Source organism: Epinephelus fuscoguttatus, linkage group LG16 (genome assembly GCF_011397635.1).
Source record: "Epinephelus fuscoguttatus linkage group LG16, E.fuscoguttatus.final_Chr_v1".
Taxonomy (NCBI): domain Eukaryota; kingdom Metazoa; phylum Chordata; class Actinopteri; order Perciformes; family Serranidae; genus Epinephelus; species Epinephelus fuscoguttatus.
Window position 1 is genome coordinate 1587308 of NC_064767.1, and position 144179 is coordinate 1731486.

The 144179-nt window shown below is 43.7% G+C and overlaps 1 protein-coding gene across 1 annotated transcript; it reads right to left on the bottom strand.

The window, feature by feature from the left end:
- Positions 1-4137: 4137 nt before the first annotated feature.
- Positions 4138-109192, bottom strand: LOC125903018 (contactin-associated protein-like 4). The gene is made up of 24 exons (XM_049599605.1): positions 108925-109192; positions 78276-78386; positions 66779-66972; positions 60745-60892; positions 55839-56042; positions 45991-46166; positions 45741-45887; positions 44488-44755; positions 43034-43183; positions 42568-42739; positions 38241-38347; positions 34755-34874; positions 34420-34620; positions 32119-32281; positions 31750-31877; positions 31375-31545; positions 29200-29418; positions 26279-26518; positions 23377-23610; positions 15891-16024; positions 15292-15379; positions 14538-14753; positions 10692-10763; positions 4138-8545 (listed from the first exon to the last, which is right to left on the bottom strand). Exons 1-24 carry the CDS (start codon positions 109007-109009, stop codon positions 8349-8351), a joined length of 3945 nt encoding a protein of 1314 aa, XP_049455562.1. The 5' UTR covers positions 109010-109192; the 3' UTR covers positions 4138-8348.
- Between the last annotated feature and the right edge of the window lie 34987 nt (positions 109193-144179).

Sequence of the window (144179 nt, forward strand, 5' to 3'; positions counted from 1 at the left end):
AACCGAGGTGATGATCGTGACTTACGATCTGAATTGTTTTCCCCTTGTGCCGCTGCAGCGTGTGTCATTATAACGCGTCCTCTTGTTGTTCTTCCTAATGAGGTGTTATTAGAAGCATGGATACATCAGTCTCTGTGAATAATACCTGCTGACATCCACGCAGAGTCCCGTGTGTGTGTGTAGGGGGTGGACAGCAGGCAGTGGGAGGCCCCATCACATCTCAAAGCTTTGAGTCCGTCCGCGTGTTATCGTTTCAGCCCGGAGAGGCTCGGTGGGCCGGTGACAAGAATTAGCCTGACGTCTGCAGCACCTGAATGCTTCACAGAGCAGCAGGAGCTCAAGTTATCTCCTCTCTGCAGACAGATGCATATTAATATCCATCACAAATGTCAAGTGGTGAAGAAAAGACTCATCCAGTGGCAAGTTAAAGGGCCCAACATGAACAGATGTAAACATGTGGTGATTAAATTTTCAGTGTCATTTCACAGAGAAACTGATTCAGATGTTCAGCTTGAATCTTAATTTTTGCAAGTGTTTAAAATGTTTTCATTGATTGACCTCAAAATCTCTTGTACGCTGATTTGTATCACGTCACAAGGACTCTGCTCCTGTAGCATAGATGCTACTGGAGTCAGTACTAACAACCCAATCACCAGATTAAATGTCGACATTGTGTGTTTCTGCAAACCACAGATACATTTCATTTGTGCGACTATCTTGGCAGAAAAAGCAGCAATGTCTTGATATATGCTCCCAGAAAAGCCATAGGTCACTGCAAAACACCAACACTTGGTGCCTAAAAAGCAGCTGGAAACACAGCAATGACTTGCTCAAAAAACAACTGCTTATGGTGCCACTATCCTGACAGAAAGCGCAGCAAAAATGACCACTTTTTATGCTACTATTGCTTTTTGTGCCACGATTGCAGCAGGAAATGCAACAACGTCTTGATAAAAAACAAGACAATTTTCATGCAACAGTCTCATTTAAAAAAATGGCTTTCAGTTGTTGTTTATTAAATAGCGATGATGTGAAGGTGATGAAGGAGACTCCGCTGACACCGTCTTGCTTGTATATAGAAAGGTTTATTACAAGAAGTCCAGCATCAAATCAAACACCCAGGATTGCCTGAGAAAGGGTTCGAAGCCAATGTGAACTGCTCTGAATAACAGCTCCAACTACCCTGCTTATATAGGTTGGTTGTTTTTGTGAACTGTGAGACAAAATGAGACAGGTGACAGAGAGACACTCTAGATGGAATTCACCAATCCTTGACCTGGGCCGAAAATACCATGTGGAACTTCAGATACTACATATTTCCCCCCTTCGAAACTACAGAGTCTTGAAAATAAAGAGTAATACATACATATTTGCAGTTGTGACAAAAATAACAGTTCCTTCTACAGTGCTTGCTACAGCATAACCTTAGCAATATAACAACTTTATGGAGTACGAGAGCGAAAACCTGTCAGGCAGCTATCTTTTCTGAAATGCCCATCAAACAATCTAGACAGGAAAAATTCTCTCACGGCCCCTCTGCCTTAGGCAACCACATATAGTACTCCAGACCAATTTAAAAAGGAGGAATTTTGACATTTTGTGTAGGGATATGACTTAAGCAAATACATGTGGAGACCTCAGTAAATAAAATCAAAACAATGTCCAAATTCAGGCTGGTTGACCCATCGCACCTTCCAGTGGACCTTCAGAATGTCGGGGTCCCTGAGCAACCAGTCACCCTCACTGTGGTCTTCCCCCAGTATCGTCCTAGGAGGAAAGAAAACACCAACCGGTATCTTTGCAAAAACAGCTGATGCAAATTAATTAAAACATCAAATGCAGAAACTTCAAATGCAGATTAACACCTTATAAACAGATGTGAAATTCACAATATCATACTTTCACATTATTCCTAATTATAAGACACATTTTCCATTTCCCTCCTTTAATCATACCCCTCTATAGTATGAAACTACTGAATAACACAATAATAAATGTTGAGACTATAATATAATTAGACATTCAAAATGGATATTTCTCCACCAGCCCACCTTCTATCACCTCTTCCTCGTCAACGTCTGTGTCAGTTCTGTGTAATAATGGCATCTGAACTTGATCTCCAGGCATCACAACTCCAACCCATCTCAATATCATAGCCTTTGCAAAGGTCAATAGAAGAGTACAAAAACATAACATCACACACAATGATAGAAGAACTGCTACCAAAATCTGAACCAACACTGCTCCCAACGGTCCTAATTTCTCCTGCAACTAAGCATTCACAGACCATCCGGATCCTTCCCATGAGCCAAACGCATCCCTTATATTCTTCAGTGCATCTATGACACTAGTCACATTATCTGAACTATCAGGAATCAATGTATAACAAGCATCCCCAGTTAAGTTCAAAGCCACACATAGGCCACCTTGTTTGGCCAAAATCTTGTCAAGAGCCATGTCATGTTTTAGCAACGTCAGTCTGTGACTCCTTTGGGTATATGACAAGTATGTAGTAAGCAGGACTCCAGATTATGAAATCGTGCCATGTCCCTTTTCTTCCTAGGTCCAGGAACAGCATTACATTGAACCTCATCAGGTACTTTCCCTTCTGGACAGCAAGAACCTCATATGGGAGTTTCAGCGTTGCCATGTAACAACATCCTGTCCACCCATACGGTAGAAATATGTACGCCTTATCGCCACAAGCCCACCAAATATCCTTGAAATTTCCTATAGTCACGTTTCCAGGCAAAATTTGGTTCTGCACCATTAAAGTTCTGCTCTGTTTGCGATGTGGTAGATAAAAAGTCACTTCATACAAGTCATCAGTAGCCTCATGTTTATGCTTACCCACGTTCATCGTATAGTTGTTACAATCTGAGATTCCCATAAACATCCCATGACCATTATGAGTATCATTTGAACAAAAACAACCAGAAATTCCTTCCTGCCCATGGGTCTGCAATTTGTAACACCGAGGAATCAAATCCATGTGCCTTCCACTTAGTGTCTCTCTTCTGTAATGCATGGTGATGGTCAGTCATGTCTTCTGATCTTCCACGTCTGAAACAGTTCTCTGAGCTGTCAAAGATGAATCTGCATCATTCTCTTCCACCATCTGTTAAGTTCAAAAATCTCATTACTACTGTTCACACTAAGCTCTATCTTTAACATAGGCTCCTGAGTTACATTTACTATCTCCTTACATTTCAAAAATATCCCATCAGGTGTCTGTGTCACATTTACAAATTTCATAGGCATCAGAGATGTCGTCACTGTTTCATTGGCAAAGGTTGCCCTTGTCACAACCTCACTTGTAAAATTTCCAGAAGTGACCAAAGTAGAAGCTGTCACCATCGCTGTTGTAGCATTCATCCCCTTCAAAGTCATAGCTAGAGTAGTAGCCTGAGTTAATGTACTAACACTCTTAGTTGTTTCCGGAGATAAAGTAGTAAGCTTTTAATGAAATAAAGAAATGATCCCTTCAAAACACTCACATTTGATGCCTAAAATGCTGATGAAAACACTTGCTAAGAAACAATTTCTTTTCATGCAACAGTCCCAACTGGAAAGTAGCGATATCTCAGTAAAACATAACACTGTTAGTGCAGCTACTGTTTCTCAGTGGAAACACAGTGATGTCTCCAAAAAAACCTGCTTTTTATGCCACGATTCCAGCAGGAAATACAGCGACATCTTGGTAAAAAAACAACCGCTTTTCGTGCAATTATCTCTGCGGAAACACAGTGATGTCTCTGTAAAAATAATTAAAAAAAATTTCGTTCACTGGAACACAGTAGGTTTAGTTGTCTGTTGGTCTTGTACAGTGTTCTGAAGCCACCTCCAGAGGACAAAGTCAGCTCATATACTACGTCACTTTAGAAATGCTGAAATGAAATGTATGAAACATACAAACGTTTGAATGTGAATTTTTGGTTTGCAGAAACAGATTGCCATCGTCTTCTTCTGGCGACTGGGCTGTGTAATAAAAGTGCAGGATTATGATTCAGCTGAAAGGAAAAACAAGTCCGTCTCAGAAAAAAGACCAAATGTTTTATTTTTACTGAACAGAATTGTTTTTTACTAAAATATCTGTACAAATTCAAATCTTACAGCAAGTTACTCAAACACTCCGGCATTAGTTACCCTCAGCACCAATAAACCAAACCTCTGACACCCAAACCCCAAAGTGAGCCCTCAAAACAAGACATTACAGGTGGCCAGGGTGAAACTTTCACTAACAGATATCACCAGGAAACTTCCCCAGTTGATTCCCTCCAAGGTTCAGTGTGTTGGATTTAGGGGGATAAAGTGGGGTCTAGTGGTGACTGACTGCAACCAGCTGAAACGTCTCCTGGTTAGAATTCTTTCAGTGTTCATCGTTCAGGAGGTTTTTACCAGGAGCTGAATGATCCACAGAGAACTCCTCCTCTCTAAAACAAACAGACCAGAGTCTCATTTAGAAAACAGTGTAAGATCCATACCAAAAAATGACGTATGGACAAAAGCCAAATTCTACAATCAGGCTTCCACCTCACCATCTGCATCGTCGATTTCCTGTCTCCAAAATGTCCGTATGCATGAGTCAAAGTTTCCCCCATCAAGTCTGTTTTTACACATCACAACTTTTGCTAATAAAACCAATAAAGACACTGAGTAAAAATGTTTCATGTCACATATCAGTGGTTATCAGATGCTGCTCAATGCAGATAGGCTTCTAACCACGGTGCCACCACGAAAACATGACTGTCTCTGTCTAGAGCCAGTGTAAGTCTGTCTGCTCTGGGCTACTGTAGAAACATGGCGATGCAGCATGGTGATCTCTGTGGACAAGAACCTGCTCCCTGTGTAGATATGTCTCATTCTGAAGTAAGGAGAACGATTCTTATTTTCAGCTGATTATACACTAAAGAAAACTAATTGATATTACATTCCATTTCTGCCAATATATCCCCCTGAGAGGCCGTTTACACGTACACGGTGATTTTGATAAACGGAGACATCTTCCTTCGTTTGTGCCCTTCGTTTACACGCAAACAGAGATTTCTCCTCTGAAACAAGTCTCTGGCCAGAGTGGAGATTTTGGAAAACTCCGGTTGCGCGTTTGCATGTAAACTGAGATAAATGGAGATAAACGGAGATAAACAGAGTTATAGGCAGTCGACGTCACAGTGTGCGCCGTAACTTGCGCCTGTGTCAAAAGTGCAACCTATGTTGCTATGGTGACAATGGATACATGTAAGGTTTGAGCTTCTCGTTACCAAACCTGTGTGTGTGTGTGTGTGTGTGTGTGTGTGTGTGTGTGTGTGTGTGTGTGTGTGTGTGTGTGTGTGTGTGTGTGTGTGCGTGTGCGTGTGCGTGTGCGTATATACACGGGTAAGTGTAAATGAAGATCTTTTTGAAAACGGAGACGGTGAAATGTCCGTTTATGAAAATAGCCGGCAACATGTAAACAGCCTCCGAATCCTCCACACTGAAGCTTTACGATTTATTTTTGTGTTGCAAGACTTCTGAAATTGTATTTGAGGCATTATCTAATTAAATATGTGCTAATTTGCATACATGTCCAGAACAGAAATCCAAATATCAGATAAATCCAAGTCAAACATTCTTGTTTCACTCTGTCATATTACAGTCACATTTAGGATATTTTTTATCACACCATAAATCATACAACACTGTCAATGGCCATTGAATAAAAATAAATAAATAAATTAAAATAATATGTTATAATAATACGAAATGTTCTATAAATCAGGCTCTGACATATAAGAACAAACCCCTCTGTGAAAACCTTCAGAATGAAACTAAAGTTTGGGTCAGTCATGGATCTATGAAGAGACCAGGACATAGTGTTGGAGGCGGGGCCAAGCTCATTGCTATGAAAGCTGCTCAGTGGCGCATTTAGCCAAAAAAGCTCAATTAACATGGCATGAAAGGAGCTGATGTTCCATAGTGCAGGGCCTACAGAGCAGACACAGAGACTAATGACTGGCAAACACAGCTGAGCAGCTAAACTCCAGTTTAGGACTCCACTGAGCTGAATGGGGATAAAATCATTTCTAGACATTCCAAATGTTGTTGGACCAAATGGATCAAATCCCAATAGTGAAACGAAACATTTCACGGGGGCTGTGACACTAAAAAAAATAAAAAAACTGTATCCACTGATTTACAGACGTCTCTTTCCCAATGTGAGGCAATGGGAAAAAGTCTTTTTGGGCTGCAGGGCATCATGTGACAGACCTGGACGGTGTAGTTCCACTTCTGACCAACATGTAAAACTGGCTTCAAAGTTGAAATTTTTGGCTCAGAGTGTGAGAACTAATTCTGAAAAATGCTTTAAATGAGAATTAAAAGACAAATCTTGATCAAATATTACTCCGAGGTTTCTTACGGTAGTGGCAGGGGCCAGAGCAATGCCATCTAGAGAAACTATGTCATCAGATAAAGAGTCTCTGAGTTGTTTGGGGCCAAGAACAATAACTTCAGTTTTGTCTGAATTTAACATCAGGAAATTGGTGCTCATCCAGGTTTTTATGTCTTTAAGGCAGTTATGGAGTTTAGTTAATTGATTACTTTCTTCTGGCTTCATCGATAAATCCAACTGAGTATCATCCGCATAACAATGGAAATTTATAGAGTGATTTCTAATGATGTTACCTAAAGGAAGCATATATAGAGTAAATAGGATTGGTCCGAGCACAGAACCTTGCGGAACTCCAAAACAAACTTTAGTACGTAAGGATGGTTCACTGCGAACGTCAACAAATTGAAAACGATCAGATAAATAAGATTTAAACCAGCTTAGTGCTGAACCTTTTAAGCCAATTAAGTGATCCAGTCTCTGCAGCAGAATTTGATGGTCAATTGTGTCAAACGCCGCACTAAGATCTAATAAAACAAGTAGTCCTTTGTCCGAAGCAATCAGAAGGTCATTTGTAATTTTAACTAGAGCTGTCTCAGTGCTATGATGCACTCTAAATCCTGACTGAAATTCCTCAAATAAATTATTATCATGGAGAAAATCACACAGCTGGTCTGCGACTACTTTCTCAAGGATCTTTGACATAAAGGGAAGATTAGATATTGGTCTATAGTTGGCTAACACCCAAGTCACTGCTCAAACGCTGGATTTCGACGACTTCGGAGTGAGACGAGGTTGTTCGATGACATTCAGTACTCCGACAAAAATATTATCTGAATAATCCTAAAAATCTTTCGCACTTGTTTCATGTCTCAAAATCTGCCGTTCATTTACAAACACTTGTTTAAAAGATAAATAACATGTTTCAAGTGGAGTGACGTTGGGAACAGAAAGTCCACAGCAACTGTAGGTGCTTCTCACAGGATGCTTCCTTGGTGGGACGGATCCTTTGCAGTCAGGTCCTACAGAGGCAAGGAAAGACTGCTTCCTTGTATTCGGTGAGCACACATCGGAGCAGGACAGTGAGCACCCAGGTGTGTGTCATTAAAGAGGCCCCACCTTCAATTCTGGCAAATTGTGCGCAAAGAATTGTGGGTACTTCATGCCTGCAGAGAATACACACATGTATTTTTAGGACGGACTCTGTCCTTGGTAGTATTTGAAAGATCATTGACATTAGAACAGTCCTTTGGCAGGATTCGATGACGTAACCTCCTTGAAAATCTGCTGTTTCAGGATCCTTTCTTGACTTGAGAAGCACCAACTGCACTCCATCAGTACCTTCACTACTCAGAGGAGGAAAAAGAAAATAAATATGACTAAAGTTTTGCTCTGAGCAGCAAATGATGCTTGAAAGAGAATTGTGGTGAGAAAAGAAGTTACGTTCTGCTTCGACACAGTTCATCCAGAGGGTGCAGAAAAATAAATACAAAACAAAACACTGGAAATTCACTGACCTGGGCTCAGTCACTCACAGCAGCAAACGATCATCATCCGTGTCGGAAAATCACCTCAAAGCTGTTTTAACTGTCGCACTAACAGCTCTGTGAAAAATACATACAACCATCTCAAAGAGTTCAGCAGGACAGAGGAAGGACAGACTGATATAAAGTCATCTTTAAGATTTATGTCATTAAATATTTACATGTCTACTGACAGTACTGACATGTTATAAACTCAACACTTTGTTCTTGTGCGGGTATGTACAGTCTTTACAAAAATACAACCACAGAAGCAAAACCAGCACAAGAGAAGACCAAACACGAGTGTGTTTCTGTGTGTCTTCTTGTTGAGCCTCTGCTCGGGCTCAGTCTGTGGTGTAAAGCACTGAGGCTTGACAAGGCATCTCCGTCTCTGTCCGTCCTTCTGTCCATCTGATCAGCTCCAGCGCTGCCGGGTCAGCAGCAGGTCGAAACTCTACCTAAATAAAATATTCCTTCTGGCTCTCGCTCGGGCCGTTCTGTGAGCTGGCATGGCCTCTGAGCGCCAGCTCTGGACTGTCTTCAGCCTTTACTGTCTTTACTTCCTGGCTCTGACACGTCCCTTTCCTCCTGTACAGGACTCGGGCCATTACAGCCAGTGCAGACACAGTCACAAAGATCACCACCGCAATCACACCTGTAAAGCAGAGGAGGAGGTGAAAGTTACAGAGGGTCAGAGGACAGAAGGTGGTCTTTCTTTACTCATATTTTACACCTGATAGACGTTTCTCTTTTAAAAGGGGTTAGTTCAGAATTTATGAAGTGGGGTTGTACTCCGATATGCTAATCCACATATATAGTTAGTGCATCACCCACAGTCAGTGGTAATTTCATTGATGAAAAGTACGACGAAATTTTTTGCCAGCGACCTTTTTTCCATGATGAAAACAAAACAATAACGAGCTAAAAATTGATCTTGATAATAAAATCTATGTTTCACTTTCACTGAGACATGACGAAAATGTTAGTGGCAGATTATCGGACCTTGAAAGCTGAGAACGGCCATGCTTGTAATGATCTTCTAGCTGGTAAACTCCAGTAAATAGTCTGCACCGGGATGTTTGGGTTGGTGTGAGTTGTGAGCTGTAATTCAGCAGTAAATAATCAGCCGTGTGTGTCTGACTGTGGATGGTGGAGCTGCTGAATGGATCTGTGGAGTTTGTTAGTTGCAGTTAGCAGCTAGCTCCGCTCGCAGCCTTCACAGCTTCACCCCGCAGGACTCCACTCAGTCCGGACTGGAGAAGGTTTGTGGGTTGATGGTGTTTGACAGGCAGGTAGGAGGCTCAGTTATCTGTGAGTGTAGCTGTGCTGTAAGTAAACAGTCTGAACTCAGATGAAAGTTTAGTTTGAATCACCAACTCTGTGAGAGGACACCAGTTTAAACCTCCAGACTAACATGTTGCACATGAAGAAACAAGTTATGTTTCTGCTTCTTAACAGTCACATGGATAAGTCAGAGTTTACAATGACTACTTGGCTAATTTGATAGTCTCAGTCATGACTGTTATTCCTTATCATTATTCCTTAGTCTCTATAATGATTAAAATGTTTTGATCATGCAGGTAGCAGAATATAATCGGACGTTCTTCGACTTTATAAACCTTGTTTTCATATGGGACAGATTAGAACTGAGCCTGGCGATGAAACCTCACATTAGGGAATAAAACTCCCACTTAAAGCAGCTGGTCAGCAGCTCAACAGGCAGCGAGACAAACATTAGATTGATTCCACTCCGTCACTAGCGGTGCAGTTGGCTCATTTTCTGTGCTTGGAATATAAAGTCATTTGTATTCTAATTAATTGAGGTTTCCTTTGTGTGTTTACACAGTCACACTGTTTCAGGGCTTTCATTCAGACTGCTACACAGCATGCAAATTTGAAACAGGACCTATTCTGCTGATTTTCAGATTCATACGTCTTCTATGTTGTTTTAATGTTCAAAATACACTTTGTTTTCCACATCCTGTCTGTGCTGGAATGACTGTACTCACCCTCTGTCTTCAGGCCAAAACACACTGGCAACAAACGCTGCATGTTAAAAAATACGTCCCTATTTTCAGTGTACACCCCCACACTGGCAGTGGCATGATGCACATCAGTGCTCCCGTACGCACCACTCTGCGGCACTTCAAGCCACTGTCCTATTTCCAGTCTCACTGCCCCCGGAATTAAATGCACTTTTCCCACTTGCTCTGCTTGTACATACCAGCTCCCATAGCAGCTCGACTCCTCTCCTCACCAGGAGTCACGTGTTTGGATCCGTGTGAACTTGTCATTTTAAGTTACGGCCTCGCCATGTTTCTGTTCTTAAACCTACATTAATTATGTAACTGTATGTTAAGAACTTAACATCATTTGGCGATGGATGGATGGATGGATGGAGCCTGTCTCAGACTCAGTTTAACTCTTTCTTTTTCATTGTCAGTCTCCTTTTGTTTCCTTGTCTTTGCCATATAAGCTGTTTGTGCAGCATCAGGTGCACAAGCAGTGATTGACAGCTGCGTTAGAGACTCCTCCTGGCTCTGATTGGTTGCTTTCGTTCAGGCGCAGTGGATTCTTGCAGGAAGAGGAACCAGAGTGTTTCACAGATTATCTGTCTGGTGTACCACTGTCAGGATACAGTGATCGTTTCAGCAAATATGAGCAGGATTTTTTTTTTTTTTTAATAGAAGTTACAGACTGACTCTTAAACATCATTTCATCCCTGCTTGCTCTGCAGACAGTTTCAGTTTGATGATTGAGGATAATGACAGTGACAGTGAAAAGCGTTGCTGCTACAGTACCTCCAATTAGAGCTGAGTCACTCCTGATGGCATTCACCAGAGGCTGACCTGTTCCCACTGATCCAGACTGGCCTGCAGCACAGAGAGACACAGGAGAAAGAGATGGGAGAGAAAAGAGAGGACACATGCAGAGGAAGGATCGTGGGGGAATAAAAAGAGTGATGAGGAGGAAAAAGAAGAAATGAAGGTGAGCAGATGAAAGAAAAACAGGAGTAGTGTGGAGGTTATTTGTGACACAAAAAACAGAAATGAAGGAAGGTGCTGCAGAGAGATGCTCAACAGAGACAACAGGAATCATATACAGTCCTTCCATCAGTGTGAGCAGATAATGGAAAGCACAGCACACCTCCACACGGCTCTCTGGGTGACTGACCACAGGGGAAACATACAACAAAGGAAACTCCTCCCTGGTTTGAATTAATTGCATCATCTAGTGACCATTAACCCAGTGTCATTACATTAATAGACACTCACAGGCCCCATTGTAAAGTTTGAGAGGTAGCACCCACACAGAAATCCGAACAGTACCCAAACAGTGCCGCCTACGATAACCTCGATAGTGTTCATTAATTTGAGCCCCCTGAGAAAGTGGGTGCTCTAACTGTTGGCGTATAGATTCAGTGTGGAGCTGTGGTGTCTGTGAGGTCAGCCACAGGTTTTTAAAGAAACATTACCGAGCCTGGAGTTTGGCTTTGCTTCTTGGTGTCCGCTATCATCTCACTTAATAAAGCAGAAAATCTGCACCCACCACAGCTGAGAGAGACCTCAGTACAGGAAACACTCCTCCAAACACACCCCTGTCTGTATATCTGACATTACTGTCTGCAAAGGATAACTTTCAGATTGATTTCCTGTCTTCAAAGGAACTTTTCTGTTCTCTCATTCATTCATACACTATGAAAATCAATGTGCAGAGAGTTGAAACTCGCCTGAGCATGGGCATATTGAGTGTAGAAGAACGCAGCGGCCTCTCACAGATCTGAGAGTCGTCAGTGGGAAAGTGAGCGCTGCATTCATGATAATATCGAAAAATCATAGCTGATGGCCCAAACATGCAGGACCAGCACTATGGTGCCTCTGATGAAGTGATCACAAAAAGTGCATTATAAGACCTGCATTTGCTTTTAAGAGAATGCTGAGTCAAGCTTACAGGCTGAGTTTGAGATGCCCTAAACCAAGGGTCGCCACACTTTTTGGATTGAGGGCCACAGACGAAGAAAATTAAGGAGTCAAAAGCAAAATAACAGTAAATGCAAAGTTTTCAACCAGATACACGGCTAGGAAATCAGTGTGTCTAGACCAGAACATCCACTAAATTTCTATCAAAACTACTCTGCAGCACTACAGTTTATTGGTGTGGACACATAAGAAAAAGTGTATCTGTTTTTAATCAGTTACTGTAAGTGAAGTAGCAATATGTAGTGTTCAAATGCAGAAGTGCACTGGCCATGCAGGCTAGTAGTGCTGCAAGAAGAAAGCGACATTGTGTTATTTACACATACAGTGCAATTAATTAAAAATATGATGAAGTCATATTCTAGTCTTTTTTTAAATTACTGTGGGCCATTTAAAAACAGGCAGCATCATCATCCTCACTGTGACCTCGTCACATGTCCACGTTTGGTCATGGGCTTTCCACGTCCACATATGACGTCCAAGGTACCCTGGGTGTGTTGGTTGTTGACGTTCTGGGATGCCGTGTCAACTTCAGCCTGTTACATGCATTGTCTGTTTTCAAAATACACTTCTGTTTTCACAGGAAATGTACAGTTTGATGCAGTCTCTTTCAAAATAAAAGCACTACATCGGTACAACACTGCTAATTGATGTTTTTTCCTTCAACAACAAACACATGTACTTTTGTAACTTTTGTTACTTTTGTTATTGTGCCACCACGTTTCCCCCTGATGCCGCTCAACCTTTGAACGGTAACAGCAACCGGCCACACATCATCTTGCGCAAGACCAGTGAAAGCATGTGAACACACATGAAGGCGGTGCCCATGTCTCACAGTCTGACGCAAGCGCGCACACGTGAGCGCGGTGCCCAGAGAGGCAGTCAAAGCTACAGGCTACAATGAGGCTAAAAACAGTTCAAATGAGGTTTTTCCAAACAACTTTTTATGTCGGGGCTTCAGGACACTTGGATCACTACGGACGAGCAGTATGGAGATATTTTGTGGTTTCAATGATGTGTTTTTGGACGTTTGAATCTGGGGCACCGTCAGCCTCCATTAGGTGGAGTTGTGTTGCTACCTCCTCTCCCCTTGGATCTCTGCAAGTGATGTGAGGACTCTAAAACTTCACCTGAGCCTCCCTCGGCATATGGGTGAGTAGATAATGGCTGAAGTTTCATTTTTGGGTGCACTATCCCTTTAAAGGATGCCTTTTTCTGTCACTGTCTGTTGCTGTCAAAACAGGACTTTCACCCAGGAGACTGGCGTTTGTGTCTGATGGAAAATCATCTTATTTATCTATTTATTTCATTTTTCATCATTATTATTATTATTATTATTATTATTATTATTATTATTACTACTACTTTTCAGTTGAAGCTTGGTTAAGTCTAGGAAAAGATCATGAGTGGGGTTAAATACATGCTTTCACAGTGTTGACCACTCAGACTTTTGCTGCAAAGGGTTTTGTGGTAGAAATCCCTTAAGACTAACTTCTCCATGTGCCTTTAAGACATGGTAAGGTTTGTATTCCATTCAGAAAATAAAGAAAAAATAATCCAGTCACCAGAAATAATGTTGGCATTGTGCGATTCTGCAAACCACGGCTACGTTAATTTATTTGTTATCTGGCAGATACACAACGCTGTAGAAAATGTGTGGTTAGGTTTAGGCACAAAATCAACTTGGTTATGGTTAGGAAAGGTCATGTTCTGGCTTAAAATATGTGGTGTGTGGGGCAAAATCCCAGCTGGAAAAGCAGCAATGTCTCAGTAAGAAACAGTGGGTTTTCATGACACCATTCCCAGTGAAAAACACAGCACTGGGTCGTTAAAAAACACCCTCGTTTGGAGGTGAAAAAGTTTCTGGAATTACAGCAATGATTCGCTAAAAAGCAAGTGGTTTTGTTTGTTGGTCTCGAACAGTGGTCTGCAGCTTGGCAGACGGGATAAGCTCATACTTTGTCACTGTAGAAACACTGATAGGAAATGTATAACTCATACAAATGTAACATATTTGTGATTTTCAGAAATGTACAATGCCAACATTTTCCTCTGGCGATTTACTGTTACTGGTGTCCTTTTTATGTTGGCATAGATCCAGCCAATAGATAGCACTAGTGGGTGGAGTCAAAAGTTTCACACAACAACAAACAAGGCAGCAGTGACGGGGGTTGTTATAACTTTTATAACAGACTCAGCATTGTGGACGACGGTGGTCTGTGTGGCCAATAAATACATTCTGACATGAATTATTTTCAATGTTTTTGCTATATTTAACAGATTCATTCCGCCCCGCCTTATTTAAATGTCATCATCGTCTTCTACAGTCGTTATCTTGCTTGAACTACGCTACACTGCCTCCACTATCTCTGGTGGTGCTGCTCTGTTTTGTCCATACCTGTAAGCTTTCAGAAAATGTGCACAAATTAAGACGATGTGAACTCAGATTACAGACAGAAGGCTCTGTCCATCTCCTTATCTAATGTTGAGCATAAATCAGCCCTGATTCCTCTTCTGCTGATTTTGGCAGCTTCAGGAAAATTCCCGCTGTGCTGCGGGTCACCCTGATTTGCATGTAGCCGAGGAAAGCAGAGCAGTTGCGATCAGATTTGTGATCTGGCCAATGAAGATGCAAATATGTGGTTAAAAACAGGTGTCATGGATAGTGACCTGAAAGGTGATGTGTGGTCTCTGCTGCGTAGGGATTGGCTGAAGTGGAGCCACAGTGTGACTGGACCAGTGGGCCGGTAACGACGACAGGGCTGGTGTCCGCGTGGAGCAGAGCAGCTTTCAGAGGACTGATGGAGTTAAAGAGGACAGCGGAAAGACAGCCTGTGAAACCCAGAGAGACGAGCCGAGACAGCTCTGGATCCAACTCACCAGAGTCTGCACAGACAAAGACAGAAGCACACAGTCAGGTTTGTTAGGTTGAAATATCTGTGGATTTTCAATAGAGACTCAATATCTGTGACTTTATATGATTCTCTATTATGACCTCTGTCTGGTTTATGTCTGCTTTTGTCACAAACCAGGAAAAATCACTCCCTCTAAAGAGACAAGGGTTTCGTTTAGTTATTCTCTTAATAAAAAGAGAAACATCCTGTTTTATTACTTGTCTTAACAGGTGAACTTTTAAAGGTCTCTTCACCTCTGTCACGTCTAACCCACCGTCTATTAAACTGTGCTGATGTGAGTAATATCCTGTCTCTGTGATGAGAGTGCCCGGCATTTGTGTTTTATTTCTCTGTTTGTTCTTCCCTCTGCTTCATCGTCTAGACAGCAGCTGTTTTGTGGATCTGACCATCGTGATGAAAGTTTCCAATACCTCAGTGTCTGATGAGGCAGAACATTTGTGAGATTAGTCTGTCTGAGTGCTCTGCAGCCTGAAAGGCCTCGTCTGGGTTTTTGTAGCCGTCTCACTTACCGTGCACTCTGCCGAGAACCAGCGACCTGACGGCATTGAATTCTACATCAGATGTCAGGTTGAAGTTCTCCTTGGTGTTCCGGTCAATCTGTGTGGAAATAAAAGGTTTCAATAAAAAAAACTCTTGAACATAAATACTTTAGCTGATTACACAGCTGAAACTTTCCATGATATCGCAGATGAAAATGCTTTAATTTCTGATTTTCCTCATGACATCACAACTTGTTACATGTTTCTATGAGCCCGATGAAGCAACCATACAATAAAGAGAAATTTGGGACATTGTGCCTCCAGAACCTGAGATGACAAAACAGGAAACTGCCAACTCAGCTGAGCCTTTTTAGGCAGGAGGCTCTTGTGCCCGAAGCTGGCAGAGGAAGTCTTGAAGGTAAAAGCACTTTGAGAGGTGAATCGAGCTGCTAAGTGAATATTTGTGTTGACCGTTTCAGTGCAGCTCAGCCTTTATTATCTGTGAGTGTGTCCTGCAGCTCGTCCTTCTAGTAGCTTCTCCCGCTGGTCGCTGAAGTCAACTGACAGTGAGGCTGCTGGGAACACCAGGGAGGAATGATTCAGTGTGTGTCTGTGTCTGTGTGTGTTACCTGCACAGAGACAGTGTCGGAGAGCCTGCTGATGGTGACCGCGTGTAGCTGTCCGTTGGCAAGGTTCCTCACTTTGCTCCTCAGGATGTCTGCATCTTTGTTACCGTCCAATCTGTATCTCACCTCCAACATGTCTGCACGCACAAAGCAACAGATCAGTCACAAGAGGCTGAAAGAGACGGGACCAAGGAACGAATTAAAACGAGAATTGCCGCCCTGTGGCTGTACGCCTCCACACACCAGCCCAGTGTCTCTGACAGTCTCCATCCATGTCAGTGAAAACATGGATGCTTCACACACAGAAGAAACTGTGCTGATTGTATAGATCAAGATTAGAGTCACCAATTCAGTATCTGACCAAATGTCTCCCCTTCTGTCCCTGAGATATGACGTTAAAACATGATGATGTCACAGTCAAGCTGACCTTTGACCTTTTGACCTTCATTATTTTATCCTGTTAGACATTTGGGAAATTTTGTTGAGCCAAGTTCAGACTAAAGAGTCACAACGCGATGAAACCGTTTTAGACCATTGCAGAGAAAACTGTCAGCGGTGTGAGCTCACCTCAAGAAGCTACAAATTATATTCAGCCACAAAATAAGTCTGAAAAGTTGCAAATCAGATCAGAAGCACAGAGAGTTGTTGACTAGAGATGATACGCCGTCTCATGGTGGTCACTTCCTGTCAGCGTTACAGATCAGAAGCACAGAGAGTCGTTGACTAGAGATGATACACTGTCTCATGGTGGTCACTTCCTGTCAGCGTTACAGATCAGAAGCACAGAGAGTTGTTGACTAGAGATGATACGCCGTCTCATGGTGGTCACTTCCTGTCAACGTTACAGATCAGAAGCACAGAGAGTCGTTGACTAGAGATGATACACTGTCTCATGGTGGTCACTTCCTGTCAGCGTTACAGATCAGAAGCACAGAGAGTTGTTGACTAGAGATGATACGCCGTCTCGTGGCGGTCACTTCCTGTCAGCGTTACAGATCAGAAGCACAGAGAGTTGTTGACTAGAGATGATACGCCGTCTCATGGCGGTCACTTCCTGTCAGCGTTACAGATCAGAAGCACAGAGAGTTGTTGACTAGAGATGATACGCCGTCTCATGGCGGTCACTTCCTGTCGACGTTACAGATCAGAAGCACAGAGAGTCGTTGACTAGAGATGATACACTGTCTCATGGTGGTCACTTCCTGTCAACGTTACAGATCAGAAGCACAGAGAGTTGTTGACTAGAGATGATACGCCGTCTCATGGCGGTTACTTCCTGTGAACTGGCAGGTTTTTACAGTGTTACAGAACGGAGTGTTGACAGTAGTTGCCTGTTTCAAACTCATCTCGTCCTGAAACTCTGGTCTGATCTGGGCTTTATAATTAGTATATGAATTATTGAGTCATGGCCAAAAATGTATTTTCTGAGGTCACAGTGCCCTCGACCACAAAATTATAATCAGTTTATTCTTCAGTTCAAGTGAACGTTTGTGCCAAATCTGAAGAAATTGCCTCGAGGCATTCTTGAGACTCACAAGATCCATCCGTCAAAAGAATGTGACGGATGGATATACGTACCTACACTACCTGCATTAGAAGAACAATTAATGGACTGTAAAAATGAGATGTTTTTCTTATCTTGGTCACAATGCTCTCAACCACTCCCTAATTTCCTTTCACCTAAGAGATGAATAAAAATTAGACAACATCACTGAATCCCAGAAATCACTGAATCTTTAAATCATGGATACAAACAAGAAAAGAGAAAATGTGTTTGTTTGTTGTTTCTTGCATGAGGCCCAATCTTTCTATCATAAATGATAAAGAACACATACATTAAATGAAGTTCTCCTTCGGCTTTATATAGTATTTGTCTCATATAGCAGTATTATTAACAAATGATGGGACATCAATGGAAATAAGTCCTGGAGTTTTTCGTTCCATCCCTGACAAATGCAGACAGATTTTTTTGTTTTAAATTCTATGTATCACTTGTGTCGTATCAAATCAAATGAATGAAATTTTAATTCTTTATTTTTAAATCACGTACAATACTGAATATGTTAACACAAAAAACAAACAACTAACAATCCATCCAGTTACAAAAAACAAGCCACTAAAACTTTTATAAAAATGTTTTTTATGCTAAATTTGTCCTCGTCTGCTTTCACAGAAATTCATTTCACTCTGTATTGATGGAGGTCTGGATGTTCCGGGGCAACAGCAGCTCAATAATAAACAGAAAGGAATTCAACATTTATAAATTTAAAGCCAAGTACTGACAATGATACACAGAATCAAGTTAATTTACTGTTTTCATGCCTTTTAAGATGGACAGTTTTATCAAATTCACATGAATAACATGTAATGTCTGCAGGTTGTGCGAATGATCAAGAAAAGACTGGAGAGCTCATGTTACTGGTGCACAATAGAGCATGTTGTCTCTGAGCATATCTTGGAAAATAACTGGAAGCATGTGACCCTGAGTTTGAGTTTTCAGGAGAGAGCAGAAGGCATAATGTGCAGTTTATAGTTCAGTCCTGTTAATTAGTTCTAACACCTGACGTTGGCCTTTATGTGCCACACAGAGACAGAAGTGAGAGACAGTCTCAGTGTGTTCACGCTGTAATGGTCACGATTAACAAGCTACAGGAGGTGATTACACAGCTGACAGACCCAGAGCGCACGGCTGACACAGATCGTCACAAAGCTCGTGTGTGGTGAAAAGTTGACAGCTGAAGTTTTCGCCTTTCAAAGGTTGTTACAGACGTCAGGTTTCCACGTCTTTGTTTTCCTATTGAGGAACAGGAATAACATCTGATGATGATGATGTAGGAAAGTTTACTGATAACGACTAGCCAGTTCTCTAGGTCTGTCAAGTGCTCTCGAGTTACAGAGGGAACATGATTTAAAGGGTTATACGTATCGTGCCCGTCATGGGCAAACACATTACAACAGCTCAAAATATTTCCATGAGGAAGACACATGCTGCAGCTTCAGAAACGATATCAATTCAAAATGTGCAAAAATCCAAAACCAGTATGAGACTGGAAAGAAGCTGCAAATGAAGAGATGTGCTGCAGAAAGATAAAACAAATGCATGAACAGCAAACATGTGGCAAATACAGAAATGATGCAAAGTCAGAAACACACAAATTGGTTATGTGATCTACAGTTCTCCAGACCTCTCCAGATCTGCAGAACACAAAACAAACATTAGACACAGGACCACCTCAATTTATAGGTTAGAAGTTTGTTTAACTGTTGCACTTCATAACGGTTTAAGCATACTGTCCATATAATGCCATGACCAGAGTCTCTCATATTAATCTACATGTGCTCAGTGGTGCAGCTCTGCAGAAACAAGATGGCATTATTTACTCCCAAAGAAATGATGAACTTGATGAAAGGAAATGTGTGTGTATAAAGAAACAATAGTTTACAATACTGAGCACAGCGTTAGTTCAGGCAGGACACGATGTCAAGCTCAGCTCACATCCCAGCTACATCAGCTGATCTCAAACAGCCCAGTCAACTGATGGATCAGCTGATTGATGGAAGGGAGTCAGCTGATAGATCACATGATTCCTTTCTCTTTCAGGGCGCCCTATTTAAACTGCTCTGTCCTGCCTACTGTTGCTGCTTCCTCTGCAAGCTGCTTTGCAACCTGCCTCCACCCCAGCTCCTCCTTTTCATGCTGTGTCTGACTTATCAATGTCATTTCTGTTTGTCATTGATGTTGCTCTGTTCTGTTGCCGGGGGGGTCTTTGCTGCTGCTCTCCCTGCCTTAGGCTTTCCTTGTATGCATGTGGAAGGGCAGAGAGGTGTGTGCTCTCCACCTTGGGCTTTCCTTGTAGGCGCATGGAAGGGCAGGGATGTTTGCTCTGTCTGCCTTAGGTTTTCCACGAAGGCCAGAGGAAAGGCAGAGAGACCACAGAGTCATGTTTTCTTTGATTAAAGTGTTCCTGACTTAAATTTACATTTACACATTGCTCACTTTCATGAATGAGACCCAAGGTACATACTATATATTGCATGTTAGCAAGTTATGGGACATTACTATTAGAAATATATTTTAATCTAAGGCGAACAGGAAGAGTGCTTAAAAAAAAGCACCTGTCAAAACTCGTCTTTTTCCGACCTGCGTTCACAGATGACAAGAAAAAAGTTATGAAGACAAAACTATTTTTATTCACCTAAGAAAACTTTTTTCACCTTTTTTTACACATGAGTTTTTCTTAAGGAAGATTATTGGCCTGTTAAGTCATAACACAGGAGATACAACAATTTAATCACACCCATCTACCTGTTGGAGTTTGTTGGTATGCCCGGTCAGGAGCGATTCGAAAGGTACACACATTTTCAAGCCCAGCAGGAAATTGAAAAATCTGGTTTAATGCATAGAAATGAGTGAATGCGTGGAATTTGAGCCAGCTGCTAAAGAACAATCTCCATCCCTCCATTTTAATACCAGAAACAATAAAATAAGTTTTATTATATCCATTCATTTCAGTGCTTTGTTTGTCTTTTCAATAACGCAGAATGATTTTCTTTCAGCTCTGTAATCTTGTAATGTCAGACGAGCTGCAGCACAACAACAATGTCACTTAAACTAAAGAATAAAAGGGACAAGTAGTTCAAAACTATCTGAAACCTCAAACATCAAGAACTTCTCATGGAAGATGATAGTCTTTAAAATAATTTATCACCAAGAGAAATCTCAGTTTTTCTTCGGTGTGAACGCAGCTTTCTGCCGACTGTCTGATCGTCACATCGTCTCTAATGAACCGCTGCCCATCAGCTTCCTCCAGTCTGGCTCATTAAAGCAGCCTTTTCACAGTCTGTTTACAGCTAATCTACCTTTATCAGCCGTCTTTGTCCCCTCCGATTCAAATGACCCCACTTGCCACTCGTCTGGCTTAGCTCACAACAAGTTGATTAAACACTGAAGGGAATGGCGGCAAAGGAGAAACGAATGAAAGGACTAACAGCGAGAGAAGAAAGAGACCAGAGTGGGAGCAGACGAAGAGGAGTGAGGCGACGGGGCATTGGCTTTAGGAGAAGACGAGGGAGTTACGGCTGATTCAAACAGCCACAGTGAGTTGACTCTGAGCATACAGCATGTTATCCCACAGTTAAGAGGCTTTACATCATCTCCGTCTACATCACAACACAGCAACACTAACTCAGAGGAAATCTAAGCTTTCATCCATCAAAACTCTTTCATGTTAATTTAAAGGATCCACAGAGCCAACACCACATTATATTTTGGATAAGTGACAGCAGCATGCGCCGTGAATACTGGGACAATCAGGACAGCCAGTGAATCCAGTGAAGCAGAGAAGTTCATAAATAACAGGGAGGAAACAAAAGTCTCCTTCATGCAGTGAGGGGACTGAGGTTTAAGGGAAAGCTTCTGGTTTGAAGTGGGCTTGTATGAGATATAATCGGTTTATTATATACAGTGTATACAGTAGATGGCGGTCAGTTTGGAGAAGCAGGCAGGCGTACCGACACAGATGCTAAGTCGTGTACTGCTGTGGATGGAAGCAGCAGCAAAATGTATTTTAGCCACCTAAGAAATCAATATCATTTTAATAATAGGCTATATTAAGAACATTTTCACCACTTTACCTTGCTGTCAGACAGCCCTCTGTAACAGGGAGGTGAAGTTGTTATCATGCTCTCCTCATAGCCATCCATCAACAAAAAATCATTTTACCCTGCAGAGAACGGGAGCAGCCGATGCCTGGTCAGTGAGTTCAGCGTCAGACACAGATGAAAAAAGCAGTCCTTCTATGACAGGCGGCCGGTTGCCGGTATTGTTGAATGGCGCCCGGTGGCATCGGGGGGAAACGTGGCGGGACAACAATTACAGTGAAAGTGACGAAAGTCCGAATAGGGCAGGTGGGAGGGGTGGTGGATCGATCCTACAACCACCGACTTCACCCGGGTGGCCTGTGTTCACTTTCTGTAAAGCAAAACCCTGTTCTGTTGTTGAGGCAAAAATCATCAGTTCACATTGTCGTACTGATGTAGTGCTTTTATTTTGAAAGAGACTGTATTCAAACTGTACATTTCCTGTGAAAACAGAAGTGTATTTTGAAAACAGACAATGCATGTAACAGGCTGAAGTTGACACGGCGTCCCAGAACGTCAACAACCAACACACCCAGGGTACCTTGGACGTCATATGTGGACGTGGAAAGTCCATGACCAAACGTGGACATGTGACGAGGTCACAGTGAGGATGAGTTTGTTATTGTGTGACTTCAGTGAAACCGAACTGACCTTTTTAAAGCACGAAAGTCACACAATAACAATCAAACTAAAGGACTGAGACAGCAGAGGACCAACAACTCCAGTGTTCTGCAGTGTAAAACTATTTTTGTCAGTGGCGTCTGGTGGCTTTAAAGAGACCAGATGACTAAAATGCATTTTGCTGCTGCTCCTTTCAACAGCAGTGGAGTTTGGTCCAGTTGCAGATTTGCCGGTTTGGTGTACGAGCTTAAAGCGGTTTGATTTTGTCATTCTAACACATTCTGGCAAATTAAAAAGTAGTCTGAATTGGCAACCTGTGCTGATGGCATCACTGCATTCAATCCATCAGGTATTGCATTAATAATAAACAACATGACCATGTGATCAACACAATATTATGTTTATAAATGGACTAATGGAGCCACCAGTGTCTGACAGGCTGTGCGCCGAGGCCCGCAACATGAAGGAGATCACATGGGAGGCGCAGAGTGACGCACACGGTATTTGAATACATGGCAAGAACACTAAGGTACAAAGGTACCCTGGGTGTGTTGGTTGTTGACGTTCTGGGACGCCGTGTCAACTTCAGCCTGTTACATGCATTGTCTGTTTTCAAAATACACTTCTGTTTTCACAGGAAATGTACAGTTTGATACAGTCTCTTTCAAAATAAAAGCACTACGTCGTTTCAACACTACAGATGGATGTTTTTGTCCCACAGCAACAAATGCATGTGGTTGAGTTCAGTAAAAAAGAACAGGGTTTGGCTTTACAATCACATGGGAAGTGACCACCGGGTGAAAGTTGTGGTTGTTGGACCCATTCAAAACCCGTCCCACCCACCCTATGCAGACTTTGCCCCCTTAACTTACATTGCTGTCCTGAGGCATTTCCCCCTGACCTCTTCAGACGCCGTTAATCAATGACAGGGACCGGCTGCATGCGTACATGAAAGGACGGTCTTTGTCGGTGTTTGATGCCGGAAGTCATTGACCAAAGGCCAGTTATTGACGACTTCAGAGTGAGACAGGGTGACTTTTTAGCTTCTATGTTTGTACTCTTGCCTGCTTCTCCAAACTGGGTGCATGTTGACCACTGTAGGTAGTGCACTGAACCCACTTCAAAAAAATCACAACTATCCCTTTGACCTCATGATGACACGACAGTCAAAGTCAAATGATGAGATACAACAAAGAGAAACAGGTACACAGAGGATGTGAGCACTCACCGTGCTTGTTGAGCAGCAGAGTCAGATACTCTCTGTGGTACGAGCCGACGTAGAGGAGCAGAGCCGGACTCTGGCTGGTCCTGAAGCTCAGGGAGACGTTCTCTGCTCTCAGGGTCATGTCAGAGTAGATGGAGGAGGGCAGGGCGCTGCTGCTCCTGTTCACCTGTTCACTCAGCGCCGCCTCCTTGAAGGTGTAGCTGACGGATGTTCCCGACTTGAAGCTGGCTGAAACTTCTGCAGGGATGGAGATGATGTCAGAGAGTTCTGTTACAAAGTGGAACTATACCAGTTGTCTGCAAGGTTAACAGCTGTGTGTGCATTTTTGAATGTGGCCATATAAAGTTGAGTTGGACTGAAGTGAAACTTTGGTTTACAGCTTTATTTCGCTCTGCAGAGACCGTATGATTTGTGTTTACTGTATGCCTTTGCTCTGTATCTAAGTAATCTTGCAGGGGGACATAATCAGCGATTCATATGTACGACACCTCAGCAGCACTGACAGCACGTAATTAGTGAGCTGGTGCTGCAGAAGACGCAGCTGACAGGTGAACAGAACAATGCAAAATTTGACTGCTTAGTAAGAAAGTAAGTAAATTTATTTATATAGCACTTCTCACAGAGAGGACTCACAAAGTGCTTCACAAGATAAAATACAAAAAATACAAAAACAGAAACAATGCAAAATACACAAACAAATAAAAAGTAAAGTGCAGCGAAATACAGAGATGATACAATGGACAATTAATGGAACGCAAGCCTAAACAGATGTGTTTTTAACTGCTTTTTAAAAATGTCCACGGAAGAGGCCGCTCTCAGCTCATGAGGTAGTGCATTCCACCATTTTGGTGCAACAGCCTTAAAGGCTCTATCACCTTTCGTTTTTAATCTTGTGTGAGGGACAGTAAGTAGGTGGCCGCAGCTGCTTATTATCACAGTCGTGAATCATGGAGTTGTGATTTTGGGCGCAGGTATACCTGTGGAGCTCCAACAACAACACAGCTGGGCTTGTTAATCACTGAATAAAAATGAGGCCGTGTTACTGCACTGACGTGATGACCCAGTGTTCCTGGGTGTGCAGTCTTACAACAACTTGAGGGCAATAACGTCTCCATCAGAACATTTTTTTGACAATAAACAAAAACATTTAATGTGAATCGATGATTGAAACATCTGCACACAGCTGTTGCTCTCCATTTTAGTGTCATTTACAAAGGTCTGTCATTGACTCTGTTGGTTTCTGCCTCAAACAGATGTCGGACAGATTCTTAAATACTGAGGATTTCAGAAAACTTTATTGCAGTTTATTATTCTTAGTTTTTGCATCAGTGTAGGAAAACATTTTGCAGAGACTAATATTTTATTAGCTACAATATAAATGAGAATGATTTTGAAACTTTCAGACGGACTAAAAATGCAAAAAGAGGTCCAAACAAGACGAATTTTCAGCCAAACAGACTTTAAAAATGCCTTCGTGATATGTCAGGGTCAAAATGATTTAACAGCTGCATGTAAAAAGACAAAGTCAAAGACAATCTGACAATAAACAAAATTTAAAAAAAACATGTATCAGCGGAGTGTTTAAAAGATGGAGAGAAAATGTTGCTCATAGTTTAGCCTCCTGCTATCTAGAGCCAAGGGGCTCAGGACACACAGGTAAGAGCTGCAGGAGGAGGGTGACTGAAATGAAACCTGCGCCCATGTGTTCATGTTTTTGGTGAATGGTGAACTGAATGCGTCAATTTACAACTAATTAACTTGAGCATGAGGGACAGTTAACAAAGCTCTAAAACTGTTTCACAGCACCTGAGGATTCACAGCTCCCAGCGTGCTGCTGTTATGTCGGAGACCGTTTTCCTGTTTCTATGTTTCATGGTTACTTAAATATGAACCAAACCTTTTCATTAACGTAACCACAGAGCAGGGTGCTACGCTTTTTACAGCAGGGCAACACCAGTCCGTCGCGCTCCGATGTCATCGAAAACTAGCGCTTGGTCAGTGACTTTCTGCATCAGACACTGATGAAAAAGACGTCCTTTCATGCCGGCATGATACGTGGCTGGTCGCTGCCTATTGTTTAACGGCACCTGGCAGCGTCGGGAAACACTGTGGGACATCAACAATGTTAAGGGGGCGAAAGTCTGAGTAGGGTGGACGGCAGGGGCGGTAGGTAGGTCCAACAACCACAGACATTCACCTGTGATGCTGGTGTTCTTCCTGTAAGATTGTAAAGCCAAACCCTGTTCTTTTTACCCAAACCCAACTATGTGTGTGTGATCAGAGTCCTGTAAACAGCTGAACCAATGACCATTGCGAAATAGCGGAGGCGATCCTCAGAGAGTAAATAATGACCAAGATAGTTATCTGTAGTTTACCGAACTAATGACTGATGTGTTTATTTAAAACCCGCGATCCGACCCGCATGTTATTTTTTCCACCCAGATCTGAACCCGGGAAAAAATGTTTTTTTTAAAAACCACCCGCAAATCAGCTGTTTTTTTTCAGAGTCCTGCACTGGGTTGGGTACGCGGGTCGTGTTTCAACGGGTCGGACCGGGTTGCAGTACTAATTGGCCTGATGCGCGGGTTTGTACGTCGCCGGGTCGGGGCGGATCTTGAAAACTGGACCCGTGCAGGACTCCGTGTGTGATGACTAAACGTAACCACGTGTGTTTGTTGTTGAAGGAAATAAAAACGTCAATCCAAGGTGTTTGAAAGAGACTGTATGCAAACTGTATTTAAAATCATTGTTCTGATTCGTCAGACATGAAAACTTGGTAGAACGGGTTCTCGGTTGGAAAATACCAAAGTCATCCTGTAAGAGTTCAAACACAGATACCTTGCGTTGAGTACAGCACACCATACCCAACATTTCCCACCAGAGATTGGTGACAAAGCCTGCGTACCTCTGTCGCAGAAGGCTCCAGTGTAAGCAGATGAACCACAGTCACAGGAGAAGCTGTTGGGCCTTTCCATGCAGCGACCCTGGTTCTGGCAGAGTGAGCCGTAGCTGCTGCAGTGGCCTGGACACCCCGCCTGAACCCCGGGGGTGATCTTGGCTCTCTCCTCCAGGTCCAGCGTGACGCCATTCAGCTGCAGAGAGCGAATACAACCCCGGAAACCCTTCTGCCTGGACGCAGTGCCTCCTGAAGACACACAGAGGACTGACTTCAGTGTGCATCCTGGCTGCTCTGTGTTGGATTATGCAAGAGTCTCCTCATACCATATAGAAGTGAATGGAGAGCACACTGTATCATCTCTGTGATCAGACTGGAGAGTGACACTGACTGATATGTGATTTTATTAAAAACATACTCTGCACCTCCAGAAACAAAGATCTGTCACCAGCTTCATACTGAATGTTAAAAGTGATGAGCTGATGAAACACGGTGAAACACAAACTGGCAGGTGAAAAATTCAAAGACCTGACTTTTCCCTGTCTGTCTGCCAGCTGAGCGCCATGCTGAGTGTTCATATCTGGAGAGCTGGCGAGCTGTCAATCTGTCTGACAGTCTTCCTGTCCTGCCTGGCTGGCTGACTGTGACAGGAAAGTATTTTTCTCTTTTCTAGCGCAGAATTTAAACTCCAAAAGTTATTGTTTTCCGATGCCTCACATTGTAAACTCCAACTGTCCTCAGAGTTCAGGCTCGGCTACTTTTTTAATTGTCCCAGAGTGCCAAACTGGCAACCTCAAGACTGTTATGATGAGATAAACAGCTTTCCAGGACTGCAGAGATGATGAGGTTCATATCAGGGCCTGCAGTTTCATCAGGAGCTGTCAGGAAAGGACTACCTTAACTAATGGACCGGGTTCAAACACTGTACCAAGGTGACTGCAAGGAAACTGACCACTACAAACAGCTTTTCACTGCATCCTCCTGAGGACATGTCTATCAATCTGGAAGGATTTCAGTCTATTAAGTGTAGATAAAGGTATTACTTCCAAAAGTCACCAGAAAAATATTGGCATTGTATGTTTCTACAAATGACAGATGTGTTACATTTGCAATTTATTGTGGAGCTGATACTGTATGTTGAAACTTTATGTACCAACACTGTGGATAATGTCTGGTCAGCTATGGTTAGGAAAAGATTAAGTTTTGGCTTAAGATACCCAGTTTGAGGGGCACAATCCTGGCAGGAAACATAGCAACTTGTACTGTAGCTACAAAACACCCACATTTCGTGCCCAAAAAGTTATTGGAAAAACAGCGATGGGGCAATACATAACACCCACGTTATGTATTGGGTTGCTATAAAACACTCATGTTTGGTGCCTAAAAAGTGGCTAATAAACAGTGACGAGTCACTACCAAACACCCACTTTTGGGCTGAAAAAGTTCCTGGAAAAAAGTGATGGGTTACTATACAAGACCCGCATTTAGTGCTCAAAAAGCTGCGAGACAAACAGGACTGGTTGCTATTAAACAGTGTGGAGCCAAAAAAGGCCAGTCAGTACAAACATCCACTTCTGGGCCCACAAAATACCACTGGAAAAACAGTGACCTGTCCCTATAAAACACTATTTGGTGCCTAAAAAGCTGCTAGGAAAACAGTGATGGGTTACTACAAAACACCCACATTTAGTGCTTAAAAAGCTGCAGGAAACACAGTGACTGGTTGCTACAAAATACCCATTTTTGGGCCTAAAATGTCAGTGGAAAAACAGTGAGTGGTTGCTACAAAATACCCATTTTTGGGCCTAAAATGTCAGTGAAAAAAACAGTGACTGGTTGCTACAAAATACCAATTTTTGGGCCTACAATATCAGTGGAAAAACAGTGACTGGTTGCTACAAAATACCCATTTTTGGGCCTAAAATGTCAGTGAAAAAAACAGTGACTGGTTGCTACAAAATACCCATTTTTGGGCCTAAAATGTCAGTGTAAAAAAACAGTGACTGGTTGCTACAAAATACCAATTTTTGGGCCTACAATATCAGTGGAAAAACAGTGAGTGGTTGCTACAAAATACCCATTTTTGGGCCTAAAATGTCAGTGGAAAAACAGTGAGTGGTTGCTACAATATACCCATTTTTGGGCCTAAAATGTCAGTAGAAAAACAGTGAAGGGCTGCTACAAAACACTCACATTTAGTGCTTAAAAAGCTGCAGGAAAAACAGTGAGTGGTTGCTACAAAATACCCATTTTTGGGCCTAAAATGTCAGTGAAAAAAACAGTGACTGGTTGCTACAAAATACCATGATGGTTTGCCATGAAACAATCAAATTTGGGGGTGTTAAAAAGCCGCTGGAAAGGCAGCAATGACTTGCGAAATCACAGCTAACTTTGTTGGATATTCTACGTCACTTCAGAGATGTATGACACATGCAACTGTAACGTATTTTTGCAGAAACAATACCAACATTTTCTTCTGGTGACTGGGTTGTAAAGACTGATCCATTGATCTCTGACCTCTCGAATCTGTCAGTTTCAATAACCAGAAACATCACCACAGTATGTTCTGTGTACAGTATGAACAGGAAGCAGAGCTTTAGTGTGGAGTTTTGCTGAAGGCTTTTGTCTCTGTCACTATCTGCTTTCTTCAGGAGGCCGCCAGCCTCCCTGCGGTCAGTCAAAATGTACCGCACAAGTACACAGTTGTTTTTTTGTGTGCTGTGTGGGTGAAAGAGACGATACAGAGTGAAAGACAGAAAATAAGAGGACAGCAGGGACGGAGAATAATGTAACAATTCAACACCAACACTCTGTGATAATGAGATATCGTGTGTTTCTCAGGCTGAAAAGGAGGAAAGGTTCATGGAAATGTGTCCAGAGGTTCCAAACAAAAATCATATGTATGGAAATAGAGACAGACAGACACACACCTATAAATAACTGGCTGTTCAGCTGCAGGTGGATGTGCCCATCAGCAGGAGCCTCCTGCGTGGCAGCGGGGAGCTCGTCGAGGCGAAGCGAAGCCTCTTTAACGTTCCGCTCGGCTCGAATGCGATGCCACCTGTTGTCGTTCAGCGGGAAGCCAGCCTTCACACGAACCTCGAGCGGACCATTTCCCACGTCAAAGGAGAAGAGGACCTCGGTGGAGGCTGAGTCAGGGAAGGAAGAAAATTGAAATTTACTGTCGTCATTGACAAAGCCTCTGTCGGAGCAGGTTCTTCACCTGTTCCACCTGTAGGCAGATCACATGAACAACTGTGTTGCCCTATTTGCATGTCAGAAATTGTTTCCACCAAAGCACATCGCCTTGTTTCAAACCCACTCAATCTCTATGGTTTATTTATTGATTGCAGGACTATAAAGGGCCTTTCATCTCTTCAGACCCTCGTGTCGCTTTTGTTTGTCTCGTAATGCTTTTACCAAAAGAGCCGTCTCTCTCTGAAGTCCTGTTCCCTGTAACAGTTACACCATCTGTGGAGGGACACACACACTGACACGTCAGCTCTACTGGAACTTTGATTAAAGAAAAGTACATTCAGACTGAAGTCATGTATCACCTCAGCTCATCAGAGTTGTCTAAGCAACCAGTGCCGTCTAAACTGCAGTAGATGTGACATACAGCACAAAAATTATGAGTGATGCAGATCTCTCTTATATAAAGACCAGCTCTACATTCAGTGTGTTTGCCAACTGGAAGTTAACAAACTGCAGTCGCTGTCCCGCAGGAAGCTGACTTTAATTCTCATACATCCCGTTTCCTCCAAATTAGCTCTGGTTCTTTAACCGGTTCCATTTGGGACTCTTGAGCCTTTGGTGCTACCCAGCCAACCAGCCTGCACTGAAGTCGTGAAATACCAGTGCTTGCTCAGTGAATTCCAGCGTCAGAGATGAAAAAAACCAATTAGTCTTTCGTGTCGGCATGACACACGGGTGGTTGCCGTTACTGTTTAACGGTGCCCGGTGGCATCAGGGGGAAAAGCGGTGGGACATAAGTTAAGAGGGCAAAAGTCCAAGTAGGGCGGGCATGTGGGGTTGTGGATGGGTCCAACCACTGCGGACTTTCACCCAGGAGGCCGGTGTTCACTTCCTGTAAGATTGTAACTAAATCCTGTTTGTTTTTCCTAAATCCGATGTAGTGCTTTTATTTTGAAAGAGACTGTATTCAAACTGTACATTTCCTGTGAAAACAGAAGTGTAGTTTGAAAACAGACAATGCATGTAACAGGCTGAAGTTGACACGGCGTCCCAGAACGTCAACAACCAACACACCCAGGGTACCTTGGACGTCATATGTGGACGTGGAAAGTCCATGACCAAACGTGGACATGTGACGAGGTCACAGTGAGGTTAGGTTAGGTTCTTTAATGTCCCCATGGGGATAATTGTTTTGACACATCAGTCAGGATGGGGTGAAATAGCTCCTTCTCCAAAGACTTGAGGTGCGATTAATATTGAGTGAACACCAGCAAACTTCAGAGCAAAGTAGCTCAGAGGTTTTTTTCTTTATAAAAGAAAAATAAAATTGTTATTCCTGTTAATCATCTATTTATCCCCAAAGCATTTCAGTAATACAGTCAAGATGGGAGAAATGAGTGCACTGTGTGGATTTAAGTGTTGCTCCTAAAATTTTGCTCGGGTGGAGAAAGTTGTGTGGAGCGCTGCAGTGATGATAGAGTTCCCCGTCTACAATAGCAGATTAGTTTTCTTTGGAAACACATAAAATGAAACAGTTTATCAGGAGCTGTTGTCATAAAAGACAGCGACAGCAGCTCACACTGTGTGAACTACCATAAAGACATTTCAACACCAATGATACAGAGAACTATAAACTCTGGTGCTTATGAAGGAGATGCATCGCAGCCGACCAGAACAATGCCACCGCACTGATTTCCCACAGGAGGAAAAACAAACGGGCGTGTTGCTGGAAAAGTACAGATTTTTTTTAGAGTTGAAGTTGTGAGGTGGAGCCTGAGGCAGAACCGTCACCTCCAGCTGAGTTCAACCCAGATGAAACTTTAACTCCCAGGATCATCCTCCCTGCTCAGGCCGCACTCACATCTGAGCGGAGTCCGGATTAGACATCTAACCGAAAAGCTTTTACTCACAGCTGAGTTCGATCCGAATGAAGTCTTTGATGCCCAGGTTTTCCAGGAAAACGCCAGAGGATGAGGTGGTCTTAAACAGGAAGGAGATGTCTGCGCTCAGCTCTCCGTGGAATGTGGGAAAGTGGAGGTACGATGTCTCCTTGTCAAAAAACGCAGCGTTCCAGACATTTTCTGCAAAGAAGCAAAAGCTCTGATTTTCAACATGTCTGAAGTCTCATTACTGTTCTTTACCCTTTTAAATGTCACTAATGTTTGGTCAGTGAGGTGTGACACACACACACACACACACACACACACACACACACACACACACACACACACGCCATTTCAAAAACATGTCCAAGGTGACACTGAGCGGCTCTGGACTGGACTTACTGTCTCCATGACAACGGAGAGGTCCGACTCTGTAGGCACCTTCTGAACCTGGCCGCTGGACATCACCCAGCAGCAGAGATCTGACAGGAAGGCTCTCCTTATGGGTCAGCAGGCCTGAGTCATTGGCCCTGGAAGGAAGAAGAGAAAGACACTGAATTTAAAGAGCAAACCAAAGACTGGAGGGGACAACGACGAACTTTCATCAGAGCAAAAGAAGACAAATAAGAAAAAGAAGAGAGAACATGAGAAGATGGATTATCATTGTTATTATCATGTCACATGTCCTTTTGATTCAGAAACCAGCAATTAAACAAGTACTTTTTTTTACAGCAGCAACATCAAATCTTAATCTTGTTGGTATTACAGTACCATTCAGAGAGGTCAGCGTCACAGTTGCAGTAGTGTCTGTTGTCCACACAGTTCTCCTGCAGGCCGCAGGAACACTGCTGGCTGCCTGGAGGAGCTCCGCCCCAAAACGTCTGCACCTGTCCTTCACCTGGACCTCCCACCCACCAGCTGAGCGCAGGGCCGTCTGCAACACACAGATACGTTCATTTCTGTCACTTGTCCGGACGCTGTGGAGGTTTTCTCTAACTTCAGCCGTAACTGCAACTTGACTCATGACTCTGAATTATAGTGGGAGGTGCTTCTCTTACCTGTTGCCTCCCCATTAATATCAGTGATGATAGGCTTAGTGAGCTAGGTGTAAAATATCATTAATCATCTTACTATATAATGAAGAAACTGTGTGTGTGTGTGTCTGTTCCATGTTTTTCTCCTCACTGACGTGGTCAATCCATGTGAAATTTGGCACAGTGGTAGAGGGTCATGGGAGGATGCCAATGAAGCAATATTACATCAATTGGCCAAAGGGGGGCGCTATAGCAACCCACTGAAATGTCAAACTTTGAATGGGCATATCTCATGGCCCGTATGTGGTAGAGACATGAAACTTTGCACAGAGATGCCTCTCCTCATGAGGAACACATTTGCCTCAAGAACCCATAACTTCCGCTTATATAGATTTTCCACCATTTTGAATTTTTTGAAAAACACTTCAAATGGATCTCTTCCTAGGAAGTTTGAGCGATCTGCATGAAACTGGGTGAACATAATCTAGGGAGCAATATCTAAAGTTCCCTCTTGGCAAAAGTTGGAAAACTTACTAAAACTGAGCTTCTATAAGGCAATGAATATTGCGGAGGGTGTGGCTCATCACATAAAGGTGTAGAACATCTCAAGGGTTTCACCCATCACCACGCAACTTTGTAGGCATATGACCACACATAATCTGAGGGGACCCCTCCATTATTGACCCCATCAAACAAAATGGGGGCGCTAGAGAGCTCATTTCTTATCTAGGCCTATCCGCCATATGGATTTTTACTAAACTTGGTAGATATGTAGAACAGGACGCCTCAAGGTGACTGGAGAAATTTAACTCTAATTGGCAACTGGGTGGCGCTATAACAACAGAAAAATGCTTCAAAATGGCTAAAATGCGACCGATGGCTGTGGCTCCCCCTGTGGACCAATGTTGGTGTTGTTTCTAATGTTTGGTATGACTAAGTCATGGTATGGTATGCTGTACATAATCACGGAAACTGTCAGTGTGTCATTCTGTCAGTCAGTCAGTCATTCTGTCTGTCCCACGTTTTTCTACTCACTGACGTGGTCAATCTATGTGAAACTGCACATAGGCATTGAGGACTGGCATAGGTAGAAGGTGACAAAGCTACCAATGGCTATGGACTAGTTATTAATTATTACTATAATAACTCCATAGATTTTGGAACAGACACCTGAAGAACAGGCACAACGTTATTTACACTTTTGTCCATCCCAGTTCCTACTTTAATCCAATCACCAGAATAAGTGTTGTCATTGCATATTTCTGCAGACAACAGGAATGTTACCTTGTATGTTTCATATGTCATGGATGTTAAAACAATTTTTCCTTTCAAATTTTTTGTGTGACAATGCTGTGTAAACATGTGGTTAACATTAGGCATAAAAGCAGCTTTGTTGGGCTTCAGAATACATCATGTTTTGGCATAAAATACCCCCTTTGTTACAAATATGGCTGCAAATGTCCCAAACTCTTTTTGTCACTACCAGCACAGCTGGAAATATCCTGACCTCCTGTTTAAAAAATATGTATTTTGTCACCACAAACAGCTGGAAATGTCCCAAATGCTCATTAAATAGTACCCACTTCTGACACCACAAACATAGCTGGAAATGTCCCAAATGCTCATTAAATAGTACCCACTTCTGACACCACAAACATAGCTGGAAATGTCCCAAACTCTTGTCAAAAAATACCTGCTTTTGTCATTATGAATACAGCTGGAAATGTCCTGATTGCTCATTAAATAGTACCCTCTTTTATTTGTCTTGAACAGCGGTGCACTACTGTCTGCAGCGTGGCATCCACCATCCCCTCCTCATGAGCTCATAAACATGTAATCTGAACTACATCATCTTAGAAACGTTGATATGATACGTGTGAAATGCACAAATCTAACATATCTGTGGATTGCAGAGACGTGCAGTACCAACACTTTACCCTGGGGACTGAGCTGCCTACTTATTCAAACGTCCTACTTTAACTTCCTTTCACATATTGAAAGTTTTAAATAATCTCCACGTGGCGTCACAGAATATTACCAGGTGTGTTGAGGAGGCGTGACCTCCTGCAGTGGTAGGCCAGTTCCTGTTCACAGTGCTCTGACTGGCTAATGATGACCGCCAGCTGCTCCTCCTCGGACACGTATTCAAAGTGAGCCGAGTGGTGATTCTTCCCCGGCGAAGGTCGGACTCTCGTCAGATCCGTGTTATTGTGCTGGACCACCATCCATGTCCCGTCCTCTGGTGGACAGAGACAGACGAAAGAGAAAAATACAAAGCATGTCTTTCATTTTTTTTATATTCTGTTTGTGTGTGTGGGCAGGATGAAAGATGGGCTGGACACCAGGGTGTGTTTTGATGTGTGTGTCAGCTACCCGTCATGTTGCAGTATATTCGCTGTGGTCTGATGGGTCCACTGCCGTCCACATCAATGTAGTAATACCCCGACGTGTTGCCTTTGTGTTTGTACGCCTCACAGGACTGCTCGTATATCGCTGAGGAGAGACACAGCATCATCATCATCATCATCACCATCATCATCACCATCAGATCCACACTGACACTCCAAAGTACAGGCTGAACAAAATAATACATTTAAATCAGTAATGTATGGAGGCATTTGGCGGACTAAATTAAAATGAGAATATAATCTCACAACAGCATTTGTATTTCTCATTACATATGCATTAACTGGCTCAAAATTAAATGTTCATTTATGTGAGATGTATTTTTATTTTCACTCCGAACATCCAGCATCTCTGATTATATTAAAATGAAATTACAAAAGACATTTGACATTTCATTTTCAAAGACCAGCTCCACTTTATGTTCTACAGTGTTCATTAACATACAGTCTGCCAAATACATCCATAAAAATACAGTTTATTTTTGAGCATTTCAGAGTTTAGAGTTTAAAAATCTGAACTTCAGCGTCCAGTTGATGCAGCGGTAGCCAATCGGCATTGAGATCCTCCAGAGATATGACACCAAGGACACCGGCAAACATTCGTTCATCACTTCAGGGATTTCACACACACATGTATCATGAGTTATTTGTATGAAGAATATGAAGCAAGTCAACACAAAATATTCTAGTGTTCAAACTCATGAGTGTGAACACACTGTTACCTTTGGACGGAGCCAGGCTTGCTGCTTTATGCTACGCTAAGCTAACTGGCTGCTTCATATTTAACGGACAGATGTGAGAGTGGCATCAGTGTTTTCATCTCACTCAGGAAGGAAGCTTATAAGCATATTTCCTAAAGTGTGTAACTGCTCCTTTAACTGCAGCCTTTGACTTATTACAGGAAATGTTTAACAGTAGCTGAATACAGGGACTCTGGCTGCAGGTAGGGGAGCGCAGGGAACTCCTCACGTCACACAGACTTTGAAAGTGGTTACACACAGTCGACCCTTTCGTGCGTCTGGGCAGCTGACCCCTATACCTCCAAACAGTGACCCAGGAAAGTGAAGAGTGAAAACATCTTAATAAATGTCTTAGCATCGTTTTGAATCATGTTGGGGTTTTTTGTTTTTGTTTTTTTCAGATGTTTTTTTTGTAATCTGCCATCTGGAAAAAATGTAACACACAGAAACCTCTCACACTGAGTCTGATGTTTTATTCTATTCAATGGGAAAATTTGCAATTCGAGACAAAATGAAAAGAGACGTTTCCACCTTTGCCTCACTCTACCGGAGTTACCTATCTGTCTGTCATGAAGGGGCGGAGCTGTCCTTCACATTTTGTGTACCGTCCACATCTTCATCTTCATCATCATCCACCTGAATATTACTGTCTGACCTGCTGAAATGATGCTGCGCCCTGTTCTTCTGTCATGCCACGTCTGTGTCCCGCCTGATTCTTGGCCAATCATCTCTGAAGGCTTCTGACAGACGCAAAAAACACAGGAGATCAAACCTGCTCCAAAGATTTTAATGATGGGCTAAAGTTTCAGACCCGCTGCACCAACATGACTCAACGTGAGGTCGAATTTGTTTTTAGACATGCAACAACTTTAGACCAAAACAGACTCCGTGTGCAAAGAGCTTAAAGGGATAGTGCACCCAAAAATGAAATACTCAGCCATTATCTACTCACCCTCATGCTGAGGAAGGCTCTGAAGTTTTAGAGTCCTCACATCCCTTGGAGATCGGCAGGGGAAGTGGCTAGCACACCTAATGGCTGACGGCGCTCCAGACTAATGTCCAAGAACACAAAATTGAAAGGCATCGCCAACTCCCAGCCTGAGCAGCAAAGACTTTCCTCACTCGTTGGCATTGCTTTGCATTTGAAACAGCTACACCACCAGGTTTCCAGTGCTCGACTCCGGTATTCTGCAGCTGGCTGAGGGTCAGGCTCATGAGCTGCGGCAGCTGCTTCGTCCAGTAGCCTGAGTTCCGCCCGTTCAGAGTCTTCAGACATGTTGGGCTGTCCTTTGCTAAAAGACCGTAGTGCAAATGATCTTTTAGCTCTGTGGTTACTGTTGTCTCCCCCTGCGGTGCACGTGTCACGTGATGTAAACACGCATAAGCAAAGCTCATGCTTTCGCTGGTCTCACGCAAGCGCGCACACGTGAGCAGGGAGCACAGAGAGGCAGTCAGAGCTACAGGCTACAATGAGGCTAAAAACAGAGTTCATATGACGTTTTTCCAAACAACTTTTTATGTCGGGGCTGCAGCACACTTGGATCACTATGGACGAGCAGTATGGAGATATTTTGTGCCATTAGGCCAGCCATTATGTGTGCTGGCCGCTCCCCCCGCTGATCTCTGCAGGTGATGTGAGGACTCTAAAACTTCACCAGAGCCTTCCTCAGCATGAGGGTGAGTAGATAATGGCTGAAGTTTCATTTTTGGGTGCACTATCCCTTTAACCCTGGATAGCCCATTTGGTGAGCCATCATCCGGTTCAAGCAGGGCTTAGATTCTCCAGCTTCCAGTTGAGACCCCACTCAAGGGCATCGCATCTCCACATGGATGTTAAAGGTTTCTGTCACTTATATTTACTTCTTTTTTTATGTGCTGTAATGGAAAATAAATAAAATAGTTATTGGACACTCATTGCTGGGGTCAAAACGGATCAAAAGAGTTCTGAATTCGGAATAAAACTCTGAATGAAAGTATTTGTTACGATACGATTCGACTGTTTGGGGACCAGAGTAAGTCACTTATCTGAGGAAACAAAGAACTAACAGTGTCTTCCTCTAAAGGATCTGCTTTGTGGCTGACGTCAAAGCGCAGATGAAGAGTCTCTTAAACTACAACATTCTTTCTTATTCGTCTGTCTCTCTGAACCCTTCCTATCACTGTCTTGTTTCCTCCTCCTCTAAATCACCCTCTCCTTAGTCGAGTCCACTGAGACTTCTCCACGCTCGCATGATGATGATGATGATGATGATGGTGATGATGGTGATGGTGGTGGTGGTGGTGATGGTGGTGGTGGTGATGGTGGTGGTGGTGATGGTGGTGGTGGTGATGGTGGTGGTGGTGGTGATGGTGATGATGGTGGTGGTGGTGATGGTGGTGGTGGTGGTGGTGGTGATGATGATGGTGATGATGATGGTGATGGTGGTGGTGGTGGTGATGATGGTGGTGGTGGTGATGGTGGTGATGGTGGTGGTGGTGATGGTGATGATGGTGATGGTGATGGTGGTGGTGGTGATGGTGATGGTGATGGTGGTGATGGTGGTGATGGTGGTGATGGTGGTGATGGTGGTGATGGTGGTGATGGTGGTGATGGTGGTGGTGGTGGTGGTGGTGGTGATGGTGATGGTGATGGTGGTGATGGTGGTGGTGGTGGTGGTGGTGGTGGTGAGTGTGACCTTCAAACAACAGTAAGCAGTGACGCTTCAGGCTCTTACAGCTGTGACAGGTGGCTCCACTGTAGCCGGTGCTGGAACAGTTACAGTGGAAGGTGCTCCAGGATTGACTGCAGCTGCCGCCGTGTTCACAGTGACTCGGAGAACACCTGAGGGACAGAGACAGAGACACATTTATGCCTCGTTTCCATACTGTTTACTTTTGTGTCTGTGTTGTCAGTACAGAGTACAGGCCTGGTGTTCAATGCAAGGACATGCATCCTTTTACAGATGTATAGAAACACAGTGATGGCAGAAAACCATTGAGGGATTGGGGGAGATCAAAGTCCCCGGCCTTGTTGTTGACGCCAGCTGCAGTTGTGAAGAAACTGTTCTTGGGGCATGACGTTTTGATCCTGATGAGTCGCAGCCTCCTTCGAGAGGGAAGTGCTTTACAGAGTTTGCGTCCAGGGCGACACATCGGCCACAGTCTTTCCTGCTGGCCTCAGGTGACCTGGAGATGTGCAGGTCCAGGGGGGACGGAGAATGGCAGCCAGCCACCTTCCCATTAGACCAAATGAAACACTGCAGTCCACTCTTGTTGTTGGCGGTGTCAGCAGTGTACCTGGGAGTGATGGAGCAGGTGAGGATGGGTTCGATCATTGTCTTTGGCAGGTTGAACTTCTTTTGCTGCCACAGGAAGAACATCCTCTGTTATGCTTTGTTGATGGAAGCATGGATCCATCCTGCCTTGTATCAACGCTTCAGGCTGCTGCTGCTGCTGCTGGTGTAATGGTGTGGGGGAGATTTTCTTAGTACCAACTGAGCATGGTTTAAACACCACAGCCTACCTGAGTATTGTTGCTGAGCGTGTCCATCCCTTTATGACCACAGTGTACCCATCTTCTGATGGCTACTTCCAGCAGGATAACGCACCATGTCACAAAGCTCACATCATCTCAAACATGACAATGACTTCACTGTACTCCAATGGCCTCCACAGTCACCAGATCTCAGTCCAATAGAGCACCTTTGGGATGTGCTGGAACGGGAGATTCTCATCATGGATCAACTGTGTGATGTCATCATGTCAATATGGACCAACATCTCTGAGGAATGTTTCAGCACCTTGTTGAGTCTGTGACACCAAGAATTAAAAAGAACATCCAAGACGGTACCAGCAAGGTGTACCTAATAAAGTGGCCACTGAGTGTATGTCACCCACTGAAACTGCACAAGCTAACCCATTTAAATAAATACAACTAAACTGAGTTAACAAATATGTAGTAAACATAATCAAAATTAACAGTTAATTTACTTTCCTTTATTAAATCAATCAGTTTTCTAGATTTTCTGAGGTAAAATCAACCTGTCAGATTTAGCAGCACACGTTCAGGTGACTATTATATTTATTTTTTGCCTTCTGTGAACATGACTCGAGAGCTGTTTGTGTTTGTGATAACAACAATGATTTATATGTCCTGGTTTTTTTGTTTTCACAGGACATCTGGCTCGGACCGTAGCATCTCAGATCCACACACTGGAACGAGTTTGAGGAAACTGCTGCTGTTAACTTTTTCCTTCGCAGTGTCAGCCTGGTGTCAGGACTGAGCCGGAGGCAGCAGATACAAGATGGAGAGAACAAAAGAAAACAAAGAGTTAGGACAGAAGGAACAGTGAGAGGAAAGAGACAGAATGATGGAGATGCTGAAGAGAGAGAAGGAGAGAGGAATTCAGGAAAGGAATTAGGGCTGAGAGACGGATCGAAGGAGAGGAAGGAGCAACAAAGGGGATGAAGGTTGGGATGAATGGAGCTCAGCGGCAGCTGGGTAAACATATTTGGAAGGGGAAATGAGGTCAGCGAATTGTGACTGCACAGAGAGAGGGAGCAGCATGTATTTTTAATCTTTTAGTCAGAGGGAAATTCACTGTTAGAGAAAGCCTGACTCAGCAGGTTTGTCAGATGGTAAAGTTTGGTGTTTAGCACCAATTTCTTTGCTTCCCTTTATCTGCAGTGAGCTGGGATGGAGGCAGGTGCAGTGTTGTGCATTCACTGTATCTACTTTGTGCTTTAATGAACTCTGGCAGTCCATTGTTGCCTCGCTTATCTGCAAATATGCATGCACACACATCATGCACAACATGTGTCTCTTTCCTGAGTGCACTGCTACATTCAGTGTGCATTTAATCAGCTGAGCAGGAAGGCACGCTGCAGGGTGGAGGTGAGGGGCTGGAGAAGTGTAAATCAATTTTTCAAGTTGACATTTCATTGAAACAAAAGCAGCTCACAGGATAATATGTGCCCATACAGCAGTGGGCTCTAATGATTCGGAAAAAGGTCTAATGTCATGTTCTGAGAACAGCGTGTCAGCGCTCACACACAACACCACATTAAACTGACACAGTGCAGCTTGACTTGACATTTTCTGCAGTACATATTAGAGGCCGCGCTGCAGGACTTGATGATACGGAAACGTCTACAATAATGATTCTGTCCAACAATGGTAATGGATTTTTCACTGTGCAACATCTGTGTTGGTTCAACAGGGTTTAAGTCCTTGATCCTCCTCAAGCCTCAGTCCTCTACCAGAGGCCTGGGAGTCTGAGGGATCTGTGCAGTATCGTAGCTGTTCCTGCACTCCTCTGGACAGAGACCTCACATGTTGTATCTGGAATCTGCTGGCGCCACTCTCTCTCCCATCAGGTCCTAAAACTGCACCAATATGGCAACAATTTGGATTTGAAGCTGAAGGAAGAAGCGTCACATCTGACTGCAAGCAACGAAGCGCTGCTGTTTAGAGCTAGCTTTAGTCGCTAGCTCTGTTTGCATTGATTCCTGCTGCTCCATCATCATCCTCACTGTGACCTCGTCACATGTCCACGTTTGCTCATGGACTTTCCACGTCCACATATGACGTCCAAGGTACCCTGGGTGTGTTGGTTGTTGACGTTCTGGGACGCCGTGTCAACTTCAGCCTGTTACATGCATTGTCTGTTTTCAAAATATACTTCTGTTTTCACAGGAAATGTACAGTTTGATACAGTCTCTTTCAAAATAAAAGCACTACGTCAGTACAACACCTCAAATTGATGTTGTTTTCCTTCAACAACACACACATGTGGTTGGGTTTAGGAAGAAAGAGCAAGGTTTGTCTTTACAATCTTACAGGAAGTGAGAATCTGTTGTTGAACCCATCCACACCAGTCAGACTTTCGCCTCCTTAATTTTTGTTGTTGTCCGGCTGTGTTTCCACCTGACGCCACTGAGTGCTTTTACACAGTGACGGCAACCAGCCACGTATCATGCCAATGTGAAAGAACAGCTATTTTCGTTGGTGTCTGATACTGGAAGTCACTGACCAAGCACCGGTATTTGACGATTTGGAGTGAGACTGGACTGCTCAATCATCTCTTAGATTGTGATAGTTTAACCTTGTTTGCTGTTCAGACACAGTGTCATTGTGTTCCCTTCAGGAGCGTCTGCTGAGTGTATTTTTTCTAACGGCCCTTTTTGAATCTGAGTCCATGTGAATACTTTATGAGGACAGTTGATGTTTGTGACTTGAGTTCAGGAGGCTGACTCACCGTAGTACTAACTTACATTGATAAATACGTTTTATTGCTGAAATTGGTTTTCACCAGTCTGTCTTTTCTGGAGTCCAGAACATACAAAACAATCAGCATAAGGAAGACGGTGATAATGATGATGATCATCATCTGGCAACAAGGATAAGAACAGCTGAAGCAGAGAAAGCAAACCTGGCAACCAGGACATCTTTATCAAACCTGCCAACACTCTCCATCCTCCGACGCTAACATCAAAACAAAATATCCCAGAATTCCTCTAAACTCAATCAGATGTTGAGGCACAGAGCCAGCCGACTGTGTGTGTGTGTGTGTGTGTGTGTGTGTGTGTGTGTGTGTGTGTGTGTGTGTGTGTGTGTGTGTGTGTGTCGCTTCTCACAAATAAATCACATTTTGAAGAAACAAAGAAAAGCAAAACCACATTTCAGCTGAGAGAAGAGACGCTGCGCCTCATATGAGCTCGACAGACACAAAACAATAAGTGGATTGTTTTGTTAGCGAGGAGACATTTTGGGAAACGTTGAGACGGGACTCTGCTGCCATAATTCCTTCTGTATCCAATCCACTGCTGTCTAATAATCCACGTGTAACCCCATTTCACAGGGAACCAGTGGCAGAGCCTTCAGAGGCAGATTAATGGGGGATACAAAGGGAGAGTGATTTTAACATCGTCACATCCTCTTTCCTCACGGTGCTTTCTAACACGGTGTTTACAGAGAATAAAATGGTTAAACCAAAGTAAGAACCAAGCTGTGTGGTTTAGATCAGCGTCTTCTGGATAAACATGATCAAACTGAGGTCTGACCTGTCGATGATGCCACACATGTCGATCTGCAGGTTACTGTAGTTTCCCATCAGCCTCCGCTGCACCACGATCAAGTCGACCGGCTGGTTGTCCACAGTCAGCAGACGCATGCAGCCCTGGAAAGCCTTGAAGGGGTTCATACACTCCTGGCTGCTCCCCTCAGAGGGACAACCTGCACAGGAGAGGAAACCATGACGTCCACCCTCAGCCTCAACTTCAGAATCCTTAAACAATAACTGCTCGTGTGTCATGTGGATGTGACAGGATGGCTTTTTCCATCCCCGTCTGAGGATTCAACGATTTCAGAGTGAGACCAGATTGATCTGGTTGTAAATGAATGAGCATCTTTCCGACAGGTTTCAATCCGTCGCAGCTTTTAACCTCTGAATAACTTTACATATGATCGGATACTCTCAGGATCACCTGCTTGTTCATGCATGTGTTCGTTTGTTTCTTCTTCTCTTACCACCAAAGAAAAGTTGACTTCCTGTTGAAACAACAAACGGTGGGCTGGCGTGAGCGGTGGCTCCTTCACCTCCGTCCACAGAGACAGTCAGATGTCCTCGTCTGGAGATCAGCTCCACAGAGTGCCACTGGCCGTCATTCAGGGCTGAACCTGAGCACGCACGCACACGCACACACACGCACACGCACACACACGCGCACACACACACATTGACTGTCTTCGTTTTAATTTCCTGGAGGCTGAGATTAAAATTTCAGTCATACACGTATTGATCTCTGAAGGGAACTTCTGTGTGATTGCCTGGTGTCTCAGGAGGTCAGAGGTCGGGCTCAGCTACAAATCAATGCTGATGAAAATGGTCAAACACGAGTGTACAGCATGATGGACAAGCTTTCTCTGGTCTTCAGTCTTACTGGCATTAAAATTAAGATACTTCATAGTTTGTTCCTGGAAATGTGTGTTAGCTTGTCGATCCTGTCAGCTGCGTGTCTCATGGAGTGACCTTTGTGTCGTGCTTGATGTTCAGTTTCCTGCAAAAAGCCTCTGACAGAAACAAAAAGCAACTTGTAAAGTGCACTCAGCAGAGTGCAGATGTCCGCCAGCAGAGCTCATCGTGTTCACTCTTGAAAATGCAGCTACATCCACACAAGTCCCACACACGGGAGAAGTTGCCTTCAGGGCTTTCTGAAACTTTTCATTTTAACCCAAACCATTATCTTCCTAAACTTGACCAAGAAAACCCTGAGGGCAGTACGGACATGGAGCTATAGGGCAACTACACCGCCTCTGCATTTTCACAGAACAAAAAAACAAACTTAAAGGCGAAGCAACTCTGTGCCCCCTATTGTACCATTTATGAAGGACAGTGAGACAGAATGATGGCATGAAACTGAGGCCTGTAACAGTCGTTGAAGCCATTTTTCTTTTTAGCTGAGACGATGTCCAGAGATGTTTTTGACTCTGCTTTGCTACAAGGTTTTGAGAACTTGCAAGAGAACCAAGGAGTCAGCAGGTAGCAACGGTTTAAAACCGTCAATAAAACAATTTTTACCGTAATTTTACCACAACCACAACGGGGTCTTGAGCCTACAGTCATACATGTGAAGTATGAGGCTGATTGGTCCAGTAGTTTGTGAGATTAGCTGCAGAAAGACAGATACACACACACACACACACACACACACACACACACACACACACACACACACACACACACACACACACACTCATGCCCAAATACATGATCCCCTCAGGTTTATGTGTGGCGAGATAATTACGCCCCTCAAAAATAAAAGCTGTTCTGGGTTCCTTTACTACAAACACTCAGTCAGTCAACAGAACACGTCCGACTCGCTCCGTTTCATCCGTGCTGTGGTTATGTGAATGTTATCTGGTCTGTGATGTAACTGCACACAAACGGAGACACCGAGCTGAAGGTTCAGGCTCACACTGACCTGCGCTGAGCTCCAGCGGCGCCCTGCCAGACTTGTGGATCTGCAGATGGAGCCTGGCCTTGCTCAGGTAGAGCCACACCGCACCGCCCCGCTTTGGGAGGTCAAAGGTGAGCAGCAGCCCCGCCTTGTTCCACGTCCGAAACTGAAGCCCCACCGATGTGCCCGCTGACGACAGCTCTGTTACCCCTGGCAACCAGAGGAAGCTCTGGGGGCTGGTGAACGTCACGGCAACAAAAACGGGTTCGGCACAAGAAAAGGTCACATTGCCCTGAGATAGATGGAGAAGAGGAGGGTGGGGGGGCAGATACGGAGTGAGAGGAGTTATTACAGCAGAGGAGGGAAAACATGATAACGCAGGAATTTGAATTCATTTCCAGGGCGGCGTGGCAGCGCCCTGATGCACAGAGATCTCATCAGCAAGTCTCCTTAAAGAGCAGGAGTATCACCATAATGATAATAGGCAGGCTCAGAGTAAGCACACGCAGATCAAACTGAAGGCACCAATGTCACCAGGCAGCTGTCTGAGGTCAGAGAGGAAGTATGAGGGAGCAGGAGAGCAGCAGAGGAGGCGAGGGGCAGAAAAAGAGAGGAAATAGCAGACAGGGAGCAGTCGGTCATCTCTGCAGGCTCACAGTTTACTGAGGCAGTAAGTCAGTGTCAGGGCACCAGCGGTGATGTGTTACATCCCAGGTTCCCTGCTGGGTTTCTATTTTCAGTGGAGGACGCAGCTCACAGACACTTGATCAAATCTAAACGCTCTTTGTGGGGCACTTAAAGCCATTCACTGTAATGCAGACTGAAGAGGAGAGCGCCGCAGAGACTCAGAGGTGACACACACACACACACACACACACACACACACACACACACACACACACACGCCACAGGTGTGGACAGACTTAAGACTCAAGACAAAATCAACAAAGACTCGACTTAACATCAATAAATCAACCATCAATATAAATAACCAGCGGCAGTTCATCAGTCTGTGTGTGTGTGTGTGTGTGTGTGTGTGTGTGTGTGTGTGTGTGTGGGCGGGGCATAAGCACATACAGCCAGCAGCAACAGCGACTGGTCATTTTGACTTGACCAGCGGACTTCACTACAAGCTGATTGGCTGTTGAAACAGGTGACGTGCTTTCAAACCAGCCGCCGGCCATTTGACCAGCTGAGTGTCAGGTGACACCATCAGCCTGCTGTACAGTATATGATGTGGTGTTAAACAAACATGCTTCTCATCAGAGCCGGTTTACCTTCACAGTGACCCGCTGGTCTCTCTGTTTTGCGAGATCAACCATGTTCACGCCGTTGTAAACCAGGTTTTCCAAACAGCCGTGGAAGTTTCTGTTTGACCCAACCGACCTCCGAGAGCTGAGACTGTGCTCTGCTCCAACACTCATCTGTACGGGGAAAACATGAACACACAGACCAACTTAGAGCAAATATGAGCAGGTGTGACTGTTAGTGGGTGTTTGTCTGTTCAGCCATGAAACACACACAGACCTGGTCGTGGTCCCAGTGGGTGAATCTCGGAGGGATCTGCACCCACAGAATGCTTTTGTCCACGGTGAGGTTGAGGTGAGTGCTGTGATGCTCCACAGCAACGTGGTGCCAGTGTTGGTCGTCCAACAGGCTGCCCAGAGACACCAGATGCTGGCTGTCAGGAGAAGAAGTCCTGCCTGGATCACAGGGCGGGGACAGAGTGAGATGAAGATAAAGGAGAGGATGAGGAGAAAGTTGGTATCTTGAATTGGTTAAAAAAATGCAGATGCTTGAAAACCGATATTGTTGTCAATATTTGAGGTTAGTTTTTTCTGTGTCCATAGAGAGGGAGACAGGGCTGCGTTTCCTGCTCTGAAATACAAAATGTGCACCAACTCCCAGTTTACGCCACATGATCTGGCAGGTACCGCTGTATTCGAGGTCTTAAAGTGGCACAGTGGTGTCACAGTTTTCTGTTGATCTCACCTCAGAGCCAGAGCCAAATCTAAGACAGGTGATAACACATAATTAAGACTAAAGGGAGCAGACAAAGAGGTAGAAGGGCATAAATAAATGAAAGGAGAGGCTGCTGGTCCTCTGCCCTCCCTCAAGTGTTGGCAGAGCGCAGAGGTTCTGCTGAGAGAAGGAGGTGAAGACGCAGCTAAATGCACTCCATCATTAAATATGAATTAGACATTGTTTGAAAGGAGACAACGCTGTCTGTGTGGATGGAGAAGTCAAGAGACAGAGAGACAGACAGAGAGCGAGTCAAATGTGTTCAGTCATCAATCATCATTGATCTGTCAGACAGATACTTGGCGAAGCAGAGGGAGAGACCAGAGAGAGGCAGAGCGGGAAGAGTGAAGTGTACTCAATCATCATTGATCAGCAGAGTGGTGCTGGCACATCAGAGAGACAGAAACGGGGAATTGAATGCAAAGTCAAGTGTATTTAGTCATTACTTACACACACACTGATCTCTCACTGTGACCCGTCTGCTGGAAATGAAGCTGATATGCTGCTAATCTGCAGCAGAGAATACCAGCTCATCACCAGAGATACATTATACGTTACATTTCTTTATGGTTTTATTCTCAACTGTTTCATTCAAGGTTAGGTTTGGGCACAAAAACCACTTGGTCAGGGTCAGGGTTAGGAAAAGAGCATACTCTGGCCTAAAAACAAGGAAGAAGTGACCTGATATGTTGTTTGTTTGGTTGCCACAAATATTGTACAGACAAAAATGACCCAATGTGTCATGACAATGACCCACCTCTGTTGCAACAAACACAGCCAAAAAATGTCCCAACATGTTATGTAAAAATACCCATTTCTGTTGCAACGAGCATGGGCAGAAATGTCCCCATGCGTCGTTAAAAATTCCCAGTTTTGTCACAACAGGGCCAGAGATGTCCCGACATCCCGACACACCAAACACAGCTGGAAATGTCTTGACTTGTTTTTTTTTTTCCAAATAGCCAGTTTTGTTGTAACAACCTGTAGGACATGTCCCAACATGTAAAAAAAATCCTGGTTTTGTCACAGAAAACCCCCAAATGATTGGAAATGTCCTGACGTGTTGTTTAAATATATCTGGGTTTGTTGCGACAAACATGGCTGGGAATGTCACGACAAGCAAAAATCTGCTGGATTCATGGTGTTGTTGCATAAAACAAGCGGTTATACATGTTATTTAAAATACCTGATTGTGTCACAACAAACCAAATGTTTAGAAATTTCCAGTTTTGTCCCAACAGCCCGCTGGAAATGTCCCAGCTGTGGTTTTGTTGCATCAAACAAGGCTGGAAATATGTTGCAACAATCAGATGGAAATGTCCTGACATGTTGGTAAAATTTGTTCATAGCCATGTTTCCATCAGCCTGTTCAGATGCACATCTAGAAGTATCGCATCGGAAAATTATGATGGAAACACCAAAAGTCGAATTAAAATCCCCTGATTCACACAAACTAAAATACGTTCGCTTTAGCCGGGTTTTGGTTGATTCGAAAAAATGTTGATTCTCAAAACGGGGGATGGAAACAGTTATGTTGGAATTAAGTCTGACGTAGCGCACCTCTCTCCATGGTGATATCCACACTCCGGGTCGGGAAGGCGGTAATGCATTTACAAGCTGGTTGCCAACCGCCAGAAAACGGAGAAGAAGAAGAATGCGAGACTTGTTTTGGTTCCGGTTCTGTGGAAAACTCGCGCGAGTTCGTAGTTTTCACCAAAGTCCGTACATTTAATGGAAACACACAGGATTCGTATTTCTTTAATGCGCATTTCCCAATGATTCAAATCACTTTTGGATGGAAACATAGCTAGTGTTTATTTTGGAACAAACATGGCCAGAAATGTCCTGACATGTTGGTAAAGAATTCCTCGGTTTTGTCACAACAAATACAGCTGGAAATGCCCCAACAGCTTGTTAAAAATATCCAGTCTTGTCGCATCAAACAAGGCAGGAAATGCCCCAACATGTTAACCAATACCAGGTTTTGTCACAAAAATCAAATGGCTGGAAATGCCCCAACATGTTATTAAAAAACACCCAATTTTGTCCTAACAACCCGCTGGAAATGTCCCAATATATGTTTCAATAAAATATCCAGTTTTGTCGAGGGAAACAAATGAATGGAAATGTCCTGATGTCATGTTTAAACGTCCTGCTTTAGTTGTTGCTTGCCAACAGTCTCATCTAGGTGCCATGTCATCCACCACCCCCTCCTCCTGCTGAAGACAAACTCAGCTCATATACATGAACTCTGAACTACGTCACTTTGGAAAAGTTGATAAGATACTCTCAAGAAGATCTGCCATCATGCCGGCTTTGCTTTTTTACAGTGAACCACATAACGCCGACATGATGCCGTCCTGCTGTGAGATTTTAGATTTTAGATTTTAGATAGCTTGCCGGCGCTCCAGAAGCAAACAGGGTGTGACAGCTAACAGTGTCTGCCTTAAGTGTCATTGTACACAGACCTGGATTCGGCTCTGTTTCTCCCCCTCGCTGCTGGCTTAACGATGGCGTAAACTATCCATTCCATGTTTGCACACTGTACACACAGCGGAGAGGTGGAATAACAAGGCAACACTTCCGCCTCGACGACAACTGCTTTGCTGAAAACTCCACAGGGTGCCGTTGAATGTTTAGGAAGGAAAAGGTTATAAAGATTTAATAAGGTGCAGAACTCTTTGTATCTGACAGATGAGCAAAAGTTGAAACCCTTGAGGTGTATTTTTGTTCTTCTCTACGATAACATTTGTCCAACAGACGCCCTTCATGTCTGCAACACTCGAAGAAACTTTTGGGATTTCTCCTGAATCACTAAAGGTTCAATGAGGTCGACTTAATTTTCAGGGAGTTTCCTCAGGATTCATGTGGCCTCCTTTAAGGGATTTTTTTAAGGGAACTGTCCTGTTTTTGTGACCTGAGAAGCTGCTAAAAGTTCCTTAAAGCGTTTTTACGTTTTACAGTGCAGGTTCCCACATTAGATCATTCCAGATGGTCCCCACAGGCAGTATCACCTCATCTGCTGTCTGCTTCTGCATTACAGCAACTCACTGACACACTGAACCTCATTCTGGTGGAAGGCACTAACGGCTGTTATCAGGTGGCACTAATAGTTTTAGCATTTTCATTTTATTCCATTCAGCTTACATGATTGAGACGCTACGAGCGACCTCTGACCCCTCTCACAACAAGAGCTCCAGGAGAACAGATCAGAAATGTTTGAAGGCTTTTAAAGAAGCCAAAAGAAGAATGAAGAGAGAAAGTTATGTCTTCACTGATATTCCGCTGCTGTCGTGCCTTTTGTGAAGCTTTTTAAGATGCATAAAGTTTAAAGTGTAAACCTTCTGTTGTCGTACACGAGACGTCGAGTTTTCTAAAAGCTGCCTGTGTGCTGCTGGAATCAGACACTGTAATTGTTACTGTCCTTTCATTTTTTCTCCCTTTCATATTCATGACCGTGGCTGCCAACGCAATGTGCAGTTTTTAAACGAAGCACCACAGGAACACCTCCAGAAAGAAGTTTGGAAATAAGGTTTGATGTTGATGATTTGTTGGAGTCGTTTGAGATGGAACGAGCGACTAAACGCCGGCGCGTTTGAGCCTCACAGGCTGTGCTGCTAATCAGACTGTGAGTCAAACATCCTCTCTGTGTTAGTGGAATGAGTCAGCTGTGGGCTGTAAACTGAAGCACAGCTGGCTCTCTCTCTGACACAGATGAAGGCTTAGCTGTTTATTTACAAGCCTGTAAGACTGAACCGTCCTTTAAATCACTTCGGACGGAGCAGAATAGTAAGTCAGTACACGACTGAGCTGACAGACTTTATCTGATGAGCCATCGTCTTCCTCCACTCAGCATCTGTTCTGTAGCTACAGGGACAACAACTGCACGACAGGAATAAATCATTTGCTCACAGGTAACATTTGATTATGTCCAGACGAGCGCTACAGAACATCTCAGTTCTGTTAATAATGTGCAACATTCCCAGTATGCACTGAGACGAACCAGACCAGACCAGTGCTTAGACACATTCAGGTCCCATCAGTCCGTCGTTACACGATGGACGCTCCAACAGCACCTGAACCTGCAGCCCGAGCTACTTTAATACAACCACAAATCAATTTCCTGTGTTTCAACAGCTTCTGTTTAAACTCAGAGCTTCACAGGCGGCTCCCATCAGATCCCATCAACTCCCATCGGCTTTTTTAGCCCCTAAACATGAGTGTTTCTTATGGCCCAGTGTTTATTTAGCTCCCAAACTTTTTTTGCAGCAGCTTTTTAGCCTCTGAACATGGGTTTAGTTTTTTTTTTTACCAAGACATCACTGATTTTCCAGCGGGGATTGAGCCCCCAAAACCAGGTAATTTTTAAACGACAACATACAAATGTAATGTATCTATGGTTTGCAGAAATTAACAATGCTGACATTATTCTAGGGATTAACATCACTTTCAAGGTCAAACACAAGCCAGAGCATCAACTGCAGTGTCAGCCAGTATCTCAGTCACCTGCGGTGCCACGACTCCGAATGTGTATCTGACTATATCATGACGAACACTCTGTGTGTGTGTGTGTGTGTGTGTGTGTGTGTGTTCCACGTTTTTCTCCTCACTGACTTGGTCAATCCATGTGAAATTTGGCACAGTGGTAGAGGGTCATGGGAGGATGCCAATGAAGCAATATTACATCAATTGGCCAAAGGGGGGCGCTATAGCAACCCATTGAAATGTCAAACTTTGAATGGGCATATCTCATGCCCCGTATGTGGTAGAGACATGAAACTTTGCACAGAGATGCCTCTCCTCATGAGGAACACATTTGCCTCAAGAACCCATAACTTCCGCTTATATAGATTTTCCACCATTTTGAATTTTTTGAAAAACACTTCAAATGGATCTCTTCCTAGGAAGTTTGAGCGATCTGCATGAAACTGGGTGAACATAATCTAGGGAGCAATATCTAAAGTTCCCTCTTGGCAAAAGTTGGAAAACTTCCTAAAACTGAGCTTCTATAAGGCAATGAATATTGCGGAGGGCGTGGCTCATCACATAAAGGTGTAGAACATCTCAAGGGTTTCACCCATCACCACGCAACTTTGTAGGCATATGACCACACATAATCTGAGGGGACCCCTCCATTATTGAGCCCATCAAACAAAATGGGGGCGCTAGAGAGCTCATTTCTTATCTAGGCCTAACCGCCATATGGATTTTTACTAAACTTGGTAGATATGTAGAACAGGACGCCTCAAGGTGACTGGAGAAATTTAACTCTAATTGGCAACTGGGTGGCGCTATAACAACAGAAAAATGCTTCAAAATGGCTAAAATGCGACCGATGGCTGTGGCTCCCCCTGTGGACCAATGTTGGTGTTGTTTCTAATGTTTGGTATGACTAAGTCATGGTATGGTATGCTGTACATAATCACGGAAACTGTCAGTGTGTCATTCTGTCAGTCAGTCATTCTGTCTGTCCCACGTTTTTCTACTCACTGACGTGGTCAATCTATGTGAAACTGCACATAGGCATTGAGGACTGGCATAGGTAGAAGGGGACGAAGCTACCAATGGGTATGGACTAGTGGATTTTATTGTTGAGCTTTTTCTGACTTTGTAGGGAAAAACAGAAACTTAAATCCCGTCTTCCTTTCTGAAACCTTCTTCCTTCAAACAAAAGCTCAGCCAGAAGGCATGAGATCACTGAACACTGATCCCTTGTATATTTACTCACAAATATTCCAGTGGCAGAAAAGCACAAAGCTTAATTATGAGCCAGTGAGCTACAGAACTGTAAACCGACTTTTTGATGAATGTATAGTGGCGAGGAATGGGATGCTTTTGGAAGAGAGAGCATAAATTTTAATAAGCCGGTGTATTTATTCAAACAGTTTGGACGGCTGCGGGCAAACAGAGTGGAACTAAGTGTCTTCTGTTGAGTGCTGCTGAAGGCTGCTGCGGGTGCACGAGGGAACAACACTCATAATGGGGTGTTATGGTGGAGGCCAGACCCGCACACACTGATGAGGATTTAATGCCGCTAAAGGTCCAAATTAGTTCATTGCCTCGGGTTTTAAAGTTGAACTTCTTAAAGGTTTAAAGTTTTAAATGGCTGCAGCAGCGGCCTGGAATTACAGAGGCTGGTTTTACAGTTTCAGTGAGCTGAGGTGACAGAGCTGCTCGTGGGGTGCTGCACTGCGGTTGACCTTTATGAAGACATAACAGGCAGTGATGTGCAGGTTCACACTCACCAAGAGCTCAAAGTTCACTTCACACTGATTTTTAAACAGTTCACAGATTTATACATGGAACTGAGGTCACAGTCCCAACCGTGAACTAGTTCATGTTATTTTCATCCATTTTTTTCAACCTTTCCCAAGTTTGTTGGCGATGCAGCTGATGTTTTGTCCCAACGCAGTCTCATCCCCAAGGCCTTAAATATGGCAGCCTGTTCAGTGGCCCTCTGCTTCTGTTACCATTGAGAAAGCACCTTACAGTGTCTGAGACACACCAGACTGTCATCTACCTTCAAGGTATTTAACATTACTGTCTGTGGCGATGATGTAGTAGAGATAGTAAGAAAGTCTGAGTAGGATGGGAGTGATTTCTGTGTGTGTGTGTGTTTGTGTGTGTGGGTGTGTGGGGGGGGGGGACAGGTGGTGGATGGTCAAACACACACTGGACTTCAGATATTTATATGAACTGGCTTGAGCAGTAGCGGCAGCTGTGTTGTCTGGATTGATAGTTGCAGAAGACATGCAGGTGTGTCAAAGTCTGTTCCCCCGACATTTTTCAATTATTTTTCAGCCATTTTTGGACATTTTACCAATATCATCCATTGATTTTACTCATATGTTTTGGGGAATAGCTACTGCTATATAACATGTTTTGGAATTATTCGTGGGCCTTTCACTAATATTTCCTACAGGGTGTGGTGTGGAGGTTTGTCAGCGTCTCCTAATAAATTAAAACTTCATCACAGTTGATTATTTCATTGCTGTGATCATGAAAACAGACTCTCAGAGAGCTCGATTCACAACATGAGAGATTTGAGTAAAAAAACAAACTTGGCACTTAAAACCTCCAAAATCCATCAGTGTGCACAGAACGAGTCAGAGACGGCGACTAAATCTGTTCCAGGCCAAAACTCAGAGACACATCACAAAGAGCTGCCTCTGACATCGGTGATGTCACACAATTAACCTCATTGTCTCTCTGCCAGGAAAACAGCATGACTGTCACACCCCAAAGAAATAAATCCAGTCAATCTGAGCTCCAGTTTTACGTCACGATGCAGTCTGTGGTGCAACAACAGAGACAGTGTGTTTTTGTAAATGGCAAATTTCCCCCTCAGTCTGTTTACAGTCTGTTTTCTTTTGTGCACTTCGAGGTTTAATGAATGAGTCAGTAATTAGTAACTGCGGCCCAGAGCTAACGACTTAGGAAGAGAATGGTCTTTATTCTGATTCACAGGTATTTTTGGACTCATCATCACCTGATGATTCATTAAAGGAGACATTCAATACTTGTGTTTCTTTCCAGTCAACACATGACGTCACACTGATGGATGTTTTATACACAGAAACAGAGATGTAAACTTTAAAGTCTCAGGATGCGATCTGCTGCAGTGTTACACAAACGCACAGAGCTGCAGAGTGACTGCCTGAGGAAGAGGAGGGACGAGGAGGAAAGACAATAACACAATATAACAAAGCACAATGGAGCACCTAATATGAGGTAAATGACCCCGAGTGAAAGCTGAACACAAGAAGAAAAGAAAGCAGTGAACCGCAGTGACATTTTCATACAGAGGCGATTAATTACACGTGCGGAACAATAAAAGCAGAAAAGCCAAAATAAGAAAGAAGAAAGAGAGCAGAGGAGAAATGTTACAGAAGCTCATCATTTCCCAAAACCACTAACACGGAGCTCCTCCCAGCAGAGACAGCTCACAGTCATAACGTTTGACCTGCAGCCACATCAGATACAGACGCCACAGACATGTTACACACCTCAGACCATAAAGACAACAAACTGCAGAGTGAACTGAGACGGCAGCTGCAGGCTGACACATTTAATTATTCATATTAATATCACGATGTAGCCCAAGACTTTGGAGCACTGCAGCTCTTTCATACACACACGCACATCCATAACGATGGGAAACTGAGAGATCCTGAGTTTTAGGATCGACTGTGGGCCGCACTCCAAAAACACCGGAGCCTGCTTTGCTTTGGATAATGTCTGTGACTCTGACCTCAACCCTTTAAAATGTGACACAATATGTCTGTTAAATAAGTCTGAAGCCCGATCTGAGATATCATTTTTTTTATCTGTTAATTTTGTCAGACGTTAGCTGATTTCTTTTTCTGACATCTTACTGATGTTTTCCATTATGCTAATATAACTCGGAGATTTTATCAATATTTTTGGAACAGTTTGGGGAATTATTTTTTGAACATATTACAAATGTTTTGTTGGACAGTTTACTAATATTTTTCTGATATTTTACTGCTATTTTTCATCATTTTTGATAAAATTTTATGAATATTTTTCAGCCATTTTCTGGACATTTTCTGCAATTGTTTCTTTTTTTGGACATTTTACAAATACTTTGTCCGACAATTAACTAATAATATTTTGATATTTTACCAATGTTTTTCACATTTTTGGACATTTTATTAATATTTCTCTTGGGCAAGCTACTGATAAAACATTTTAAGTGATTATTTTGGGACACTTTAGTAATATTTTCTGGAAAATTTAACTCTATTTTTTTTATTTTAACTATTTTAGATCATTACATTTATTTTTCTGTGTTATTTTCCAATTTTTTTTTGGACAATATACTAATATTTTTTGGGACTATAGTTTGACTTTTTATTAACACTTTCTAGCCATTTTTCATTTACAAATATTTTGTTTCAGAAACTTATATTTTCAGCCATATTTGGACTTTTTTCCAACACAATTAGACATTATAGCAGCACAGTCTGGGCCCCTTTAAGTCACAGTACCAAAGCAGATGCTGTACATGTGCAGACGGCAGCCGCATAAAAACAGACGTGGTCAACAAACACCAAGAGACTGTCAACTGATAGATCTGTGGGAGAGCAACAAAACAGTATCTCATTCATTACTGATATAAAAGTATTGTAACACACAGTCACAGAGAGAGATTAACGACATGCATGTTATCATGAGGAGTAAATGCCTGGCTCTGTGACATAATCCCTTATATCTCCATGGAGACCGAACCATTACAGACTCACTCTGTTAGGACGTCTGATAGTTTCTCAGATAATGACAGACAGACAGCAGCACTGTAGAGTCTGACCAATCAGAGACCAGAGTCGTACCTTTTCGGAGGAGCAGCAGAAGCTTTCCTTTCTCTAACTGCAGGCTGAGGCTGTGCTCGCTCTGTCCCTCTGCGTGCAGCAGTGTCCCAGAGTTCCTCAGGGTCTTAAATGACAGAGAGATGCTCTCCCTGGTGATCCGCCTCGGCCGGGGACTGAGCCTGTAGAGGAGGCTGCTGCGGCCGTCCAAGCTCACCACGTCAGAGTCTGAGAAACAACAAAACCATACTTTACTCTGATGAGTCAAAACTTTCCTTTAGTGTTTCAGGATCTTCAACTAAACACGTCAGCAGGAAGGAAACAAACGTCCACACACACAGAGCTGAGTTTAAATGGCAGATGTCTTAATTTTGTGAAAGTGCAGCACTGAAGAGATCAAGACTCTTTTAGTTGAGAATAAACACATTTAGAATTTGCAGACAACAAAGACTTATATGTGCGAAGTTACAGTTTGGCAGAATTTTAACGCCACAGATACACACTCAGTGACGCGTGAGGAAAAGAACAGTCGTGCAGCGTGTGGCGGAGACAACGTTTAGATTCTCCTTGAAGAAGTGCAGAGCTGTTTCTTACAACACGTCTATTTAAATCTCTCCTCTAATCCGTCTCTCTCCAGAGGAGTTGGCAGTGTATTGTTTGTAGAGATCCAACAAACTGATTTCATCATAAATCATTTCTCTGCACCTTCAGCTGATGACACACAAACAAACAAAACTTGTAAAGCCGTCGTGGATGCTCTGTGAAATGATCCTGTGCTCATGCTTCTGGAATTTTATAAAACCAAAAGTTTCCACAAACACTTTAGTAAACAAATTATTTTTAAAGATCATCTAATAAACCGTGAGCATGGTGTTGTTGCTCAGTCTGCATCATCCTCATCACCAGTGTGTTGTTCAGGTTCAGAATTTATATTATAAGAACAAGAATGATAAATTAAAGCTGCAGGCAGCTGTGATCGGGCCCTCGCTCTCCCGCACCACTGAAGCAGTTATGTGAAAACTCAGAGTAAGTTAACCAAGATGAGGGAAACTCTGGGTTGTCTGTTCCAGACTGAGAGCTAACTTAAACTCTGGGTCAGTTACCATGGTGTTGGTGTTTATCAATATAAAAATATGGCATTTCCTGTTTCCACAAGGGGGCGCTATGACTTAGAGTGAGTATGAGAATAGGAGGCGTGCAGGGCAGGGCTCTTGTCATGTACAGAAATTTTGAAGCAGTTAGGATGAAGTATGTGGGAGAGAGAGTTGCTGGAATATGCATGGTGATGCATCAAATATGGCGGCGCCATAGCGGCCACGCCCCTTGACATAGAGAAAAGCTTTTAATAACGTTTGATCAGCATGGTCTCAGGGTGATCTGTACCAAACCTGAAGTTGATTTGACAAAATCTGTAGGAGGTGTTTGTTAAAATACAAAGTTGTGGAAATCCCAAAATTGCCACCAAAATGAGACATGAGATCGATTTGTGGGGCTCAAGCTGAAGCATCGAGGAGTCGAGGAGGTGCAGAACTGGGAAAGGTCTATTCTCCTCTCGCATCACGTCTTGCATTATTTCCTACCTTTGTCTCTTTCCTGACACACACCTGTCTTGTCTTTGTCTTGTTTGCTCCACCACACCCTCGCTGTCAGCCAGTCCCTGTGTTTCCCTCCTTTCATCCGAGCCCGCCCACTCCAGCTGTGTCTTGTTCAGGGTTGCAACGGTATGAGATTTTCACGGTACGATAACCGGCTCAGAAAACATTGCAGTATCACAGAACTGATCTTATTATGAGTCAGAGGGTTTACCTTAAAACCTGTGTATTGCTGCAACCCTCGTCTTGTTCTGGTGTTTAGTTTTGCGTGTTTGTGTTTGTGCTGCTTCTGTGTTGATGTCTCATGTTCTCCGTCCTGAATTGTTCTCAGTTTAGTTTTGGTTCTGTGAGTTGTGCCTGCCTGTTTTGGAGGAGTTTAACGAGCTGCATTAAAGCACGCCGTTTGTGAAAACCATCTGCCTGCCTGCTGTTCTGCATTTGGGTCTGTAACAACACCATCCACCATCCCCTCCGCCTCCACAGGACAGGGCCAGCTCATATTCTACGTCACTTTAGAAACGCTGATATGATTCACACGAAACAAACAGATCTAAAGTGTTTGTGGTTGCAGAAATGTACGATGCCAACATTTTGGTCTGGGCTATGACAGTCTGGTGAGTGAGTGATAAAGCATAAATAAAATGTCCACACTCTCCAGAGCAGCTAACAGATGAGCTGTCTGAATATGGAGCATGGATCACTCTACAGAAAATGATACACTAACCATCATGACGCAGAGTGTAGCCGTGCTCCTGCCTACAGTGTCTCTATCGAAGCATCAAATTAGAAATGTCAGCTCAGATGAATCCGAGCCGTTCACTGCTGACACAATCAAACTGAAATCATTCAAAAGTTTCCTCTTTACCTTTCGGATCAAATGAGGAAGTGATGCCAGAATCCTCAGAGTCCAATCAAAACTCATTTCTTCTGTCTGAGAGTGAAGTTAAATCAAACTGAACCAACAGAGCAGCAGACACACACTCTCTCAGAGATCATTCACTCCTGCAGCACCGTCACAAAAACGTTTCACAACAGCACTGAGATGTTTCAGTCCCTCTTTAGAGATATCACAAGTCATTTAATATTCCTTCACAGATGTCATCATTTCCTGGTTTTACTCGAGAAGTGCGTCTCGTTTTTCATCACCTTTTGTTGACAGAGCTGGACGGAGTTTGTGTTTAATCTAACTGCATCGATGGATTTGCATGACAAGTGTGAGGGACTCCTGTTTGGGGGCAAAGACGGACTGATTAACTTTTCACACTGGCTTGACTTCTCACAGACAAATGACTTCTGCCTGCGTTCATGTAACGTAATGAATCTTTCTGTTCTGAGCAGCAGACGCAGGGAGAGGCCGTCTGTTACTGTCACAGCCTCGGCTGCAGTGTCCTCTCCTGTCTCCTCCGTCCTCACTTCTTCTCCTCACGTACTGTCTCTGCTTTCTGTGCACATTCCTCACCTGTCCTGCAGGTGCCACAGAGGCTCGCTCAGAGTCAGACCTGATCTGCTGCCTCCTCCCCATATGCTCCTCATCTCTGTTAAGTGCTGTGTGCACATACTGTATGTGTGTTTTTTAGTTTGCACATTAAATCTGAAATGTGACATGCGTTAGGAAAAAAAAAGTTTTAGTCCTGGATAAGACAGAAGTTTCTTGATGAAAAAGAAGTTGATGGAAACAGAAATTTTATGACTAAACAGTGATATTACAGTGCATCCTTGTTCTGTAGACGAGACAAGACCTAAATTTGTTTCAAGTGACTAGTGACATAGAAATAATAGTTAGCATGTTAGCCGTTAGCCTAGATACAGCCGGGGTGCATAGTAGCGTCAGACCTGTTAAAACATAAGTGAACGGGCAACCTTCAAGTGCAAAGTTAGTCCACTAAACAAGCTTTTTTTCCACAAAGACCGCCTCATATCGTTAGGATAAATGTCAGAACATATAGAAAACGACACGTAAACGTGTTGTCTTACCTTACCGGTGTGCTGCCATGTTTGTTTACCATCTAGCTCTGCTTTCCAAAGCGTGGCCGAGCCGAGACGTGTTTCATTAAGATGCTCTGGTAAGAATTGTTCATATACCTCTATTTGACTTGACTATCGTTTATTGTTTAGGGCTAAAATGTTTTAGTGAAAGGGAACTTCAGTTTGTGAAGGAATACTGCATGCTGCATGCCGTTTTAAAACCTGGCCAAAAATAACGGAGTAACGCACCGTTTGGTAACGGTAACTGAGTTACTGAATTTAAAAACTCGTTAGAGTATTAGTTACTGCCAAAACTAACAGCGTTACTGTAACACGTTACTAATAACGCGTTACTGCCCAACACTGCTCATTGATTGTAGTTTTTAACAAACAGTTGAAACTGTTCAAGTTGTTAGATGCACAACAAAATAGAAATATTATAAGACTGAAAATAAAGTGACATATGCTCCTTCAATCTGCCCCCGATCAAACTTCTTCCTTCAGAAAATTTTAGCCAATTCATACAATGGCATATCAAAGCCATTGAAGGTGACAAATTAATAGATAAAAAAGGAATCCAGGGATTAACATTCAAAGTAAAAAAAAAAACTTAGATTTTAAAAAGATTAAAGTTGTAAATTTATTAGAAAAATTGGATAATCTCTGAGATTAGAGTGATAAATATATAAGAAACTCACATTAACAAGAGAAAAAACTATTAAATCATAAATTTTTGAGAATCTAGATATTAGCTGAGATTAAAGTGTTAAATTCATCGAAAAAAAGCAAATCAAAAATCAAATCAAATTTACGGGCACTTCATTATTATTTGAGATTATTGAATCATACATTTTCAAGAAAAACTCAGGATTTTTTTTAACACTAAAGTCTCAAATATGTACGAAACAAAGCTGGATATTACCTGAGATTAAAGTCATAAATTCATGGAAAAACATCAGAATTATATGGGGGAGAAAACTGATTATTGTTAAAGATTATTAAATCATAAAGTTTTAACAAAAACTCCCACATTTTCTGAGGTTAAGGTCAAATTTCTTTGAGGAAAAAATTGGACATTTTCTTAGATTAAAGTGATAAATTCATGGAATAAAATCACATTTGAAAAACTTATTTTTGTTTGTTTTTTGATCAAGACACCAAATGCATCAATTTTATTTTGACAAATTCATCACTTTATAATCTAAAGGAAAAAAATATTCTTGTGAATAAGAGTTTGTTTTTTTCATAAAGTTTCACTTTCATCTCAGAAAAGAAGTTCAGACAGAGAACCGTATGATGTCCCGTTCAGTGACGTGAAACAGGAAGGTATCATTTCTACTTTCATCTTTTAAAAAAAAAAAGCCCAAACTGACTGTGAGGACATCCGTAGGTCTCCAGCCTGAGTCCAATCCGTCCATTCGGATTCCAGTCCAGGGGGATGAGGCGGACGTAGCGGGCGATCACCGGATGCTGGAGCTTGTGCTGGACCACGCTGTCTGCGTTACTGTTCCCGGGGAAAGCCTGAAAAACAAAGCGCAGCAGCAGGTTAGCTCATGTTCTGAGCATCTGTCCATCTTCTGTTCGTGACACGCCACAAAGATAACTGTGAGTGGATATTTACTGTAGGCAATCTTACGACTAAATAAGTGAACACGTTCTTTAATCTTTTTATTGAAGCTGGAGTGCACCCCCCCACCACCCCCCACCCCCCCACCTCAGACTCGACGTTTGATTTTCCTCTTAATGAAGGGAATATTGTGGAGATAGAGCCACGTTCCTGCTGAATGGATTCTCAATCAGGTAGAAAATTAGATTTGTGAAGCAGCGGTTGTACTTTTATGTTTTAGACGCTTTGGTAAACACTCGGTCCGCCGAGAGTGACTTTTATTAACCTCTGCGATCCGAACTCGCTCTTTCTGGATTTGTTTTAACCTTTAAAGCTCAAAGTTGGACTTGATCTTTAACCCTTTATCAGCTTTCATTATAAAAACCATGCACATTTCCTCCACCATAGTCTACTTCCTGTTTCTCCTCACAGGGAACAGCAGAGCAAAAGCACTGTGGTGAAGTCGTCTCATTGTATTTGATTGTGCTGCAGTCTGAGTTGTGAGCTGCTCCTCCTAAATTACCTCCACTTCTGATTTCTGTCCTGATTTTCTTCTCTCTGCCTTTTGCCATTTCAGAGTTTCACTCACAGTTGTACCTCCTCTGATCACTTTGTTCCTTTTTTATTTTATATGCAAATACTGTAAACTCAACCTAAAATGAAGCAGCAGAACTTGAGCACTGTTGGGACGTAACGGGGCCGCAGGACGGCTCAGAGAGTGATGCTGCCCGTCTACCCAGATGAGATGTCCTTGAACCAGCAGCTGAATCCCTACAGGTCCTCCAGACTGACCTCTGACCTCCCCGTGGAGCTGTGTCACGTAAGACATTTATCAGTTAGGACTTGGTGTTACGATCCCTGGAGCTTTAGCATGCTTCATGCCAGGGCAAACAACTACTGTGGTTGTTTTTATGCGACTCACTGCTGTTTGTCCTGCGCCCTTTTAGGCACCAAGCGTCTTATAGCAAGCAAATCTGTTTGTTTGTTTTTTTGTTGTTAATTGGCAACCCATTGTAGTATATCCCGCAGAATTTAAGGAAACCAAACATGGGTGTTTTTAGCAACCTGTGGCTGTTTTCCCAGCAGGGACTCTGCCCCATACAACCAGGCATTTTAGACCAACATGATCTTTTCCGAACCACGACTAAGTGGTTTTGTGCCTAAACTGAACCACAGCATCAGTAAAACAGTTCTGCTACATAATAACGTACCAGTGTAACATTTATCCTGGTGGTTAGGCTGTGTGAGTACTCGAGCACATCTGCATCCATGTGCTGCTGTGACACGTCTGCTATAATGCTGACTTATGTGGGTAAATTCTCATCATCAGAGTTTAAGTCTGTGGAACAAGGATCTCACAGCTTTGAACAGCTGAGCCTGACAGAAAACAGTCTTAACCTCCACAAATGGCCGCTCCCTGCTGAGAACAGCAGCTCATTTAGTTGAGGCATTGGCTTCTGAAATAGGACCTGAGCAGAAGAAGGAAATCCTCCAAATGGAGACTTTGATTACACACAGAAAGAGAAAGAAACTAAAATGGTTTGAGGGAAGAAGAAGGGAAAGAATTTTCCTCTGAAAAGCTTTAAAAAAAACTGGGATTACGAACAGAAAGTCACAAAACTCTTTGTTGTTGAGTATTTTTCTTTTCAGAGCTTCATTTCCAAAACTTCTCTAGTCTTGTAAACTTGAATGTAATGAGTTGAAAGAATATTCAACTGAGAAATCACCAGACTCATTCAATTAATTTTCTAAAGAAGCATCATCAGCACAGCAGCAGACGTCCCAGCATGCACTGTTTGAGAGTTCAAGCTCTCCAGAGACACTTCTGTTTGGTAGTTTGACAATGATGGACGCTTCTTGTTTATCTACATGATCATGTCGTAGCTTCTTCCCATGATAATGAAAACCATTGAATTCAGTTTTAAATTCAGTCACCTGGGCAGTAATAACTAGATTAAGTCACAGGAAGTGGCGTCACATGTGGCTCCAACAGGACCAGCTCCTGCTGTATCGACTCTTATATACTAACATAGATCCGTCTGTTTCAAACGTTGTAAACGTCACTGCCCTCATACTTCCATGTGTCCTTTATAATGTCAGATATGGCCGATACTGCAGATGGCACTAAATGGTGGAGGAGGTCATAATATTGTACCTTTTTAAATGGAGGCAGGGTCTGTGCGACCATTAATACGACATGTACGGAAAATTACTTTCTCTAATTTCACTACATATTATCAAATATTACTGCTCTGTGCCGTCTTACCATGGTACGATGGCCAAACATGTTTCATGCAGTCACAGTGACCTTGACCTTCAAACACTAAATTCTAGTCAGCTCATTGTTGAGTCCAAGTGAATGTTTGTGCCAAATTTGAAGGGGTGGAGGGGTGAGTCCTCTCACAAAAATGAGACGGATGAGAGATCACAGTGACTTTGACCACCAAATTCAGTTCATCCTTGAGTCCAAGTGGATGCTTGTGCCGAATTTAAAGAAATACTTTCATGGTGGTCTTGAGCTATCACGTTCATGAGAAAGCGACAGACAAGGTCAAAGTGATCATGACCTTTGACCACCAAATTCTAATCAGTTCATTGTTGAGTCCAAGTCGATGTTTGTGCTCAATTTAAAAAATATATATATATCCATTAAGCACCCTTGACATATTGGCGTCACAAGAATGAGACAGAAGAGGTCATAGTGACCTTGACCTTAAACCACTTAATTCTAATAAGTTCATCCTTGAGTCCAAGTGGATGTTTGTGCCAAATTTAAACACAAAATCCATCAAGGGGTCCTTGAGATATTGGGTTCACAAGAATAAGACAGGTGAGGTCACAGTGACCTTGACCTTTAACTACTAAATACTTGTCGGTTCATTGTTGAGCTGAGTGAACATCTGTGTCAAATTTGAAGAAATTGCCTCAAGACTTTCCTGAGATATCATGTTCATGAAAATGAGGACAAGAGATAACAGTGAACTTGACCTTTGACCACCAAATTCTAACCAGTCCATCCTTATAACCAAGAGGACGTTTGTGCCAAATTTGAAGAATTACCCTGAAGTAAAACAACAGACAAGGTCACAGTGACCTTTGACCACCAAATTCTAATTCAGTTCATTCATGAGTCCTGGTGGATGTTTGTGCCAAATTAAAAACAAAAAAAAAATCCATCAAGGAGCCCTTGAGATATTGTGTTCACAAGAATAACACGGACAAGGTCACAGTGACCTTTATCTTTGACCACTAAATTCTAATCAGTTCATGCATGAGTCCTGGTGGATGTTTGTGCCAAATTTAAAGAACTTCAGGGTATTCTTGAGATATCATCATGTTCTTGAGAATGCGGTGGACCAGGTCACAGTGACCTTGACCTTTGACCACCCAATTCTAATCAGTTCATCCTTGAGTCCAAGAGGACGTTTATCGCATTCACAAGAATGGGATGGACGGACGGACAACCCAAAAACATAACGCCTCCGAAGGCGTGGAGGCATAAAAAGGGAACAAAATTACAAATGATCCGTTTAAAACTGTGAGTCAAGGTTCGTGCAACTAACTCTGTAAAGTTAAACTTATCATCGATTACCTCAACCTCCACACAGTCATGTTCTCCCGCACTTTAATGATCACTTACTGCCACTTTCTGGTTTTTCTCACTTTCAGCACACAGAGCCGTATGTGCAATTCAGGATGACGCTCATTAACAGAATCGGCGTCTTCACCTGTTCCAAAGGGAAATCTATGATGTACTTCCACTCCCTTTACCTCCATTAACACTTAAGGATGCTCTATTCCCTGATTAGAGACTATTCCCAACACCATCTGTTCTTTCGCATCTTCGCAGCGGATGTGAAGAGAGGAAGAGAAGATGAGAGGAGGGAGGGAGGAAATTAGAGGAGGAGAGAGCATTACTCAGCCTCACAAACTCTGGCCTCTGAGCTTAAAGGAAAGAGAGATCCAGGAGGAATTGTGACCGATGAAGCTGCTCGGCAGTCAACTGTGTTCCTTGAAAGCCACAATAAACTGGGCTGACTAATATGAGGAGCTTTAGGAGGACTTGTGGGACATGCTGTGGATTTATCCTGATTTATGCTGAGTGTGAAATCAACAAGCTTTTAAGCCAAGAGAAGCCCCTCTCTGTTCTCTCTGTGAAGGAGTCTTAGCCTGACATTAGTTTTACCCTCGCTGTGAGAGTTTTACCTCTCATCAACTTTAAATTGAAGCTGTTCGTCACAGCACCGCTGTAATGGGGAGAATTTTCTGTCTGTACCAGGAGCTTCCAGGAAATGCTCGGCTGCCTCTAAAGTGTAATGTGGTTAGCAGAGTTCGAGTTAGAGAGAGGTGAACATTTTAAAGGGAAATGTACGCGTAAATGAGATGCTAATTCCTTTAGATTTGGAAAATTTGAATAAATTGAAGTGTTTCTCCTGAGGTACTGTTTGAATTTTGGGCCAGGCATTCTCCACAGACGCACAGCTTTTTCAATTAATGTTCTGCAGTGCTGTGTACACCATCTTTATATAGTTCACAGGGCTTTGTCTGCCCATCTGATAATCATCATTAATCATCACTGAAGAGCTGGTGATGGCTGGTACCAACAGCTTTGGAAAAGGTGGTTTAGTTTTCATGCTGTTTGTTGTCTGTAAATGGTGTTGCTCCTGCTGTCTGCAGGGTGACGCCTCAGGACTGTTAATGGACACGTTATACAACCTCAATTCCAAAAAAGTTAGGACGCTATGCAAAACATAAATAAAAACAGGATGCAGGATGACATAAAAAGTTTGGATGAACCTCCAGGCAGCAGGTTTTGTCAGATAGTTGATACTGTCCTCAAATCAAAGTGACAACAGGTGCAATGGAGAGACAAAAGCAAGACAACCCCCAAAAAGGGAATGGTTTTACATGTGGTGTCCACAGACAGTTGCTCTCTCCTTATCCTTCCTGACTGATTCTTCTCTAGTTTGGTCTTCTGCTAGTGTCCTTGGCACTACTGGTAGCATGAGGCCGTACCTGCAGCCCAGTCAGGTTGATACCAGATACCAGGAGACCGGCCGTTACACCAGGAGAGCTGGACAGGGCCGTAGAAGGGCATCAACCCAGCAGCAGGACCGCTATCTGCTCCTTTGTGTGAGGAGGAACAGGAGGAGCACTGCCAGAGCCCTACAGCATGACCTCCAGCAGGCTACTGGTGTGCATGTTTCTGACCACACTGTCAGAAACAGACTCCATGAGGATGGCATGAGGGCCCCACGTCCTCTAGTGGGACCTGTGCTCACAGCCCAGCACCGTGCAGCTCCATCATTCACCAGAGAACACCAGAACTGGCAGGTCCACCACTGGCGCCCCGTTCTCTTCACATGGAGAATGAGTATATATTCACAAAAAACAAAACAGTTGATCAGTTTGAACATCAGATATTGTGTCTTTTTACTGTATTCGTCAAGGATTTGCAATGCAAACGTCCTGTTGAATTTCAGTTGTTCTCTCTCACTCAGCCAGTTACATACTGTCAACCTTCAAAGAAACAACAGCAGCATTTTTCTGAGTTTGGTTTGTCACAATGCAAAACACAGGTGTGTGTTTTTTAATAAATAAAATGAGTGAATCTGGTTTCAGGGTCGTGGTGTTGTGCACGTTGGCTCACGGTCAACAGAGCTATTGTTCATGTCAATAACAACACCTGTGCTTCTCCTACAGGGACATGTCAAAAACATCAGCTGTGAAAAAAAAGCCGACTGTCTCTGCTGCTTGTTTTGACTGTCCTGTCATTGATGAGTCCGTTCTAACGCACTCACCCCAATGCTGTCTTCCTGGCGATACTGTTTCCAGTTGTGTCCTGTGTCACTGAACATCAGCAGGTAGTCCGTCAACCAATCAGAGCTGCCGTAGCGGCCCTGCGTTGCAACAGCAGTGATCTGTGTCCGCCCACCGAGGTCGACCTCCAACCACTGGTATCTGTCTGAGCTCAGAGGAGACCAACCTCCAGCTCCTGCAAGAGACAAAGACAGAGTTGTTTCATCCAAAGACATGAGAGATGACTTGTGTTCCTCCACACCTGGCTGCTACATGAAAAACAGACCAGATGTGATAACAGCATTAATTTCAGAACACCTTCTCTAGAAAGTTATTTAAGAGTGCTGGAAAATCAAAGGGAAATAAAACTAATTAAAACATATGAACAAAGTCTCTTTAAATATCATCGACAATAAGAAAGCTTCATGCAGAGCTGAGGACAAATCGTACAAAACTTATTTCATCAGACTCAAAGTTTGTTATACAGCCCTGAGCTCCAAGGCTTTATCAACGTGTTTCTTTCATGTTTAATTTGGAGCAGTCACAAGAGTTTAATCTGAAGCTTAAGGACTGTTCTGTGCATAATGTGAGCTGCAGCGAGGCCTTTATGGTCAACAGCCTTATACAATATTCATGTGGTTCCTTCAGACCTTCATCTAATCTGAGGGCCGGAGCAGGGGACCATGAGATGAGACACAGTCAATAATTCAAACACCAGAAGGTGTGTGTTTGTGCTGCGTCAGACCAAAGTGACATTTTGCTTCCAGGACATCATATGGACAGATGCATGTGGACTGTATGCATGTGTTAGTAGGGCTGGGCCTCTTCACTCTCATCCAGAGTCCTCACACATCACTGCTTTGTCACTGTCACGTCTACGTATTGTTAGATACCCTCCTGGGTCTGCTGTTGATGTTCCAACACATTCTCAATTGAACCTCATCACATATCGACGTTTGTTCATGGACTGGGACGCCGTGTCAACTTCAGCCTGTTACATGCATTGTCCTCTTTAAAAATACACTTCTGTTTTCACAGGAAATGTACAGTTTGATACAGTCTCAGTGGTTAGGGTTAGCAATAAACTAGGGCTGTCAAGCGATTAAAATAATTAATTTAATTAATAATTACTGATCTAAATAAATTGTGTAAATCAACTTTTCCCATGAAAGTTTTTTGTCAGATGTGTTGTAGAGCTGCTGGATTTTGGACACAGTTGTCCCCCTGTCCTCTACCTCCAAAACTGGTCTGCGTCCCATTCTGTAAGGGAGTCAGTGAGTCGGTCACAGGTAGACTGACTCAGTCTGAACACCTGATCGAGTGCGGCTGCTAGCGCCAGCCTCAGAGGCTGTGCTAGCTCAGACCTCCAGGTTCGCTGCTAAATGCTTTGTGTTGAGGTGATATTTCAGACTGAAGTTCTCTGATGGTATGAAAGTTCCTGACTGCAGAACCTGCAGAGAACACTGCTCCTGTCAACAGCTCCATCTGGGCATCTTTTGAATGTAAATGCTCTATTCACGGGGCCGAGCAGCGTTGTCCCGTCTGTCTCCATCATGGGACACAGCTACTGTGGCCTTCAGTGATGCACGGGTCAGCGGGCACCACAGGACGCCATTAACAGCTTGAATTTTTTTGTCACGTTATTTTTTTTGTGATTAATTCATCAAAATTAACAAATCATTTTGACAGCCCTAAAATAAATATCAAAGCAAACAGTGGGCTGCCGGGTGAAAGTCCGGGGTTTGTTTGACCCTCCACCTCCCCTCCCACTCACCATACAGGGACTTTCCAGCTCTTATACTATGTTGTTACTGTCAGCGTTTCAAACGGACACTGTCCGACAGTGTATCAACCGAACTGGCGCCCAATGGGCCACATACAGCTCGCCAAAGCTTCCCACCCAGCTGCAGAATGTCATGTTGTGTTCATACCAAACGCTCGCGCAAGTTTGAATGCTAAAATAGCTAATGTTGACTCGCATCATATGTACGTGAAATCACTGAATTCAGGTAAGCTTAGCAGGAAATATTTTAATATTCAGATTAAGTTATTAATAACTTGCTGTGGATGACTTGCTGGTAACATTAGGTGGTGGAGGAGAGCCTGGGGTGGTCAGAAGGAAACAGCAAAGTAACTCTGCAACCTCAGTCTTAACTCTCAAACAGTCCCATGAAGACATAAGGAGTGGAAAGAGATCAGAGTCCAGGAAAAAGTCCACCTTAAAACACTTAAAACCATAAATCATTACTCATGCTGATATCAGAGGAGCTGAGGTTTTCTTTTATCAAAACTTCTCTTCATATTTAAAAAGATGACTGCTGACTTGAGAGTGACTTTGAAGACAAATGTCTAATTAATAACGACAACCACAGACAGTATCAGTGTCGTCCTTCTGTCACTGGTTTCCCTCATACTGACTGTTATGCCCCGGACACAGATTAGAGACACATATTAATGTCTGGAACAAAGTTATGTAAAATAAGAACGTTTGAGTCCGGGCTGTCAGCCAGTGCAGCCGCGTGGTATCAGTGGAGTTAAAGGTTGTTCAAAAACCTTCAGGGAAAACTAAAGAAAAATCAATTTGGACTCTGGAGACAGATTTTCTCAATAATATTTGTGAGAACAGATCGACAATCTGTGTGTAAATATAAAATACCTTCCACAGATATAAAAAATAAAAATCTGTAAATTCAAGCATTTTGTAAACAACCACCGACTTTCACCAGAGTTCACTTCCTGTAAGACTGTAAAGCCAAACCCTGTTCGTTTTTCCTAAACCCAACCATGTGTGTGTTGTTAGGGAAAAAAAAGTCAGTTCCCTTTGTTGTACTGACACAGTGCTTTTATTTTGAAAGAGACTGTATCAAACTGTACATTTCCTGTGAAAACAGAAGTGTATTCTGAAAACAGACAATGCATGTAACAGGCTGAAGTTGACACGGCGTCCCAGAACGTCAACAACCAACACACCCAGGGTACCTTGGACGTCATATGTGGACGTGGAAAGTCCATGACCAAACGTGGACATGTGACGAGGTCACAGTGAGGATGGCTTTGACAAATCTAATGTACAGTTTGCATGCAGTCTCTTTCAAAATAAAAGCACTACGATGGAGCAACACTGCAAATTTTCTTTTCCTTCAACACCAAACGTACGTGGTTGGGTTTAGGAAAAAGAACACGGCTTTACAATCCTACAGGAAGTGACCACTAGCCTCCAGGTGGAAGTCGGTGGATGTTGGACCCAGGTCCGCTCGCCCTACTCGGACTTCCACCACTTTAACTTCCATTGTTATCCGGGCACATTTTCCCCTGATGCCACCTATACTGCCACATACTGTCACACAGCCAACGTGTTTTCTGGAGCTAACATCTCATCGCCACTAGACGGGTCACCTTCCCTCCTGAGACAGATCTTGTACCTTTGGTGACCAGCTTGGATGACCTACTACAGCACAGCCAGAGATGACTATATCAGTGTAAAGGGTTACCTGTCTGAAATCTGTCTGGATGAAATGCTTTCTGCAGATGTTGAACAGAGAGAAGCTGCTAGTTGAGATGTCTGGATATGAACACTTGCAGCAGAGGCAGAACAAAGCCATGCTGCAACACAGCACTGGTCAAACTGTAACTAACAAACCTGTGGCCATCAGGAGTGCATCAATAATGTACCGTTACCCTGACAGGCAGGCTGAGACAAATGGAGCTGGATGTGTAACACTTCTAATCTTTCTATACTGGAGAGGTTTTCACTAAATCAACAGCAGATGTGATGACTTGTGGCTCTGTTCATTGGTACAGAGAGGATTAGACTTTACTCTCTGTGCGCTACATGTTTCCTATCATCTAAATTATGTCCTGAAAGTCCTCCAATTTACACAGAATCACTAATTTAAAGGTTTAATATTATTCAGTGATATTTGACCATTTATTAAATAACAGCCAGCAGTGCAGCAGCAGAGGAAGCTATTTTGATGAATGGCGTTTTATTGAATTTTAAGGCACTAGAATCACAGTTCATGTGTGATTATGGCAAATCATCCTGCAGGCGGCAGGTTTCAGTGGAAAATCAAGGTGATCCTGGTGCGTTCAGCCTTTTCACTCAGGACAACTTATTACTTTACTTTTGAAATAAGCTATGTTTTTCTTTTAATGCAAAAAAAGCGACTTGTTGCTGCTACCTTTTTACCAGTGTTGGATTATGGAGATCTTTTATATATGAATGTGTCTGCTAAATGTCTTCATATGGCTGACGCTGTCGATCACGCTTCTCTGAGGTTCATTACTAATTGTGAACCATTGACACAACACTGTGAGTTATACTCTCGGGTTGGATGGGCTGCTCTGGCCACCCGAAGGCTCAGTCATTGGTACACTTCTATATATAAGGCATTACTTGGTCTACTGCCTTCCTACATTTGTTCCTTAATTGCACAGAGAAGTGCTGGTCCTTACTCCTTTCGTTCGCAAGACTACTTGTTGCTTTCTGTTCCATATGCCCGTACTGAATTGGGTAAAAAGGCTTTTGTGTACTCTGCACCTTCAGCATGGAATATGTTGCAAAATGACTGGAAACTAACAGGGTTCATTTCTTTGAGCGCCTTTAAATCCAAACTAAGAATACTTGAGGTCGACTCCACTACATGTCCTTGTTTTTCAATACTTTTTTCTTTTATTTGTTTGTGTTTTATCTGTGTAATTTGTAACTTCGCTTCGTACTTGCTGCTGCGTATCTTGGCCAGGTCTCCCTTGAAAAAGAGGTTGTTAATCTCAGTGGGATCTTCCTGGTTAAATAAAGGTTAATTAATTAAATTAAACCTGGTCTCACTCTGAAGTCTTCAAATACTGGTGCTTGGTCAGTGACTCCCGGCGTCAACAAAGCCGTCTTTTCATGTCAATGTGAGACACCACCTGTCATGGTCATTGTTTAATGACACCCGGCAACATCACGGGGAAACACAGCAGTACAACAGCGTAGGCTAAGGGCGCAGAAGTAGAAGAGTAGGGTGGGCAGGAGGGGCAGTGGAAACATCCAGCAACCAGCTGTGTTCACTTCCTGTAAGATTGTAAAGCCAAACCCTGTTCTTTTTTCCTAAACCCAACCACGTGTGTGTGTTGGCTAAATGTCACATGTATCTGTTGATGAAGGAAATAAACATTTATTTAATGTTTGTGTGTATAGGGACAAGTATGTAGCATACCACACACCTCAGCATTTATAGCCTGAGCTAATCTGCAATGCCCAACAAGAACACAAGTAACGTACAAACAAAGTACAAACAATTAAAATACAGACAGAACAACACAAGACACGAACTGCAATACATAAGTAGCACCATAGAATAGAAAGCACCAAATTAGTCATGACTGCATAAATGATTCATTTTCAAAAACTGTTTCGGTTTGAGTTTAAAGTTTAAACCTTACTCAGGATCCAGTTTAGCTTCTGTAGGTAAAGAATTCCACAATTTATTCCACGGACAGAAAAAGCTGTTTGTCCAAACGAGGATCTACACAGGGGAACCTTACAGTTCCCAAGAGGAAGCACAAGGTCACTGAGCACCTGGGGAGCCTGATTATGTAGGCGATTATGGATGAGTTTGAGATTGGCAAAATTAATGAAATTCACAGTTTGCATACAGTCTCTTTCAAAATAAAAGCACAACACCCTGTATTGACATTCTTTTCCTTAATCAACAAACACACATGTTTGGATTTAGGAAAAACGAACAGTCCACCATCTATCCCACCCGGCTGACTCGTACTTTGTCACCTTTACTTTCACTGTTGTTCTGCAGCGTTTCCCACTGATGCCGCCGGGCTGTGTATTATTTAGATGTAATGGCTTTTTTGCCGGTGTCCGACACTGGAAGTCATCGACCAAACACTGGTTTTCGATCGGTCGTGAGAGGGTCAGGAGACCTGGTTGCATGTCTTGACGTAGAAAGTCCACAACCAAACGTCAGTATGTGACGAGGTCGTGGTGAGAAAGTGTTGCTCAGTATGTCTGGGTGAAATCAGTTTCTTCCACATGAGAGATGCAAAAGTGCATGCATCTTGTACTTTATAAGCATTTATTGAGTACTGTTTGATCCAGCATGGTAAGGAACTGAAGTGAGACCAGGTCATTCATGGGTTAACGTTCAGGTCAACAGTGTTCGGAGGACACAGAAACATCTCAGTGTTTCTCCTACACAAATTTGTGTTTCCTCTCAGTCTCTGCTCATTTTGCTGGTAAATTAACTCTGAATGAGGCGACTCCTCAGAGAATGACTGTTGAGGATGAGGAGCGTCAGCAGCAGCTGGAGGAGACGAAGGCGTCCAGGGGATTTTAATTTATCCAGTGATTTCGACAGAGAACAGCTGGGACTCTGGAATTAAAGCAGTTTTCATTTTTAAATCAATGGACTTTGTTAGTGTGGGTTTTCAAAAGTGAATTAGATTTATTGATCAGTCTAATTCAGTTCTCAACTCTAATTCAATTCAGATCTGGAGCAGTGAATCAATGAGGCATTGTAACCCGCGAGGCGTTATTGCTAGCAAGAAACTGTGGAGGAATTACAAGCTAACGAGCTAAACTAATGCCGCTATGAAACAGCGGAGACGGCAAGATTTTGTATCAGGAAACACTCAGAGCTCATCACATCTCACAGCTTTGTGTGTTTGCATGTTTGTATCATCTGTGTATGCATATTTAATATCTACAGCATGTTGCTTACAAATTAGATGCATCTGTAGAGATGTGTGTGCGTACTCGATGGCCTGCGCAATTAAAAACACATCTGTAACCACTCGGTTCATGTTAATGATGCTGACACAGTATTAAATATTTTTCATTTATCAGCAGCTTTACTTTCTTTGTTTGGGTGACGGATTAAAATGAAAAAATAATAAATAAATAACACGTCTTCACTGTCTTTCCGAGTTCTGGACATTTCCAGCCATGTTTGTTTTTTAACCAGAGTTTAGGACATCTTCAGTTGTGCTCGTAGTGACAAGAGTGGGTATTTTTAACAAGAGTTCTGGACATTTCCAGACATGTTCATAGGGACAAAAGATGGTATTTTTAAGGACAGTTCAGGACATCTTTAATTGTGTTTGTAACAACAAAGACGGGTCATTTTTAACTGAAGTTTGTGATATTTTCAGCTGTGTCTGCAGAGAAAAAACAGACATGTTTCAATGAGTGTTTGGAACATTTCTAGCCGTGACTGTAGCAACAAAACTGCTGATTTTTTAAATGGCAGTTTGGGACATTTTCCAACTGTGTCTATAAAGAAATATGTAGGTATTATTTAACGAGTGTTTGGGATATCTAGCCATGTTTGTAGCAACAAAAAAGGGTCTTTTTTAACAAACGTTTGTAACATCTTTGGTTGTGCTTGTCGCAACAAAAAGAAGATTTTGTGAAAAGTTAGTGACATTTCCAGCTGTATTTATTTATGTATTTAGAGCAACAAAAGCAGGTGTTTTATAATGAGATTTTTTTTTTTTTTAATTTTCCAGCCATGTTTGTAGAAAAAAAAACTCATATTTTTTAGTGAGTGTTTAAAGCCAGATTTGTAGCAAGACAAGTGGGTATTTTTTTAACAAAGATTTGGGACATCTTCAGTTGCGTTTGTTGTGTTTCAACAAGAGTTTGACATCATTGGTTGTATTTGTAGCAACAAAAATGGGTGTTTGTTATCGAGAGTTTGTGATATTTCCAGGTGTGTTTGGGACAGCAAAGCAGGTTTTTTGGGGTTTTCTTTAAACAAGAAATCGTCAGATTTCAGGTGTGTTCATAGCGATAAGAGCTGATGGTATTTTGTTTGTTTGTTTTTTTACAAGAGTTCAGGACATCTAAAACTGAGGTAGGTTTTTTTAACCTCTCTAACTCCACCAGGACGCCAACGTCCTCGCTCCCCCCCTCCTCTGTTGAATGGTATCTCCCAGACGCACTACGTCATCAAACCATGTGATCGTTTTTCTTTTATTTATTACGTATTTTGCACCAGAGCAGCCTAAACACACAAAGTCCAAAATCGCGATGAGTGGTGACAAGTCATGTCATGCCGTTTTTCGACGGGAAAAGTTAAAGGATTACTCACAATCGTATGTGGAGCTGTTAGCAGGCACGTAGCTGTTTTATAAAAGGTAAGAGTCTCACTCCTACCACTATTTTTGGGATACACCGTCTAGAAAGTGGGATCATGACTTTCACGTTTCATATGGCTTTATTTGGTGATATTTTATGGTGTTTCTGTGTCATAAACAACATCAGCTATCATAATCACACCTGATTTCAATAAGGTACAATGTTTGAAGCTGGCTGAGTGTTGTTTGATCACTGATAGTACTGTTTTGAAGCAGAGTGACCGACTTGTCATTTGGAGCTCCGCCTGGATCTTTTCATGGAAAAAACACTGTAGAATGGTCATACTTTGAGCAGTCTTCCTCAAATTTGAAACAAGTGTTCATTGATAGTGTGCCTACAGCCCCACAGTGTCATTTACCTGCTCAGATGAAGCCACAGACAGTTATTCATCCTCAAACACATTTTTTTTTTTATTTTAGGCAAAATCTTCAACTTTTTACTGACTTCAGAGGCCCATTACTCTGTCTCTGTATCACCTAGAGTGTTTCTGACACTTTCACAAGAAACTTCAGGGAGTTTTCTTTCTGGCAAGACCTCATGCATGCATGTAGTCAGAGCGGTTCAGAAGCTACAGTCATTTTAATTTGGGTATGTCATTTTAGGCGTTTTTGCTACAAAATGGGGGTGGAGTGCAAGAGGTTTAAATAAGAGGTTGAAACATATCCAGCTGTGTTTGTAGTGACAAGAGTTGGTAGAGTTTGGGACATTTTGTAGCAACTAAAATTGGTATTTTAGGGCCAAATCATGTTTTCCTAATCCTGACCAGCTGGTTTTGTGTCTTAAACTATCCACACCTTCATCACCTTCTACGTAAGTGCCAGTAACATATCCACAGTTTGCAGAAATGTGCAATGGCAACATTCACACTTGGGTTGTTTTCCTCCGTGCAGATAAACTAACTTGTGTTTTGCTGTTCAGAAGCATCTGATCTCCTTTAGAAGCATCAGGTCCTCATTAAGGTGGATTAAACTCAGCTCAGTAAACAGACAGAGCAGGTTGACTTAAGTGAAGGAACAAAGTGTGTGTGTGTGTGTGTGTGTGTGTGTGTGTGTGTGTGTGTGTGTGTGTGTGTTTGCTCACAGCTTTTGCCATCAAACACACAGAGGAAACAGCAACCTGCAGGCTGTGCTTCCTGCAGTCTCCCAGCTGGCAAAAATCATTCAGACCTTCTAGTGTGTCGAAAGACAAAGACATCACAGCACTTCAGCCTGATTCTTGTCTCTGGTACGAGTGTGTCTGAGCCAACTCTTCCTGCCAGAACAAGCCAAAAACACAGGTGTTTTCTAAACGCACCTGTATCAGCACATTCTGCAAAGTGTGTGATTTACACCTGCAACATATGCACCTAAATACAACAGAGTGGAGGCGATGACCACTGCACTGCTGCTGGCTTCATCTGTTTGTCCATCACTCACCCTGTCAGGTGTCTGTCTGTCTGTGTGAATCCAGCACAGACATGTCTTTGATGTGTCTGTGTGTCCTGCAGGCACATGAATCATGAGGTGAGAGGTGCTGCTGCAACACATCACAACAGAAACAGAGGGGAGCTTCCTCTCACTGCTTATTTCATCTGCACGACCAGTGAAAACACTGGGGGTTAAAAAACAGAGTGAGAAGAAAAGAGGACAGGATCGCAGCGATAATTTATTGATGTTAAACTGCTAAATTTTACATGTGAACACTGGGGAGCACAGCTGAGGGAGGCATGGAGGAGCTGAGAGACCACACTGCGGCCTCGCTGACGTGTTACAGGTCTGAGAGAGCGCCTGCTTCTTATGAACAGTAACATTCAGTCCCCAGTGATCAATGTCTCGTTATTCCTTATTATAGGAAAAGTATATTCTCCTTAAACACAGTATGCTCCCACTCAGGTGTGTTTTATGTGTGTGCACTCCTCCAAACTGCACTAGTGAGGCGTGCATCCAAAATCAACAGCCAAATCTTTTATACACACAGAGACACGACACCGATAATCATCTTGGATTATCACCTGCTAATGGCTAACCTGCTAACAATGGACTGCTGACTGACACATCCAGCAGACACACGGGAGCTCTCATTCAGGAAATATTGTTCTTGTTTTGTAGCTGCACGGCAAAACAATGAAAGCAGCAGAGAGAGGAGACGCTGCTAAAGCTCCTGTACTTTATGTTGACAATCCTGCCCTCGCTATTTCCTGTCCACGCATGCGTTCGGCCACACCACGCCAGCAACATTTCACCTGGCAGATTTTGGTCCGACTGCATGCATAGAGTATGACACAAACCAGCGGTCGGTTTCTGCAAACCACAGATATGTTACATTTGCTCAGTGTTGAGTAGCTGATGCATGGTTATGTTTAGGCACAAAAACCACTTGGTTATGGAGAGGAAAAGTGCATTTGTGGCTCAAAATGTCCTGCTTTGATAGCTCAAAAGTTGCTGGACCTGCACTGATGTTTGGCCCAAGTTTGGTGCCTTAAAGCTGCTGGAACAACAGCAGTGGGTCCGTGTTTGGTGCCTAAAGGGCGCAGGAGAAACAGCAGTGATTCACTATCCCTGCTGGAAGCAACAGCTCACTAAAGATCAACCTCATTTGGTGATCTAAAGTAACAAAATCTCACCTGGTGAAGTTTGGTCCGACTGCTTCTTACAGTATGACACAACCCAGCTGTAGGTATTGTAGGTTTCTGCAAACCACATATGTTACATTTCACGGTGTTATGTAGCCGATACGTGGTAATGTTTAGGCACAAAAAACACTTGGTTATGGTGATGAAAAGGTCATGTTTTGACTCAAAATATCCTGTTTTGGTGGCTAAAAAGTTGCTGGAACTGCACTGATGCAACATTAGGGCTTAAAAACTGCTTGGAAAACATCAGTCGCAACAAGACGCCTGTGTGGTGCCTAAAGAGGTGCAGGAGAAACAACTGACTTGCATATTTATTGTTTGTTGATCTCAAACAGTGGTCTGTATGTTTTGGCTTAAAATACTGTTTTTAGGGGCACAATGCCTGCTAGAGAAGCAGCAATGTCTTAGTAAAAAACTTTTGGTGCCACTGTACCTGTCTGATGTACCGGGCACAGCCTCAGGGGCCCAAAGTCGCAGGGCCCCCCGATCTTCACTTGAAAACTGTCACTCAAACTAACATGTATAGAGCAGTGGTCCCAAGTGTCTCGACTTCCCCTAAAAAAACTGGATTTCTTTCTGCTACAGACACTGCTGTAAGTTTCCAGACCACTTGTTGCTGCTTTAGTCACTGCAAACACGGCTGAAAATGTCTGCAAAAGTGATCAACATTTGTTCATAGAAGAGTCTCCACCACACAAAGCATCAGAGATATTAACTACAGCGATGGTTTGCAGTAGCTATCGTCACTCACCTTCTCTCCGGTTGAGCTTAGCGAAGCCCGGCCCGTGGCTGCCTGATAACTGCGAGGAGCTTCTGAAGGACGATGGCAGCAGACTGGACACCAGCGGACTGTGACACACCTCTGGGAATCACACAACAGAACAACATTCAAAATCGTGACACAGTTCACAGGAAACAGGATCCAGCTGACCTCAGACCAGCCTTGAACCTAATCCCTGATAATTAGGCCTCGTGGGAACATGTTTGACTTTAATGACACGCTGCTGGATGAATGAAGCATTGTGTCCTACCTGCAGACAGCACACACAGTAATCAGGCCCGGCCCACATGTACACAGGTGTTAGCTTTTTCTACAAGTTTTGGTCTTTCATCCACACACAGACTGCCCTCTGCTCACTGCTCAACTCCATCCAGGGTAAAGATTTTCAGAGTTCACAGTTTTCAGCTTGTGTTGTCATGGTGTTTGCTGTTACCTCCCATCTTCTTCTTCTTCTTCTTCTTTGCATGACTGCATTATTAACCGGCAGTTGTACGTATAGGGGACCCCAAACTGTTTTTATTCCATATGATACCAATACTTTTTGTTACAATTTCAACAATAGTAACACAGACAGTTTCTTATGTGATTTTTCAAAATAATGGTCATTTTTAGATCAGTACTCATCACAACGCACAGAGCTGACAATAAATGGACACGAGGCTGAGTGTCACAAACTAAGACACATATTCCAAATGTGCCGTGTACAAAGAATATCAACACAGAATATGTTGTTTACATGACCTGCATCAAATTCACACTAATAATGGAATATTAGTGTGCAGTCAAACGCAGCCACTGACACTTTTTTCCCTGCACTACACCTTGAAAACGTCATAATGGGCGGAGGCAGGCCTGAAGTCAACAGGTCAGAGGTTTTCAGACGTCATTTCACCCCGTTGACACCATGGACGAGGAGATGTTAATCATGGCGGTGCACCCAGATGTCTTCCTACTGCTCCTCTGGTTTGTGGTTCTGTTTATAGAAACTACATCTTGTTATATCGCGCCATTACGCGTGAATTCACCAGATCTCGTGGGTCCTCGTGACTCCCGCTGTCCGGCACAGCAAACGCAGCCGGTGGGTGTTGACGGACAGCGGAGCACGCAGCGGATAACCAGCGCAGCCGTTCTGCAGCGGACACGCATCCAGTGGAATTCCGGCATAATGAGCAAGAAAGTCAGCGCTGGGTTGGAGGGGAGGAAGACGGGTCAAACAAAATCTAACTTTCATCCAGGAGACCTCAGTTTGTGTCCCGTATGAAACCAAAAGTCAAGGTATGTCATTTAAATACAACCATTGCACACTGACGTCACTCATATGATGTGTTTACATCATGTTATGTTACTGTTATACAACAAAATAAAACTAAGCAAGGGCTACCGCCAAGCATGCGACACTATGAAGACCAAGGGGCTCACCAAACAGGTCAGAGACAAAGTTGTGGAGAAGTACAGGTCAGGGTCAGGTTATAAATAAATATCCCAAACTTTGAACATCCCACGGAGCACCATTAAATCCATTATTAGAAAATGGAAAGATTATGGCCCTACAATAAGCTGACAGACCACACAAGGAGGGCATCAATCAGAGAAGCAACCAAGAGGCAAAAGAAAACTCTCAAGGAGCTGGGCAGCTCTGGAAACTTGAACTTTTTGGTTGACATGGACAACAAAAGTTAAAGAAATGATATCGAAGAAACTTGGGAGTAAGTTTTATTTCTGTTTATTTTATTTATCAATTTCTTTTCAATGATAAAAACATAACATAGAAACCTGAGGTAAACAACAGCAGCACATACACATTAAACATGAGAGCCACAAATACATCGTCACATCTCAAGTTTCAAAAGTCATCTTTTTTTTATTTCATGCATTGATGTTGTTTCCTGTTTTACTTTGAAACTCACATCTCCTCTCGTTTCAGATCACTTCACTTCCTGCCTGTGTGTGTCTTCCCTCCCTTTGATGACCTCACCTGTGCTGACTGTCGGCCCCGCCCTGATCAGCCTCACCTGTGTCTCGTTATCCTTCCACTCACCAGAGTTTTGAGTGTGTGTCTTGTTTTCTCTCAGTGCCAGTTCGTCTCAACTCCGTGTGTGTGTGTGTGTGTGTGTGTGTGTGTGTGTGTGTGTGTGTGTGTGTGTGTGTGTGATGTTCCTAGTGTCCTTTCCTTAGGATTTGTTCATTTAGCCAGTTGACTGACTCTGCCTCTGACTCTGCCTCGTCCCTGTTGGATTCCTCCTCATTTTCATTCTGTGACCTGAACCTCCCTTTGACCAGTAAAGAGTTATTTTACCAAACTGTCTCCTGAGTCGTGTGTTGACTCCACTCTCACCTGGATCACCAGTTGTTACACACATGAAGAACATAAAGCTGAAATAAGCTTTATTTTTTACCGTGGTTACACAAAGTTAGGACAGTTTCTCTTCCTGCCACAGACAGGGAAGTTTGTCCCGAAGCCTTTTAGTTTGTAAGTTTATTCCCTCCACCTGGATGACGGGAGTTTCATTCAGCTGTGACAGTGACGATGAACAGAGTTACTCTCAGCGATGGAGTGTGTAGGGTCCGGTTTGGGAACTGACGCTACAGATGCAACTACGGTATGTTGTATTACCTTAGTGAGCTCATACTGCACACAAAGATGTCCATTTGTGACCATCTAAATTTGAATTAGTTAATAACACTGCAGACCTGAGTGACCCGGTGGAGCCTTCAGCTGAGTCTCCTCTCTGTTAACGGATGTTTCCTCCGTCTGTGAGAGCGCAGGTCTCTCCTGCTGAGATCATATTAACGAAGGATCTCGAGCTGTCTTTACTCTGTTTAGTCCAGATCTAATCAGACGTGGCCTCTCTGCTTCCATATTGGATTTCTGCCTGTGAAGGGAACTTAGACAGAAAGTTTGACTTTGGTCTCTCTTTCATGGGAATTTGATTTTATCTGGATTCTGTTCACTGCTGTGAGTCGTTGCACGATGCTGCATAATCTGTCCCAATGACGTAAAGATGATCATGAGTTAAAGCATTGTTCACAGGGTCTATAAAATCCTGACATTCGAGCCTGAAGGGTTTAAAAGTTACATTTCTTACGACCTAACAAAGAAATATTTGCTGGGATTCGAAAGTTTACACGTCACGGGCACTACAAGTGTCAGCTGATCATTAAACGATGTCTTCGTGAGTCTCAGTTCATGTCAGCGGCACAAAGTGTTTTCATGCATAAGAAGTCAGTTCAGTCATGTGTTTTTACTGTGCAGAGAATGTTTAGTTTCTCAACACTGACAGAAACACTGAAACAATCGGACCCTGACAGCCAACGACCTCGTTTTCTGTGTGACTGGTTCAGGTCACTTCACTAAGTGTTACAAGAAGCAGCAGAAGAGACGACGATCTTTATCACTGCACCAACCACTAATTATATTTTGACCCAGAAATAATTTAAGGACCTTCTCCTGACACAGAGCACCTGGAGGAAACCCACGCTGACACGGGGAGAACATGTCAGAGCACATGGAGGAAACCCACGCTGACACAGGGAGAACATGTCAGAGCACCTGGAGGAAACCCACACTGACACGGGGAGAACATGTCAGAGCACCTGGAGGAAACCCACGCTGACACGGGGAGAACATGTCAGAGCACCTGGAGGAAACCCACGCTGACACAGGGAGAACATGTCAGAGCACCTGGAGGAAACCCACGCTGACACGGGGAGAACATGTCAGAGCACCTGGAGGAAACCCACGCTGACACGGGGAGAACATGTCAGAGCACCTGGAGGAAACCCACGCTGACACGGGGAGAACATGTCAGAGCACCTGGAGGAAACCCACGCTGACACAGGGAGAACATGTCAGAGCACCTGGAGGAAACCCACGCTGACACAGGGAGAACATGTCGGAGCACCTGGAGGAAACCCACGCTGACACGGGGAGAACATGTCAGAGCACCTGGAGGAAACCCACGCTGACACGGGGAGAACATGTGGGAGCACCTGGAGGAAACCCACACTGACACAGGAAGAACATGTCGGAGCACCTGGAGGAAACCCACGCTGACACAGGGAGAACAGGTCAGAGCACCTGGAGGAAACCCACGCTGACACAGGGAGAACATGTCAAAGCACCTGGAGGAAACCCACGCTGACACGGGGAGAACATGTCAGAGCACCTGGAGGAAACCCACGCTGACACAGGGAGAACATGTGGGAGCACCTGGAGGAAACCCACGCTGACACGGGGAGAACATGTCAGAGCACCTGGAGGAAACCCACGCTGACACGGGGAGAACATGTCGGAGCACCTGGAGGAAACCCACGCTGACACGGGGAGAACATGTCGGAGCACCTGGAGGAAACCCACGCTGACACGGGGAGAACATGTCGGAGCACCTGGAGGAAACCCACGCTGACACGGGGAGAACATGTCAAACTCCACACTGAAGGGCTCCTCCACCGGGGTTCAAACCAGGAACCCTCTTGCTGTGAGGCGGCATGCTAACCACTGCACCATCATGGCACATTTTTTGCGCGTTCGTGGAGCAGGCGTGCTCAACTGTCAGAGTGACGCCTTTACAGCAGACACGCATTCCTGAGGGCCTATTTTTGAGGGCATGACAGCCGTGCCGTGAGACAAACTGAGTTCAACTTCTGGAAACAGCAGCACGCACCGCATGTCATGTGAGGAGGACCAATCACAGCCGGCAGATATCTTTCCTTCTTCAGTAAACATCAGTCTGTGATAAATATGGAGGAGAAGAAAATAGCCACTTCGGAACACTCTGGTGTTTGAGCACACCTGCCGCATGTCTACATTAAAAACAGTGAATTAGAGGACACATGACATGCAGCATGTGTACGGCTCCTCTTCCTGCCTGTCCCAGAGCTCTGCTGAGGTCCTCCTCTTTCAGTGTCGTCAAACTCAAATGATCTGAGATGAGAAATGAGCCTTTTAACAACTTTTACTCCTGATGGTTCAAAGAGAGCTGGCCTTGTTACACTTCACCTCAGGCCACCTTTAAAACACAGCGTTTTGTTCACACTTTGTGTTCTGAAGTTTCATCAGAACAAAAACTAAATCAACTGAACGCGAGTCTCAGGGTTCAGAGACGACTGCAGCGCACACACACACAAAGCTTCACTTATCAGAGACCAAGTGTCAATACAGGATTTAATGAGTATTATTGATCAGCCACACAGGGTCAGGAAACAGACTCTGAAGAATTATAAATGTAAGACCGTGAAACATTTTCCAGCCAGCGCTGTCAGTCTGCACCTCTGTCAGCAGTCGTCAGGTCACACAATCAAACTCTAAACGTGTCACACTGATCACAGTCTACACACACAGTAACAGTGTCAGCTTTCCTTCTGTGTGAAACATCCACCTGCTCATTAAACTCTGTTACTGTGATCAGATCACTGGAGCTCATCACTAATCCTGCACTCTAACCAAGACGTTTTCTTCTTGGGTGAATGTTCCACCCATTACCTTTTGATTTGTGCCGTTAAGAGACAAAGACAACTCCCCGTGTCCTCATAAGCTCTAGGTTTGACAAGACACCCAGTCTCACTCCAAAGTCCATGAATACTAGCACTTGGTCAGTGACTTCTGGCGTCAGACACCACCAAAAAAAGCGTCCCTCCACATCGGCGTGTTATGCGGCTGGTTGCTATTATTGTTTAATGGTGCCCCGTGGCGGCAGGGGGAAACACGTCGAGAGTGAAATCGGGTTGACAACATTTATGCGTAAATCAAGCTGACGAGCGTCTTCCTCCACTTCAGTAACAGCCATCAGGAGATTCAAAGGTTCAGAGCTCACCTGCAGAGTGATCACAACAATTAACATAAAATCAACCAGCCCCGGTGACTTCTGTGCAACTGTGCAATTTTGTCCAGTCACTGCAACTTTTCCACAGATTTGACCAATCATAGGAGTTTCTTGTGAGTTTCACCAATCAAAGCAGTCCCCTGCATCATGTCAGCAAACTGACTCGCAACACAAACGCCTCACATTGAACAACAAAAATGACTGTTAAAGACCGTGCACGTCAAGTCTCTGTAGACGTGTCCAAAGTCTGGCTCGCAGCTGACTGTTCAAAGTACACTACGTGCAGCCCACCGCACAAGCAAGGACACTTTGCTTTTTTCCATCCAGTTTGCTGACATGCACCAAGTACGTACAAGAACTATGCAGATGAAACTAATGTGCTTTTATACAAACAGAAGGCAAACGGTGACCTAACAGCAGATATTTCCTGCGAGGCAGCAGACATAGCCACAGCAAAGAAGTGTTGTAGAAAGTTGAATAGTTTTGCTTTTGCTGTTGCATTTATCTCAAGTGTGTGTGCCACAGTCCACAATATAGAAAAGGTTGAACACACCTGTTCCCCTGTCCTGCATGAAAGCAGGGTAAACAGTTTTGCATCACCTGCAGCTTTGGAACACAATTGAAAGTCATCAGTTAGCAAACAATTTTTTTGTTTTTACCACAAAACACAGCTGGAGAATGACTGAGACGTGTGGACAACAGGCTGTTGTATCTATCAAGCTCTGTGATGTTAAATCTGCAGGTTAGTGTGTGTGAAAATCACAGACTCACAAAAGTGGGATTTTATTCTCACTTTTTACTGAATTATTCAAAAACAATTTTTAGTGGCTAAGACGATAAATAAACGCCTAAAAACATCAGAACATTCATCACAAGTTTTATTTTTAGTTCATGCAAACTTTTAATTTTTTTATTTCATTTATTTATTTATTTGCCACATTTTAAATGAAATGTAGAATAATAACATTTACCAGTTTCAGCTAAGATTAAATTTTTTTGTCATTTGTCATTTTTTATATATACTCATATTTGAGAATCCAACAATAATTTCTGTTTTTATAGTTTCTGGCTGTGATGAATGGCGTCATTTTGGTATTTTTTTTTTCAAGAAAACATGACAAAATGTGTCGCTAAAAATTATCCCCAAAATCTGGAAAAATGCCAAGATTTGTAAGGCGTGTTTTCTTTAAAAATCTGTTGTAAAACAATTACAACATACGACCATTTAAAAATGTATGCCCCTCCCTGAAGCCGAAATAAAAACACAAGTCCCTCCCCAGCGCTGAAAGAACTGACTCCACATGCCTTACTCTGCACACCACCCCGTCATGAGGAACAAACAGTCCCTCAACATTCATCATTCAGTCATACTGCTCAGTGTGTGTCTGTTACAGTCATGTCTCCATTAACCCATGCATCTCTGAGCACAATAATCACACTAAGTTCTGCTTCTGTCCTCAAACATGAACCATAAGCCTCAAAACTTAATGATCTTTTGCAAACCTGCACAACCTCAGTGCACAGAGGAGCCAGTGCCCTTCCTTCTGATTCAGTCTGTACATGTGAATGTGGGAATCTGGGTCTGTTTTTAAATCAATATGCAGAGATGAAATGGGCCGACTTTCTGACACTGATGCACTCATTAAAGATTAAATGTAATATAAAGAAAAACTGGAAAGAGAGCAGCATTAATAATGCATGCAGTGTACATTTACATTTTATTGTCTTGGTATCTTTAAGTTAATTGAATCCAGAGAGGCTTTCTGATTGTCTGACAGCACTGTGAGACCTCAGAGAAACCTCCTCCTTTCCTTTCAGATATTACCGTCACCTGATGCAGAAATAACAGTAATAACAATAAATCAAAATGATGACTTGTTTAAAACTATTTAATCAAGACTTGATAGAGAGGAAACGGGGCAGTGGTCTGACTGGGTGTGATCTGCGGCGCTGCACTTCATCAGGCCGGTCTCGTGTGTTCCTGCTCTGACCTGTCTGACTTCCTCCCAGCACGCCTCTGCGGCTGCAGCAGAGCGGCCTGTCTGTCAGACAGCTACTGAGCTGTGAGGATCAGCACATCCTCGGCCTGCAGGCTGAGAAACTGTTTCCACTCCTTCATCTGACACCCATAAACACACCTGGCACGCTGGAGTCTCTTTGTTTCTCTCGTCTGAAGCTTGTCCAGTCAGACACTGTACGTGAGGAGCTCCAAATACTGTCTGTGTAACATACACACTATATATAAACTGTGCAGGGCGTCCAGGCGCCACACTAACCGCTTTTGTGAAGCTTATAATAATGAGATGTTGATAAGTTTAATTATGCCAACGTATTCATTGTTCTTGTTAGCGCTGTAAGTTACTGCAGTCACATTTGCACCTCATTATGTAGCAGATACATTGAAAGTAAATGTCAGAAAAAGGTCAAGTTTAGGCTTCAAATAGCCTTTTGTGAATTTTTTTTTTTTTTTTTTGCAGGAAATGCAGAAATGTCTCGGTAAAAAACAGCAGCTTTTCATGGCACCATCCCGCTGGTAAAACAGCAATGAGTCCCTCAAAGCTCCGACGTTTGGCACCCAAATAGTCACTGGAGACACAGCGGTGACAGTGAATTCCTGCCAGGCGACACGATGGATGCAACACGAATGATGTGAAATATACAAATCAAGTGGTGTGAATGAAGTGAGTAGCAGCAACGACCGATTCATCCCACAATGGCCGACCAGCATTGAGATCCTACGTGGACGTATAACGCAAAGGAACATGAAACGATCAATAACTCCAATATGAACACATTAATCGATCAATAAATTCAATATGAACGCATGAAATGACCTGTAACTCCAATATCAGCCCATGAAATGATCCATTACAGCAACATTTTCCTGGTTCCAAACTCAAACACATCGCAGGAGCTCAAAACACTCAGAGACACAAAAGACAAACAAACACTTCTTGATTTCGTCTCTTTGAATATGTGCTGCACAGATTAAAGCCCGTCGGAGCCGTCACACACTCAGTGTTTGCAGTCTCCTCCTCTGCTGGAGGAGCTCCGACCCTCTGTATGGAGGAGAATCTTAAAGCTGTAAAAGTGTCTGAGCTTCACGCAGGTTATTGTAACCAACAGCAACGTCTTCCTGTTTGTGCTGCTCTCATGTTCACTGATGCATGTCCAAACTGAACTCCCCGCCTCAGCCACATCTCAGTCAGGACAAGGGCAGCGACAAACATCAGGAGCATGTTGGGAAGCAGCAGTCGTGACGGGTTTATTTTCCTTTATGAAGCAGCACGAACATTTAAACCTTTAACAAGCCTTTTACTTTACTTTCATTTTATCCTGCTGTTTTCTGACATCAACACGTTTACTTCATTCTTCTCCTGTTTTCTTTTCCTAATGAGCGCACTGCTGTAAATCCTCTTCACTGTGAATCTGCCAGGTTTAACTTTTATCTCAGCTCCACACAGACAACTGAAACCCCCACAGCTGCAGTGTTGGAAAGGTTAGAGGATCTGGCTCGTGAAGAGAAAGTTTCTGACTTTAATCGCCAACCTGGCAGGAAAAATACGACTGACGCTGTGCCCTTGAACAAGACATTTCAAGGCCTTTCCAGCAGAGGGATGCTGGAATAAAGGAAACAGAGTCCTGGGTGTGTTGGTGGAAGAGCTTGTTGTTAGTCTCTGATTAATATTAATTATTTACAAACCATTAGAGTCATTAAAACGCTGAATCCAACAGCAGGTCTTCAAACAGTTCAAAAGAAAGTGTTGGCATTTTACACGTCTGCAAACCACGGATATGTTACATTTGCACATTTCATATGTTGACTCCCAACCGTCTGTGTTTTAAGCAACCCGTGTCTGTTTCTCTAGCCGCTTTTTCGCACCAAATGTGGGTGTGTTTAAGTGACCTGTGGCTGTTTTTTTAGCTGCATTTTATCCCCCAGATATGGGCGTTTTTAGGGACCTGTGGCTGTTTTCTTGTGGCTTTCCAGGCATAAACCTTGGGTGTTTTGTCAGGACCTGTCGCCATATTTACAGCGGCTTTTTAGCCCCCAAATGTGGGTCGTCAAAGTGACCCGTGGCTGCTTTTCCAGCTGCTTTTGTCGGTTTTCAACCCGCATGTTTTTAGCAACATGGAAGTGTTTTCCCAGCAGATTGTCAGGCCATAAATGCTGGTGTTTTTTAGAGACCCGTGGCTTTTTTTCTTGAGGCTTTTTAGCCCTCAAACATGGGTGTTTTGAGCAACATGTGGCTCACTCTCCAGCGGCATTTTTAGGGACTTGTGGCCATTTTTCTGTGGCTTTTCAGGCACCAGATGTGTGTTTTGTCTCGACCTGTCACTATATTTCCAGCGGCTAATTAGTGCCCAAACGTGGGTGTTCGTAGGGACTGCAGCAGTTTTTCCTGTGGCTTTGTAGGGCCTGTGTGCACACAGTGTTTTTTCTGGGCAACAACGTCTTTTTCAGTTGTTCTCAGTGACGAGAGGAGAATGCAGCCGCTGAGGAAGAACGAAACAAAAAAAACAACACCACACCCAGCATCTTCTTTTAGTGCGCTCCAGCTTTTGTGTGCAGCCACTCCAGGAGCTTGCCGTTGACAATCACTGAACTTTACAGAAAAGTGCTTGTGACATCACTGCCACTTTTTCAGCGAGGCTACTGTCCACTGTCACAACAAAGACAGAAAAGCCCACGTCACACGCCTTCAGGCACCAAACAGGAGGTGTTTTCTAGGAACTTGTGGCTCTTTTCCAGCTCTTTTACACCAGTACTACGCAAGTACTTCTTGCGTGGTTGACGGTAGTGTTGTCTCAAATTGTGCACTGTGGGTTTGCACTTACTGGAAGTGACAAGGGTCTTTTTTTCTTCTTCATCTTCTTTTTAAATGTCAAATTGCAAATGGATGTCGGAGCATTATCACCAACATTTGACAGCTATCTCCACCTACACATAAACCAAACTTACGCCACAACGTCCATGCTGCCATGGATAAGAGCAAGTTAGCTACCAAGTTAACATTAGCACTCACATTATTGTTGGTGGAAAAGTTTTGGGACCTGGTGCAAAAAACATGTTGTCGCAAAGATGGTGGCCGTAGAGGGTGAGAAGTGTCCGTTATTCCACACTCTGCTTCTGGACTGTTTTGATTGCACCAGTAGTACACTGCATTTTCCTGTACTATGCGGTGTGAACACACTTAATGCACCTGTGCACTCAAAATATGAAGTGTTTACTACAGAAGTATGAGATCTGAGACACACTGAGAGAGCTGAACAGGCACATGGAGGCAAAAACTTTGCAGCGCCGCATCAACAGAAGAACCTTGGTACAACACGGAGGTGAAAGCAGCAGCATGGCGAGGAGTGCACCTGTTTCCCCGAGCTGCTGAGGCCAGCTGGTCTCTGTGCCATCCAGGCTTTGTACAATGCACACCATGTGCACTCATTTAGCCTTCACCAGCACTGCAGCAGCCTAAATTATACATAAACATCAAAGACAGAGTGTGTGTGTGTGTGTGTGTGCAGGTCAGTGACATGTAGCCTTCTCATTTCGCTGCCAGCACCAGTGCTGCAGTCATACTTCATTACGGCTCTGTGTTACGGCCTCTGGCCACAGAAACGTTAAAATATATTCATCTGTTGAAAAGGTTCTGCGCTGATAATCAGCGTCTCCTTCTCCTGCGTTGATTCATGGAGCAGTGTTTCACGGGTACAGATCCATGTGCAGACTAGGATCAGCTCTCCTGCAGTCAGCAGATGTCAAGTGTCATCCAAACAAACACATTTCAGGAGAGGCGCGCTGCCACGAGGGACTGAACCCAGAGTTTCTGTTTGAAGAACAGATTCTGAAACTTCACCTGCTGCCTCTAATTTATTTACACCGAGTTTCTTTCTTTTCTCAAAGTCCAGAGTCCCCTGCACCAACATGAGAACATGTTCTTATAAATTTCACTCTGCTCCACTGATATCCAACCTTAAATAAAGTATTGTACATCTTGTACAGTCCCTGAACGTGGATGTTTGCAATGAAAATACTGAAAATCAACATTTATTTTCAGTTGGTGCATCAACATGGAAACTACACTGCTCGATTAAATTAAGGTAACACTTAAATCACACATCAGATCTTTATGAACAAATTATTTAGTTTGCATTGTCCTGCACCAGGAGGAACCCAGGGCCCTCTGCACCAGGAGGAACCCAGGGCCCGCTGCACCAGGAGGAACCCAGGGCCCTCTGCACCAGGAGGAACCCAGGGCCCTCTGCACCAGGAGGAACCCAGGGCTCTCCGCACCAGGAGGAACCCAGGGCTCTCCGCACCAGGAGGAACCCAGGGCCCTCCGCACCAGGAGGAACCCAGGGCCCTCCGCACCAGGAGGAACCCAGGGCTCTCCGCACCAGGAGGAACCCAGGGCCCTCTGCACCAGGAAGAACCCAGGGCCCACTGCACCAGGAGGAACCCAGGGCCCTCTGCACCAGGAGGAACCTAGGGCCCTCTGCACCAGGAGGAACCCAGGGCCCACTGCACCAGGAGGGGAGGGACCCAGGGCCCTCTGCACCAGGAGGAACCCAGGGCCCTCTGCACCAGGAAGAACCCAGGGCCCACTGCACCAGGAGGAACCCAGGGCCCACTGCACCAGGAGGAACCCAGGGCCCTCTGCACCAGGAGGAACCCAGGGCCCTCTGCACCAGGAGGAACCCAGGGCCCACTGCACCAGGAGGGGAGGGACCCAGGGCCCTCTGCACCAGGAGGAACCCAGGGCCCTCTGCACCAGGAGGGGAGGGACCCAGGGCCCTCTGCACCAGGAGGAACCCAGGGCCCACTGCACCAGGAGAAACCCAGGGCCCTCTGCACCAGGAGGAACCCAGGGCCCTCTGCACCAGGAGGGGAGGGACCCAGGGCCCTCTGCACCAGGAGGAACCCAGGGCCCACTGCACCAGGAGAAACCCAGGGCCCTCTGCACCAGGAGGAACCCAGAGCCCTCTGCACCAGGAGGAACCCAGGGCCCACTGCACCAAGAGGAACCCAGGGCCCACTGCACCAAGAGGAACCCAGGGCCCTCTGCACCAGGAGGAACCCAGGGCCCTCTGCACCAGGAGGAACCCAGGGGCCACTGCATCAGGAGGAGCCCAGGGCCCACTGCATCAGGAGGAACCCAGGGCTCTCTGCACCAGGAGGAACCCAGGGCTCTCTGCACCAGGAGGAACCCAGGGCCCTCTGCACCAGGAGGAACCCAGGGCCCACTGCATCAGGAGGAGCCCAGGGCCCACTGCATCAGGAGGAACCCAGGGCCCACTGCACCAGGAGGAACCCAGGGCCCTCTGCACCAGGAGGAACCCAGGGCCCTCTGCACCAGGAGGAACCCAGGGCCCCCTGCACCAGCATAAGTTCTGACAATCACAGGATTTCATCCCGGTACCTAACAGCAGTCAGGGTACCGTTGGCTCTGACATGGAGGTCTGTGTGACCCTCCAAGGATCTGCCTCCCCAGACCATCACTGACCCACCACCAAGCCGGTCATGTTGGATGATGTCACAGGCAGCATAACGTTCACCACGGCGTCTCCAGACTCTTTCACGCCTGTCACTTGTGCTCAGCGTGAACCTGCTCTCATCTGTGAAGAGAACGGGGCGCCAATGGTGGACCTGCCAGGTCATGCTGTAGGGCTCTGGCAGTGCTCCTCCTGTTCCTCCTCACACAAAGGAGCAGATAGCGGTCCTGCTGCTGGGTTGATGCCCTTCTACGGCCCTGTGCAGCTCTCCTGGTGTAACGGCCGGTCTCCTGGTATCTGGTATCAACCTGATTGGGCTGCAGGTACGGCCTCATGCTACCAGTAGTGCCAAGGACACTAGCAGAAGACCAAACTAGAGGAGAATCAGTCAGGAAGGATAAGGAGAGAGCAACTGTCTGTGGACACCACATGTAAAACCATTCCCTTTTTGGGGCTTGTCTTGCTTTTGCCTCTCCATTGCACCTGTTGTCACTTTGATTTGGATCAATTCACAATCACTTGACTGATATGGCAGGGAGGAGGAGTAAAAGCAGAAACAGGCACAGTGAGATGATGAAGAGCTCACCTACAACACATAAACTGATTCTACCTGCCCTGCTGTGGAAAAACACACGCAGCAAAAATAACAGGGGTGCTGCTTTTAATGACATCACTCAACTCAGCCGTCATCAGTTAAAGACACACATTCAAGCAGGTTCCCCCGCTGTAAAGAAAATGCAAATATCTACCGCGCTGGGCTGTCAGTCCAAACCAAACCAAAGCAAACCAGAGCAGCCCATGCCTGTTGAAAAGGGGAGTAACTGAGGTTCTAATAAAGCCCCCATCAATGATCAGACTGTGAAACTGACTTATCATCTCTTCACGGTTTCCTGACCTGCACGATGTGAAAAGTCATTTGGATACAGACATGTCACTCTGCACTGTAGTATGGGAGGGAAACCTCTGAATCATCTCAGTCATTTATGCTTTCATAGATTTTCTGATGGTCACCAACAAACCTGTGCTGTTTTCATGATACAGTGAAGGATGACAATCACAACAAAACTCAAGATAAATGTAACAAAATGCACCAATATCATTGGTCTGCAGGAGCCACAGCACTTTTCTCAACTCTTGACCTTTCGGTTGCAGAGCCGCTGTTCTGTAACTGACCCTGACCTGAAGAACCATAAATGAGGTGATGAGGGAGAATGTTTGAGAGACACTGAAGGAGCTGCAGGTGTGCTCACCTCACTCTGCGCCATCTCTTCCATCTCATTAACTGAGTCATTAAATTGCTCGTCAGATGCACCTTAAAGTGTTGGCTCGGAGCTTGGCTCTGTCCTGCAGTGTTCAATGTCAGCCACAGTCTCTAATACCAACAACATTTACTCGCATTCACCGAGACACTGCCTCAGATCTAATTATCCCTGGTGGCAGGCTGCAGTGTCAGAGGGAACAGATGGTGATCTGCAGTCTAAAGGAGACGGCTCCAGGATGGAGATGTTTGTTAAATTATGTCCACGACTCCTCCACACGCCCCTGAAGTCGATTCTGGCAACTATAGAATAATAAATAAGTTGTCTGTTATTCTACAGCATTGTTCCCAATCTGAGGGTCCCGACCCCGACTACTGCTCGCCAAAGCTTTACAGGAGCTCTCTTTACAGAAATATAGAACATAATCTCAGCATGTTATTTATTTGTTTAAAGATACCTGAATTAAATTGGTTTCTTTTAAGTTTGGGTTAAAATTTAACATATAAACTTAAGACACTGTATGTAACTGTGGAGAAAGATGGTCATCAAATACAGACACTTCAGTTTGGTAGTCGGCCCAAACTTCCAACCCAACGCATATTAATTTCACCATTAGAAAAGTGTTCTATGAAAACAACCAAAGAGCCACTCGAACAATGGCCAGGTGTCATGGAGAAGGAAACATTTAAAATCAGTATGACTGTTTCAAAGGATGATTACAGGCAGGTGCACAGAAGGACCCCAGGTGATGCTCGAGCAACTGCCCTTTGCCCTCTGTCTCGACAAGTGCTCCTTTTGCAACACATTTTTTTCTATTTCTTTTAATAACTTATATTTTTGCTTTTAAATTTGGCCCATGGCATCGATTCTTAAAGTGTGTTGTTTAAACCAGTATCAAAACATCTCAATACAACCAGTCTAACTTAGGCACTAACCCACCATTAACAGTAAGTGAGCTAGTCTGGTGTAAAATCTTCACCAGCTGCTCAGTGTGAGCGGACGCAGACACTGTATTGCTTTCCCACTTCCAAACATCTTTGAAAACCAAAACTCAATTGGAGACAAAGTTTACATCTCCCACATCACATCTCTGATGATTCAATCAAACAAAACTGACATGCAGATTGTGGCTGCACTGCGTAAAGAAGGCAGCGGAGGAGAGGAGGAGCGCAGGGCTGCACCTTCTCTGGGATTCTTTAAGAATATTTAAAGCTAATTGAGAAGATAATTATAAGAATTAGCGTGTGACTATTTCTAAAAGAAAAGAGGACAAGAGAATGAGGAGATCAGGAGCGCAAACTGAGAAGAGAAAGAAATTCTCTGGTGCTGGCAGAAGGACACCTCCCTGTGGGGAGCACTTTGCTCCACAGCACGTCGTGATGCATGAAAAAACAAAAACAAATGTGGAGGAGGTGCCCTTTTTTCCATTTAAGCACCTGCCCTGCAAAATGTCCCTAAATTACATCCATAACTCACCCGTTTACATTTTATGGGGGCAAAGTGTTGAAGGAGTCTTTGTGACATGGGATCAATGTCGCAGCCTTTGCGGGAACTTTACTGAACACTCAATATACAACTTCACAGACGGCAACAATGAGACAGTTCACTGAACATTCTCATACTCCTCCTCAGATAAATATCATACCTAACTTTCCGTGTGTGTGTATGTGTGTGGGTGTGTTCCTGCTGTTTGTGAACTTGTGCTTATTGCCACAACTTGTTCCTGCTAAAAACATCTGTTTCACCATCACAGTGTTTCACCATCACAGTGTTTCACCATCACAGTGTTTCACCATCGCAATGTTTCACCATTGCAGTGTTTCACCATCGCAATGTTTCACCATCGCAATGTTTCACTATCACAGTGTTTCACCATCACAATGTTTCACCGTCACAATGTTTCACTATCACAATGTTTCACCGTCACAATGTTTCACTATCACAGTGTTTCACTATCACAGTGTTTCACCATCGCAGTGTTTCACCGTCACAATGTTTCACTATCACAGTGTTTCACTATCACAGTGTTTCACTATCACAGTGTTTCACCGTCACAATGTTTCACTATCACAGTGTTTCACCATCGCAATGTTTCACCATCGCAGTGTTTCACCATCGCAATGTTTCACCATCGCAATGTTTCACTATCACAGTGTTTCACCATCACAATGTTTCACCGTCACAATGTTTCACTATCACAATGTTTCACCGTCACAATGTTTCACTATCACAATGTTTCACTATCACAATGTTTCACTATCACAGTGTTTCACCATCGCAGTGTTTCACCGTCACAATGTTTCACCATCACAGTGTTTCACTATCAGGATTGATAGTTCAGGGTTGCTCAATTTTTGTAAACATGTTTTGCTTCTAATGTGCCCTTATTAAGGGTCAAGTATTTCTAGTCCTTTTCGCCGCCACAAAAGTTACGCATGTTTAGGGGCGGGGCTGGTTTGAGTGACAGGCCGTCAGCGAGGCTGCAGTCTGTGAGTCAGACCCACCCCTTGTTCCTTCACAGCTCCGCCCTCTCACCCAAATATGGCTCCAAAAATGGCTCCAAAAACCAAGATGGTAATGGCTGAAATGCCAAACTTGAGGCTTCAAAACGGGAGTCCACAAACCAGTGGGTGACATCATGGTAGCTACGTCCATTATTTATTCAGACAAAGGATTCATCATAAGAACACAGACGAGTTTAAGAACCCACTGTGAATCTGATGAAGAGTTTTCTTGGGACCTTGAAGGAAACTGAGGAAGAAATCTGTGAATGAGGCCCAAAGTTCTTCTTCCTATCGTTGGCATCATCTTCTTCTCTTCATCACTGTCGTCTTCTTCCAACAGAGGCCAGTCGGTGAATTTACAGTAATAATGATTTATCTAACTTTAATTATTTTAATGTCACTTTAATACTAATCTTTCCAGTCCAGTCCTTCAGTGGGGGGTCAGAGGTTGGTCTCATGTCAGATGAATATTCTGTAGCTTGGAGGTATTTTCATGCCTCACTCAAGAAACCTTCAGCAGAGAAGATTCCTCCACGCAGACAGCTTGAATCTTTAAAGCTGCTGTTACTCTGCTCATCTCTGCACCTGCAGCCAGCGTTGCTTTAACTCATCTGATCCTGTTGTGATGCAGAGTGACAGGGCATCGTGACCTTAGCTGAGTCTGACAGCCTCTTGGACCAACCGCGAGTCATCTGAGGTGATGGCAGGGCCGTGTGATGAATGAGTGTGTGTTTAGGGAGCGGGAGCTCCGGCCTTCAGCAAATATCAGTGGGTCACAAACGCAGATGGATCGACTGAAGGCCTCGGTTTTATCACTTAACTACTCGCCCCTGGGTTAATAAATCTACACTCCTGAGTGACGCTACACGTTTCTCCCGACGGCCTCTGCTGCCGTAATGCTGCTTCAGAGTGCATTCATGGCTCTCCTGCTCTGAACACACATTTTCATAAATGACACTAAAGAGGAAATACGAGACGAGGCTTCTCCTCAGCCTCCTCTCACCTCACTCATCTCAGCTGTCACAAACTTCAGAGTCTCATGAATCATAAAGGACGGCAGCGTTTTACAGAGTAATGCACAACACAGTCACACTGATCAGATTTTATGTTCCTCTTAAGACGTCCAGCTCATTGAGAAATATTAAACGCTGATGTTTTGGTTGACATGGGCAGCATGGAGACATTTTCCCTCCAGCACAGAATATTTATTAAAGTAAATAAATCTGAGTCTGAGGTGGAAGAACAGGGAACATTAACTGAGGTTATACATCAACAAACATTACCCTGAATCATCACATGCACACTACAATCTTTTATTCTTTAAAATATATCAATAATCTTAATTTGATACAGGTCCTGTAAACATCACAGTCTGTTTGGATATTCTGAATTAGGACTTATTCCGTAGCATTTTACAATAAAGATGTGCAATATGTTAGCCCGTTCTCATTCTGAAGCCATCAAATGTTGCTGCTTTGTCAATGATTTCAGCGTCAGGTGCCAAAAGTCACCTTTTGCGGTGCTATGATCCACCGTCTGTCAGTCGACAGCACCTGTTGCAGCAGTTTGACACGCAGACGGGCAGCGACAGTTCTTAATACGGCCAGACGGCACCTGTAGCGACAGTATGAAACACCGCTGGATAGCATCTGTTTGAGACACCGACCATGACGATGTAATATGCGGAGCTGGAATGTCCCTATAAGGCGGGCAGGAGGGAGGGGGGTGGACTTTCACTTTCACTTCCTGTATGAATGCAGAGCCAGAATGCCAGCAGCAGAGGATGCCTAGCACGTAATATGTAGACTTAACAGTCACGGACACAGCGGTGATATGTGATGACTTTGGATGAGAACGTGTTTAATGTGCTGATATTATTCAGGTTTTAGGTGCAGTCTCTGGACATGTACACATGTCTGTTGGGTTTTTAATCGCAGTTTGAGACACACAGCCTTTGGTGTGTTTACTATCAGCCCAGTGCGTTGTACACACACCAGCTGGCTGACAGTTTGATGGCAAACCACAGATACGTTACTTTTTTTTTTTTTTTCAGCAGGTATGTTCAAACTTTACTTCGCACAATGCTATGGTTAATGTGTGGTCATGTGTCGGCACAAAAATCACTCGGTTAGACCCTGTTTTGGCCTAAAATACCTGTTTTTGGGGGACACAAACCTGGAAACAAAGTTACGTCTTTATAAACCACGTTAAAAGTCGACACATCCTCACTGTGACCTCGTCACATGTCCACGTTTGGTCATGGACTTTCCACGTCCACATATGACGTCCAAGGTACCCTGGGTGTGTTGGTTGTTGACGTTCTGGGACGCCGTGTCAACTTCAGCCTGTTACATGCATTGTCTGTTTTCAAAATACACTTCTGTTTTCACAGGAAATGTACAGTTTGATACAGTCTCTTTCAAAATAAAAGCACTACGTCGGTACAACACTGTGAATTCATGTTTTTTTTTTTATGTTTTTGTTGATGTTGTTTTGTTTTTTTACTTCAACAACACACACACGTGGTTGGGTTTAGGTAAAAAAAAATAGGTTTGGAACACTGGACTCCTGGGTGAAAGTCAGTGGTTGTTGGGCTCATCCACCATCACTCCCACCCACCCTACATGCTACACTATGAAAGACTTGGAAATCAGCAGTATTTGGGGTGTGTGCAAATATCGTGATGCCGACCTTTTCAAGAGGGTTGGAGGAATGACAGAGGGAGGCTGCGTTTGCTACATCGTACACATCAACCATCAGTGGAAAACTCTTAAAAAAATCCTATTTTGAGCGACTCAGCTGTTCCACTATCTAAATTTCAACATGATGAACAAGATGTTTTTAAATCAGAGTATGCACCACTTAATGCAGACAGGAATATTAGTGGAATATTCAGTTTCATCAGCCATGTGAACAGATTAGTAGGAATGCTGTTTTTTATGTTAAGTCTTGACTCCGGGGACACAAAGCAGACCTGTCCCAGAAGACCTGAGAGGTCTGGATGGTTCATACTGTCGGAGGGTCAGAAACCATTCAGTGCTTTGTAAACCAATAGTAGTATTTTGAAGTTGATTCTGTGACAGACAGGAAGTCTGTGTAAAGCCCTCAGAACTGTCTTGGTCTTAGTGAGGACTCAAGCAGCAGCGTTCTGAATCCACGACAGCTGTCTGATGGATTTTTCAGGGAGACGTGTAAAGTTGTAGTTACAGTAGCTGCATCCACTGAAGATAAATGCAAGGACACATTTTCCCAGTTTTCTTGCTGAGACATCAGTCCTTTAATCCTTGATATGTTCTTAAGGTGACAGTAGACTGACTCTGTAATTGTTTTAATGTCGCTCTTGAAGTTCAGGTCTAAGTCCATGACTACACCAAGATTTCTGTCTTGGTCTGTTGTTCTTATTATTTCCAAGTGAAGCTGAGCGCTGACTTTAATCATTAGTCTTTGGCTCCAAAAACCTTGACCTCAGATTTTTCTTTATTTATGTAACAGGGTGGTTTGAGCCCAGTAGCAGCGCTGAAGACACACAGGACAGTTTATGTTGAACTTTAATATACTGCTTGTCAATCACAGAATGAGCAGGCAGGTAAACAACAGTGAAGGTCAGTTTGGCGGCCTTTCAACACACAGGTTCAGTCCAATACTTTTGACGTAGCACACCAGAGCAGAGAGCTGATGAGTCACTGGCGTCCAATGGCGAACAGTTCAAAAGTGTGCAGCAGCACCGTGAGGAAGCAGACAGGATGTTAGACAAGCAGAGGGTTCGATACCAGGAGAACACACAAAGAACACCAACACCACTGTGAGGAGCTGGCTGTAGGTTGGTCGGAACTGGCGAGGATTCGAGGAACCAGCGGTGAGGAATGGATTCTGCGGTGCACACACAAAGACAGAATGTAGAGCCACGCAGCGAGGTGGAAGGGAACCATAGGCAGCTGAACAGGGTGACTCACAGCGTCGAGCTGACTGGTAGTCTGTCCACACGGCCAGGTGGAACAGGCGAACAGGAACCAGGAACGTGAACGCAGAGCTCTTGATCGAGAACAGAAGGCTGAGTGGTTTACAGGGAGCAGGGGAAGCAGGAAAATCCGTGGCAGATGAGGTCAGCAACACGGAAGCAGACGAGGGATAAATGCTGGAAAGTGCTGCATGGAAATGACAAAGAACAATCTGGCAACAAGAGTCTATGAAGCTGGAGTATTTATAGCGGCAGGTGATAGGATGGCTGGTAGGTCTGGTGAAGAGGGGCTATGAGTGGAAATCTACTGGGTTAACTGAGAGAATGGCACGTATGGCAGGTCAGAAGTGCCCAAAAATTAACCCTAACCCTACAGACAGACAGTTTTTTTTATCCAGCAGAGATTTCCATATCCACCTGTGAGGAGTGATTGACAGGAGACAGCCCGACATAAAAACACTCAACTCACACACAACAAGTTTAAACTAAACCAAAGCTTCATGATGACGGGGATGGGATTTGTTTTGGGGCTGAACAAGCTGATGTGTGAATGACAGCAAACATCATCTGCTGAGGGAGGGAAGCTGAAATCCCTGATATGTGGAGCTCTGCTCTCTGTGTGCAGACTCCAGCAGAGACGCAGGGAATCTAGCTTGGCACAAAATTAAAAGCTCATCCCTCAGATGAAAGCTGACTTCTGCCAGAGCTGCCGAGGACTCAGAGTTTAACTGAAGTTTAACACTTCAGCAGGTAAAAAGAGTGAGCCTGATTTCTCCACTCACTCACAGATCAGGAGTCTCATTTATAAATATGGCGTACACACAAAACGAGGCCCAAAAGAGGTGTACACCACTTCCCACGCAAGAGCAGTGATCTGATAAAAACTTTTAATCTGTGATTTAAACAGACATGATGGGAGAAACTTTGAGCCGTGCTTACAAACATTTCAGAGATGTGAAATCGGCGACAGGTGGGCGCCCGATTGTAGAAAATGTCAGATAACTTTTGGCAAGAGCCATTTTTGGCTTTTGTATCCTACGCACTGTTTCGTAAATGAGACCCCAGTCGTCTGCTCGGTCTGTTGGGCTTCATCTCAATATGCTCTTGACCAGTGGTCTCATTTATAAAACAGTGCGTAGGATCCATACTAAAAATGTTCGTAGGGACAGAGGCTAAAAATGATATGTGCCAAAAACATTTTCCCATCTCCGAAATGTTCGTAAGCATGGCTCAAAGTTTCTCCCATCAAGTCTGTTTTTTAAAGATCACAGCTTTTGTGTGGGAAGTGCTGATGAGGCCTCGTTTTGTGTGTACGTAACGGGAGCCAATTAAGAGTGTGTGGATTATTTTTCCAATAAAATATCACCTTTTTTTCCTTATTCTCATCAAACAGGTGTCTCAAGTTATTTTGAGCTGCAGTGATGAATCAGAGAGCAAACGTAGCAGCACTGTCAGGGATCACTGTGGACTAACATTAACTCTCCATGAGTTGAAATCCTGATAAAATCAAGTGCTCAGTGTGTAAACGATCTCTGTGTCTGTTAGAAGCTTTGTTCTAAAACCAGTGGAAACAATGAAATGATTCCACTGATCTAGGCTCCTCTTTTTCACTGATTGGTCAGAGGTGGGGGTGTTGACAGGCTGTGATGTGATAGGCTGACGTTAACCTGTCCTGGAGCTGGTCAGCTGTTCAGCCTCAGTTACCATGGTGATTCATTGCGGTAAAAAGAGAACCAGCCTCACAGCACTGACAACTTAGAGTTAACCCTGAAGTTACCTCGCTAACTCCAAATCCTGCTTCAGTGCAGGCCTCAGGACTCTGCACACCCTTAGGGAGCGATCACACCGAGATGAAACACTAGAAACGCGACACCAGTAAAACCATTGTTTTCCTGTGATACGGCGTGTCTGACCGGCGTCTTTTTAGACGCACGTTTTTCCGACGTCTTTCTAGACACGCGTTTTTGTAGACGCTTCTTTTTAGATGCGCGTTTTTAGACACGTGTAGACGCTGAAAAGTTAAAATATTTTCAACTTTTTGAGCTTCAGACGCCAGTAGCTAGCACACATTGATTAAGCGCTTCCAGCGTTTCAAGTGTCTTTGAAGCGTCCACGTCTCTAGTGTTTCATTTCTGTGTGATCGCCCCCTAACACTCAGATTAACACTGTACACACAGACCCTGCTGCACCACCTTCCAGACCCTCTGGTCCATCTTACACTGGTTTCAAGGATAAAGACTTTTTGACTGGACAGACAACAGGTGTTTTTAAATGGTTCTTAATTCACTAAGTTAATTCAGCATCTCCTGTAGCAGTGAAAGTGCGCGGGTGACGTGGCCCACCTGACTGGCACCAGTGCTCTGTTATAATACCAGCACGCAGTCAACTACCAGGTCCAAACATTTAGTGAGAACTCACCTGAGCTCAGCATCGCAAAGACCACAGAGCTGTGCTGTGGGGGCAGAGAGGAATCACCTTCATCATCTCCTCTTCTCCACCTGCTCAGTGTCCAGGGTCAGCTTCTCACAGCACACTGACTGATGTGAGTCGTCTGTATCGTTGAGCCGTGTCAAAGGAGAATTTCTGTCACTGGGACAGACTCTAAAGTTTATCTTTCTATGTACATCAATGAGTTTATGATGGGAAACAAATACATAGTAAACAAAACCTCTAATTCTCATTTAGTCTCGAGCTGACTAACCCTCAGCCAACACGTCCCACCTCCAGACATCTCTGGGACAAACCAGCACGACTGTGACACGAGACACGACATCACTTCCTCGTCCTCGTCTCTGTTTGTCCACAGCAACAACAACTGACACATTAGTTTGAACGTGAGCACCTCTCTCCTGGGAGCCTGGTGACTGTGAGTGGTGAGTCACTCCTTATCTGAACACAACACACACACACACACACACACACACACACACACACACACGGTGCTGTTTAGCATTCCCTTGCACTCCTTTCATCATGTTCACATGTGGCTCCTTATCTCAGGATGCACACACACACACACACGCAGGTTAGAGTGCAGCAGTATTATCTGTCATTAGGCTGCGATTAGAACACACACTTCACTGACTCCAAATCAGCTGAGAGAAGAGATAAAAATCCCTCGTCGGACTTACACAACCTCACAGACACACAGACACACAGAGACACAGAGTCTGCTGTTTCCCTTCTGAGTGTCTAAAGTCGTGTGTGAATTCCCTCTAACAGCCGCAGCAGCCTGTGAGCCTCATCTGACGCCAGCTTCTTCTTATTGTTCCTGCAGCATGCAGATCAGCGCCCATGTGTTCAGACGGACTGGTTGTTAGGGACGATTGTGCATTGAAAACTGTGCATCTTTGAAGAGCAGCTGCAAACAGTGTGTGTGTGTGTGTGTGTGTGTGTGTGTGTGTGTGATAAAAGGATTAATGAAGTAAAGACCTGCACGTTTAATCTCAAACCCTGCAGAAGAAGAAGACGTCCACACATGCTGTCATCAGATAATGATTCTGCACTCTGACCTCTGCACATGTTTGCACATACTGTATCCATCTCCTCCCTCCACCTGCTGGCTGTCTTCTCTTCACTCTCTGTTCAGCAACAAACGTCATTAAAGAGCGTTTTTATGCAGCATGTCGTTTCTTTCCTGAGCTCGCTGATTTCAGATAAATCCCACCGCAAAACTGCGACTGAGCTGTGCTACACACGCAGAAGGCAGTCGCAGGTGCTGCTTGAGCTGCTGCTTTGGTGGATCAGCAGAGAATTACACACACACACACACACACACACACACACACACACACACACACACACAAACACACTGAAAACACAAATTGAATGTATTCTCATGTAGCAAAGTTTGACTCAGAGGGAAACAAATAACTTCATGTGTCTCACTGTTAAAATATTAACATATATTTACTGTTCATGTCACACATTTAACTTCATCCTCCCACAGACTGTGAGATTATTTCAGCCTGATAGGTTTAGTGCAGCGACACTGTGTCACATGGAGCTAATAAACTTGGATACGACATCCAGTTTGATGTCTGCAGACTGTACGATGACAGCGCCGACAATCACAGGCTACGACGTACGATGCAGCAGCTTCACATACTGAGTGATGCTGCACAGGTTACTGCTCCAACATTGAGGCTCACATTAATAAAATTAATACAATTATTGTTATCACTAATAAAATTTAAAAAATGTCTGAAAAAATGTTAAGGAAATGTTCCTTTTTTTAATGTTAATAAAATTTTGGAAATAATAAAAAAAATCCCCCAAAAAAATGTTAATGAAATGTCCGAAAAATTCAGAAAATTTTATTAAAATGACTGAAAAATAAGTTGATGAAATGTCTGAAAAACATAAAAAACATAAATTGATAAAATTTCCGAAAATATGTTCCTAAAATGTGAGAGAAAAGGTTATTGAAATGTCTGAAAAATTATCACAAAATTTCCCAAAAAAACTGATATAATGCTCAAAAAGTATTATTAAAATGTTGAAAAAAGTTTTGTGGTCACTATATACTGTGGTGTGTGTGCGTGTGTGTGTGTGTCTGTGTCTGTGTCTGTGTGTCTGTCTGTGTCTGTGTGTGTGTTTGCTGGCACCACCTCCACCAGTGGAATATTCCTAAATTAACCACGGCTTCTCTAACCCCAAAATATTCAGGTGTCAAATCACCAAAGAACTTTTCACATTGATCATATCGTGTATTTATAATAAATGATTGTCTCTCCTGGCTGCAGTTACTAAGAGAAGTTTAAACTTTTGTAAAGTGGAGGCTTTAAAAGTTTCCTGCCTCTCCCTGCACTGTTTACTTTCTGTTATTTTCTGTATTTAAATTGGGGCTGCTTCAGTATGGAAAAAATCGTTACCACAATTATTTTGGTCAAAATTGAAACCACGATTATGCGGCGCACGCGATGACTTGATGATGTGCGTTTACAACTCTCATCTGCTCTCTGTATCGCGCATGGTGGAGTTCGGCCCTGATGCACACACACACACACACACACACACACACCAACCTCTCTCACTCTCTCTCTGCCATTTTCCGCGCGCTGTTTGTGAAATCTTCGGCGATCACCTGTCCCTCACATTATTCATAGTTCACGTGCTTGACTGGCTCATGGAGTGAACAGAAGGTTGGGGGGGGGGGGGGGGGGGTATTGAGCATGCGCGGCTTCCAAAAAGACAAAATAACATCTCCAGGCGTCCGTGACCAAAAATCATTTACCCTCGATTTCACTAATTTTGAGATCGTTTGACCTCCAAATCGTAATCGCGATCACCAGACGATTAGCCTTAATTTAAATTGTGCAAAAATAAAAGCATCAAACATATAATTGGAGACCTGCTCAGCGTAAGTGATGAAGAACTGAGGCAGATTTCATGTTCTTAAACTGATTAAAGAAAAATGACGACGGTGACCGTCTTTGCACGTTCAAAGAGATGAAACATAATTCTGCTGCTGCTGATAATTCAATAAGAGAATGAATTCCTGAACGGTGTCTTTCAGTTCAGTAGACCACATTTATCTGCAGGAAAATGATTCAGTAAATGAGATGCAGCTAATGTTTCTTCTTCAGAGCTGCAGCCAAAGGTCACAGACGTTTCCATCCACAGACAATTAACCTCTGAGCTCTCTGACTCTCCACGTCTGTGGTCACTGCACAGAGACAGTTCTAACAGTTTTTCTGTTTCCCAGTAACACAGCTGCTGATCAGCATCAATCACTTAACAGTCTCTGTACTGAGCGCTGAATGTTCTCAGTCTGAACCGGTTAGTCCGGAGCCTCTCAGTTTATTTTCAGTTTCCCAGAAGCGTTTGAAACAGACATAAACCAAAACTCGTCTGGATCAGCTGGACAGACCTACAGGAAGTCGCTGACCAAGCACCGGTATTCGTCGACTTGGGAGTGACATCAGGTTGAAACACCTCCAGGGGCTGAAAATGACAACAGACATCAACAAGTTTGGTGGTTTCACATTTCCACAAATGATATCAAGTGCCAGTCGTCCACCTGGGAGTGACTGTCACGTTGATTTGGTCGATTAATATTGGATTGAATCATAATGTTTTTTGACATCTAATGCCAACATTTTTCAAATTATTGTGTCCAGTGAAATCTATGCATGGACACAGCTGAATGGTTACAGTCAGGGAACGATAATGATTCATAAAAATGTTAACTGCATGACACCGACAGGGCACAATGCTCCCTGCACTGGCACTGAAGTATCAGTATCAAAGTTCATCCTGCAGTTGAATCTACCCAAAAATTGTTGCCACCCACCATCAGCATGCCTGGTAATCTGTGCCATTCGAAACAAATCTCAAGAGAGTGAGTTATGATTTCTAAACAATTATGTAGAGGATTACACAGTGCTGCTGGCGTCTGTTGGACCTTTTGTTTCCTTACAGAGAAAACAGGGCTGTTGATGACGGACTTGTCAGCTGCCAGAGCGCTCAGACATCATGTCACACAGACTGGTCCCTCCGCCCACTGCCTCCTCTAAATACGTCCACTGCTGCTTCAGTGCTGAGCGGGGTCAACGTGACAGAAACATCTGCCCTCTCAACACTGCTTTACCAGCTGTGGTCACCCTGACAAACAGCTGGAGTTCGACCGGCTCAGCACCAACACCAAGTCAAATACGATGTGGAGAGACACGTCGGGGCGTCAGAGATTATAAAGTGGATGATGTACTGTATGTTTGCTCTGTGAGACGGCGAGAAAGAGTTTGAAGCAGGACTTATTGATCGGAGAGAGACATCTTCTTCTCTGTTGGTTATGGCCTCTGATAGGCACTCTGCAGAGTCCGAACCTTTTCCTTCAGGGAGAAGAAATCTCTGTAACGCCTTTATTTTACTCTTTCACAGCCCATAATGTCAGTGTGCCTCTCCAGCAGCTGTTGTCAGGGGGACTATAAACCTGACGTGGTAATAGCCAACATTTATCTGTGTGTCCCTGCTCCGCCCACTCTGAATCTGTCTGTGGCGTTTCATTCCCTCACATGTTGGATAAATCTTATTTGCTCAGGCATGTTCACTCTGATACAGCATCAGATCATTAATGGGGCCGTGTTGGCAGGACTGTCACTGGTGTGCCGGTGTGCAGCACGTGTAAACATCTCCTGTGTAAAATGATTTGCTGTTGACATTTCCATCAACAGGGTCCATTACCAGGAGCCAAAATAGACCATAAGTTGTGCTGTGCGCTTGTGACTCCTCCGAGGCTTTCTCAGACAGTTCCTCTCGTTTAGAATTGTAACAGTGACGCACTAACTCAGACTTTGCACATGCAGATTACAGTCCACGCTGTACCAAATCTCGCCCAACCCTCTGTTGAGTTTTAGATGCAAAGCAGCTGAATGTGAAATGATTTTAAACCAACAAAGGAGAGGGGGAAAAAACGCATGAAAAACAAATTTATGAAACATCCTGACATCAATGAGAAATACAGCCACAAGCGAGTTCAAGTTCAAGCCATCATGGACCTTTAAAACTTTAAAGCTGGGTAGGATCAAGACCTCTGTTAGTGCAGGACACCTGTATTAAAGGATAACTTCTGTATTTTTCAACCTGGGCTCTATTTCCCCATGTGTATGTGTGCGTATGATTCATAGGTACAACTCGTTCTAAAATTGGTTCAGTAATGAGGGAGGCGGATGCAACCGGGAGCCATGAAACGAGCTAAAACGGTAACAGGGGCAAATGCGTCCCGTATAAGTTTGTGCATTAAAAGTGCTTTTTTTCACCACTGACCGGTTCAGATCGCCAGTGCTATCTCTGTAAATAGCATACTAAGCATTTCCCTGACCCTTCACTTGCTCTGGGCTGTGACGTCATCTTGCGAGAGCTTTGCTTGTTGCGGAAGAAAACAGAGGAGCCATGCAGAGCGCCGCTCAGAGTGGCGCTGGTTCTCCCGGAGTACAGCTGAGAGTTTTACTGCATCAGTATCATGGCTGCATATTAACCCGGTCAGTGGCGAAAAAAAGCATTTTTAATGCGCAAACTTATACGCATTTGCCCCCATATCTACCTCGCGGCTGCCGGCTGCATCCGCCTCCCTCAATACTGAACCAATTTTAAAACGAGTTGTACCTATGAATCATACACACACATACACATGGGGAAATAGAGCCCAGGCTGAAAAATACAAAAGTTATCTTTTAAAGATTACCAACAGGTTTTTATGACGATCCGACAGGTGCTCATTCATTAACGCTCAAATCTCTGCTGGGCTGCTCTCCTCTTTGGAAACACTGTCGCTTCCTATTGGTCGATTGCAGAAACATTTTGGGGACATGCTCAAAAGGCTTACTTTAAAAAATCCACCAAGTTTGGTGATATTGGAACAAACTGTCATTGATTTATGGTCAAATTTTGTGAGAGGCCGTAGCACTTGTTTGGAACTGGTGGCGCCCCCTGTTGACCAGTTTCAAAATAATTTTACATCCATGGTTCAACGTTAGAATTCAACATATGCTGCAAGTTTAGTGATGACTGGACAAACGGCCATTATTTGAGTATCAGTATCATTAAAACCCAGTCAGATATTGATAAGCTTTTAATAACGTTTTATAAGCTTGGTTCAATGATGATTCACAGAAAATCTGATACAGATTGGTCCTCAGAAGAGATGTTGTTTTTATAATTCAAAATAGCAGAGATTTTTGTTGTCTTACTGATTTTTGTGTATTTTCCAAAGAATACATTGAGCGGCACTGATGTGTCAAAGGAGGAGTGTTTCCTTTCAAAAACAGAATCTTTGGGCCTTAATATAGCACCACCATCTGGCCAACTGGCGTCATTTTTGAGCAGCATTTGCACACATCTTCCATTTATTGTCTACAAATATACACTCTGAGGGGACTTTATGAAAACATTTCTGGGTTCCAGCCCTTCAGGTTTAAATCCCTGATGAGAAGAAAAATGAAGCTGAATGGAAAAAAGATGGCGATATCATAAAAGATCCAGTTTTAGTGTAAAGTTTGCAGAGACAGGTGAACAGTCTTTCTCCTCTTTCTAGTTACTTCTTCTCTACAAACAATCCTGAATGCATTTTGACCTGTAACATCACATCAGACCCTGTGAGAACAATTCAACTACAAACCGCTCCTCTCATAACAGCGACACCCTGCTTCACATCCACGCAGTCAAACTTCAAACTGCTGCCACAGAGTTGTGCAGCCTGTGCAGCTCCACTGGAGCAGGTGAGGCCAGAGTGCCTTGCTCAAGGGCGACTCTTTAATATGCTGAGCGAGAGGAACTCATTCACTTTCCACACCTACGTGCTCCATGCACCAACTCCTGCTGCGCTACTGAAGAGCAGTGTACAGAAATCTGTGCATCAAATGAAAATCAGTGAGGAGATTTTCCCTAAATTGAGATGCCTTTCAGAAGGACTCATTTGCATGAGTTAATTCACAACATGCACAACTAAAAGTTTTTGCAAAGACCGAGAGAATACCTGTATCATCTGCAACACTTTTTCAGACAGTGTAAAGTGATGAGCAGCAGATCCACAGCCCCACATCTGATCCATGCAGACCCCCAAAATAAAAATCTCACTGGACTCACCTCCTCGTGTTGCCTCGTGCGAGCTGAGAAGTATCAGGGTGACCTGTGTAATAATTCCCCAGACTTTTTTACTCCAGAGATCCATGATGAAGTGTAAGTTTACTGCAGAGAAGCCCAGCGGCTGAAGGAGGGAGACAGTCTGCCTCTCTCCTCCTCCACACTCTCACACTCTCCACAACCCTGCTGAATCTTGCACTTCAGCGTCTGCAGTGCTCACCAACATCCGCCTGGCTCCGCGGCGGTGACAGCAGAGACAAGAGGCTACTTTCTGTTCGGCTGCACTCTGCAGAGTGAGGGGAAAGAGGAGAGAGAAGGGGAGAGACACAGAGAGAGAGAGAGGGAGAGAGAGCTTTCACTACTGTCACGCATTAAAAGGAGCTGAAGACCCTGCGCTCTGCCAAAATCCACCAGCAGAAAGCCTACTGCAGGCTACACTATTCAGCTCTGACAATGTTTGAGAAAGAGTCGTCTCAGGTCCCATTAGGCTGCAGGCTGCTGCTCACAGTCTGGTTGTCATCATGTAACGCCGCAGTTCAAGTCCACTGGTCACGGAAGGGACTCCATCAGCTCAAAGTGCCCCACTGAGAGAAGATACAGGAATTAAAATGACTCTTTAGAATCTAATTACAGGTTTTATCGGTTTATGTTTTACCCCTCACTGGAAGGGAAATCAAGTGAAATTGGCTGTTTTGCTTCCTTCTCTTCTCTCTCTCTTCCTTCATTTAAGCAGCAGGTAAAACAGAGATAAACCAGTCTCAGGCCGAGACACAGTCAGATCATATGAGCATTAACATGAGCGTACATCGAAACAAACTGGGAACAACAACATTAACAAAGTGCTTTAAAACTGACTTGAAGGGGCGTTGGTGGCTTAGTGGTAGAGCAGGCGCCCCATGTACAAGGCTGTTGCCGCAGCAGCCTGGGTTTGACTCCAGCCTGTGGCCCTTTGCTGCATGTCACTCCCTCTCTCTCTCACCCTCCTTCACGCTTAACTGTCCTGTCTAGAAAGGCAAAAAATGCCCAAAAAATATCTTAAAAAAAAAAAAAAACCTGACTTGAATTCAAACCCTAGTTTAAGCATCTTGGAGAGAGAAATGTATCTAAAGAGCAGCTGAACAGCTTCTGAAAATCTTGTTTTTGCTGACGTCCAGTGGTTTGACTCATCACTTTGCTGCTCTGATGTAGAGCTGAGCTCCAGGACAGAAGACACTGAAGAGGTGAACAGACCTAGAACTTCCAGGAACCAAGACCAACAAAGTGTCAGGCTGGATGGATCATCATCATCCTCACTGTGACCTCGTCACATGTCCACGTTTGGTCATGGACTTTCCACGTCCACATATGACGTCCAAGGTACCCTGGGTGTGTTGGTTGTTGACGTTCTGGGACGCCGTGTCAACTTCAGCCTGTTACATGCATTGTCTGTTTTCAAAATACACTTCTGTTTTCACAGGAAATGTACAGTTTGATACAGTCTCTTTCAAAATAAAAGCACTACATCAGTACAACACCGCCAACTGATGTTTTTACAACAAATGCACGTGGTTACGTTTTGCCAACACATGCACTGGGTTGGGTTTAGGAGAAAAGAACAGGGTCTGACTTTGCAATCTTAGCAACACCAGACTCCCAGGTGAAGGTCGGCGGCTGTTGGACCCATCCACTCTTTCTTGGACATCTACTACTTTAACTTTCATTGTCCCATTGTGTTTACTCCTGCCGGTGACCACGTATCATGCTGACATGAAAGGGCGGCTTTTTTCATTGATGTCTGACTTCAGAAGTTACTGACCAAACTGAGACTTTCGACAGCTTCAGAGTGAGACCAGGTTGGATGGACGGGTCATGGTCGGACTTTACCTCAGGAGTCTGCTGTTTGTTTCCGGTTTACAACCGACATTATTTTTTAAAATACAACCACAATCATTCGCTAACCATAAAAGTGTAACTGTCCAAGAATTGACCATTTGCTAAGTCCTGCCCCTTGAACACAGACTGACCAATCATAGCGTTGCATCAGCCAGCTCCAACAATGGTCGGACAGTAGCACAGCTGTGCTCCATTGACCCAAATGCAATAGTTTCAGATTTCCTTCATTTTCAGGCTGGTGTTGTGGATTTGGAGCTAAATACTAAAAATAAATAGCTGATACTCGTTACCTGGAGAGGTTGGAAGAAGATATACATTTCTTCCCTGTTCCAAAACCAAAATCAAACCCTGAAAAGTGTAGGGTTAGCTAGCTAGCTACTGAAGATACAGCCTACTGAATGTATACACATTACACTACTTTTGCTTTTTAATGATTATAACAGTGAAACAAACACCGACCCTGCTGTACAGGAACCAGTGAAGGGAAGCAGGGAAACTTTGATATTCAACCAGCTGTGTGTCATCACAGTGTGTACAGAATAATGTGTTTGTGCTTCCCGCCTGTGTGCCAGCGGAGGTCCAGCTGGTTGAATATCAGAAGTGAGAACCAACCTCAGATTCACTCAGCCTGGCACTTCATCTCACTGTATTTGTGGGTTGTTGTTTTTTTCAGGACTGTGTTCACAGTTTTCGTAGCTTTCTCTTGGATGTGTGCTGCTTACAGTCCGGCAACTGGTCACTACCTTTTTGTGAGGTCCAGACCTCACCTGCACGCTGTGCATAGAAACATCTTGAACAGAGCCAAATAAGAAAAAATGAGACTATCTGGGCAGAGGACGGAGAAGATACATACAACACCACACACTGAGAGTGGGTCAGATGTGATGACTGAAAGGGATTACTTCTGTATGAGTCTATTCATACACATTTTGTAGGAAAATCCTGCATCGTATATCTTTAACCAAGTACTTATTTTCATAACCACAATCACAATGAAGGCCCTCAAACCTTACTGCAGTAGTTACCTGCCAACAAGGGTGTCAGATTGCTTCTATGTGCCATCCTGGTGGATGTGAACAAAGAGCATATTTTGTCATTTGATCTGTGGGACTTCAACATCTGAACATCATGGGAGGCGGGCCATTCTGGTTCTGGTCTCAAACAACTGTACAGGTGAGATTAGTCTTTGCACTGAATTCAGGTACCTGAACTCTGTTCCATGTTTAATTTATATCCAACTGCACAGATTGATCTCACTGATCGCCAGGGGGGAAGAAACCTGACCACCACTGACCTCTGCAAGAGTTACTGACAAAGAACCCTTACCCAGCGTTCTTGGGCGCTGGCAGCCTTCAAGACTCTCTGGGGACTCTTCGAATTTACGGTTTTGTATTTTTGCTCCACAGTGCCCCCACAACCTTCCAGATGAACAGGGTACCCTGCCAGCTTTCAGATGTTGCATGTGCATATCTTGGGCAGTTGGGATACTTGAAAGAAGTCCTGGAGCACCAGGCCAGACGGTCAGTCCAGCCAAATGTGTCCTCACCTGCACTGAAATGAAGTACCAGGGTTTCAAATCTAAAGTCTATAAGATCCATGCCATTGAGTTGTGTCCTCCACACAAACGAGGAAGCAGCTCAGATCCTCCCTGGGGTTTTACTGGCTTCTGTCATCTGTCAAACTTTTCAGACAGGGTTCTCCTAAAAAAAACTCCTGACCGCCTCATGGTGCATCGACCAGGTCTGGTGCACAGCAAAGGCAGTGGCAGTTTACAATCCTGGAGTAACAAGCCAGCTCTCCACAGCCCAGATTATGATGAAAGTATTATCTTGCAGACAGATGCATCTGAGAGATGCTGAAGTTGTCTTTCAGCAGGGATCACCAGATGACTGTCATCCTGCTCCTGCATCCGTGGAGAGGTATTCCCCCTGGGACGTCCTCTATTCACCAGTGGGAAAAGAAGCCCTGATGATCAAGCGGTTGCTGGACTCCTTAAAGTATCAGCTCCTGGGGATAGGATGTACCTCAGAGACTGGTCACAAAACACTACAGCAGCTGGGGGAGGATGTAAGACATCAATGCAAGAGTTCCCCTGTGGTAACTTACTATGCCAGTCTTTCAAGTTCACAGTTCATCCCATCCCTGGCAAGGACAGCGCCTGTGACGGTTGGGTTTCTGACTCAGAAGTAGCACTGCTGACAGGCAGGACAGTTTATAATGAACTTTAATGCACAGCTTTAATAAACATGGACAGAGCAGACAGATGAAATAACTGGGAGAGTCAATATCTTGGCCCAGAGGCTTCTGAGAAACATGTTCAGTCCAAGGCTCTAAGCGTGGCTTGCCAAAGCCAAAAGCAGGTGAGTATCTGCTGTCAGCCAGCCGCACACACAGAGCGAACAGATCAATAGTGTGCAACAGTACTGTGAGGGAGCAGGCAGAAGGCAACTTGAAATGAGCAGAGAATCCGAAACCAGAAGAACACACGAGGAAAACCGACACACCAGTGAGGAGCTGCTGTAAGACTGAGGAGGAGTTGAGGACAGTGGTGATGATGAGCGGACGCTGTGTCGCACAAACAAAGGCAGAATGTGCAGTAATCAAACAGTAATCCACAGCACAGAAAATCACAGGCAGCAGAACAGGTAAACTCACAACACAGAGCTGACTATCAGTCTCTCCACTCAGCCACGGGGAGAGGTGAACAGAAACCAGGAAGGTGGAAGCAGAGGTCTTGGTCGAGGACAGAATTCTGAGTGGTTTACCAAGGAGCAGGCGAAACAGGAGAGTCAAAGGTCGGCAACAAGGAAGCAGTCGGGGACAAATGCGGTAAAGTCTTGCATGTATGACAAAGAACAATCTGGCAACAAGAGTTTGTGAAGCGGGAGTCTTTATAGTGGTGGGGAGTAATGAGCCACAGGTGAGCAGAGTTGGCTGTTCAACAGATCGCCCCTGGTGGGATCAGTAAGGTTGTCTGAATCTGAAATATAATCTGGAACCAGGCCGTGAAGAGCCTTAAAAATAATCAATGAGATTTTGAAGTCAATCCTGTTAGCCAGAACACAATCTATTCCTGACCACAACTAAGTCATAAACTTAATCATGCGTTGACTGACGTGGATGTGCTTGTACGCGGTAGCTAAAATTACTTAAAACTCAAATAATGGCTTGACAATATTAAATATTAGATTAAAATGAGAGAAATCGACAGGAGAATCTCAGTCTGTATTTTTAGAAAAAGAAACTTTCAGAAAGTTTTTTTTCTTCACCACCTTGAGCCTCTGTGATTAAACATAAAGACTGACGATACGTCTCCCGTTGAGAGGAGAGGTTTTTTGTACATCTGACATGATCACTCCTCAGTCATCTGTCATTTGAAAACCAGAACACAATGGGAAGGTGAGAGAAGTAATTTCTCCATCCAAATTGGGTTTTCACACACAATACTGTGTAAATATCTCAGTTCTGTGGAGTGAAAAAGAGATTATGCTGCAGTCTTTATCAGCATTATCACAGTTAATATTACCATCCCTGGATCACGTCACGGTACTTGTTTTATCTGCCATGATGACTTACCGTGCAGCCGCACAGGGATGTCAGAGAGGCTTTTCAGGAGCATGTGAATAAGGAAGGAGCAGAGATACTGACTGATGCTGGAGGTTTTGTTTTATACATTTTAGAAACAGAGAAGCAGACGAAATGTGTTTGTCTGGAAGGTGGAGAGAAATAAAACATACAGTCTGCTAATCATGTCTTTCATCTCTGGATTTTGGGCCCACGTTTGGATGACTGTTAAAATTTAAAAATCTTTCTACTCTGTTAACTTTGTCTGTGTGAGGAAAAGATTTTCAGTGCTACTGTAGATTAATGCCCAAGCTGATGGTGAATATTTGGACTGGAAACATTTACTCAGCACTCACAAATAATCATTAAATGATTCATTGTTTAAATACTGATGTGGAAGTGAAACCATCCAGAGGGCTCAGTTTTCATAGAGCATGGCTGGAAGGATGGAATTGTTAAGCCCAGTACACACTGTGTGATTTTGGGCTCAGACGAGAGATGACCAGCGATAAAGAAACATGGCGATATCTTTGGTCGTGACTCTAACACAGTGGTCCTACATCGCACAGTGAGAGAAGTTCAAGGATGGCCTTTGGCACAGTCTGCACCTACGCCCACCTACACCTACTAACCAGCCAATAGAAATGGAGCATCCAGCCTATCGCCTGTCCTGTGGATCATTAATCCCTATCATTAACCTGCTATTCTCTCCTTGCCAGATTGTTCTTTGGCTCATGCGAGACTTTCCAGAGTTTGTTTCCAGACTGCTCTCTTGGTATCGACCCTGCCCGTCCCTGACTCACCTGTTTTGTCTGATCCCCGGTAAACCACTTCGCCTTCCGTATTCAACCACGAGCTCTGCTCCTGCCTCCCTGGTTCCTGTTTGCCTGTTTCCTGCAGCTTTCTGGAAACAATGTCATCCAGCTTTCCAAAGTTAGTTTATCAGCCCAGTCATCTGTGATTTTCAGAGGTGTGGTTTGCTTCGTTGTGCAACTGTACACCTCGCCTTGGAGTGTGCGCTGCAGATTCCATGTTTCATCGCTGCTGTCAAGCTCTCCTCTGTCCATGGCCAGCTTCACATCAGGAGAGACTGCGTTCTTAGTGAGTGTTGGAATCTCAGCTCTCCTGACATCGCTCTCTGCCTGCCCCCTCTCATTACCACAAACTGCCTGCTGTGTGTGTGCGTCCAGTGGACGCCGGCAACTCACCTGTTTGCTGCTACAGCATTCCACGCAGAGAGCTGCAGACTTATTCTGTTTCCCTGGGGGCTCAGAAACCGAACATTGACTCTCTCTGCTGCCTCACCAGTCTGCATTCTCTGTATTTATTGGTGTTGCTACTGGGTCCACTGGGTTCTTTCATTGGTCACTGACCAAGTGCCGGTATGTGACGACTTCAGAGTGGGACTGGGTTGGATCCTCTGACTTTTCTTCAGAAACATTTCATCAACTGTTGGATGGATTGGCATGATATTTGGTACCAGTAATCATGTTCCCCGGAGGATATAGTGCATTTAGGGCATGTCTGACTCTTCTATTGTGAGTAACATCTGGGCATGAAATAAGGCACAAGAGGCAAAGTATTTAGTCCCTTAATTAATCACAGGTGTGTTTTGGGCATAATGTGAATTCGACCAATCAGAGTGTCATATTCTATTCCCTTTAAAAGTTCAATGCACTAGCACCTGGCACACTGTTATTTACACGGTGGATTTGGCAAGTCGGAGCACTGAGAGGTTTTCTGCAGTAAAAGCAGTAATGTCACTGGAGCAAACATCCACGCTAAAAACTGTAGTCAGTTGAGGAAACAGAGCTCAACTTTGAGCTCCTGAAACAATCAATGAAATCACGCTGCTCCACGTGTGTAAATGCATCTGTCTTAGGGGCCGTATACATGCCGCGTCATTGCTTATATTCCTGAAATCCTGAGTGCAGAGCTGATCTTCTTCGAGGCGTTGTTTGTGTGTTGTCACGACATGCGGTGCACACTGCTGCGTGCCAAAAGTTAAACTATCTCAAGGTGCAGCCATTGCGTCCTGAAATACAGGTGTTCGGAAAGGCGTGCCCACCACGACGGCATCGCTCTGGCATTTGAGCACACCTGGCACATTGAAAACAATTCATTTGAGGGCGCAAAAAAACTGCAGCGTATGTACGGCCCCTTAATGTGGAGTGAAACAGCAGCTCTGCTCTGATCTCTGCTACGTGCTAATATTTCCCTTATTAATGATGGATTATTTTACCCACCCACAACCCAACTGTGCGTACCTGTGAGTGTACAGGTGTTATGAACCTGCCTATGTCGGTACATTTTACAGAATAACGTGTGTTTTAAATAGCAGGAAAACACTCCACCATTCTGACTGTAGACCAGGTTTTTGTTGATCAACATTGTACACCAACATTGTACTGCGCTATAAGAGCTACGCGCCCATGGCAGCATGGAGATGGATGCAAGTATTTAACACAACATGGGTGCTAGCCATGAAAATGAGAACTGCGTCGCTCTGAGAATAGCACTGACAGTCACACAGGGCTCAGAGTGTTGCTTAAAAATGCTTCTGGGTTTTTCCTGGTGCTGTTATGCAGATCAAGAGAATTAAATAAACACAATCCCAATCCTGCGATGACATTCAATTTATTTTCCTGCATTTTTTTCTAAAAAAAAAAGGTCATACTGGAAGTATCCAGCGTCCTGACGAGCTGCCCGGACAAACCGTGTGTGTGTGTGCCTTTCAGTCATTCTTTCTCTTACTGAAGCACATTTCATAATATCATTATGACACCAAGGTTTTTAAACAGTCACAGCTGCTTTGCTTTTTTAAAAAAAAAAAATATTACTGCAATTTAGAGGATTCATGTCAACGTTTTGGAAAAGCAATTTAAGTTTAGTCAGTCAAGTTCACTCTGAGAACCTGAGGGGACCGGTGTAAAAAACAACAACAAAAAAACAGGGGTCCAAGATTCAATTCATTTCAGTCCAGGTAATGTGGATCAGGTACACAGCAGAGTCCTGCAGGAGCTGTCATTAATAATGTAACTTTTATAATGCATAAACAACTTGCTTTGGTTTGATTGTGTTACGTCTTGACAACTGAAGCAGCTGATGAACTCATTTAACTTGCTCTAAGTAAAACAGCCGACTTTGCTTTGACATTGTGTGCTGCTGTTTTTCGGTAAATTGCTTGCTTTGCTTCGACTTTGTCACTTTGCTTTGCAGCTGTATTTGAGCCCCTCCGCTGCCTCCTGCCAGGCCTCGTTTTGTATAACTCATTTTTATTTTGCATACCAAATGAAGCCGGCCAATGACTGATGCACTCCCACTCTACTTTATATTCACAACACCTGCTGCAAGCTGTGTAAGGATTTTGGCTTTGGCCAGCAAGCTGGTCGGCCAAAACAGAAAGGACTCTGAGAGTTTGTTTAAGAGGTGAGAAGGGATGTTTTAAACTTGATGAAATGAGGAGGAAAACAAATATGGAGAATTTGCTCCCTGTGCATCATAAATGTAGGAACATTTTGAGGCTGATGAGAGCTGAAAACAATCCTCCGTCTGTCTTTTATTGTGAGAAAAGGTGACTCTTCTGTTGGCTGTAAATTGTCAAATATCAGTTTGGGCCACAGACACGTCTCTTCTCATCAGATTTTACTGGTTTTATCAATAGTATGACATAATGTAACTCTTCTTAGACCAACACAGTAACGTGCAACAGTAACTGAAGAACATCTAGAAGACTCAACATGTGTCATCCAATCTGGAGGAGGAACGACACATTTGACATTTAATTGTTTTTACATTAATGACATAACCAAACATTTACTTCACTCTTATTCTTCAAAAAAAAAAAACATAAAGCAAGAAAAAAGATCACGTAGCCAAGGGTTAAATAATATTAAGTATGTTAGTTATGTAACATAATGAAATGTAAGTGTCACGTGACTGATGTCAGTGTGCGACAGTGTCCACGTTTGGTCATGGACTTTCCACGTCCACATATGACGTCCAAGGTACCCTGGGTGTGTTGGTTGTTGACGTTCTGGGACGCCGTGTCAACTTCAGCCTGTTACATGCATTGTCTGTTTTCAAAATACACTTCTGTTTTTTTTTTCACTTCTGTGTTGTTTTCAACAACACGTGGTTGGGTTTAGGAAGAAAAAACAAGGTTTGGCTTTACAATCTTACAGGAAGTGAACACCGGCCTCCTGGTGTAAGTTGGTGGTTATTGGACCAATCCAACACCCCTCCCACCCATCCTAGTCGGTCTTTCGCCATCTTAACTTACGCTGTTGTCCCACTGCATTTCCTGACGATACACAATAACAGTGACTGGCCTTGTATCATGCCAACGTGAAAGGACCTTTTTTGTCCCTGTCTGATGCCACAAGTCACTTTCCAAGCACCGGTATTCAGCAATTCAGACCAGTTTGAATTAGCGCATCCTCTCATTTCCATCACTGGTGATCGAAGCCGATCGGAGCTGAAGCAGATAAATACCTGTGACTCCTGCAGAATCATCTGTCCCGGGAGTAAATGCAGATTATAATCTTTGCCATTGAATACAAAAGCCAGATGTCAGTGGGCATTTTTTTTTGTGCAGTGGGAAAGGATTCCTTTGGTGACCCGATCACCCCCCAGGGGGCATCAGAACGCGTTGGTATCTGGCGACCTGGGATGAGAAGGTGTTGGTGAATGAGAATGGGCTGCTGTAACACAGGACTCTAGTATGAATGGAGGAGCACTGGAAGATGAAGGGCAAGGATTAGTTATTAGTGTCGGCACTGACGATGTTAATGAGTTTAGAGTGGTGAGAAAATGTTTCTGCAGAGACAGCAGCAGCTTCTGTGAAAAACTACTTGAATATTTCCTTCTGCTGCTGTTTTTAATGGTGAGACGCAGAGTTTCCAACATTTCTTTGTCAAAACTAAAAATGAGATGCTAATGCTCAGTCCCTGGTCACCTTGAATATGAATGAAAGATTATCCTGCAACATGCACACTGACTTGTTGACGACGGGTCTCTGCACAGCGCAGGAACGCCTTGTTTACTGGGCTGCCTGAAGCATTTCCCTCCTAGAAGACTGTATCCTCCTGCAGTCTGGAAGCAGGATCCGTTTGTTACATCTAATTGCACACGCCTCGATGTGTCCGAACAATACGACAAGCAGCAGAGCTCCTCTACATAAAGAGTTGAGGTGTGTGTGCAGCTCTGCTTCGTTACCATTATCGACTCCAGTTTGTTTTCCATTATTGACCACAACAAATGGTTGTTTTCTGTGTGCCACAGCTGACCTCCAAACAGCTTCTTCGGATACCATCTCCTCATGAATAATGGTAAGAAACATCAATGACCGTCTCTCGCTTTCCAAACACATCCCTGGAAACTGCACACGGTCACTGCAGGAATCATTAACGTAGTTTAGTTTCCTCTTGACCCGTCCTGAAGTTTAGAGGAAAGAGCTCACACACGTTTCATGTTACAGGAACAGAAGCAGCAGCGTCGGTCAGGTGAAGCTGTAGAGATGTGACTGTGCTTCACTCTGGTCTGTTTCAGACAATGAGCTCCTGAGCATAGAAACACAAAGGGCCCCGTCTCTTCTACAAAAGAGCAAGAAATAGACTTAGTGCTCGTTTTGCCTCTTTGACGCCATTTTGTGTCTCTTAGGGGTTCATTTGTGTTTGTTCTGGTTGTTGTGTTTCTCTCAATTGACCTATGGCTAAGCCCCGCCCTCAAACGCGATGAGCCAATCACAGTGCGTATAGCCATTCCCATACACTGGGACATTCTCTGCCTGGACGTCCATTGAAATGCATTACAGAAAGTCAGTTTGTTGGGTTTTATGAGCTTTTTCTGAGATTTGAAGTTTAAAAATGGTCAAACGGTGTGCATGGGGTACATGCAACTCTGACACAAGGTATCCTGAGAGGATGGGCGACCAGGTGTATTTTTACACTTTAAACCACATCTCAAGCGAGAAAAGTGTCTCCTTTGGATAAAGTTGTGTGGTAACGTTAGACCACAACATCAACTCAACGTGAATAAGATTAACAATGATGTCTACATCTGTTCTAAGGTAAGTCAACATTGTGTTTGAGGCAACATATTGTCACTTTGCTGCAAAGAAATATAAAGTTATCTTTAACATCTCTAGCTAACGTTAGCTAAAGTTAGCCTAACGTTAGCTCCTAGCTGCGTTGTTCATCATGTCACCTTGTTTGCTGGGAGTTCATTAGCCTATTTTGTTCTAGTTTTGTACTTTGGTGATGGTACATCATTGTTAGCTGTTGTCCAAAGGGCTCTAGTTAAGCTAACGTTAACTTCTGGAGCTTAGCTTCATTAACTTATCTGTAATGGCAGAGATAACAAAGGTTGGCAAACGTTATGCTGAATGATTCAGTGTAAATACTGTAGCACCAAACTAACGGAGAGACACTCTTGGTAAAGATGGTTAAAGTAAAGTGAGACACTCACTTTGTCTCACTTTACTTTAGAGTACACAAAAAGGGTAGGTAATGATTAAGTAATAGTTAGTTCCTCAGTAACTACTCTAATTTTGTGTACCTTATTGTAAAGTGTTACCGTGCCAGGTATTGATTTTTTATTACATACATTATTAATATCATAAATACAAATTAAACTTTACCCTTGTACAATCATATAATCAATTGCTTTTCAGTCCACTAGAAAAATTGCATAAGTGAGATGAACAGCCTGAAAACTATCTGAGTTAAGTTTTGTTTTGGGGACATCAGTTACCGTTGAAGAAAGGTAATAAATCACGATACTCAGCAAATCACAACATATTCAAAATCACAATGATAATGTATGGTGACGTGGGTCTTGTGATAATATCGTATTGTGGATCCTCTGCTGATTCCCACCCCTCCAACCCAAACTGAACAGTTTAGTGTGCAGTAGTTGCGTCTTGTTCAAACTGAGCTGTCTATAAGTGTATCCATGCAGCAGCCAATCAGAATGTAGATGTGTAAGGTGACTTTCAGAGGAGGGAGACTGGAGCAGAATCAGCTCGTCACCACCGACTGATGCCATGAACAGCAGTGACACTGTGACCTCAACTCCAGAAAACTCCAGTCTTGACTTTTTGACAAACTGACAGCATGACCAGCTAACAGGCTGTCCTCCTGCCCTCCTGTCCTCCTGACTGACTGACTGACGGACTCTTACATCCCCTCCAGACAAGCGACAGCTGATTTCTCCTCGGGGGCATCGACCTCGCTGAGCACTGAGGTGAATGAATGTGTGTCCTCTGCTGTTCTGGGAGTGTTTAGGCTGAGTTGGGCTTTTTTTTGTTCGCAGAGCTGTAGGCTATTGACGGAGTTGTGAAGCGTGATATTGGGTGCAGGTCTTCGCGTCGGGAAGCCTCAGAGCCTTAACGATCCGGAGGCATCGCTGACCTGTCGGCGGTGACTGACAGGAGCCGCTCAGCTGGAAGAGAACGCCGCTTTGGGCCACAGGAGAGTCAGAGGGGAAAGCTGCTGTCAGAACACACATTACTGAACAACATGGGACTAATAGTGAACACACAGAGCTCAGTGTGCCTCAGTGCTAAGTAATGAAATCAGATGGGTCACCGTACTTTAAAGAACCCAAAGATTCGTTTGATTTAAGCTGTGGATACGCAGACGATCTGCTGCTGGGGTGATGAAGTTTGGTGGAAACACTTTGGCCTCATGTTGAGGTGGTTTCTGTCTTTAGTGGCGATCCAACCTCTGAGAGGAGAATAAAACAACTTTGACTTTCAACTTTCCTGATATCCTTTTTCAGTCACACAAAAACAAACTATTCCCTGTTTGTTCCATGGAAACTGTTCAGATTTTGTGATTTGTCATAAGCAAATGTAGAATTTTGTGATCAAAGTGGTCAAAAACTGACGAGCTGATTTAAACCAGTAAAAACACTGAATAAAGACGTTTCATGTTACGAATCAGTGTTTTAATGATGCCGTTTAGTGTGTCGGAGATGGACCGTAGCCTCACCTTTTTTCTCTGATAACTTAAAGACGGCCAGGCAACATCATCCTCACTGTGACCTCGTCACATGTCCACGTTTGGTCATGGACTTTCCACGTCCACATATGACGTCCAAGGTACCCTGGGTGTGTTGGTTGTTGACGTTCTGGGACGCCGTGTCAACTTCAGCCTGTTACATGCATTGTCTGTTTTCAAAATACACTTCTGTTTTCACAGGAAATGTACAGTTTGCATACAGTCTCTTTCAAAATAAAAGCAGTACGTTCGTACAACACTGCAAATTGATGTTTTTTTTCTTTCAACACACACACATGGTTGAGTTTAGGAAAAAAAGAACAGGGTTTGGCTTTACAGTCTTACAGGACACAAACACCCGACTCTCGGGTGAAAGTTGGTGGTTGTTGGGCTACTGTAGAAGCATGGTGGTGCAACATGGCCATCTCTGTAAATGAGGATCCACTCCCTACATAGAAATGGATGGCTCATTCTAAAGGAACAAAAACACAACGATTCTTATTTCCATCGGATTAAACACTAAAGAAAACAGACTTAATATAATAAAATCCATTCCTGGCAATACATCCCCATCAGCCTGACACACTGGAGCTTTAAATGTTGGAGAGCCACACTCACCAGACTTTATGAAATAACTGATACACAACACATGATAAAATACACAAACAGGATTGGAGACCTCCCACAATTTGTTCCAAGATTATTGGACTTAAGCAGAGGGACCTGGGTTCTCTATGGGAACAGCAGGTTCTGAGGAAGTCACTGTTGCCTTCAGAGCGTTGTTACACCCACCCTGCTTGTAAAGGTTATCGCTTTTCCAAGTCTTTCATCCCCTCTGCTGTCCGATTGTTAAACACATCCTTATGAATTGTACTGTATGTATTGTGCATTGGGTGCTGTGTACCTTTACGTATTTTATCATCCAGTGCCGGTGTAATAAGGCTGAAGTGTTTTTGCAGTATCTATGCATGCTTTTATGTTTTTATTGTGTATGATATTATGTGTTTTTTAGTGTTATTAATTGCATGTTTTTATTATTTTCATGGTTGCAGTTTTTTTTATAGTTGTTTTACTGTTGGATTTTATTGTTGCATGCTGGAGTTTGAATCTCTTACCTGCCTTATTTACTTGATTAAGATGTACTGCACCTGTGCAGCCGCACTTGATGTGATTGAAAGTTGCCACGACCACTAGGAGCGCCAATCAGTGGCTGAGGGGAGGGCCAAAACCCCAGAAAAACTTTGAAGAACAGAGAGGTGAGCGAGAAGCGAAAAAGACGCAGAGAGCGGCAGACTCGAAAGGACGCAGAGGACAGCAGACGGGGCGAGGACGGAAAGGCAGGCAGCAGGACAGGATTCCTGACGGGAAGCGTTCAGCAGGACAAGGTGTCCAGCGTGGAGGAACCGGAGGCTGACGTCGAGCGCTGACGCGGTGGCCAGGGTCGAGAGCCAACATCCGGGTCGCGACGGAAGTGATCCCCCGGACGAGGAGTGGCCACCTGAGAGCTGACGGTAGTGTCCGCCAACGCTGCATCACTCCAGCCTGGGTCGTCAGCTCTGCTACGGCCCAGGAAATATGTGAGTACACTAGTCTGTGGCGGCACTAGCCTGACCTACGAGGACGTTTAAAGCCCGCAGTGTTTGCACCTGTCACATAAAAACTTTTACTCGTTGAGTTTCTCCTCTCCTCCCGCAGATTCCGGCGGGCAGAGAAGATTACACGGAGCCGGAAGCCGCACGCCGAGACTTGTGTAGTTTACCAGTGTATTTTAAGTAGGGTTAAGTAACCACCTTGTTGAAAAGACTTTGTTTATTGTAATAAACCCAAGTTGTTGTACCTGCTACGCCTGTTTGGTTGGTTGGTTTGGTTTATTTTAAAGCTCTGCTCTTCCTGATTTTACGAACCTGTTTTTAGAGTCATAGGCTCATTAATCCTTTTTAGTTATTTTATCTTAGTTTATTGTATTTTAGTGTTTTAATTAGTTGAATATTCTTTTAGGCTTTACACATTTGCCCATTTTAGTAATCTTATCTTAGTTTATTGCATTTTAGTGTTTTAATTAGTTGAATATTCTTTTAGGCTTTTACCCCAACACGCTGTGCTTGGGCACTTTTTTACACCGGTATTGACTATTTTTAATGAACATACTTATTGGTGGTTTTTTTCACATTTTAATGTAATTCCTGATGGCGACTAACAGAATTTGCACACAGCTGTCAATTTTCTTTCTATGTTCTATGTGTTGTGTGTGTGTGTTGTTGTGCGAGCTGTCAAATGAAATTGCCCTTTAAGGGATTAATAAAGTTGTTTTGAATCTTGAATCTTGAACAGAAGCTTGAATAAAACCGACTCAGTCAGGTCTTTTATCTGGTTATATTTCCATGTAATCGCAGTGTTTAAAGTTCTACTGAAGTTTGTATGTTTGATTTGTTTTTGTGGAAACTGATAATTTAATGCATTAGTTTCTCTCCTGTTCCATTTTTCACTCTGAGTTCAGACCAGAGCAGAATGTTAAAACACGCCAGGCCGCTCTTTCTTTTCCTCTGTTTGGTTTTGTTTCTGCACAGATTGAAACTCGGAGAAAAATGCAGACATAATGTAATCAAAGTCTTCTTGATATAGGGCTGATTTGCTGTTTTCAAAGCACAATGATGGATTTATTTTGCATCTTAAAACAGTTCTGAAGTTGCTTTTGAGACAGGGAAACCCAGACTGCCTTCAGACGCTCGTATATTCTCAAGCTCCTTACTCATAATATAAGTTCCTGCACATCATTAAGTATTAACAGTCTATATGAGGACAGTAACTAACTGCTCATATATACTTTCTTTACACACAAAGTTCATACTGGATCATTATAACAACAATGGATGTATTGATTTGACTTATTTTAATGTGAAATGTAAAAACATCCAACATCATTTTTAAACACATTGCACTCTTTTTTCTTTTTTTTTTACACACACACCACCATCCAGCTGTGTATCATACCACCACAACAGATGCTGTCCGACCATGTTATGGAGTGACACAGCATGTCGGCATATCGTACCACTGCAACAGGTGCCGTCTGGCCTACCTGTGGTGTGTCATAACAACTTGAAAGGTTGGGTCACATTACAAACTGATACCATCCAATGACGTATCATATCACCACAAAAGGTGACTTTTAGTGTCAGGTGTCTCACACCAAGAACACCGACAAAGCGGACATATTTGAGAAGTTTGGGATGAGAACGGGCCGGTAGTTTTTACCTGTGGGAGCAACCTGGTCTCACTCTGAAGTCGTTGAATATAGGTGCTTGGTCTGTGTCTTTCAGCATCAGACACCAAAGAAAAGTCGTCCTTTCACGTTGGCGTGATACGCAGCCAGTTACCGTGATTGTGTAACATCGCCCAGCAGCATCAGTAGGAAACATGACAGAACAATAACGAAAATTAAGGGGGTAGAAGTCTGAGTGGGGCGGGCAGGAGGGGTCGAAGATGAGTCAAACAACCCCAAACTTTCACCCGGGAGGCCGGTGTTCACTTCCTGAAAGACTGTAAAGCCAAACCCTGTTCTTTTTTCCTAAACGTAACCACGTGTGTTTGTTGTTGAAGAAAAAAAAGTCAGTTCCCTTTGTTGTACCGACATAGTGCTTTTATTTTGAAAGAGACTGTATGCAAACTGTACATGCATGTAACAGGCTGAAGTTGACGCGGCGTCCCAGAACGTCAACAACCAACACACCCAGGGTACCTTGGACGTCATATGTGGACGTGGAAAGTCCATGACCAAACGTGGACATGTGACGAGGTCACAGTGAGGATGATGATGGTTGAAGGGCCACAGAAGAAAATAGATTAGCCACATAAAAATAACACTGAGCAGTGCGGTGCCTGCGTGGGAAAGCATAGCTTCCATGGTCAGTGTAGCAGCTTCGGCTGATTATAACAGACATGCTGTGCTGCGGCGGATGATTCACACTGTGACTGTGTCTCATGTACTTTAGCTGCATCTCTGCTGCTGTGTGTCACCGCCACATTCTCGTTAACAGCGTGTTATAAACATGTCAAACAGATGTGATCATTTTCCTCAAACATCACCTTTAAAGATGGAGGTCTCTGTGTCCGACCTGTATCTCTGTTAACAGCATTACATTGCGTCAGTAAATCAGTCAGAGCGGTGACCTCTGACCTCTGCAGTGGGCTTCTTCTGTGTGTAATCATTCTTTGAATCTGACCCCACAGATTTCTTTTCCTTTCTCTCTCATTGTCTGATTCAGCAGCACCATAAATATCCCACACCTCTGGCTGTTATTTCATCTCTCTGCGAGTCGCTGCACTAAATTTATGAAGGCTGTAAAAACCTCTCTGCGGTCGTTCTGCAGATTTCTCTCTCTGCTGCACGGCTCAGGACGCTGTGATCACAACAGGCGAATTTATAACGCAGACAGAGATAACCTCTGCTCTCCAACCCACTCTCCATCAGTATCCACGCTAACAATCCTCTCCATACGCCTCAGCTCTTTGTTGTCACTCTCGCCGTGTCTCTCTGTTTCTTGGTTGTTTCCTCACTGTCCTTCGTATCTGTCACTGTCAACACCTGTTTCCTCTCAGACAGTCTCCTGCTGACGCGAGCGAGCCGAGCTCACCTGGAATGGAAGGTGAAACACAGCAGGGTTTTCTTTCTGTTACCATTGTCCTCTGTTTGCTGTGAACCAATTACAAACTCACGTTATTGCTCAAACGATTCATGGTTCCTTTTTTTAAGGACAGTAAAAATTGTAGGAATGACCAAATGCCAAATCCATCAGATGTTATATAAATGATGCATCACATGGAATCGCTGAGGAACATGGCCGTCTGAACTGAGGCTCGCAAAGGGCTCACCAGATAACCTGGAAAACCTCTAAAGTTAAACTTAATCCAGATTAAACAACAGTGATATTGAGCGCTGACGGTGAATAACACCAAAACCAAAGTTGCAAGACGAGCACTGAGCTACACTAGCATGTCAAGTGAGGTCCCAAGCCACCCATGTGACAGGGAATGGGAGGAGCAAATCTAAAGTTTTGTCTGCTATGCAGGCCTCTTTGGGAAGAAATGAGATTAATGACAGAAAGCACCAATCAATAGAAAATCAATAGAATTTTAAATGACAAAGGCTGCAACCATCTTTCATTCCCTGTCAGAGACCAAAGTCTCATTATTATGAGATCTTATGGCGTAATTTTGAGAAAAGGTGTCGATATTTTTTCTGTTCAGTGAAGTTGACTGACACACAGCACGTTTACATGCACAGCTTAATCAAGCTATGCTCAAAATTCGATTTTGGCGTCTAATCAGACTTCTGTCCTTGTCCCAGTTTATATGCAACTGAGAAAATTGAATTACTGACAGGAACGTGTCCTCCTCGTAAACACTAGGTGGCGATATGCATCGTTTCAGTGGGTTAATACGGCCCCCTTTCTGGTTGACATATTAAGTCACTTCACTCAACTGGAGTCAGGCAGCAGACCGGCATTTTCGAACAACAGCAAGATGGATAATCGCACAGCTTTGTTCATCTCGTACGTAATGTACGCGTTACTGATTGTGCAGGTGCACGCTATCCCTCGTGGTCATGGTGATTTCGAGAGGCAGACAAGAACGACGTATGCTGTTGGAGGGCTACAACATTAGCATGTCTTGTCTGTTCTGGGGTTATACGCCAGCGTGGGGGGTATGGAGCACGCACACATGCATTGTCTAGTTTAACTCCGATTACGGCGTATACATGCCGGAGAAAATCGAATTCCAATCGCATTATCTGGGTGTCTTAATCGGAATTGGAGAACTCCGATATTAGTCGGAGTAACGCGTTTACATGCACTTCAGTTTTCCAGTTATAGTCGGATTAAGGCAATAATTAGGTTTTTTTCAAGTGTCATGTAAACGTACTGACAGTGACATCATGTTTTTGTGGTGTTTACTTTTGCGGAGCCATTTTAATGACAGAGCTCACCTCCACACGTGTAAATGTTCCACCAAAACAAGCTCACCCTGACACTATTTTACATAAGCACCATCACTGCATCCTGGGCTTAGCTCCGCCCAGGACAAGTAAAGGAAAGGGAAACTAAAGGAAATTCATCTTGGGCACAGTGCTACATTTCATTGCTTCACAGGACGAGATAAAAACATCATCACAATGACAGTTCTATCACGTGAAACAGACATGGACTACATTTAACAATCACAACACAGAAACATACAGAGACGTCTAAAGTGCAAGAAAAAGTGCTGAGTGCTGAAGAGCTGTGTGTTAAATGCACGTTGCTCGTTGCTCTATTGCACTAGTTTTTAACATTGTTCAACAGCTTAATGGAGGTTGGAACAAATGATCATTTGAGGTGGTTTGTTTTGCACTTTGGTATACGAAATCTAGTAGTAGAGTCTGAAGAGATTTTTGTTGCGTGTTTCATGACCGACTGGTTATACAGATTCTCTATGGACTCATATTGTCTCATACCTATTATCTTCTTTGCTGTTTTGTGCATATTGGCCAATCTGTATTTCAGTTGCACTGATGGTTGCCATACCAGGCTGTGATTCCATATCTGATGAGGCTCTCTAAAATAGCTCTGTAAAAAATCAGCATAATCTGCTTGCTAACCCCGTACAGCCTCAGTCGTCTCAAAAAATACAGTCTCTGCTGCAGTTTGTTGCACAAGTTGTCAATGTGTGCTTTCCAGCAAAGAAGGTTATCAATATGGACCCCTAAGTATCTGAATGTGGCCGCTGGCTCGTGTGTAGTCACTTGCCTCGGGTCAAGAACCATCTCTTGTGTCTTTGTCATGTTTAAAACCAGATGTTTTTGTCACACCACTTAATGAAGGTGTTGATCTCATCGTGATATGCAAAAGAGTCCATGTCCTTATGCAGAAGACTCACAATTGCTGTGTCGTCTGCAAATCTGCAGTCATTGGTGTACAATGTAAAAAGTATTGGTGAAAGCACACAGCCTTTTTTTATTTTTTTTATTTTAACCTTTATTTTACCAGGAAATAGTCCCATTGAGATTCAGAATCTCTTTTGCAAGGGAGTCCTGGCCAAGACAGCAGCATAATAGTTGCACTAAAAAAACACAATAGGTTAAAACAGACAACATGAAACAAACACTTACAAAACAGTTGGCAGTTCACTTCAAGACAGTAATCACCAGCAGCGCTCAGTAACAGGACATGTGCATTTAGTACTCAAATAGTCCTTAATCCTACTTTTAAAATGTTCCATACATACATGTTCCATACATACATGTCTCTGTAACTCACACCAGGACGAGGGTGCGAATACTTTAAAGGCACTTTCACCAAAGACAGTTCGTGTTCGAGGAACGACATACATAATTTGTCCATCTGACCTAAGATTACAGCTCCTGGCGACTTTAGGAATCAAGAGAGAACATAAATCAGAAGGCAAATCACGCAATATGGCCTTATAAAGAAAAATGTACCAATGTTCCAATCTACGATTGTGCAAAGAAGGCCAACCAACACTCTCATACAAGCTGCAGTGATGAGTACGAAAACCAGAATCAGTTACAAACCTTAATGCTGCATGATACACTGAATCCAGCATTTTCAGAGAAGATAAGTTTGCATGCATATATAAAATGTCACCGTAGTCAAGTATTGATAGAAATGTTGCTTGTATAAGTCTTTTTCTCGCACTAGAGAAACAACATTTGTTTCTGAAATAGAAACCCAACTTAACCCTGAGTTTTTCGTAAGACACTCAATGTGATGTTTAAAAGACAAATTTTCTTCTAAGAAAAATCCCAGATATTTGTAGACTGATACTTGTTCAATCACTTTGTCATATAGCATAACAATCTGACAAACATCATCATTTGTATTCTTTGACTTCGAAAAGCACATAATTTTAGTTTTGTCAGAATTGAGTACGAGTCTCAATTTATAAAGATTTTTCTGAACGATATTAAAGGCAGATTGCAGATGTTCTATGGCACTTGCTAATGATGAAGCAGAACTATACAAAATGGTGTCATCCGCATAAAAATGAAACTTTGCGTCAGTTACATTTTGACACAAGATATTTATATAAATAGTAAATAAAATGGGACCCAATATGGACCCCTGGGGGACGCCATTTTGAATAATCAAGGAGTTGGAGGATACACCATCAACCTGAACATTTTGTGTTCTCCCACTCAAATAGTTTCCAAACCATTTGACAGCTTTTGAAGACATTGCAATATCCACCAATCTCTGAGACAGGACAGAGTGGTCAACTGTGTCAAAAGCCTTTGACAGATCTAAAAACAATGCAGCACAATATTCTTTAGAATCAATAGCACTTATGAAGTCATTTAACACTTTCATAGTGGCCGTGACAGTGCTGTGTTTTTACCTTGTGGTACTCCTGCATTACAGTGTCTGATTGACCTTCACGTGCTGTGATGAGTTAAAAAGGAATAAAATCATTTGATCAAGGTTTTATTCTGTACAACTGTGATTGGTTTAAAGAAACAAAAACAAGCCAGGGCTTTTTTCCTCCTATAGCATGAGGGTAATCAGTGAATCCAGACTTTTCTCCACAGAAAACATTCACAAGACTGAAACTTTACTAACCTTACCACTGACCTGCATATTGAATCTAACTCTGGATGCACCAGCCTCTGTCGATAAGATTTGTCCTGTCTGTTGTCAGCGCGTTTCAACCTTTCATCAGGTGTGTTCAACAAGCACTTTCTGCTGTAAATCATTCACTGTCACATCACTGCTCCACCACATCGTTGCACTCGTGCACAACAGTTTATCTCCGCTCTGGTGCAGAACATCAGGGAATACTCCTGCACTGTCTTTAGCAGTAATTATTGTGTTTAGTAAATGTGAGAAGTTGGTGTTGCACATATCAGAAACAAGGAATATGAGAGTACAGATTATTAGATGATTTGTGCTGATTAAGATTTAACAGAAGTCTTTGACACTTGGACACCAGAGGGAGATATTTTGTGATCGAGGGACATGTGAGTGGCGGCAGGACAAATCTCCCCATGGAGTCCGGACACTGGTGGCTGCTGACTCTGAGGCTGATGAGGCTGATGAATCTGTAAAGATAAGGTAGTGATGGGGAGATAGAGGGCACACACGACTGCAGCATGAAAGAACTGCGGGCAGATAAAGAACCATATGTAAAATGAGGGGCTTTAAATCAGCTGATTTACAGCTCTGAGCCCTGACGTCTAGAGACACAGAGTGAGCATGTGTGCAAGAAGTGAACGGCAGGGTAAATGGATTGTACTTGTATGGTGCTTTTCTAGTTTTCTGACAACTCAATGTGCTTTTACACTACATGTCACATTCACCCAATCACTCAGGCTACCATACAAGGTGCCACCTGCCACTCTATAACACACTCAGTATTCACACACCAATGAAACAGCCATCGAGAGCAATATGGGGTTCCGTATCTTGCCTAAGGATACTTCGATATGTGGACTGGAGGAGTCGGGGATTAAATCGCCGATCTTCCGATTAGTGGACAACGCGCTCCACCTCTGAGTCAAAGCCAGTCAAAGTATTATCATCCCAACTGAACTTTTGCTAGAGTTTCATGTGTCAAATGTACAGAAAAAGTTGCAGTGACTGGACAAAATCGCCACGTTGCAGAGAATTCACAGAGGATTGGTTGAACATCTTGGAGGGGCGGAGTAACTCACTAATTCCTTCAGCCTAAATGTCTAAGTGTGTAAAGATTCGGTTGACCACATGGGTCTTAAAAGAGAGGCACATACAGAAATTCAGACTGTATTAACATTAAATCAGAATTCATCAGTTCAAGCAGTAATGACCCCTTACAGTGACACCAACACGTCAGACAAACACATATTACTCAGGAAGCTTGATTAAGATGCTCGTTAATATAATGTGGTGTGTTCAAACCTCCCAGCTGAGGGACAACAGGTCTTTAAGAAATCTATTTTTTCATCACATTCCCAAATCAAATATAAATAACATGTTAGACTGTCACATCGATGCTCAGCTGTGCTCTTTAAGTGAAGCACTACATTAAACACCTCAGATTGCTTCCTCTCCGTCAACATGTTTCAAGCTTTCAGAGCTTAATTCTGCATTTTGATCCCATGAAAGCTGCACAGCTTCGTGCAGCACACCGGCGTTATGGAGCTCTGCAGAGATCCATCTCAATGACTGAAGACGTGCACATTTAATCAGTCGGCTGTTTGAAATGCTGGCAGTTTATTGTGGTAAACCGGCGGAGTACGGAGGTGACGAATTAATGGAGAGCCTAACGACTGTACGGGATGGTAATGGAGCTCTTTGTGCATCAGTGGCTTCAGGTTCACAGGGTTAATGGGGTGTTACTGGTTTAAAACTGTGATGGCTCGTAATCTGCTCCGGAGGGCTGAGAAAGAGGAGAGAGGAGAGGAGAGAGTGGAGGAGAGGAAACAGGAAGGAATCTTCTGTCTTTATGATGACGTATTAAAAGTTGTCCAAAGTTAATGATGTGACAGGAAGTGAGCAAAGAAAGTCTGAATTATTTGTCTTTATTTTTCCTCTTTTTCCACCTCGTCGTCATCTTTCTGTCCAGCTCTCTGTCCGCCACTTATTCCTCATCTTCTTTCCAAATTTGCAAAACTATATATTCAGTTGGCTGACTGTATTGGTGTAGCAGGTCAGATGAAACATGACACATTAGTGGGGGAAAAAATCAATACAGCGTACAATATATCATAAAATTGTATATGTACATTATTCATTTCCGCAGATACACATTTTAACACAACTGTTGGTCCTAGAATAATAAATTCAGTTGCCTTTTCGGTCCACTAGATGGTGCTGATGGTTTATTTGCGGTGAGGTCAGCAGAGGTCTCAGTCAGCGGCATTTGACAGGAAGTTCATCACAACAAAGAAAACAGAAATGTGCTGTCAGCATTTAAATCTGGACTTATTTTAGATTGTTTACCACAGAAGGAAAGGAGGACATGGACATGACACATCTGATTTACAGCAGTGTCCTATGAGAATAAAATACTCTGGGAATACTACGACCATGAGGGCTCACCTCAGACTCCACCATCCAGAGATAGCGTTAGCTGCTGACGCTAAACCTGCTCTGCTGAAAAACCAACCCAGATAGCACACATACATCTGGCCGACGTCGGCCCGATGTATCAAGTTTAGATCGTTAAGACATAGCAGGGAGAGCGTTTGCTCATTGCCAAGACGTCGCTGAGACGTTCAGTTTGCTTAGCAGAGGAGGAGACCTCGACTGATAAATTGCCCATAACATCACATTAACAACATACCGAATGCATCCTTAAACTTCACTATGGCCCTGTTTAGATGACAACGGTTTCTCTAAAAACAGAAAAGTCTGTCCTTTGCGTTTTAGAAAACTTCCGCGTTTATATGATGACGTTATTGAAACGATCTCCATTCACACGGAGCCGCGAAATCGAGTAAGGTAAAGCTGCAGTACCGGAGGCTGCAGTTTTAGGAGTGTTTAATTTTCCGAGCAGAGGCTGCAACCTGAAGTTTTTTATTTTTATTTTTTAGCTTTCTCCAAATATTCCTTTATTAAATCGTTATAATCAGTGTTGGGAAGTAACGCGTAATTTGATTGATGATGCCCAGGTAACTATACGTTACCACTGCCGCTCCTCTCACCCACACCTAAACACCCATTCTTTGGATACACAGTGCTGGCCCGCCCGGCCTGACCTCCGCGGTCCTCTCAGCTCCTCTCATCCACATTTGAGCATTCGTCCAGGGAGGACCATGTAGGTCAGACTGGGGGGCACTTCCACTTTAACCCAAAACGAGTGCTTACAATAAGCAGATGAGCAGATAACATCAACTAGGGAAAATAAAATGAAAACACCACAGTTGTAGTCTGTTAGCTAACATGAGCTAAACTAGCTAACAGCTAACGAAAGATAACGTTAGCCTGTGGGGACATGTGCTATATACACCCAGTCGTGCCTCGCCACTCACCAGGAACCTCTTTTAACGTCACACAATAAACAACAAAGCTATTTTCTGCCAATTTATTCCAGTTAGCTTACCTGAAACCAACTGATGAGATGCTGCGACCTGCGAGCTCAGTTCCAAACAAACACCGCGGAGATGAAATTCCACCTGCCGTGGCGACTTCCGTGTATGGGCAGGTATGGGCCGACCCAAAGCCGACGTAACAGAGACGTTTGATGAGCTGGGACAAAAGAGTATTAAATTTAAAGATATCTGCCCATGCGGCCGACGCTTGTCAGACGTTACAAATTCAGGGCTGATGTGTCGTCCTCAGGCCGACGTCGTCCAGCTGTATGTGTGCTATCTGGGAACCAACACTGGAAACATTTAGCTTGACACAGCTACCATCAGAAAATAACACAGTCCATCACCTACTTCATGTTCAAAGATCTGCGTCCATACAGCGCTGCTGAACACCAAGGCTTTTGTTATATGCAAACGCAAACCCAGGTATGTGACTCCGCCCCCATGTTTTTTCACCGACACAGCCGTACCCAAGCTCTGCAGAGAGGTGAAGCATAAAGTTGAGTACAGCAGGAAGGGTGGAGTTAACCTGTGATGCCTGGACTTCAAGGTCATTATTATAAATACCAATCAATGTATCCTGTATGTCGTGGTAAATCAATGCAAAGTCAGATATTACAGAAAACAAATTACAATAATTGAAAACTTCAGACAAAGATCTTCATGTAAGTTAAATAAAAACTTAGGCAGATGTATTTATATAGCACATTATATACCCAAAGGCTACACAAAGTGCTGTACTGATTAGTCAAGTGAAACTTCATTGGAGCCCGATCACAAAGCATGCCAGAGTCCTGCACTGGGTCGGGTACCCAGAGGTACCAGTACCCAAACTGCAAAAAGCTGTGTAACAGGTAAAACTATGTATAAACTCAGCTTTAGTCTATGTTCAGCTTTCATGCTAATGTTCTTTGTATATGTTGCAAATAGCACAAACACTGAAGATCATGTAAAAGCACTAAACTGTTCAAGGCCATGTTTGTTTAAACACCATCTCCTGCTTTTTGTTTATCGCAGGGAGTCAGACCTGATTACTGTCTTGTAGTTTGTGAGAAGTGTTTGTTGGGATGAGGCCGAACTCTGCTTGAGGATAGTTTGGCTTTTGTTTATTATTCTGGCCTCTGGTTCACCCTGAAGTCAAGCTGCTTTCACTGTAGGTACACACCACTGTTTGCATTCACTGTTAGTCTCCGTCTTCAGTCCTGGTGTTGTGCTCTCATACCCCTGACTGGGACGTAGCGACTCCCTTGTCCGGCCCTGAGACAGAAAATGGATGTTAATTTGAAGTGAAGCAGCGCATGCAGAGCTTTTTGTGTGAGCACATCCAAACACTGCCCAACTTAATTAGTGAGGTTTTATTTCCGCCTGCAGGAAAAAAGATTTGTGTAAAACTCTGAACCTTCAGCCACCTCTCCCCTCTCATTAGACCGCATTGTGCTGCTCAGTGTTTCTGTGATGGGGCTTGAACTTATACACACACACACACACACACACATATATATATATGCCATCGCTTCACTTCACATTGTCTTTCTGTTGTGTTTCTGCTCACTGTTGCACTGAAGGTCGTCATGTGGGCAATTTTTCATCTCTGCTGAAATTAATTCCAGCCGCCCGCCTCTATCTCGCTCTCTGTGTGTCTGTTTGGAGGAAGAGGACAATAAATCAGATAAGTTAACTTTTCCTTTTGTCTGCGGGGGCACAGAGGTCCGCAGAGAAGGAGTAGAATGAAAACTTTATTTCATCTGAAGTGAGACAGTGACACATTTTATTGCAGTGTGACCTCCACACTGGAAGAGTCGGAGTGCTTGGATTGTTTTGTTAATTGGTTTTGGTGCTTACGATTTAAACGCTTACAGGAAATCCTGGAGGAGGCCACGGTCAGTTCACAAACTCCTCAGGGAGGCTCTGAGGAGAAGTAAAGGGAAATATTTGCCTGCAGTTTTTAATCTGTGTTTTGATGTGTTTATGTTGATTCTGATGAAGTCATTTTCACATTTTAAAAATGGGATAGAGAAGCTGTTCAGATCAGATTACCTCCAAATGGATGAGCCGATCCTAGTGTGCCTTATTGCTTTTGCACCTGTGTGTGTGTGTGTGTGTGTTGGAATTGGGGTGAGATTGTGCAGGTGTGTGTATTTGCATTTATAAGTGCAAGACAGAATTGTATGTTTGGGCTTGCATGCATGAGTTTGCGTGCTTTGCATTCACGTACCTGTGTGTGTGTGTGTGTGTGTGTGTGTGTGTGTGTGTGTGCAGTCATGTCCTTCAATTTGTTTTCCTGCAGCAGGGCATTGACACTAATTCCATCTCTCGACCGCTCTGCCAAAAAAACAACATGCACTTGAAACGACAAACACAAAACGAGGGTAAATTGGCCCCAAACAGCGTCGACATTAAAGTATCAAATCATCAACAAACAGCTCAAATTGGGTCCTTCATGTCCATTTAATGATAGTCAAGAAGTGGTGACAAAGCTGCGGCAGATGAAAGGGCTGCGGCGAGTCCAGGCCGCGCAGCGAGCAGCCTGTCTAATGTATTCCCGTCCCTTTGTAAATTTGTCATTTGTTGCATTTCAGTTTGTCGCTTGCGAGCGCTGATAAGGGAAATGGGAACGGGAGGCTTGGATCTCCTCCAAGTTTTTAAAAATGATTTTCCCCTCTCGTCGTCCTTCATTCTGGAAGGTCTCACACACTCTAAAAATTTGGAGCTTCATCAGAGGTTGTTTCAGGGACCATACGGGTGTTTTGGATGTTCCAGACCATTAAATCTCACACACTGTGCGTTAACACTGAGCCTTTCTCTGAACGTTTTGGAGTATTTACCCAGACTGTCTGTGTTTGACTTCATTTTGCCTCAGTTTAAAGTGTGTTTTACTGAACCTTGACACATGCTTAGTATTTGTATTCCTTTGTAGTGAGTGGGAACAGCTTTGAAATTTAAAAGGCACTGCATCTGGGACTGAAACTCCACTTAAAAAAAAAATACAAAGGCATGAAAGTCATGAAAAGAATAACTTGGGTTTGGTATTATCGCACAGTGTAGCTGCTGTTTGGCAGCTGACATGTTTCCAATGTCATGTTGTCCTTGAACGCACCACACAGGGAGATTTTCCCCAAAAGGTTCCTTCTGGTAAATGTGATAAACATTTGAACAATAGAGTGGAATAAAACTTTTACTTTTTACTTTGTTTGATTACCAACATGACAATCAGGCTTCAGGCACAGGTGGACATGACTCCCATCACCTGGTCACCAACGGGGATGAGACATCCTGAAGAGAGCAGGTCAGAGCTCTAATATCTCAGTGCCAGGACAATAACCTCCATCTCAGCAAAACTGAGGAGCCAGTGTTGGACTACAGGAAGAGACAGGGAGAAGGACACACCCCCATCTCTATAGACGAAGAGAGTTCCTCTGGGTTACAACCTGTTTTCAGAAGTCGTCAAATACCACTGCTTGGTTATTGTGTTTCAGCATCAGGCACTGATTGTTATGATATCCTAAAAATTAGTGCCCCATGAACGATGTTACGTCCTTATATGGTAACGTAATTAACGTAAAGTTCCCAAGGTTTGGTTTAGGAAAGAAATATGGTGAGGACGTGCCTTAAAATAACTCAGAGTTCAAACTGTTCCAAACAAGCATCTCCTGGGGAAAGTCTGCGTCTTTGTGACCCATCCGCCACCCTAACCTGCCTCCTTACAAGACTGCTCAGGGCAACGTCCTTGTTGACTCGCCTCAGCAAATTGGTTATGTGATTGCAGCCTTTCAGAATGCGTGGGGTGTGTATTTGAGTGCATTACTTTTTGTAGGAAAAAGTACAGTTTGTGTGAACAGCCTGCGACAGGTCTAAAGTGACGTAGAACATGAGCTGACTTTGTCATCAGAAGGTGGAAGGGATGGTGGGACAACTCGGAAAGACGTCACTGTTCAAGAGCAAACAACAACAAAGCTGGGGTTTTTTAGCTAGTCGTGGTTGTGTTTCCTGCCGGGATAGTGCCACGGAAAGTGTTTGTTTCTCACCAAGATACATCCGTATCATGCCAACGTTTCTGAAGAGCAGCAGGTTATGAGCTAGCTGTTATCTGGAGGTGGAGACAACAGTGGATGGTGTGTCACCTAGGGGGGGATGCTCCAAGGTGACATATGAAAAGCAGCACATCACTGCTTCATCTTCAGCTGTTTAGCCTCTAAACGTGGATGTTTAGAGGATCTCGAGGCGCAGCCAGGGGGAGGAAGGGGTCCGGTTTGGGGACCTCAGAATTGCGCCCCTGCTTTTCGCAGATGATGTGGTTCTGTTGGCTTCATCACACCGAGACCTCCAGCATGACCTGGAGTGAAGCAGCTGGGATGAGAGTCAGCACCTCCAAATCTGAGGCCATGGTCCTCTGTCGGAAACCGGTGGTTTGCCCTCTCTGGGTTGGGGGAGAGTTACTGCCTTAAGCAAGGGAGTTCAAGTATCTTGGGGTCTTGTTCACGAGTGAGGGTAGAATGGAGCGTGAGATGGATCGGCGGGTCCGTGCAGCTTCTGCAGTGATGCGGGCGCTGCGCCGGTTTGTCGTGGTTCAGAGGGAGCTGAGCCAGAAGGCAAAGCTTTCAATTTCCTGGTCCATCTACATCCCAACCCTCACCTATGGTCATGAGTTGAGGTGGTTCAACATCTGATCAGGATCCTCCTGGGTGCCTCCTTGAGGTGTTCTGGGCACGTCCCACTGGTAGGAGGCCCCGGGGCAGACCCAGAACAAGCTGGAGGGATTATATATCTCGTCTGGCCTGGGAACACCTCGGGGTCCTCCAGGAGGAGCTGGGAAGTGTTGCTGGGGAGAGGGACGTATGGGGTGCTTTGCTCGGCCTGCTGCCTCTGTGACCCGGCCCCGGATAAGTGGATGAAAATGGATGGATGGATGGATGGATGGATGGAAGGTGGATGTTTCATAGCAACCCATTACTGTGTTTCCTGCTGGGCCAGTGTTATTTAAAGGCAAAACATGATCTTATCCTAACCATAACTGAGTGGTCTGTGTGCCTAAACCTAACCAGACGTTACCCATGGCAGTGTTGAAATGTAAAGTTTGAACATGTCTGCTACATAATAATGTAATGTATCTGTGGTTTGCAGAAACGTACAATGCCAACATTATTCTGCTAATTTGGTTGAGCAGACCACCAACCGATTCTTTATCATTCTTAAGGAGCAAAGCTCAAATATATTTGAATCTTTTCTCAGAGAGCTTTAATATCATCGAAGCATCACAGTCACTAAAGAGTATCTGAAGGAGGTTTCTGGGATTTCGTGTTGTTTCCAATCTGAGAGAAAAAAGAAATCCTCTAAATGTTCTTCAAAGTCTTTTGACTTTCAGAGTGCAGCTGCTTCACGCTGCCATTTGGTATTCTGTTTATGACTGTGGAAACACACACTGTGTCATTTTGGCTGCTCCGCACAATCAAAGCTGATCCAAGAGCTTTGATTACATTTTAAAAACAAAAATTACAGTTTTTCGTGGAGCTGGCAGAGGAGTCGGCCTGCCTCACGCACATTTAGCTGCTTTTGTTTGTTCAAAGGAATCTGTGATTGGGAAGTTTACCTGTGATCAGCTCCTCACACACACACACACACACACACACACACACACACACACACACACTTACATAGCCAGCCACACACTTCAAACCAATCAGTAGTCGGAGCAGCCGCCTGCACCGCTCCATTAGTGGACTATGAAATGGAAGTTAACAGATTCGTGCCATGAAATACGGCCAGCAAAGGCCAACTATGATAAGACTGCTGAATCACAATGCTGCTAAAAAACCAACCAAACTGTGTCAAAACTTTGCCCAGATGTGCTCTGTGTCTGCACTAATTCACTCCTGCCTCCTGTGGATGTTTCAGTCAGTGAATAAAAACAGTAATAAGAATTATATTTACGCACATGTTTCCTGAAATGTGGCCGACCTCACATATGATACCTCTTCTAAAGGAAGCATGTCCTAAGGAAGTCTGTATTTTTCGTCCTGTGGCCTTGACGCCTATTGTTATTACACCTTAGAAAGAATTGCTTAATTGTTTTGTATTAATGTGAAACAGTTCACGTCCTGGACACAAGACAAATTTCAGAATTTTTTCTTACAATAAATTAAATCAAATCAGATGAAATGATGCAGCAAATGACATGGCCTATGGTGGTTAATGTGTTCATACAGATGGCAGTGTCACACTCCAGGAGCTGCTAGAGTCACATTTTCTCTGTTAAACTCCAGACTCTGTGTTCTCTGCTTTCTTCCTCTGCTGCTTTAACGTGTCACCTCAGCTCCAGGCTTGATGCTGTTTCAAGGCAGACAGCTCATCAAGATGAGTGGCAGGAGGGACGTGAGCCGCTCAGGTCAAGAATAACTGGAGTCACGCATTCAGTGGTTCAAGGCAAAGAGTTGCATAAAGTGGCTTTAATCATAATAATGTACTTTATTCGTCCCTGTGGAGGAGTTCTCTTTACACTCGTCCTCCAGCAGGATGCTCAGAGGTCACGGTCAGGGGCGGAGCAGCACCACCGGGGCTGCGAGACATTCAGCGTCCTTCATGAAGACACTACAGTAGCTTTCCAAAGTACGAGACTAGAGACTCGCCAAACCCTCGGCACTGGCCCGTCTGTCCTCTGCTGGCCCGCAGCTGATTCTGGTTCACTTTAAAGTTTGATTCTGAATTAATAATTGGATCTCCCTCAGTGTGTATTGCAGAACTTTCATCATCCTTTCCATCTATATCCACAGCTCTGTCACGTAACGAAGGAGAGATTGAAGGAGATTCTATTGTTGGAGTTTCATTGTGGAATAATGCCATTATAAATCTATAAATGTGTCATTTATATTTTGTTTTCAAAAGAATTGATTTTTTGAGGTTGACAAGCCTAAATAATGTTTTATATTTATTCTAGAAAGGTAGCTTAGATTGCTAAGAATGTAGGAAGCCTCCCCAGAAATGTAGGCCTAACTCCACAGTGTCACAGTGACGCAGACCTCCTGTCTGTCTCTGTGAGCTGAAACCATTTCCCTCAGTGGAAACAAAGCTTTGATTTACTTTAATTTCACAGATAAGAAACAATAAATTGTGAAGACAATAAAGCCTCCACACACTGTGTGTGATTTATCCTGGCTGAAATATGAGCAGAGCAAATCTCTGCTAGCTGCTAGGCTAATTTATACAATGTAAAATGCCATAGGCTTGTGCTAATAACGTTAGCATGTTGTATTTGTGGGGAAATGTGTCCAGATAAAGACAAGTGTTTGTCTGTGAATGCTGCGAGTTATAGTGAAGCTGATTTGTGTTTGACACTGTCTCTATTAAGCCATGTTTAATGTGTGTTTAATGTGTGTTTAGTGTGTGTTTAATGTGTTTTTAATGTGTTTAATGTGTGCTTTGAATCAACCAAACTTTACAGCACTTAGGAACTCCACCGCTGACTAGTGGTTTGGAGGTGTAACTGCAGAGTGACACAGACACACCATCACACAAGTATAAAAGCTCACAACGATGTCGGCCACGTCACATAGCGTAGGCTCTGCATAGAGCTGATGTGCAGGTATGAATCCACCTTCACAGTGTGTCCGCCGCCTCACTCTCCGCCACTACACCAACCCTGCTGGGAGGAGAACAGGCAGCAGCTCTGGAGACAAACCTCCAGTCATGAACAGCAGCAAACAGAATCAGGTGCAAACCCCACCTCTGGGGAACCAAACAGCCCCACCTCTTTGCTGCATCGGCAAACTTTCTGTTGCTGCTGTTACACAGGTTAGACCTGGAGCTGCTGCCGACACCAGCCCGCTGTGACACTGGTTACTACTATAAAAAACCATTGCAGAACATTTATGTGTGTGTGCGTGTGTGTGTGTTAAAAATGACACTTTAAGGCATTAACACAAAACTCTGATCATGAATATCGGTATCTGCTTTGTTATATGTGGTATGGTAGAGTGAGCAGGTTGGGAGCAGCTGGCTGATTGTGTTTGATGTCTGCTGCTTCTCTCTGATGCACTTTAATTAATGATTTGATAAGTGTTGAGGTGTTAAGAGGAGCGCAGGCATGAAATACGACTGTGAGAAGAAGCAGAGCGACGCAGGATTTCTCTCCACCTGCTTCTCCATATGCTCCTGGTGTTGTGGTGTTTTTTCCTCTCTGTCTCTGTCCTGCCTTTTCTGTCTTCCATCTGTTTCACGCACACACACACACACACACACACACACAGAACAGGGGGAGGCATGGAAATGCGTAGGAAATGTGTAAAGAGCTTTGCAGACACTTTACGGTCGGAGCTAAAAGGATGTGTGGTGCGGAGTGTGTTATTTTGTCTCATTATGAAGCAGCAGCAGTTCCACTTGTATCAGGACAGTGTCAACACAGTGTCAACTATCTGTGAGTCAACTCTGGATGAATAAAATGCTGAACACATGATTACCAACTGTGGGGCTGGATGTGCCGTATCGGACCTCATCAGTGTGCAGGTGTGGAGTGCTACAGAGGAGGAGTGTGAGGAGGTGATAACAGTGTGTGTCTGCAGCTGCTGCAGTGATTTCACACATAGTTAGTGCACTTTATCTTCTCAGTCTTTCAATGGCAAAGTCGCTCTAACTCTGAAGTCCAATTAAATAATGATCCTGTTTGTATTCATGAAAAGATATTTGTGACGATATACATTGTGAAAAATATCTCTGCACACCTGAATGTGTGACAGGTGCGTCAGAGGAAGGTGCAAACTCAGGTGACAGTACTCCACAGATAACTGTAGAGGTGGAGTTGTGACAGTTGATGGCAACATCTCATCGTCTCCGTCTTCTGGTTTTTGTTTTGTACTGATTGTTAAGATGCTAAATGAAACTGAGCCACTTGATCTCAGCTCAGCAGAAATCTTCTCTCCCCAAACTCTATCAGGGACACACGCTGCTTCTTTTACTGCCTGGAAAACCTCAAGTTGGACGCTACTTTGTGCCAGCTTTCAAGGGCAACTTTCAGGTTGCACCTGATGTTGCTAAGCGACGATAACCAGGACTGTATCATAGACTTCTCACCAGGAATCCTGAGTTCGGAGCTCATCTTCTTCCAGGTGTTTTTTATGCCTCTGTACTCGTGATAGACGTAGCCGGAGGCATTACGTATTCAGGTTGTCTGTCCGTACGTCCCATGCTTGTGAACATGATGTCTCACGAACACCTCAGGGACATTTCTTTGAATTTGGCAGAAATGTCCACTGGGACTCAATGATGAAGTGATTAGAGTTTGGTGGTCATATGTCAAAAGTCAAGGTCACTGTGGCCTTGTCTGTCTCATTCTTGTGAACATGATATCTCAAGTAACCTGGAAATCCAGATGCCCTGCCCCTAGGAAATTCAAATGTGCTCTGCATGGGGATCTGGACCCGACAAGCAGAGCCCGGTGAATCACCATCGGACCAATCACATCAGTCTATCTGACAGAGGCGGGCTCTGGGCGGGCGTAACATGATGAGGACAGCACTGCGCCGTGGGAGTCGGAAAGTAAACAGCCAAGATGGCAGCTGCTGAAGGACCGCGTCCATTCAGTTTAGCTTTGGAAGAAACGCTAAGCCAACTACACACGAGAGGAACAGAAGACTGCCCGAGAAGCCTTCGCTTCCAGGAAGGACGTTTTTGCCGTTTAGCCCCACTGGTCGGCAAACAAATGGGGCTTAGTGCAACGAATACATCACCTTGTTTTTTGCTCTGATTGGCTATCGTGCTATCCAATT

Coding starts and splice junctions, on each gene's coding strand:
- LOC125903018 (XM_049599605.1), bottom strand. CDS start 109,009: ATGGATCTCTGGAGTAAAAAAGTCTGGGGAATTATTACACAGGTCACC. Junction 60,893..66,778: donor GCCAGGAAGACAGCATTGGG/GTGAGTGCGTTA, acceptor TTTGTTTTTCAG/GCTTTCCCCGGGAACAGTAA. Junction 42,740..43,033: donor AAGTCAACTTTTCTTTGGTG/GTAAGAGAAGAA, acceptor TCTCCTGTGCAG/GTTGTCCCTCTGAGGGGAGC.